The sequence below is a fragment of the Callorhinus ursinus genome, unplaced genomic scaffold, assembly GCF_003265705.2.
Source record: "Callorhinus ursinus isolate GAN/ISIS: 27379988/994484 unplaced genomic scaffold, GSC_fseal_2.0 scaffold103, whole genome shotgun sequence".
NCBI lineage: Eukaryota > Metazoa > Chordata > Mammalia > Carnivora > Otariidae > Callorhinus > Callorhinus ursinus.
The window spans coordinates 817,009-961,187 of NW_027397165.1; the positions used below are offsets into that span (position 1 = coordinate 817,009).

A 144,179-nucleotide genomic window follows, 5' to 3' on the forward strand; every position below is an offset into this window, starting at 1 on the left:
GCTTTGTAATACAGACTCTTCTACGTTCTCAAATTCTCTGAATATTCTTTTCTTTTCCTGCCTTAACTCAACCATAGCTATCCCCAGTCATCCAACTTGTATAGCAACTCTCTGCAGTGCGGCTGCTCATTCTCATACTCCCCACATATAGCAGGGTGGAGACATAAAGATGGTGTCATCATTACTTCACAGTGCCACCTCAAGCAGTACTTCCTCTTTATTATGAAAAAAAACATGCTTCTTTGAGGCTTCTGCCATTTGGCTCTACCACTCTTCATTACTGTCATCTACAAATGCATTAGACACATCACCTCACACATTTATAACCTTGGCACTTGGTTCATAGTCCTCTTCACCTCAACTCCTGCCATCATCCTGAATAAATTCAGATATTCATCCTATCAAAACACCTGGTCTCCTTTCCATGTTCTCGTCTCTGATGTTTTTTTCTTCCACTCATCTCAGTTCCTTTATGACTACAATTACATTGTGGATTTATCATAAAGTAAAATTTCTCCACCTCAGAAACTTATTTAAATATCTACTCTGACCAAAGCCTTCTGTCCTTATAGTTTGATACTCCACTGCTTTCACTCCACCTCTTTGTAGACTTCATCAGGATTGATAGAACTGACCCATCTACTTTTTTCCTTTCTTTTTCCCCCCTCTACTCTGTCATTTTCCCCTTATCCAAATTAGAATCCACGGCTCATATTTTCAATGACTGTTTTGCAAATCCTTCATTCCTTTTCCCTATTGACTTTTCTTTGCAATCATTAGACAAATCCCAACCATGGATAGTATGTCCCCTCCCAGCTTGCACTTGGCTGTGAAGTACAGCTATGCAGCTACAGAAAGTCATATAATGTGGCACATTGGTACCACTCTAGATAAATGGTGATAAATGAACCCTTTAAGCTGCCCAGGGGTCCTATCATATTTCTGTTGTGAATTTACTCTTCCATTATCAACAAAACTCTCATTCAAGCTCCTATGCCTTTACACTTAGCAAATGACCTTGTCTTCTCATTTAGACAGAAACTCTCACCTAGAAACAACCTCACCTTTCCACCACTAAATCTATAAAACTATCTCTATTTGCACCAAACTTCACATGTTCCCTCCTCTTTTCTAAACCTCAACCACCACCTGTACTTTCTTTGTCCTTCTGGCATTCTCAGTATCGTTAAGTATTGATATCCCCTTGTGTTGTTGTATTTCCAGCTTAACTGTATTGAAAACACTGTCCTCACTTTGTCATTATTCATGCACTTTCCAACCTCCTTTAGTCTGGTTTGGGTCCAACAACTCTTAAACATGCTCTTGCTAAGATCATTAATGACCAACAAATTACTGAACTCAATGACCACTTTTAAGTCCTCAACTCATTGACTTCTCAATATCATTTAACATAGAGTTGATTATCCCCTCCTATTTTGAATATTCAGCTTTAACTTTCTTGGTAACACATACCTACCAGTTTGCTATAAACTTTTACTATATGTACCCATTAAATACAAAAATTCTTCAGAGATATCTCCTAAAGCTCTTCTGTATTTTATGCTATCTCTCTAAAAAAATCTCACACACACCTATGGATCTAAGTACCACCTATGTGCTGATAAAAAGTGCTTATTATAATAAATTCAAGCAATGTAGAAAAGTACAAAGAAGAAAGCAAAAAAATCACCTTAAAATGCCACACTCCAAATCAGCCATCATTAACATTAGGTGAACATCATTTCAGACAACTCCCAATGCATGAGAAAATGTTGTCATTAAGTTCTTCTATAAGATGATGCATTAGTGGGCAATTTTCTTTTGTCCTTGGGTTGTGTTTTCCTTCAAACGAGGTTTTAAACCTGTCTTTGCATATTATGTTCCTGTTTACTTTTTTTTTTTTTTGCTTTACTATGTTTGTGTAATAGTCTGTTTCTTTTCATGTTGCTTATACTTAAATCGAAAGCCATGTTCAGTCTGCTATTTTCTCTGATATGGGGCAGATGAATTTTCCCACACTCTTATTTACCTTATCTGGAAATTTTTCTCCCCCTTCTCAGGACTACACTGTAAGATGTGTGTCCATCTCACTGTAGCTTAAGGGTTCACAGAATGGTGGTAATAGTGGTGGTGGTGAGTAGTCACTTGGAGGGTCTGGGCTCTAACGCTTTTCAGATTTATGACATGGGGTTAGCTTACTTCCTTGTTTTGTTGTGCCTTGTGGGCTTTTTGCTGGATTTTACTGTTTTTCTTTGGGGTTCATTTTAGTAGGCATAGGAGGAGGGAAATTCTATGATTTGACTTTATGCCACCATGTTTTTTCCTGGCAGCTGATGGCATAATTTATATTTCCAGTCTGGACTTAGCTTTGTTCTCTGGATTCATATAACCAGTGGAGTCATCGACATCCCCCCTTCTATGTTGTGGCAATCACTGTCCTTGGCCTACCCACAACAATTTCCTGCCTCACCTTTCCCATGCAGATATTTCACAGAGATCCCTTGATTTCAAGGAAGAAATGAGAACTGATCTAAATGGGTGATAGTGTTCAGATTCCTCTTAGTTGTTGATTGGCCTAAGGGTGGGCATGCAAGGGAGGTTAATGTGATACAAGAGGAATTATACCAGGGAGAAACTTCCCTTTCTGAACAAAATGACAAAGCCTCAAAGGAAGAAAACCTTTTCCTGCTTTTCTCTTCTTCCTGTCTTGGACTTGGATGCATTGAACAGCATTTGTGACCATGAGGAAAAAAGCCAAGAGAATTACAGTGATGTCGACAATGATATTTTGAATCACTGAACCAACTCCAGCAACCACCTTCACATAGAGACCTTTCATTTTGTGAAAGTTTAGGCCATTGGGCATTCTGTTGGCCTCTGCATTGGTATCAGCAGCCAAAAGAATTACTAACTGTGATGCACACACCTCAAAATGAACGTAAGTGAACTCATGATCCTCTTCACTAAACTCTTTTTTTGAAGATTTTTTATTTATTTATTTGATGGAGAGAGTGCAGGAGAGCACAAGCAGGGAGAATGGCAGAGGGAGAGGGAGAGGAAGAAGCAGGCTCCTGGCTGAGCAGGGAGCCCGATGTGGGGATCAATCCCAGGACCCTGGGATCATGACCTGAGCCGAAGGCAGACGCTTAACTGACTGAGCCACCCAGGCACCCCTCTCTTCACTAAATTCTTTCAGTCTCCTCCATTTTAGTAACTTTTTAGACCACCCACTCAGTTGTCTAAGTCAGAAACACATGAGTCTCCTTAGAATCTTCTACACCCACACACACCTCAACATCCTATCACCAAATGTTGTCAATTCTACCTCTTAAATATCTCTCCAATCTTTCCATATCTGCTGCTACCTCTCTAGTCTAATTTAGCAGCATCTATCTCCTGGACCACTGAAAATCATTCTTAACACATCTCCTCTGGCCCATCTCCAATACATTTTCCAAAACCAGCAATAGTAATGTTTTTAAAGAAACATATCTGATCAAGGCCATCCCTTTGCTTAATACTCTCTAGTGGTTTCCTACTTAACTTAGAGTTATGTCCAAACTCCTTACAGGGCCTACAAGACCTTATGTGACGTGAACCTTGCCTACCTCTCTAGCTTCATCTCAGCCTTGGTCCTCCTCAATCTCCAGATTGGCATTACTGGCTTTCTTTTACTTTCTTAACCACTTTAAAGTCTTTTTCATGTCAAGAACATATATACTATATATATATTATATGCAACATATTTATAATAATTTTACATGTGATATATATTATACAACTATAGGTATTTAGAATAACCTAGGAAAGTCAAAGATGCCCATGATCTATGATCCAGAAAATTCTTTTAGGTGTATATCATAGAGCAATACTTTTTCAAATTGCTAGCTACAGCATTTTAGTGAATGTGTTGTGAAATTGATGTAGTGGGTTGTGACTATCATTAAATTAACTAGAAGAAAACAGAGGGTGGTAAATCAGGATATCTAGTCTTAGGTATTTTAGACACATTCTTTAAATTCTTTTAATCTCTTCCCCCATCTGTGTAACTCCATACATGCTATTTCCTCAGCTGAGATCATCCCCCTTTTATAATCACCTCCTAGAAGTACTACATTTTTCTTCATCTCACAGGCCAGAACTTAGTCACATATATACAATTTGCTGTGATGGAAGCTGAGGAATATAGGTACTTGGTGCCATTTTCTAGAAGCACTTTCACATACTTCTTGCCATGGTCTCCTTGTCTTAATTTTGTAATCTTATTCTTTTAATGCCTGAACAACTGACCAAACCATTTGTGGCTAACCATTACTTAGTACAGATCCTAGCTGTTGCCATCTCACCTTCTAGGCAAAATGAACAATCGCATATAACAGTCAAAGTTTTGCCCCTTGAGATTCTTTTCTCAATTATCTTTCAGAACCACCCCCTAAATGGAGCTGTTATGCTGCTGTCATCCACTTCCTGCTGTTCAAATCATATGCTCAAGCTCTGGTCTATGGATCTTCAGCAAGTAAAGTAAGGAGAGAAGGAAAAATTGGAGATTTGTCAACACCAAAGCAGTGTGTTTACTGGACTCTTTCTGATTTTACAAGGTCACTGTGATTCCTGCTGCCTGCTCTCCTCATTTTCTTTAATTTCTTCCCATTCCCAATCCTGGCCCACTCTTTTCTCATTGATTCCATGAGATGCCCCCCAATCTTCAGCCCAACATGTACTTTCAAGAAATTCTTTTATGCTTAAGTTGACCAGAATTTTATGTTGGTTGTAGTCCAAAATCCTGGCTGACAATGGAAATGATATCAGGAAGTAGGATTCAGGCAATGACCCCTTGGGAAATTTAGGATTTTTTATCAAATTGAGATGGAACAGAAGACAGTAAAGCTCTTTTTTGTTTTAAAGATTTTACTTATTTATTTGAGAGAGAAAGAGATTGAGAGAAAAAGTGGAAGGAGGGGCAGAGGGAGAAGCAGACTCCCTGCAGAGTGGGGAGCCTGATGCAGGACTCGATCCCAGGACCCTGGGATCATGACCTGAGCCAAAGGCAGATGCTTAACCAACTGAGCCACCCAGGCACCCGGCAGTGAAACTCTTATTCATATTTCTAGATAGGAATATAGTGGTGAAATAGTTAAGTTATTGAGCACCTAGAATAAGGTGTCAAAGGAAAACAAATTTTGAATGATTACAGAGCTTCTGTCTAGAGAATGTGAAGAAGACATGAGGAACTCAATGACCATAGGTCATGGTGGCTTTATCTGACCTACTAAATAAATTAAGGCAAGGATGTGATGAACTCCCTAAATTATCATCACAAAGTATGGATTAAAATTCAAATACGTTACACCTAAAGGAGCTAGAAAAGGAAGAGCAAATAAAACCTAATCCAGCAGAAGAAGGGAATAATAAAGATTAGAGCAGAAATAAATGATATAGAAACAAAAAAACCCCAGTAGAACAGATTAATGAAACTAAGAGCTGGATCTTCGAAAGAATTAATAAAATTGATAAACCCCTAGTCAGACTTATGAAAAAGAAAAGAGAAAGGACACAAACAGATAAGTTCATGAATGAAAGAGGAGAGATTACAACCAACACCACAGAAATACAATTATAAAAGAATACCATGAAAAATCATATGCCAACAAACTGGGCAATCTGGAAGAAATGGATAAATTCCTAGAAACTTACAAACTACGAAAACTAAAACAGGAAGAAATAAAAAACTTGAACAGACCCATAATCAGTAAAGAAATTGAGTCAGTAATCAAAAATCTCCCAAAAAACAAAAGACCTGGGCCACATGGCTTCCCAGGGGAATTCTACCAGACATTTTTTTTAAATAATAAGGAATAATAAGCCCTAACATTTTTTTAAATTAACATATAATGTATTATTTGTTTCAGGGGTACAGGTCTGTGATTCATTAGTCTTACACAATTCACAGCGCTCATCATAGTACCTACCCTCCCCAATGTCCATGACCCAGCCACCCCATCCCTCCCACCCTCCTCCACTCCAGCAACCCTCAGTTTGTTTCCTGAGATTAAGAGTCTCTTACAGTTTGTCTTCCTTTCCAGTTTCATCTTGTTTCATTTTCCCTCCCTTCCCCTATGATCCTGTCTTGTTTCTCAAATTCCTCATGTCAGTGAGATATAATGATACTTGTCTTTCTCTGATTGACTTATTTTGCTTAGCATAATACCCTCTAGTTACATCCATGTCGTTGCAAATGGCAAGATTTCATTTTTTGATGGCTGTATAATATCCCATTGTATATATATACCACATCTTCTTTATCCATTTATCTGTTGATGGACATCTAGGCTCTTTCCATAGTTTGGCTTTTGTGGACATTGCTGCTGTAAACATTGGGGTGCATGTGCTCCTTCGGATCACTACATTTGTATCTTTGAGGTAAATATCCAGGAGTGCAATCCTGGGTTGTAAGGTAGCTCTATTTTCAACTTTTTGAGGAACCTCCATACTGTTTTCCAGAGGAAGTCCTGACATTTACTGATGGCTTAACAGTGTGCCAGGATCCCAGCCCTGCTCCTTTTAGTCTTTCATTTTTATCCTCATAATAGTCAAATCAGGAAGATGTTATTACCTCTCCCATTTTATCAGTTAAAAAAACAAGGATTGTGGAGGTGATTAATTTTTCATCCATACAGATCCTAAGAGGGGGCTAGCATTCACATACAGGCTCTGAACCTCCACCTGAACTGTGTCTATGGTGTTGCTGACAAAGAAAATAGCAATCTTTTCTTTTTTCTGTGCCCCAAGTCCATAAAATTATACACATGCTTCTATTTGACCAAACTTTAAAGCATTTTCTCAAACATGTGTGCCCAAGGTTGTCTTGTTCAGGAAAGGGATTGGGGGGCACCTTTTTTTGTTGTTGCAGGAGGTGATTTAATTTACATAGCAGCCACTTGGGGCCCAGCCAGAGCTGGGACAGTGGGGGGATCTATAACCACGGGGCACCCACTGCCCATTCCCTTGAAGACCAGTTCTGACAGACACTTAAATGAGGCTCCCTGGGTTGTGCAGAGGATGTTCCAGTCAAAAGGAGATTTGGAAATAAGGCTGTCCCTGAAGTTGGGGGAAGTCCATGGCCTGGAGATGGTTGCCTACATGGGGACTGGGGGACACTTTTTTTTATTATTATGCTCAATTAGCCAGCATATAGTACATCATTAGTTTTTGATGTAGTGTTCAATGATTCATTAGTTGTATATAACACCCAGTGCTCATCACCACATGTACCCTCTTTAATACCCATCACCCAGTTGCCCCATCCTCCCACCCCCCTCCCTTCTGTAACCCTCAGTTTAGTTCCTGGAGTTCAGAGTCTCTCATGGTTTGTCTCCTTCTCTGATTTCTTCCCATTCAGTTTTCCCTCCCTTCCCCTGTGATCCTCCACACTTTTTGCTGGGATCTTATGTCCTATTGAAATGTGCACTTTATTTTTTTTTAATTTTTCCAGCATTTACATTTTTTACTTTTTTTTTTCCACAGGCAAACTCTACCAAACATTTTTCTTTCTTTTTTTTAGTACACTATAAGTATTTAATGTAGTGTTCAATGATTCACTAGTTGCATATAACACCCAGTGCTCATCACAACATGTGCCTTCCTTAATACCCATCACCCAGTTACCCCATCCCCCTACCCCCTCCCTTCTGTAACCCTCATTTTGTTTCCCAGAGTCCAGAGTCTCTCTTATGGTTTGTCTCCCTCTCTGATTTCTTCCCATTCAGTTTTCCCTCCCTTCCCCTGAAGACATAACTTTTGTTCTTTTTTTTTAATTTAAAATCAATTAGCCAACATATAGTACATTAGTTTCAGATGTAGAGTTCAGTAATTCATCAGTGACATATAACACCCAGTGCTCATTACATCATGTGCCCTCCTTGATGTCCATCACCCAATTATCCCATCATCCCACCCATCTCCCCTCCAGCAACCCACAATTTGCTTGATCCCAAGACCCTGAGATCATGAACTGAGCCGAAGGTAGACAACCAACTGAGCCACCCAGGCACTCCCTCTACCAGACATTTATTTTTATTTTTTATTTTTTAATTTAATTTAATTTTATTATGTTATGTTAATCATCATACAATACATCATTAGTTTTTGATGTAGTGTTCCATGATTCATTGTTTCCATATAACACCCAATGCTCCATGCAATACGTGCCCTCCTTAATACCCATCACCGGGCTAACCCATCCCTCCACTCCCCTCCCCTCTAAAACCCTCAGTTTGTTTCTCAGAGTCCATAGTCTTTTATGGTTCATCTCCCCATCCAATCCCCCCCCCTTCATTTTTCCCTTCCTTCTCCTAATGTCCTCCATGCTATACCTTATGTTCCACAAATAAGTGAAACCATATGATAATTGACTTTCTCTGCTTGACTTATTTCATTTAGCATAATCTCCTCCAGTCCCATCCATGTTGATGTAAAAGTTGGGTATTCATCCTTTCTGATGGCTGAGTAATATTCCATTGTATATATGGAGCACATCTTCTTTATCCATTCATCTGTTGAAGGGCATCCTGGCTCTTCCCACAGTTTGGATATTGTGGACATTGCTGCTATGAATGTTGGGGTGCATATGGCCCTTCTTTTCACTACATCTATGTCTTTGGTCTACCAGATATTTAAAGAAGAGTTCATACCTATTCTTCTCAAACTGTTCCAAAAAAATAAAATGGAAGGAAAACATCCAAATTCATTCTATGAGGCCAGCATTACCTTGATTCCAAAGCCAGACAAAGACCCCACTAAAAAGGAGAATTACAAAGATACAGATGTAGTGAAAAGAAGGGGCACATGCACCTCAATGTTCATAGCAGCAATGTCCACAATAGCCAAACTGTGGAAGGAATCAAGATGTCCTTTAATAGATGAATGGATAAAGAAGATGTGGTCCATATATACAATGGAATATTATTCCGCCATCAGAAAGGATGAATACCTACCATTTGCATTGACATAGATGGAACTGGAGGGGATTGTGCTAAGTGAAATAAGTCAAACAGAGAAAGACACTTATATGGTTTCACTCATATGTGGAATATAAGGAATAGTGCAGAGGACCACGGGTGAAGGGAGGGAAAACTGGGAAGAAATCAGAGAAAGGGACAAACCATGAGAGACTCTGGACTCTGGGAACCAAAATGAGGGTTACAGAAGGGAGGAGAGTGGGCAGATGGGGTAACTGGGTGATGAGCACTGGGTATTATATACAGCTAATGAATCATTGAATCATTGAACACTACATCAAAAACTAATGATGTACTATATGTTGGCTAATTGAACAAAATAATAAACATAATAAAAAATTAAAAAATAAAAAATAAAAAGGAGAATTACAGGTCAATGTCCCTTATGCAAGAATTCTCAACAGAACACTAGCAAATCAAATTCAACAGTACATTAAAAGACTTACTCACCACGATCAAGTGGGATTTATTACTGGGCTGCAGGAGTGGTTCAATATCTGCAAATCAATCAATGTGATACACGACATTAATAAGAGAAAGGATAAGAACCATATGATCCTCTCCATAGATGCAGAAAAAACATTTGACAAAATACAGCATCTTTTCTTAATAAAAACTCTCAACAAAGTAGATATAGATGGAACATACTTCAACATCATAAAGGCCATATACAAAAGATGCACAGCTAATATCATTCTCAATAGGAAAAAATGAAGAGCATTTCCCCTATGGTCAGGAACAAGACAAGGCTGTCCACTGTCACCATTACTATTAACATAGCACTGGAAGTCTTAGCCTCAGCAATTAGACAACAAAAAGAAAGAAAAGTCATCCAAGTTGGCAAGGAAGAAGTCAAAGTTTCACCCTTCACAGTATAACATGATACTCTGCGTAGAAAACCCAACAGACTCCACCAAAAAATTGCTAGACCTAATACAAGAATTCAGCAAAGTTGCAGGATATAAAATCAGTCAACCTGTTGCATTTCTATACACCAATAACAAAGCAGCAAAGAGAGAAATCAAGGAATCAATACCATTTGCAATCGCCCTCCAAATCATAAGATACCTAGGAATAAACCTAATCAAAAAGGTAAAATATCTCTATGCTAAAAACTTAGAACACTTATGAAAGAAATTGAAGAAGCACAAAGACATTGAAAAATATTGCATACACATGGATTGGAAGAGTAAATATTGTTAAAATGTCTATACTACCCAAAGTAATCTACACATTCAATCCAATCTCTATCAAAATAACACCAGCATTTTTCACAAAGCTAGAACAAACAATTCTAAAATTTGTATGGAACAAGAAAAGACCCCAAATAGCCACAGTAATGTTGAAAAAGAAAAGCATTAAGGAGGGCACGTGTTGTGATGAGCACTCGGTGTTATACGCAACTAATGAATTGTTGAACACTACATCAAAAACTAATGATGTACTATATGTTGGCTAACTGAACATAAAAAAAAAAGCAGGAAAGAATATCCAATGGAAAAAAGTCTCTTCAACAAATGATTTTGGGAAAACTAGATGGTGATACTAAGAAGAATGTAACTGGACCACTTTCTTACACCATACACAAAAATAAACTCATAATGGATGAAAGACCTAAATGTGAGGCAGGAAACCATCAAAATCCTATAGGAGAACACTGGAAGTAACCTCTTTTACCGTGGCTGTAGCAACTTCTTACTAGACATGTCACAGGAGGCAAGAGAAACAAAAGCAAAAATGAACAATTGGGACCTCATCAAGATAAAAAGCTTCTGCACAGTGAAGGAAACAATCAACAAAACTAAAAGGCAGCCTATGGAATGGGAGAAGATATTTGCATTGACATATCTGATAAAGGGTTAGTATCCAAAATCTATAAAGAATTTATTAAACTCTACACCCAAAAAACAAACAATCCAGTTAAGAAATGGGCAGAAGAGGGTTACCCAGGTGGCTCAGTCATTAAGTGGCTGCCTTTGGCTCAGGTCGTGATCCCAGGGTCCTGGGATTAAGCCCCAAATTGGGCTCCCCGCTCAGCGAGAAGCTTGCTTCTCCCTCTCCCACTCCCCCTGCTTGTGTTCCCTCTCTCTGTCAAATAAATAAATAAAATCTTTAAAAAAAAGAAATGGGCAGAGGACGTGAATAGACACTTTTCCGAAGAAGACATCCAGATGGCCAACAGATACGTGAAAAGATGCTCAACATCACTCATCATCAGGGAAATACAAATCAAAACCACAATGACATACCACCTCACATCTGTCAGAATGGTTAAAATTAACAACACAAGAAACAACAAATGTTGGTGAGGAAGTGGAGAAAGGGGAACCCTCTTGCACTGTTGGTGGGAATGCAGACTGGTGCAGCCCCTGTGGAAAACAGTATGGAGGTTCCTCAAAAAGTTAAAAGTAGAACTACTGTATGATACATCAATTGCACTACTAGATATTCACCCAAAGGACACAAAAATACAGATTTGAAGGGGTACATGCACCCTGATGTTTATAGCAGCATTATCAACAATATCCAAAATATGGAAAGAGCCCAAATGTCCATCAACTGATGAATGGATAAAGAAGATGTGGTGTATGTGTGTGCGTGTGTGTGTGTATGGTATATAATGGAATATTATTCAGCCATCAAGAAGAATGAAATCTTGCCATTTGCGATGATACGGATGGAACTAGATTGTATTATGTTGTGAAATAAATCAGAGAAAGAAAAAGACCATATGATTTCACTCATATGTGGAATTTAAGAAACAAAAGAAATGAACATAGGGGAAGGGAAGGAAAAATAAAATAAGATAAAAACAGAGAGAGAGGGATGCCTGGGTGACTCAGTCAGTGTCGACTTGATTTTGGCTCAGGTCATGATCTCAGGTGAGATTGAGCCCCGCCTCAGGCTCTGCACTGGGCGGGGGGCCTACTTAAGATTCTCTCTTTCCCTCTCCCCCTCCCCCCCCCAACTCTCTCTCTGTCTCTCTAAATAAAAACAAAACAAAACAAAAAACAGAGAGGGAGGCAAACCACAGGAGAGTCTTAACTATAGAGAACAAACTGAAGGTTGCTCGAGAGGAGGTGTATGGGGGTTGGGCTAAATGGGTGATGGGCATCAAGGAGGGCACTTGTTGTGATAAACACCGAGTATTATATGTAAGTGATGAATCACTAAATTCCACCCTGAAACCAATACTACACTATATGCTAACTAATTTGAATTTAACAACTTTGGGAAAAAGACTATCTTTCCTCCATTGAACTGCTTTTGCACCTTTGTGAAAAAATGAGTTGGCTGTATTCGTGTGTAGATAGGTTAGCTCTTTCTGGGTTCTTGTTTTATTGATCTCTGTCTTTATCACTGTGGCTATAAAACTTGTTGAAGTCAAATAGAGCAATTCTTCCTACTTTTTTCCTTCCCCAGAATTGTGTTATCTATTGTCTTAGCTTTCCATTATCTATTACAGATTATCTATTACTGGCTTGGCTCAAAACAACATAATTTTATTCTCTTAAAGTTCTGGAGGCCACCTTAGAGATGTTGGTAGGTTTGCCCTCTTTCCAAGAGCTATAGGGGAGAATGCTTCCTTTCCTCTTTTAACTTCTGGTGGCTCCAGGTGTTCCTTGGCTTGTGACTGCATAACTCCAATCTTTGCCTCTATCTTCACATGCCTTATCCTTTGTGTTTGTGTCATCTCTTCTAAGGACAGTTGTCATTGCATTTAGTGCTCACTCAGATAATCCAGGATGATCTCATCTCAAGATCCTTAGCTTAATCATATTTTCAGGGATCCTTTTATTGAATAAAATCACATTCACAGATTTGGGGGTTAGGATGTGGATGTATGTTTTAGGGGACCAACATTCAACCCATTTCAATTATTCTAGTTCCTTTGCTTTTCCATATAAATGTTAGGATAATATTATCTGTCTACAGAAAAATCTTGCTGGGAGCTTTGGTAGGAATTCCATTCAACTAATATATCATTCTGAGAGAAAAAATATCCTTACTATGGTGAGTCTTTTAATCAATGAGCATGGAATGTCTCTGTTTATTTAGATCTTTGATATCTGTCATTAGCATTTTGTAGTTTTCAGCATACAAGTCTTATACATATTTTGTTAGATTTACATATAAGCACTTTGTTTATTTAGCAATTGTTCATTTTAAATTTATATAATTTAATTTTATGCTACTATATAAAATACAATTGATATTTTTGTATGTTTATCTTGTATATAAATATAGCCTAGCTGATGTCACTTTTCAGTTCCAGGAACTGTGTTCAACTGGGTCATTTTTATTCTATCTTCAATTTCTCTGGTTATTTTCTCATTTGTCTTCATTCTGCTGTTGAAACCAGCCACTGTTTTTAATTTTAGTTATTTTGTATTTTAGTTCTAAAATTTCCATTTGGTTCTCCATTATATCTTCTATTGCTTTGTTGAGACTTTTAATTTTTTAAATTTATTTCAAGTGGGTTTGAAATTGCTTGTTGAAGCATTTTTATTATGCCTCCTTTACAACACTTGTCAGATTTTATCATCTGTGTCATCTTGGTGTTAGCTCTGTTGTCTTTTCTCATTCAATTTAAGATTTTCCTGGTTCTTAGTACAACAGGTGATTTTTTTTTATCTAAGCCTGGAAATTTTAGGGACGCCTGGGTGGCTCAGTCAGTTAAGCATCTGCCTTCGGCTCAGGTCATGATCCCAGGGTCCTGGGATCGAGTCCTGCATCAGGCTCCTTGCTTAGCAGGGAGCCTGCTTCTCCCTCTGCCTGCTGCTCCCCCTGCTTGTGCTCTCTCTCTCTCTCTCTCTGACAAATAAATAAATAAAATCTTTTAAAAAATAGAACAGATCCTCCCCCAAAAAAGTAGAACAGGGGCACCTGGCTGGCTCAGTTGACAGAGCATGTAACTCTTGTCCCACACTGGGAGTAGAGCCTACTTAAAAAAAAAAGCCTGGACATTTTGGGTATTACTTCATGAGACTGTGGACCTTAGTTAAATCTTCTGTTTGAGCTGGCCTCTTTGAGAAGGCTCTGGCAGGGGAAGGTGTGGTGTCACCTCTTTATTGCCAGGTAGGGGTGGAAGTCCTAGTTCTGCACTTGGCTTTCTCTGATACTACCTTGATGGTGGGTGGAGGGAGGTTGGAGACTCTCATCACAACCCAGAAAGTGTCTAGACTCTTTGCTTGGTCTTTGTTCACGAGGGTGGGGGGTGGAGCCATAGCATTTCTGTGATTTGCTGCAGTAGAATAGTCATTGTCTAAAAGTTTTCTATATTGCTTTATTGGTCCTTTGGCCAGAGAAAGCAGGATTTTCATGTCTGCCTCTGTCAGGTGTTTGTGGGTTGCTGGCTTCTCCAGTATCCAGTTTAGGATGTATGAGGCAAAAAGTAAACCAAGGAACTTACTATAGTGTTGTTCCTCAGGTCCCAATGCCCTAAGTGGACCTGATTTCTCTCTACCATTCAAAGTCCTATGCCTGTTTTCAATATAATATCCAGGGTGTTTAGTTGTACTTAGTGTATGGAATAGGGAAAAGTATATCTTCATCTTCTTTGAAGTAGAAGTCTCCAACATCTTATTTATTTATTTATTTATTTATTTATTATTTATTTATTTTTAGAGAGAGAGAGAGCAAGTGAGCGGGGGTGGGGGGACAGAGGGAGAGGGAGAGAGAGAATCTTAAGTAGGCTCCACATCCAGCAGGGAGCCTGATGGGGGGTTTGATATCACGACCCTGAGATCATGACCTGAGCCAAAATCAAGAGTTGGCCATTTAACCAGCTGAGCTAACCAGTTGTCCCACCAACATATTTTTTAAAAGATTTCTCTTGATTCTGTGTTGAGATTAGACTACAGGGGATAAAAATGGAGGAAACAGTGAGATAGGTTAGGAGGCTATTGTAGTTTTCCAGGTAAGAAATGATGATGGTTTTGGCTAAAGTGACAGCAGTGGAGATGGAGAGAAGTGGTTAGATTCTGGAAACATTTTGAAGGAAAGCCAACAGGATTTCCCTACAGCTTGGATATAGGTTGAGAGAGAGAGATGAACCAGGGATTACCCAAGTTTTTGACTTGAGCAACTGGAAGGATGAAGTTGCCATCTACTAATATGAGGGAGGCCAGGGGAGAAGCAGGTTCAGGGAGGGGAGAACAGGAGTTACATTTTGGATATATTTCCAAGTGAAAATGTTTAGTAGACAATTATACATTACTTTCTCCCCTTTCCCCCTATTTATAACTTCTGCAACTCCAATTACTCCTTTATGAGACCTTCTCATTGTTTTCCACATATTCTAACCTCTTACCTTTTTCCTCTAACTCTATGTGCCATTTGCTGAGTAATTTCCTAAGATCTGTCTCCCATTTAAATGATCTCTTCAACAGGGTCTAATCTGTTTAATTCATTCATTATTTAATTTCAATTATTGCATTTTTCATTTCTAGAAATGTTTTGGTTCTTTTTTTCCAATTTGTCTATTGTTTTTATTTATTTAAGATTTTCTTTATTTATCTGACAGAGAGAGAGACAGCTAGAGAGGGAACCCAAGCAAGGGACAGTGGGAGAGGGAGAAACAGGCTCCCCGCTGAGCAGGGAGCCTGATGTGGGGCTCAATCCCAGGACTCTGTGATCATGGCCTGAGCTGAAGGCAGATGCTTAATGACTGAGCCACCCAGGTGCCCCTGCCTGTTGTTTTTAAATAGTGTTTTGTTCTTCTATGTTTTTTATTTCTTCTTTTATATCCATAGTCAATTTTAACATACTTTATTGGGTTCTTCTATTATCTGAAGTTCATGGAGGTTTAATCCTCCTATCCGTTATGTTTGTTCTTGCTTATTGTGAATTAATTTATGTTCACCTGGGTTGTATTTATGAAATTCTTGTTCAACCTGGTTTACAGACATGTTCATACTGAGAGGTTTGGTGTTTGCTTTTGCCAGATGCCCCAGAGAAACCAATTTTTCTGTTCATTTCACAAGTTGTGGATTCTGGGACCACATGAGCAGTATAGGCTTGAATCACAAACCCATGTGAAGCTCCATTACATGATTAAGAATTCATATAGGAGAAAAATTTGCCCCCCTTCCAAAGCCCAGGCCAAGACAGACAAGCTACCTCACTGTGTCCATATGCCAGTGGGAAGTCTACTTTAGAAAATATACCTTTCCCTGAGGGTATAGATCTTTAAGGACTTCCTCATCTCAAGTGGGTTCATGAGCTTTTCTCCTATGTCTTTTGTGTTAAGACTCAATCCCCTAATCTGTACTTCTGAAACAAATAATGCAATATATGTTAAGAAAGGAAAAAAGAGAGAAAAAAAAAGAAGATAGCAGGAGGGGAAGAATGAAGGGGAGTAAGTCGGAGGAGGAGATGAACCATGAGAGACGATGGACTCTGAAAAACAAACTGAGGGTTCTAGAGGGGAGGGGGGTGGGGGGATGGGTTAGCCTGGTGATGGGTATTAAAGAGGGCACATTCTGCATAGAGCACTGGGTGTTATGCACAAACAATGAATCATGGAACACTACATCAAAAACTAATGATGTAATGTATGGTGATTAACATAACAATAAAAAATTTTTTAAAAAAGACTCAATCCCCTAGGTGCTACTCATTATATTTCCTGAACTGGGTAATGATTACACAGATGCATTCACTTTTTTGTAACAATTCCTCAATCAGCACATTTGGAGTTTGTGCCCTTCTCTGTATGCATATTATACTTCAATTAAAAATTATATAAAAAATCTACAAGTATTTAAACACCTGCAACATGTTAATTCTCTCCAAATTGATCTATAGATTTAATGCAATTCCTTTCAAAATATCAGCAAAGTATCTCTAGGCACAGAAAAGCTTATTCTAAAATGTATATGAAAAGGCACAGGCCCTGGGATAGATAAACAATCTTGAAAAAGAAGAATAGAGTGGGAGGAATCACTCAACTTGATATTAAGGTTTACTGTATAGCTACAGTAATTGAAACAGTGTGGTATTGGTGGAAGGATAGAACATATGATTAATGGTCATAGGCCAGAAAAGAACCTTGACCTAAACATCTTACAGTATACAAAATTTATCTTAAAATGGATCATAGATATAAATGTAAAACATAAAACTATAAAACTTTTAGGACGTTGGAGAAAATTTTCATGACCTAAGGTTAGTCAAAGAAATTTTAAGCATGGGGCGCCTGGGTGGCTCAGTTGGTTAAGCGACTGCCTTCGGCTCAGGTCATGATCCTGGAGTCCCAGGATCGAGTCCCGCATCGGGCTTCCTGCTCAGCGGGGAGTCTGCTTCTCCCTCTGACCCTCTTCCCTCTCGTGCTTTCTATCTCTCATTCTCTCTCTCTCTCAAATAAATAAATAAAATCTTTAAAAAAAAAAAAGAAATTTTAAGCATGATAATTTATAAAATAAATAGATAAATTAGAATTTGTCAAAATTAAAAAGGTTTGCTCTACAAAAGATAATGATAAGAGAATAAAAGGACAAGCTACAGACTGGGAGAAAATATTTGCAAAGCACATATGAAAGAATTTATATCCTAAATACATAAAAAGTTCTCAAAGTTCAATTGTAAGAAAACAAACAGGCTAATTAAAAATATCAAAAAACTTGAACAGGCACTTTCTAACAAAGAGGATATACAGATGGCAAATAAGCACAAATGGAAGCATTGTGTTGTGTGCAGCCATCTTGTAACCATGAAGAAGTATCCAAAGACAAAGCTAATACAACGCGAGGGCAGAACTGAGATACTCAGAACCAAAGCTCTGATTAAATTTTGCCTAAAATCCACATACTTCTAGACTTTGCAATTGCATGAGTTAATGTTCCATGCTTGACTTGGGTTTTCTGTTTTTTTTGTAACTTAAAACATCTTTGTGTCTACCAATCTTATTATCAAAGTAAACAATCTTCAAGATTTAACTCCTCGCACCTCCAGGAAATTTTTCATGGCTGCTAAATGCTCTTTTTCCCTTTTTCCTGTGAGGTCCTCCAGTCTCAAGAGTCTGAATCTTTCACCTTATCTCTCCCTGTTCCCCAATCCCCTTTCCTCTACACACACATGCACATACACTGCAAAACCTTGTGACACTTATATTTTACCTCATTTTCCATTCTTTCCTGTTATAGCACTGACCTTGGTGCAATGCAACATTCAACATTTGTCACACTGAACTGTGACCATCAGTGTTTGTCTCCCCCTGCAAGACTGTAAACTCCTGAGGGCCTGGCAGTCCCTTGACTCCACTCTTCTCTGCTTCACTGTTTCATGAACTGACCTATAAAGATGAGGCTCTGTGGGGGTATTGGAGAGGCTGAAAGGCATCCATTCAAGTTTGTTTACTAATGCTTGTGTATCCCCTCTGGTTACCTGCCTTCATGACTTCACTGGAGAGGAAGCCACTCAGGCTCTCTCCACCTGGATCATCTATTTTCACACATTTCAAATCCTACACTTTCAAACTCAGGGCCTATTCTGGAAGGGGAAGGGTTGTGATTTCCTGGGAAGGGATACGTGGGAACTCCCTGGGTCAAGGATAATGTTCTGTATCTTGATAGGGGTGTGCGTTACATAGGTATATACATTTATCAAAACATATGAAACTATACTCTTAAGATATGTGCATTTCATTATATGGAAATTTTAGCTAAAAAAAGAATCACAAATGTATATTAAACTGTTTAATGGCATGCATGCAGAAGTGTTCAGGGGACATATACAAATGTCTAATTTGAAGTACATAAAAAATAAGATGGGTTGATGGATAGATAGAGGGATGAATAGGTATGTGTGACAAAGCAAGTGTAGTAACATGCTAATTGTAAAATCTAGATGGTGGATATATATGGGTGTTCATGGAACAATTACTTTAATCTTTTTCAGATTTTATTTTATTTATTTATTTGAGAGAGGGAGAGTACAGAGGGAGAGTGAGAGGGAGAAGCAGACTCCCTGCTGAGTGGAGAGCCTGATGTAGGCTCAATCCCAGGACCCTGAGATCATGACCTAGCCGAAGGCAGACGCTTAACTGACTGAGCCACCCAGGCGCCCTTACTTTAACTTTCTGAATGCTCGAAAATGTTCATAGTAAAATGTCAGGGGAAAAAAAGGAGTGTGGTTTAACATCTCTGGTATCTTCACAGCCACTGCCCTGGTTTAGACCTCATTGCATCTTAACTGGAATCTTGCAACCCCTTTTCACACTGGCCTCCACACTAACCCGCTTCTGTCTCTCCCACCCCAAGTATCACCAGAGAAAACATCCATGATCAGATCACTGCCAACCTCTTTAGCTTCATTCCCCAACACTTGCCATCTTACTCTAGCCTTTACACCAGCCAACTCAAGGGCTGGTAGTTCCACCCACACAGCAGGCTTCAACTTTCCACTTTTGCTTATGCTATTCCTTTTGCTTGGAATGCTCTATTCCAATACATTCTTCTGCCTTCCCTTGCCTAGTGAATGCCCTTCAATATTCAACTCAGACTTTCTAAAAGTCCTTTCTGCTCCTCAGACAGGGTTCAGTCTCCTTTTTTCATGCTTCCATAGCACCCCATATTTATTTGTAACATAGTATTTATCCCAGTATGCTGTACTTGGGTTCCAAGTCTGGGTACTAAACTTTATGCTCCTTGAGGATCAAGTCCTCCAATGGCATGCACAGGGCCTGACACAAGAGGCTTTGATAAACCACTGTAAAACTGAACCAGTGATATTGAACTAGCATGGATGATACTCTGGCAAATTTCACCAACTTTGTGTCATGAACTTAGTTAATCTCCCCTACAGGAGCATAAGGCTCACCACACCTATTGACTCAAGTCATTTCTCTGTGTCTTTCAAGCACTTTCATCATGGAGCCAAGTCAATTTCCTACCACAGTTTGGAATATTCTCTCCAATTCCTTTGAAGGCTTGATATTTCTGTATCTTTATAAGATTATAGGATTTATTGGGAAAATTTTAAGTGGGGAAAACTCACTGATCACCCAAGTGTCAGATACTAAATTAAGTTCTTTAAAGAAACTAGCTACTTTAATTCCTCCCAACAACCCTGTGAGGTAAAGATTATATCTTCATTTTACAGATGATGAAACTGACTCAAGGAAATAGAAGGTAGCCAGCTCAAGATCACATAGGTGGTAGAGCTGGAATTCAATTTTGGGTCTTTTCAACTTCCAGGCACATCCTCTTTCTACCACAGCCCATTGTCTTCAGGTTGTGCCAGGTTCTGAAAAGCCTTGAAACCCAGAAGGTATAATAAGCAGCAGGAAGCCAGGAATGTTCTTGTGCAGGAGGGGATGATGAAAAGAGGACTTTCAGGGGATAACATTGAAAAGTTGTATATTGATAGAATGGAATGTGAAGGAGGCTTGCTAGGCTCCTGACAAGAAAAATATAAAATGGGTATTGTATATCTCTTACCACATTCATTGGTGAGTGCTGGCATTATGTTGTGGTCCTATGGGGAAGGAGAGGGCCTCAAAAGGTGAGCTATTTTGAGAGCTAAAAAGCCAAAAGGGATAAAGGAGTGCAACTTCTGTCTTGTGGGTTGCATGAGTGGACAACTCCATGGGTCTGCCTCCTGGAAATAGCCTAGGATTTCTGCCCTTTATGAGATGTAGAAGTCTAGGAACAGGTCAGAATTGACTTGACAGTTGGGTGAAGGCTACCTTAGGGAAGTGGCATTTGATAGGGCATTAGAAGATGAGATAGTGCCCTCTCCACCCCTTCTTCACTAACTCCCTCACTGGTCTCCCAGACTTCATCTTGCTTCCTTCTAATCCACTCCTGACTTTGACTGACAAAGGGATATTTTTAAAAAGCAAGTTGGATCATGTCATTTTCTGCTTAAAACCCTTTAATGGTTGTCATTCATGGGATACAGTTTTTTGACTAACATCAAAATTACATCTCTTCCAATTACATATCTGATATTAAAAATAAATATCATGCCTAAAAACCAATCAGCTCTGATCATGTCTTCTCCAACTACACATTCCCCCTTGGAGATTCTGTATGATGATCCCCCAGGTGAAAGTCACAGCTGCAGTTATACTAAATTGCTTGTCCTCTATACACACATGGGTGCCCCCCTCCCACTTGTTTTTATTCATGCTACTGCCTTGGCTTGGACTACTCTTCCCACTGTTCTCCACCAGACTGGCTGATTACTTTAAATGCTTCAGCTCAGGAATCACCCCTGACAGGAAGACCTGCTTCCTGAATTCCCTGCTTTTCCTCAGGACAAATTCCCTGACTACCACCTGTGCTCATCTCTATCACCACACTGTACCATATGGTGCTCTTCTGCTCCACTCAGTTTAGTGGAGGGCAAGTGCCATTTCAGTCAACTTGGCATGAACAGGGTCCTGTTGGAAAGGGAAGGGCCTGTGTACTTGAGGCAGGGAACCCCATATGAACAAGCAGATTTGGGGATCTGTACTCAGGACAGGTCAGGTCTAGGAAGATTCGGTTTGGGAATCAACAGTATCCATAAAGTTTGGGGGTGACCATGCTTCTAGAAGCCTTCATAGTTGAAATAATTCCATCTGGGCAGTGTAGAAACTGAGATCCAGACGATGAGCAATATCCCCCAAATTACTTGGTCATTGAAAAGGCAGGCTCTTAGTGACAAGTCCTGTGTACTTTTCCACTCTATATTGGAAAGAGGAAAGACTGGAGTTGGGTGCTCGTTTTCCTAATTTTTAGACAGGAGCCTCTGATCTGCTGGCACCTCCCGCCGGGATGAGAAGCAAGGTGACCAAGACTCTAACTTATCCTTTAACCTGAGGCTGGTGACCGTGCTTTGGGCCCCTTCCTGGGGAGGGTGGGTTGGGAGTTGATGACAAAGAGAACCCAGCCCATCGTTCCTGCAAAGGCTCTGAAATCCCTCCTCTTTCCTGTAGCATTTCTACCAGAAGACACAGTTCCCCATGCCCCAGACAAGAACTCTTTCTCTTTAGATCCTAATACCAAGATTCAGATTGAAAGAGCTGGAGGAGGCCATTCAGCCAGCAGGTCCCAGATCCACAGTAGTAGAATCTCTAGGATGAAGAAATTCTCACTGGGTCCAAACTCCTTTTACAGTGACTCTCAGACAGTAAGCAGTCCATCCTGAGTCACACAGAGTCAGGGTGGTAGTGGATTTGGAACTGAGGCTGACATTATCCCAGCGGGCTCTCCTCAGGACATAATTCTCAATGCTACATTTTGCACACAACAGGTGCTCAATAAACATCTGTTGGGTCATTGATCTGCAAAAGATTTTCTAAGATAAGTGAGGGGAAAGAACGAGTTTTGGACTCAGGTAGATCCTGCTGTGGAAGACCACTGGCTAACTTCAGTCTCCTTTACTGTAAAATAGGACTAACAACTATCTCAAAGGTTGTCAGTGAGAATTAAATGGGATATCCTAGTAAAACCTTTAGTCCATGCCTGGCATAGAAAAGGCACTTTATAAATAGTAGTGGTTATCAGTAAGTGGTAGAACAGCGATAAGAACACAGACTGGAACCAGGCTGGCCCCACAACTTAAGATGTTTGATGCTGCAAGGTTTCTCTGCCTCTGTTTTCTTATCAGCAGGATGAGGATGTCAGTGAGGATGAAATGAATCACTATACATAGAACACTAAGAGCATGTCTAGCGCAAGGAAATGAGCGTGCCGTGTTAGCTCTAATAATTAATTCTATCCCTTGAATGGGACTTAAGCACAGTAATCAAGTTCAGCCTGGAGGAGCATGTCAGAAAAAGAGAGAGGGAAGAAAAACAAAACCCCCAAACTCCACACTCAAAGAGGATACAGGTATAGCTACTAAAAATAGCCCATGGGAGATATGGAAAGGCTTCCCAACAAACTTGTCAGGCCACTTTGAATTTTTGCCCCCTTTCTTTTCTGCTCACTGTACTTCTACTATTTGTTTTTGGTGTGTCAACTGTGTCTCTCATGAAGGCTGGGATTCTGTCCCTTCCCCACCTCAGGTGTAAGGTTGTGCTGAGTTCATGAAAGGGAGGGAGAGAGAGAATGTAAAGAGAAGGCGGCACTCCTGGACCCATCTCACCACCCCACCACCCACCACCACCAAAAAAAGAATTCCAAGCAAAGCAATTGCCAAGATAAATCACTTTTATCTCTATAGGAAAGGGAGGATCTAAAAAAAATATAAATTACATTAGTAACACAACATAAGAAAAAAACAGGGGAAAAAAAACAACAGAGAAGCCTGTATGATGCTATTCTAACCTGTTTATAAAAAGGCCCTGCATCAGAAATTCACAATCCTACCCACTTCTAAAAATATATTTAGACATGTACAGAAGCGGTGGGCTTGTTTTTAAATTGTTTGCTTTTTTTGTAAAAATATATTAAAGGTGAATAGAAATCCTCTCTCCCTGCCCCCTATCCAACCCCCAGCTCTGTGCTGGGGATTGGAGACCAGAGGTAACTCACCATGTTCTACACCTTAGTTACTACCACTCCCAACCCCTCCCCAACTCACTTCACTTAGAACCTGAAACATAAAAAAAAAAAAAAAAAAAAGCACACTAGCCTCTTTGGAAAAGCATAACTCTGAGGGTAAACTTGCTTTTCATTTAAAACACAAAACAACAAACAGGAGACTCTGAGAGCCCAACTAAACTAAACGGAAACCCAGTCAAATGGAGGTTGGGTTTCAGCTCCACAGAAACTTCTAACAAAGAAACAGGGGAAAGAGGCCTGGAACCAGGGGGATTTGCTAGCAATTAGCTGCCTTTGAAAGATCAAGGGGGTGGGTGTTAATGGGCAGAAGGGCTGGGGTCCTGGTCTTGGTTACAGCAGTCAGGGCCTAGTCAGGCAGTTGCCTACACAGGGACACAGGCTGCCCCCCTTCCCTCCCCTCACTACCCTCTGCTGCCTTGAAATTCCCAAGAAAGCAAAGCTGGGTGGAAACCGAGGAGAGGGGAGTGGGGACCTCACGTGCTAGGGGGGAGGTAGCCAGGCTTTTTGCCTTTGGTGTGACTAGATGGAGGACTGCATGGCCCCTGGGGTCCCCAAAATAAAAAAAAAAAGCGGATGGGTTTAAGGGACCCCTGATTCCAAATAAGGAGAGTAGATGTGGGCTGTAGAGAAAACAAAGACAAACTGGAGACACAAAGACGACAAGGGAAGCCTCACATCCTCCTGTGGCCTGCATGGTAGCTGTTAAGTTCCCCAGAAGCACTGGGCAAACTGGGGTGAGGTTGAAGTGGGGAGTAGAGGGCAAGGATGCACTCCACTTGGGCAGTACCAAAATGGAGGGAGTGGGGCATTCTCCATCCAGCCTAGGGTGCCAGGGAGGCAAGACAGGCAAAGGTGGAGGGAGCTGGGGGGGGGAGGAGGAGGGAGAGGGGTTGGGCACTATCTGGACAATAGAGACATCCACAAGGGGAAGACAGGGAGTGGAGGATCAGGTGATCTGCTCCTTTACAGATGGGCATCTGCTCTCCCAGGCTCAGGCTCCCAAGTAACCCATCTGCACTCTGCTTGAGCGTTGACCAGATGTCTTGGAGCACAAAGGCCCAGAAGTGAAGATGTGAGTTCTGAGGTCTTCTTCAGACCAAGACCTTAGGTGGGGAAAGAAGCAGGGAGGCTCCTGATGGAACCCAGGGGTGAGCTGTCCTGTCATCCTCTCCAGAAGGTCCAGGCTGTGCTCTGTGGTACAGGTGAAGAGAGCAGGCTGTACACACAGCCAGGGTTATCTGCTTCAGTGGTAGGAACTTTCAGACTTTTGGAAGATGGTTTTTCACCTGCTGGGGCCCAGCTATAGCCATGTGAATAATGTTCTGCAGGACCTCAAAATCCAGGCAAATCCCTGAAGCTCACCCTGGGACAGGAGACCTCATCTGTAGCCACCCGAAAGTAGCTTCCTCCAGTGGGCTACAAAGTCATGGTTAAAGGCTTGGGTGTCGGTCCTCTCCCCACCTTGAGAAGTGACAGAAATCTCTCTTCTTCCCAAAGATGAGTGAAGTCAGCCCATAACCTTTCTAGTCCACCTCTGAAAATGGCCCATGGTGGGGCAGTAAGGAGACTCTGGAATCTCCTCTTTATTTTCATGAAACATTTGGCAAGAGGGGGCAGAGGCTAGACCCTTCTCCCAGGAACGAGTCTGGAATGGGACATGTCCACTGGGTTGGGGGAAGGAAGGGGAAGGAAATATGGGCAGAGGTGGACAGGCTTCTGGAGACAGGGCTGGAGCTGCAGGAAGTGTTGAGCACTGGGCCTCCCATTTCATGACCAGGGAAACAGCAAGGGGCCCAGGCTCACTTTATGCCTCTCCTCATCCTGCCTTCCAGCTTTAAGTGGGGATGAGAGTAAAGGGCAGACAAGGTTGGTACAAAGGAAATGGGTTGGAGCAGCAGCAAAGAGGGTTCTAGTCAGCCAGAAACCTCTCCCATTCACCTGCTACTCAGAGGTATGGAGAAGGAAGGCAGGATGCTCTAGTGGAAGTAGGGAAGGGAGTTAGGGGAGTTGGTGAAGGGGCCCGTTGGGGAGTCCGTGCCTTTGGTCAGTTCCAAGAAAGCAGGACAGTGCGCCTCAGCACCTTGTCCGGGGCAGAAAGGATCCAGGAGTGCCCCGAGAGTTGACAATGGAGAAGGCAATGGGGGTGAAGGGGTGAGGGGCAGGACACTAGGGGGTTCACAGAAGTAGTTTGCCATTTCTGTGGATTTTCAGGATACGGCCAAGTCTCTGTTTTGCTGTGGCCAGACCCTTTTTAGGACGCTTTCCTGTGGGGAAAAGAGACGTAAGTAAAGGCTATGGCACGGGCTTCAGCAGCAACTCCAGCACCAACTATCTTCAGTCTACTCCCCTCCTCTGTTCCTCTGCCCACAGAGTCTCCCCATCCTTATGCTGGCTCCAGGCACATCTTGGGCAAGAAGCCTTCCTTACCCACTTCCATCCAACACCACATGCCTTGGCTCTTCCTCCTATGACCTGCAGCAGCTATCAACTCCCTGCTTAGTCTGTCTGGTTCCTTTTCCTCAGATTTTTTTGGTCTCAATCATTTCCTTCCTAAATTCTGTGAGGGTTGTGGTTATGCCTCCCTGTCCTCTTACCCTGACCACTGGGATTATATAAGCACCTGGTTAGTGATTAGAGCTCAGTGTCCCTGAAGGTGCCATCCCTAGGGTTTTGTTTCATTAGAAACCCCCATCTTAAAAGAAAAGAAAAGAAAGGAAAGGAAAGGAAAAGAAAATTAAAGGAAAGGAAAGGAAAGGAAAGGAAAGGAAAGAAAAGAAAAAGAAGGAAGGAAAGAAGGAAAGAGAGAAAGAAAGGAAAGAAGAAAAGAAAGAAACCCCCATCCTCATCACCCAATGCCACACTGATCTCACCACCTTTGAGTGGCATATCTAGGGACTGGGCTTTGAGGGCCAAAGTGAGGAAAAGGAGGGCCTGAGCACCCCTCCCATCACCTCTTCCTCTCTCTCCCCACATCAAATCACCTCTCATGTCCCATGGAACCTCCTTCATATTGGATCAATTTATCCCCTCCCTCTCCATTCCCTCTTCTATAGCCTCAGCCTCTCTTCACAGCAGCCTGAACCTATGTATATGCCTCCTCCCTAGGCTTCCCACCTGGAGCCCACCCTCTCTACTCTGGTCACCAGAAGGCTCCTTCTAAACCCACACCTGAAATGCCTCTGTTTAACACCAGTTAATGTCTCTTCATGGCCTAAGAGATCAAATCCAAGCACCTTAGGTTGGCCAACAGTGTCCCTCCCTCCCAGGTATTCTCATCTACCAGAGTGCTTAGGGTTTGGAGCTGGTGACCCTAAGATCCTTCTCAGTTCTGCAACCATATGGCTGTCGTACCTTGTCCTGCTTGGTTGCTCTGAGAGCCAACTGAAGGGCGCCGCTGGGTCAAGAAGACGCCAGGGGCCATGGGTGTGGTGCTGCGGTTTGCCTGGGCCATACCAAAGGCATTGGGACGAGCAGTATATTCGTGGTCAGCGAGACTCCCTGAGAGGGCCTCTTGTTTAGGTTCAGGAGGAGGAGGGGGTGAGGAGGAGGTGAGAAGCTGCGGTGTAGTGGCCAGAGCTGGGGCTGGTGCTGCCACACTGAGATTAGACTCTTGAGGGCGAGGCTGTTCTACCTCCTTCAACAAAGGCTTCTTCTTGATATATTTCTTCTTTTGGGCCTTCTGCAGCTCCTGAAATACAAGCCAAGTGGGAGGTGAAAATTCAGAAGTGGAGAAAAGAAGATAATTGCCCAGAAAGGAAACTAGACACTGGTCAATGTGGTCCTGCAGCCTCCACCCCAAGTCTAGCCTGGATGTATGTACACACAAGACACAGGCCTTCTAACATCTGAGATCAACTCTTTGGTACCATCCATCCTTAAGTTACCACTGCCATGAAACAGTACAGTGGTAATGGAAGGGTAAATGAATTCAGAGAGTTGGGTTTTGGTCCTAGCATTGCCATTTATGAGGTGGACCATGGACACTTCTAATAAGAATAGCTAAATTTATGACAGCAGTGAAGGCCCTTTATACAGTTGACCCTTGAAAAACGTAGGGGTTAGGGGTACTGACCCCCCATGTGGGCAAAAATCCACATTTAACTTTTGACATCCCCAAACTTAGCTACTAATAGCCTATTGTTGATTGGAAGCCTTACTAAGAACATAAATGGCTGATTAACACATATTTTGTTATATGTATCCTTACAATAAGGTAAAGCAGAGAAAAAAAAATACTAAGAAAATCATAAGGAAAATACACTTATAGTACTACTGTAATAAAAAAAAAATCTACGTATAAGTGGACCTGTGCAGTTCAAACCCGTGTTGTACAAGGGCCAACTGTATACTTACTTCATTTATTCCTCAGAGTAGCCATGAGAAGGAAAATCTCTCAGTTTATAGATGAGAAAACTGAGGCGCAGGGATTAAATAAGTTGAGCCCAAAGCCTCACAGGCGAAGAGTTGTTGGGTCCAGGATTCAGCCAGGTCTATCTGAATACCCACCCTGCACATTTCTTAAAACGGGGCCTCTGTTAGTGAAAGAGCAGTAGTTTTGGAATGAAAAAAAACTTGGGTTCAAATCTAGGTTTGTGCTAAGTGGGATGACCTCCGTCAAGTTACTAACCTTTGTGAATCTCAATTGCCTTATCTGTAAAATGGGCAAAATAAATCTGTTTTTTAGGGTTGTCAGAAAGATTAAATAATGATGTAACGACATATACCACATAGTAGGTACTCAACAAGTGGTAAACTATTATTCCATGTTCATCTCTTACAATGGTTTCTCTTCCTCTTGCTGGTCTTTTCTTTTAATAGAGGACTTGGTAATCCTCCAGGTCACTGGGTCTTAAAAACCTCAATTTTGGATGGGAGGGATAAATAAGGAGTTGTGTCAATTCTCCCAGTATCTTGGATTTCATCCATCCATTGCTCTATGGATCTACTATCCACTGTGTAGTGGGTACCTGTACAGTAGGCATCTGAAGCCCTGAGAACCTGGAAAGGTGCTGCTGAGAGCACGTGAATGACTTCACCTCCTGAAATGCTACACAGCCACACCAACTCAGTGATTACATTTCTTTGCCTTGGCAACACGGGCCTATTTCCGCCTTTGGAAGATCTGACAGGCTGTGGCTATCATAGGAATTTCTGGGGGATAAGAATAAGAATATTAGTAATACATGCCAGGTACTGTTTATAATTTAACTCATTTAATACTCAGAAGAAGTGAGAAGAAAGAATGAAAATCCCATTTTTAAGGAGAAAAAACTGTGGCACAGAGAGATTAAGTCATTTTTCCAAGGTTATAGGACCAATATGTGGCCAAGCTAGGATTCAGACCTAAGCCATCCGGCTTCAGAATCTCTTTTCTCAACCATACTGCTATTCCACCCGTACCAGAAACTACATTTCTGTCCCCATTTCTCTCACCTGAATCCAGAAATTATCTATCCACACCTAGATCACATAGCCTAAATTTTTCTATCTTTGTTGCCAATCTCCTTGTATAATTCATCCAGATTCCCTCACTGAACACTAGACCGTCTTAGGACAGGACCACTTACACCTTGCAAATTTCCTTGCTCAAAAACCTGTTAGCAGATCTGACTTTCATGGTCTTCCATAGTCTGGTCATTCATACTTACCCAATCCATAATGATAACACTGAAAAACTAACATGTCTATAGTACTTGCTCTGTGGCAAGTGCCATTCTCAGAGCTTTCCCACACATTACCTCATCTGGTCCTCAAAGTTTAGGAGGAAACTGAGGCACAGAGAAATCAAGTAATGTGCTAAAGTGGTAGAGTGAGGATTTGAACTCAGGCAGGCTGGCTCCACAATTCCTTTTTTCATCTGAATTTATCTTACCCCATTCCCCAACATGAAGCATCTCCAATGCAGAAAGATCTGCTCATTCATTCATGCATCCATTCACTCACTTGCCCAACACGGACTAAACACTTGTTTAGTATAGTGCGGATATCAAGTTAAATTAGATATATCCCCACCCTTGAGGCACTCACAGTTTAATAAGGGACACAGAAAAGCATACTTATAAGTACCATGAGAGAATATGACAGAAGCACAGAGGCCACTGAAATAAATTGGTGGTAGGTGGTATGAAAGAGTGTTAGGTAAGGGCATCTGAAAGGGACGATCCCCAATGGGCAGAGGAAACAACCTGTGCAAAGGCACAGAGGCATGAGACAATGTGATGTACACTAAGCGAATTACAAGCACCATGGTGCAATAGTATGGCTGGTGCAAAGCGGGGCTGGTAGGAGGTTAGGGAGGAGAGGTGACTAGAGACCAAATTAAGAGGATCTTGGGTGCTTTGCCAAGGATTTCCCTTCTCCTGGAATGCCTCCCTGTTCCTTCTAAAAGCTTAGCCTGCAAAACCCCTCCCAAATTTCAAATCGTCTTCTTTAAGGTCATCCCTGACCAAACCGAACAGAAGTGAGCTCCTTAGAAGGCACTAGAAGTAGTTTTCACACCTTTAATTAATTTATCTGTTTATTTAAAACAGTAAAATCCCACTCCCTTTTTTTCCAAATTACATCTTAGATGGCACCAGGATATACATAACAGAAGTTCTGGTCAAAGAAGGTTTGCTTGGCCTGCTTGGTCTCTGCTGGCTCCCAACAACAGCTACTGAGACATTTCTAAGCAACTCTAGAGCTCCATATAACAGCATATTAAAAACATCATTCTATTAAATTCTACTTAAATAGGATATAATTATTAAATTATGTAAACATTTAACTGCTTTATTGAAATAGCCAAGTTACAGGAAGTTTGAAGTTAGAGGGTATGAGTTTGAATCTTGTCTCCTCCATTTACTGGCTGTATTATCCTGGACTAGTCACTTAAAGAGAGCCTCATTTTCTTCACCTGCAAAATGATGAAAATATCACCTACTGAAGCAGGCTACTAGACAGATTATATGAAACATTGAACATGGAAGCACCTAACGTAAAGTAGATGCTCAACAAATGCTCTAAGCATAAGTAGCCAAGGGGATGTTGATAAGGAGAGAATCAGAAAATTCAACTCCAACTGCTCCCAGGGCTGCTGAGCACAGTATACACATTAAAGAACTTTGCAAACTGTAACCTGCTAGGAGGTCAAGTTGGTTCTAGTGAAGTGACCCTGTAGGATAAAAACTAGTGGGTGAAGTTTTCTTGGGAAGTAGGGAGTAAATATTAAGGCAATAATATTTGGTATACCTCTGGTTCTTTCTTTTGTTGTGAATTCCTCCTAGTCATTTTGCCCAGAGAAGAATGGGTGAACAAGAGGACAAAATCAAAAATATCAACCATGACGCAAGCGAAATACTCATATGTGGAATATAAGGAATAGCATACAGTATCAGGGGAAGGGAGGGAAAACTGAATGGGAAGTCATCAGAAAGGGAGAAAAACCATGAGAGACTCTTAACTACAGGAAATAAACTGAGGGCTGCTGGAGGGGAGGTGGGGGGGATGGGGTAATTGGGTGATGGGCATTAAAGGAGGGAATGTGATGTGATGAACACTGGGTGTCATACGCAACTGATAAATTACTGAACACACTACATCTGAAACTAATGATGTACTATATGTTGGCTAACTGAATTTAAATTAAAAAAAATAATAATATTTGGTACAGAGGACAAGGAAAGCTTCTCCCCCAAAAACAAATTCTGATACTGGCTGGGTGGCTGTGAACTCAAATATACTCAGCTGGTAACCTCCTCGGGGCTTCATCTGAAGGCAAATGCTCTCATTCAAGGACAGAGAAAGTTGGCCTGCTTAGTCTCCACTGGCTCCCAACAACAGCCGCTGAGACATTTCTAGTTTTTGTCCTAAAGGCAAACTGGGATCAGTAGCAGGGCCACTGCCTGGGTGTCAGCACCTACCTGCTGGGCTAGCTTCGCAGCTGCTGCAGCCAAGCCTGTCTCAATGGAAGCTACCCGGGTCCCCTCACGCACAGGACGGTCCTGCTTTGGTAGAGTTGGGGTCACACGGGCTGCAGAGGAAACAGGATGAAAACATTTATCTCAATGTCAAGCATATTCCCTACCTCTGAGCCCCCCAAAGGTGGTCTCATCGGTCTCCCAGATTCTAGCTTCTTACAAAGTCCGATTTTGTTTCCCATCAGGTAAGAAGCTAATTTACAAATGCTCAAAGTACACAAAGCACACAATGATTGTAGGATAAAAATTAACTTTGCTGAACTGGCATTTAAGGTTGTCCATGTTCTGCGCCTGGCGTACCTACCTCCTCAGCCTTATTTCCACACCCATATTCTCAGCTTTTCTAGACAGAATGGATTCCTTATTATACCTCCAGAATATGTACAGCTCACCTTCTCTCCCCCTGCCTTCATCCTCACCACCCACACTACCTAGAGTATCCTCTTTCCTTTGTCCACCTATTCAAAACCTGACCGTCCTTGAAAGGTAAGCTGAAATCAACCTTCTATACAAAACCTCGGGTGCCTGGGTGGCTTAGTCGGTTAAGTGTCTGCCTTCGGCTCAGGTCATGATCCCAGCGTCCTGGGATCGAGTCCCACATCGGGCTCCTTGTTCGGCGGAGTGCCTGCTTCTCCCTCTCCCTCTGCCTGCCACTCTGCCTCCTTGTGCTATCTCTCTGTCAACTAAATAACTAAAAATCTTAAAAACAAAAACAAAAACAAAAAAACCTCTCAGTCCTCTCTTGCTCACATTGACCTCTCCCTCTCCTAAATTTATGATGTGCACCAGTCACTTAATATATAGCACCATACCATCCTGTCTCATTCCCTAACTTTGATGTGCTGTTGTGCATGTTATTTTGCCAACCCAACAGGCTGTGAGCTCCTGAAGACGACTGTCTTCTTGTATAACCCTTTTATAGTGCCTTAACAACCTTGAATCAAAAAAGTTATTTAAAAAAATAGCTATTTATCACACATTTTACACAGCGAATGTATTTTATCAAACAGCCCCAGATGATGAAGAAAAGCTCCCGTTTACAGAAGAACACCAGCTAATAAATGTAGAAGGAATGACAAAATTGGAAAATCACATGTTTGCAAGCCCTAATAAAACAATTGATTCTAGGGACCTGGATACTGACACAGTACCAAACTATTACCTCACATATTACTTGCTAGCCTCAACAAGGAAAAAACTAACTTTACAATGGTGAGATCATATCACCTCCTTAACTAAGTATTAACCTGATTGTTACTAATATTAAGACAGCTGACTTCATGTGCCTCCTGATGCAATGCAATACAAAATTCACAGCATCACCTTGGAAGTAGTTTTGCCAAAGATCTAAAATCGAGTAAGTGGTTCATGTTACTTCCAGTTTTTAGGAAACAGAGATAAGAGAACAAGTTAAATGACACCATGAGAAAACAATCAGACATTCTACTAGATGACTGGCCTGGTTTCATTAAAAAAAAAATGTCACAAGAAAGCAAACACAAATCTAGAAGGTGGGATGGGTCATAGGACAAATATACTAGTTTTTACACAAATAAATAGCAAAAAAAAAGGGAGGGAATGCTCTAGATTGAGACTCAAAAGGCACAACAGCCAAATGCTATGTAAAACTCTGCTCGATCCTGATTTAAACAAACCCACTGTAAAAATACCTTTTTTTGGTTAGACAATTGAGGATATTTTATTATGGACTTAGTATTAGATAATGTACAGGAATTATCAAATTATTACTAATTTTGTTATGTATGATAACAGGATTGTGGTTATTTGAGAAAATGTATTTTTTAGAGATGTATATTAAAGTACATTGGAAATGGGGAATGACACAATATCTAGGATTTGCTTTAAAGCACAATTTTGAAAAAAAAAAGAAAATAATAGATGAATCAAACATGGCAAAATCTTGATAACTGTTGATTCTTAGTGGTGGGTGTATGGGAATTTATTGTACTATTCTATTTTTAATTAATGAAAAAAGTGAATGTCACAGAAAAAAAAGAGGTGGTAGTGCTACCAATCTAGATTTGAAGATTCCTTGGTCAGTTAGCTATTATTATTATTATTGTTATTATTGTTATTATTATTATTATAAAACCTTTCTGTATAAGTAGTATGCAGATTCTAGAATAAGCAATTCAGGAGGCTGAAGTCCTTTCTTTAAAGGTGATACTTTGTTTAAAAATGATCTGAAGCAAGAAGAACAAAGGGAAAAAGGGGCAGAAGGTTTATTGGAACAAATTATAGCTGAGAATTTCCCTAATCTGGGGAAGGAAACAGGCATTCAAGTCCAAGAGACACAGAGAACGCCCCTCAAAATCAACAAAAACAGGCCAACACCAAGACATGACAGTGAAACTTGCAAAATACGAAGATAAAGAGAGAATTCTGGGGGCGCCTGGGTGGCTCAGTTGGTTAAGCGACTGCCTTCACCTCAGGTCATGATCCCAGGGTCCTGGGTTCGAGCCCCACATTGGACTCCCTGCTCGGCGGGAAACCTGCTTCTCCCTCTCCCACTCCTCCTGCTTGTATTCCCTCTCTCGCTGTCTCTGTCAATTAAATAAATAAATAAAATCTTAAAAAAAAAAAGATAAAGAGAATTCTGAAAGAAGCTAGGGACAAAAGGTCTTTAACTTACAAGGGTTAGGTTAACACATAAGGTTAGCAGCTGATCTGGTCACAGAAACATGGCAGACCAGAAAGGAGTGGCATGATACATTCAACCTGCTAAATGGGAAAAATATGCAGCCAAGAATACTTGGTCCAGCAAGGCTGTCATTCAGAATAGAAGGAGACATAAAGAGTTTCCAGGACAAGCAAAAACTAAAGGAGTTCATGAACACTAAACCAGTCCTGCAAGAAATATTAAAGGGGACACTGAGCAGGAAAGAGAGACCAAAAGCAACAAAGACTAAAAAGGCACAGAGACAATCTACAGGAACAGCAACTTTACAGGTAATACAATGGCACTAAATTCATATCTATCAATAATTACTCTGAATGTAAATAGACTAAATGCTCCAATTAAAAGACACAGGGTATCAGAATGGATAAAAAAAAAAAACAAGACCCATCAATATGCTGCTTACAAGAGACTCATTTTAGAACCAAAGACACCTCCAGATTGAACGTGAGGGGGTGGAGAACCAGCCATCATGCTAATGGACATCAAAAGAAAGCTGGAGTAGCCATACTTACATCAGACACACTAGATTTTTTTGGAGGAGGGAGACGGGCAGAGGGAGAGCGAGAATCCCAAGCAGGCTCCACAGCCAGTGCAGAGCCCAGTGTGGGGCTTGATCTCATGACCCTGAGACCACGACCCAAGCCAAAAATCAAGAGTCAGATGCCCAACCAACTGAGCCACCAACTGAGCCACGAGGCACTCCCAGACAACCTAGATTTTATTTTATTTTATTTTATTTTTAAGATTTTATTTATTCATTCATGAGAGACGGAGAGAGAGAGAGAGAGAAGCAGAGAGAGAAGCAGGCTCCCAAGGAGCAGGGAGCCTGATGCGGGACTCGATCCCAGGACCCTGGGATCACGACCCGAGCTGAAGGCAGACGCTTAACCATCTGAGCCACCCAGGCGCCCCCCAGACAACCTAGATTTTAAACCAAAGACTATAATAAGAGATGAAGAAGGGCACTATATCACAATAAAGGTGTCTATCCAACAAGATCTAACAACTGTAAATATCTATGCCCCTAACTTGGGACAGCCAAATATATGAGTGAATTAATAACAAAATTAAAGAAACTCACTGATAATAATATAATGTTAGGGGACTTTAACACCCCACTCACAGCAATGGACAGATCATCTAAGCAGAAGATCAACAAGGAAACAATGGCTTTGAGAGACCGGCTGGACCAGATGGACTTAACAGATACATTCAGAGCATTTCATCTTAAAGCAGCAGAATACACATTCTTCTTGAGTGCACATGGAACATTCTCCAGAACAGATCACACGCTGGCTCACAAATTACCCCTCAACCGGTACAAAAAGACTGAGATAATACCATGCATATTTCAGACCACAATACTATGAAACCTGAAAACAACCACAAGAAAAAATTTGGAAAGAACACAAACACATGGAAGTTAAAGAACATCATACTGAAGTATGAATGGGTTAACCAGGAAATTAAAGAAGAAATTAAAAAATACATGGGAGCAAATGGAAATGAAATCATGACAGTCCAAAACCTTTGGGATGCAGCAAAGGCAGTATTAAGAGGGAAGTACATGGCTATACAGTCCTACCTCAAGAAGCAAGAAAACTCTCAAATACACAACCTAAACTTACACCTAAAGGAACTGGAAAAAGAACAGCAAATAAAGCCTAAAGCCAGGAGAAGGGAAATAATTAAAATCAGAGCAGAAATAAGTGATATAGAAATAAAAAAAAAACAGTAGAACAGATCAACAAAACTAGGATCTGGTTCTTTGAAAAAATTAACAAAACTGATAAACCCCTAGCCAGACTTATCCAAAAGAGAAAGGGCCCAAATACATAAAATCACAAATGAAAGAGGACGGATCATAACTAACACCAAATAAATATAAACAATTATAAGAGAATATTATATGCCAACAAATAGGGCAATCTGGAAGAAATGGATACATTCCTAGAAACACATAAACTACCAAAAGAGAAACAGAAAGAAATACAGAAGCTGAACAGACCCATAATCAGCAAAGAAATTGAATCCGTAATCAAAAATCTCCCAAAAAACAAGAGTCCAGGGCCGGATGGCTTTCCAGGGGAATTCTAACAACCATTTAAAGAAGACTTAATACCTATTCTTCTGAAACTGTTCCAAAAAATAGAAATGAAAGGAAAATTTCCAAATTCATTCTACAAAGCCAGCATTACCTTGATTCGAAGACCAAAGACCCCACTAAAGAAGAGAATTACAGACTAATATCCCTGATGAACATGGATGCAAACATTCTCAACAAAATACTAGCTAATGGAATCCAACAGTCCATTAAAAGGAGTATTCACCATGATCAAGTGGGATTTATTCCTGGCTGCATAGGGGTGGTTCAATATCCACAAATCAATCAATGTGATATACTGCATTAATAAAATAAAGGATAAAAACCATATGATCCTCTCCATAGATGTAGAAAAAGCATTTGACAAAACACAGCATCCTTTCTTGATAAAAACCCTCAACAAAGTAGGGATAGAAGGAACACACCTCAACATTGTAAAGTCCATATACGAAAGGCCCACAGTCATCCTCAATGGGGAAAAACTGAGAGCTTTTCCCCTAAGGTCAGGAACATGACAGGGATGTCCACTCTTACCACTGTTGTTCAACATAGTACTAGAAGCCCTAGCCCCAGCCATCAGACAACAAAAAGAAATAAAACACATCCAAATTAGCAAGGAAAAAGTAAAACTTTCACTCTTCACAGACGACATGATACTCTTTGTAGAAAACCTGAAAAGACTCCACCAAAAAATTATGAACTGATACAAGAATTCAGCAAGGTCACAGGATATAAAATCAACATACAGAAATCTGTTGCATTTCTATACACCAATAATGAAACAGGAGAAAGAGAAATCAAGGAATTGATCCCATTTACAATTGCACCAAAAATCATAATGTACCTAGGACTAAACCTAACCAAAGAGGTAAAAGATCTGTATGCTGAAAACTATAGAACACTTATGAAAGAAACTGAAGAAGATACAAAGAAATGGAAAAACATTCCATATTCTTGGATTGGAAGAACAAATATTGTTAAAATGTCTATACTACCCAAAGCAATCTACACCTTCAATGCAATTCCTATCAAAATAACACACCAGCATTTTTCAGAGCTGGAACAAACAATTCCAAAAATTGTATGGAACCAGAAAAGACCCCGAAAAGCCAAAGGAATATTGAAAAGCAAAGCGGGAAGCATCACAATTCCAGACTTCAAGCTGTATTACAAAGCTGTAATCATCAAGACAGCATGGTACTGGCACAAAAAGACACATTGATCAATGGAACAGAATAAAAAACCCAGAAATGGACCCACAACTGTATGGCCAAGTAATTTTCGACAAAGCAGGAAAAAATACCCCGTGGAAAAAAGAATGTGAAGAATGAAACTGGACCCCTTTCTTACACCATACACAAAAATAAATTCAAAATGGATGAAAGACCTAAATGTGAGACAGGAAACCATCTAAATCTTAGAGGAGAACACAGGCAAACAACCTCCTTGACCTCAGCTGCAACAACTTCTTAGTAGACACGTCTCCAGAGGCAAGGGAAACAAAAGCAAAAATGATTTATTGGGACTTCATCAAGATAAAAAGCTTCTGGACAATGAAGGAAACAACTGACAAAACTAAAAAGCAACTGACAAAATGCGAGAAGATCTTTGCAAATGACATATCAGATAAAAGGTTAGTATCCAAAATCTATAAAGACCTTACCACCTCAACACCCAAAAAACAAATAATCCAGTTAAGAAGTGGTTAGAAGACATGTATAGACCCTTTTCCAAAGAAGACATCCAGATGGCTAACAAACACATGAAAAGATGGTCAACATCACTCATCATCAGGGAACTACAAATCAAAACCAACTGTGCCCCCCAAAATGTCTTTTTTAAAAATTTTTTTTAATTTAAATTCAATTTAGTCCTTGAATAGAACCTGGTTTGAATAAGCAAATTATAAGATATTTTTGGTACAATTGGGGGGAAATTTGAATAAGGATTTGGTACTAAATGATATGAGAAAATAAATGTTACTTTACTTAGGTGTCATAAAATGGTACTATGGTTATAGAAGAAAATGTCATTTTCATAGAAATGCATACTGAACTATTTAGTATGTTACGATGGATGACAACAGCAAAAATGGCAAAGTTAAGGACCTCCAAACACTCACTCCTGAATTAAAACAATGAAAAAACTGGTAAAAAATGTCAGAATAAACTTTTTCAGAACCCTGAAAATTAACTAAAGGCTTAACAGCAACCCTCCAGTGGAGAATTCTAGTCGGGAAGTGAAGGCTGTGGAACAGGGGTGAGAGGGAAAGATTTTACTATATACCCACGTGTAAGTTTTGTCCTTTTGGAGTTTAATAGGGATACATACATACAGAGACACCAACACATATAAATATGTTCACCCCAAATGTGAACTAGGCAATAGGCTAAATGCCTCACATTAAAGAAGTTAGGTAAAAAAGGCATATCCATGGGATAGAATATTTTGTGGCCATTAAAATATTTATAAACAATGGCATAAGGACATACTTATGAAGTAATATTTAAAAGGCCAGGTTTATGAATTGGTTTTCAACTTTTACAGTCAACCCCTAGTTAATATAGAGTATTAATCACAAGGCAATGTAAATGCTAACAACCTTGACAATGTAAAGGAAAATGTGCGATTCACAGAAGGTCGGAAGAAGAAAGAATAGTGTGCTAATGTCTATCTTAGAAAGTGGGTAATCAAGAGAGACTGACAGAAGCTGAGAGGAAGAGAAACAGAGGCTAAGTTTATACATCAAAAAATGGTGGTATAAACCCTATTAGCTTGAGTTTTGGAGGTAATGACCAGAAAAAAAGAAAACTAGAAGGCTGTCTCTCAGGCATGGGACTGGAGGTGAGGAAAGCAGAGGTGAAGACCACTGTATTTCATCCTAAACTCCTCTGTGCTATATGATTTGCTACCATATACACATTAATTTAAAAGTAAAAAAAAAAAATTAAAGCAAGATACAGGATTGTATACACAGTGTAATTTCAGCCATAAAAAGAAATACATAGGAAAAACAGATTTGAAGGTAACACGTCAAAACATTAATACAGGGGCTGCCTCTGGGTAGCAGAATCATGGGTGGTTTCTTCCTTACACGTTCTTCTATTTTCTGTATTTTCCAACTTTCCTACTTTGCCAATCAGCCAGAAACTATAGGAAAAAATACAATTGGAAAATAGTAACATTTGCTGACTGACTCACTAAGAGAGCACTTCTAGGATTACCCTACCACCCCACTCCCCCAACCCCAAGCAAATAGCAGAAAGGCCAGATAGGATGGGTGGAACCAGCAGGGGTTTTCCTAGGGAACCACGGGTACTGAGGTGCAAGCACCGTCTGTGGCAGACTGTTGCAGTAATGGCTTTCAATTTGCCCACATCTCCCTGCATGCAGATGAGGATTCTGCAGCTCCCTATCTCAAGAGATGTAATCTACATCTCCACCCCTGGAATTGAAGCTTGACCATGTAACTTGCTTTGGCCAGCGGGACAATGGAAAACATGACACAGGCAGAGGCTTGAAAAGTGCTTGCAAATGGGCTTTCCCTCTCTTGCTAATGGACATGCTTCTGCTTTCTTGTGAAAAAGCGCTTGTGCTGGCTTCCTGGTGGACCAGGAGAGTCCACATGGAGAGAGGCACTAGCCACCCCAAATTAGGTCTAGACTCCTGAAGATCTTTTTAGACCACCTGGCCCGGGGCCAATCCAGTCGAGACTAGAACAATAGCTTAGCCAACCTACAGAATCATGAGAAATGATTGGCTGTCATTGTTCTAAGCCACTAAGTTTGGGGTCGTTTGATAAGCAGCAAAAGCTAACCGACACACCCTCCAACTTGAAACCACCCAACCAGTGAGATGAATAAAATTTTTATACCCTCTAAATTCCATGTTCAACTCAATGATCATTCTTTCTTCCTTCCTCAGAGCTGGACTCTCAGCCAGTAAAGGTGACAATCTAAGGAGTCTTGGGCCTTGTAGAGTTCAACAGTCAGCAGAATTTCCTTCATTTGATAACATATTACTAAAGGTCTGGGATGATGGTAGCAGAATGTTCTCAGAAGCCTCAGACTGCTGGCTGGAATCCGCTCAAGGTCTTCTTTTCATCTCAAGCCATATAACATCAGAAGCAACATGCTCCATTACCTCTGACTTTGCTGAGCTGAGTGCACGAAGTGTGTCTTATCATGATCATTTTTACTCCAGCACCTAACATGGTACCCTAGCACACAGGTGGTACTCAACAAATGTTTGCTGAGTAAACAAATGAGTGACTGAATCATGTCTTCTTATGTTAAATATCCCAACTACCCCCAGCCTATTTTCCCCAAACCATACCTACAGAGTTTAAGGACAGAACACTGAATCACCTTTAGGACTCCATGGAGCATCATCTGAATTCTTCTTTTTCTTGGGTCGAGATTTCAAAGCAGGGTCATCATCATCAGACTCCAGGGAAGGGTAAACTGCAGTGAGAGGGAAAAGCAGGGTAGACTGAGATTTCATCCAGAAGGGTGAAGACAGAATGACACATCTCAGCTCCTCCCACTCCCCTACCAGTAGACCCTTTACTTAATCCAGACTCAAGTGCAGGAATCCCTGAATGTACCACATACTCTTCATGTCTTTCAACTTTTGTACCTTTGCTACAAATATCCTTCTCCAAGCATCACCTAATTCTGATTCACTCACTCAACATCCATTTAATGAGTAACCTCATGAGTTACTTTACTGAGCCTGCAAAATTCAGCTCTAGATTCACTTCCTAAGAAGTCTTTCTTGTTCTCCTAATCTGATTCAGATGCCTCAACTCTGTAGAGTATCCTGGGTGTACCTCTACTGGAGTTATTTGTTATATAGTATTTGAGAGTTGAAAAGTAAATATGTCACCCCCAATTTACTGTGACGGCAGGGATAAGTATTATTTGATTTCAAAATAAGGGAGCCTAACACAATGCAGAGTAGGTACTCAATAAATGTTGGCTGAAATGGAAAAAGAAATGCTATACAATATTATTCACACAAAGGGAACAAAAAGACTACTTGGGCTGAACTGGCAACAAGATTACTGAAACTGAAATGATCTGAACGGCAAAACACACATACACAAGTATCTCATTCTATACACATACACACAAGCATCCAGTTTTATCACACTCTCCTCACAATCCACAGGCAACACCTGTAGAATTTAATGGGACAATGATGTAGATAGAGCCTACTGATGAAGTCAAACTCTGTTGCTACTGCTTCTAAACCTAAAAGAGAAGCAAAGTGAGAGTGAAACTTCTTCCTAGTGAACCTACTCCTCCTAATGACCAGCCTCAAATTTCTCTAGAATTCTGCTTCATCAGAGGAATCCAGTCTCATACTTCCTTCTAGTAGGACCTCTTTATAGGAAAATGAGTTCATTTTTCAGGCCTTCTTTTCTTGGGCAAAGAGGTAAAACCCCTGCCTTTATTAAAGAATTTTTTTTTTTAAAAAAAGGGGGGGGTCAACCGATTGTCCTTCAAAAGAAATGACTGCTGGTAACAGTTGTTTGAGAAAGGTCCCATCCCTAATAGCTCCAGTGGCTGTCAATGTTATTTTGTTGGGTCTGAAAGGGTTTTCCGTCTCAAGGAAAGAAGTATGGTATGGTAGAAAAACAATGAGTCTAGGGATCAGATATTACTTTGAAATCCTGGACTGACTCACTATCTTTGTAACTTAGGAAAACTTCTCTAGGTCTCACTATCTTCACCTGTAAAATTGAAATAATACCACCTGCCTGGAAAAGTTGTGAGGATTGAGAGATAATAAGTATAAAGTAACATGCAAAAAGAAATTCCATTCTAAGGTTCATGTCTTATTCAAGAGAGGTTAAGATGTAAATAATAAGTTAAGTCTAGACATTTAAAGAAAATACAAGTTAAAATATGCATATTAAAAATATAAAGCTAGAAGGAGTGATGCCCCCCAAATGGAGTTAGGAGCTCCAAGTATTTGTCCCTCCACTGTAGCAACTGTTGAGCTAGCAAAAACTATAAGAATAAACATTTTGGGTACTCTGGAATACAATCAAAAACTTAAAACAAGGGGAAGGCTTAACAACAACAACAACAAAATCTGCTTAGTTTGGTATTTAAGTAAATTTCTGTCAAGAAATCTCAGTTGACCACTGAGGCTACAGAACGGATACTTCAGTGACCACACACAAAAGGACACAGTCTACAAAAATCCTTTGAAAAGTCACTAAATAAACATAACTTGTAGCTCACAATAAGCAACAACAGCAAACTCTGGGGAGGGAGGAAAATAGGACTTCCAGAGTTACCACATTATATAATATTCAAAATGTCTCAGCTTCAGAAAAACGTATGAGGCATGCAAAGAAACAAGAAAGTATGTCCTACTTACAGAAAAAAAGAAATTGATAAAAACTCTCCATGAGGAAGCTGACATTGGACTTACTATACAAAGGACTTTAAATCAACTGCCCTATATGATCAAAGAGAACCCTGTTTCAACAAAAAATAGAATATCAATAAGGACATAGAAAATATAAAAAGGAACCAAATAGAAATTCTGGAGCTGAAAAGTACAATGTGGTGGTGAAAAATTCACTACAGGGATTCAATAGTTAAGTTTTTGAGCAGACAGAAGAAATAATCAGTGAATGTGAAGAAAGCACAATTAAAATTATCCAGTCTGATGAGCACAAAGAAAGAAGAAAAACTGAACAGAGGCAAAGGGACCTGTGGGATGCTATCAGGCTTACCAATGTATTCATATGGGCATCCCAGAAGGAGAGGACAGAGAAAAAAGAGGCAGAAAGACTATATGAAGGTATAACAGACAAAAACTTCCCAAACTTTACGAAATACATGAAGATAAACATCTAAGAAACTCAATGAATTCCAAGTAGGATAAACTCAGAGATCCACAATGAGCTACATTATATTCAAACAGTCAATAGATAAAAACAAGGAGAGAATTTTGAAAGTACCCAGACACAAGCAATTTGTCATCTCAAGAGGATCCACAATAAGATTAACAATCAATTTCTAATAAAAAACAATGGAGACCAGCGGGAAGTTAGGTGATCTATTTAAAACACTGAAATAAAAAACTGTCAACCAAGAATAATATATTGGGTAAAACTATCCTTCAAAAATGAAGGCAAATTAAGACATTCTCAAGTAGACAAAATCTAAGAGAGCTTGTCATTAGTAAACCCGCCCTTTAAGAAATACTGAATAGCGTCTGTCAGGCTGAAATGAAAGGATGTTAGAGAGTAACTCAAAGTTACATGAAGAAGCAAAAACCACCAGTAGAAGTAAGTACAGAGGTATATATAAAAGCCCATATTGTTGTATTTGTGGTTTCTGACTCCTCTTTTTGTTTGCTATATGATTTAGAATTCCAATGCATACAATAATAACTATAAATCTATGTCAATAGAAACACAATATATAAAGGTTTAAGTTGTGACAAAAATAACAGATGCAGTAAGACAACTGTATACGAACAAAGTCTTTGTATGCTATGGAAGTGAAATGGTACTGATTCAAACTAAACTTATAAAGTTATATAGTTATTAATTATAATCTCCAGGGCTTACCCTATGGAAAAAAAACCTAAAAAACATTTAAAAAATGAGGAGTGAATCAAATCGGTAGACTACAAAAAATCAATTAAACACAAAGCAAGCAGTTACAAGGAAATGAGGAACAAAATGATACATGGAAAACAAATAGCAAATAGAAATAAGTCATTCCCTATTGGTAATCACTTTAAATGTAAATGGATTAACTAAACTAAATCCAAAGCTAACAGAAGGAAATAATAAATATTTGAGCACAGGTAATTAAATAGAGAATAAAAAACAATAGAGAGAATCAGTGACACCAAAGTTGGTTCTTTGAAAAAAAGATCAACAACATAGGCAAATATTTAACTAGAGCGACCAAAAAAAAGGAGAAGACACAAACACCTAAAATGAGAAGTGAAAGTGGGGACATTACTGCAGACCTTCCAGAAATAAAAAGAACTGTAGGAGAATATTATGAACAATATTATGAGCAATTGTATGCCAACAAATTAGATAAACTATATGAAATGGACAAATGGACAAATCACTTAAACTAACTTAAAAAGAAATGGAAAATTTCAACTAACGTACAAGTACAGAGATTCAATCAGTAATCAAAAAGCTTCCAACAAAGAAAAGTGCAGGACTAAATGGCTTCACTGGTGATTTCTACCAAGCACTTAAAAAAAAAATTAACATGAATCCTTATCAAATTCTTCCAAGAAATAGAAGAGGAGGGAACACATTCTAAACTCATACTATGAAGCCAGAAAAAGAAAACTACAAACAATATGCTTTATGATTATTGATGCAAAAATCCTCAATCAAATGCTAGAAAATTCAGTAGCCTATTAAAAGGATTATACACCCTGACCAAGAGGAATTTATCCCAGGAATGCAAGAGTGGTTCAAAGTAAGAAAATTAATCAACAAAATCAATCTATCAATGCATGATGGATAAAGAAAGTGTGGTATATATGTAATGGAATACTAGTCAGCCACAAAAAGAAGGAAATCCTACCATTTGAAACAACCTGGACAGACCTTGAGGGTATTATGCAAAGTGAAATAAGTCAGAGACAGGCAAATACTGTATGATCTGGCTTATATGTGGAATCCAAAAGAAAAAAATCCAAATTCATAGAAAAAGAGATCAGGTTTGTAGTTACCAGAGGCAGAGATTGGACAGTGGGGGAATTAAATAAAGGTGGTCAAAAGGTACAAACTTCCAGTTATAAGGATCAGTGTACAACATGACAACTACAGTTAATATAACTGTCTGGTTTATTTGAAAGTTGCTAAGAGAATAGATCCTTAAAAGTTCTCATCACAGGGAAAAAAACTTTTTTTTTCTTTTTTTGTAACTATATGAGACCATGGATGTTAACTAAACATATTGTGGTAACTATTTCACAATATATGTGCCTGCTACCCAGGCACCCACAGTCAACTGATTTTTGACAAGGGTGCCAAGATCATCCTATGGGAACAGGACAGTCTCTTTAAAAACCGGTGTTATACAGGGGTGCATGTGTGGCTCAGTCGGTTACACATCTGCCTTCGGCTCAGGTCAAGATCTCAGGGTTCTGGGATCGAGTCCTGCATAGGGCTCCCTGCTCAGCAGGGAGTCTGCTTCTCCCTCTGCCCCTCCCCCCTGCTTGTGCTCTCTCTATCTCAAATAAATAAAATCTTTAAAAAAATCTAAAAAAAAACTGGTGTTATACAAAGAAAAATAGTAAAATTTTAACTCAATTGATAAATGAAAATCAAATACTAAAATTTATCCAAACAATCCAAATGAGGGGGAGAAGTGAGAAAGAGAGAAACAAAAAGCAGAGGAAACAAATATAAATGACATAATAAAATGGTAAGCCTTTATTTGAATGTATCATTAGTTACATTAAACGTAAATGGTCTAAAAATAGATTATCAATACGGTTTTTTTTTAAAAAAACCACAAGATTCAACTAAATGCTGGCTACAAAAAACTCACATTAAATGAATCATACAGATAGGTTAAAAATAAAAGAATAACAGTCACTTAAATTTCTCCTGAAAAATATCTAGTGTTGTGTGCATTTTTAATTTGTCAAAATGTCATTGTTTCTTAGTTTCTTATTCAATGCTACGTCTGAGATCTGTATGTTTCTGTGTGTAAATCTAGCTCATTATTTCTGACTGTGCTAACATTTATCACCCTTGACTTCTCCTTTCCCCAAGGGATGGGCATCAAGGCCCCCTACAGGAATATTGGCAGACTGGTCTCCTGATGGATTTGTGGGAGACATTGTCTGGGCTACATGTTCCACAGTGAGATTTCAGGATTAATGTTCCTGTCACCAGACTGCACCAATTTGGTCCCGCCACATCCCTGCAAGCACTGAAGTAAGAATTCTAAATTATACTAAGTAATTATGTGGTTGTATCCATTTGCATTTTCCTGCTGATAAGTGAAGTGTATAGATGTTTCCTGACCTACAATGAATGGGTCAGTTCAATCTTAGAAGCTTATTTTCCTTTCTTTTTTTTTTTCAAACAGTGAATACCAGTTTCCTCTTGGATTGGTTGAGAGAAATGAGGCCTCATATTATTCTAAATTATTTCAGTGAATAGCAGAGAGAACAGATTTAAGCTTTTTTTCCCTCAATTCTGTGTGACCGTGAACTGAATATCACTTGGGAAACAAAGATAAATGATACAGACAGAGTTCTGGGTCATGGTAAATATAAATGAATGAATGAATAAATCAACAAATAAATGAGGATAGAAAAAGATATACCATACCAACATTAATTAAAGAAAGCTGGATTGACTATATCGTCAGACAAAGTAACTTTACACCAAGGAAAATTACCTGATAGGAAATAACATAATAACATAATGACAAGAAGACATAACCATCAATCAACTTGATCTAATTGAAACACTCAACCCAACACTCGTAGAATACACATTCTTCTCAAATTCACAATGCAAAATTATCAACATAGACTAAACCCTGAGTAATAAAACAAATGGTAGTAAATATTAAATAAAACCAAAAGCAGGTCCTTTGAAAAGATCCATTAAATTGATAAAATGCCAGCAAGAAGGACCAAGAAAAAAAAGACAAGACACAAATTACTAATATCAAGAATAAAAAGAGAGAGATGCTAAAGACCTCATAGACATTAAAAGGATAATAGGAGGATACTACAAACAACTCTGCACCCATAAATTCTACAACTTAGCTGAAATGGATCAATTCTCCGAATGACACAAACTATCAAAACTCACCCAAGGAGAAACAGATAACCTGAATAACCCAAACCTACTAAGGAAAATAAAAACCATAGTTAAAACCTGAAAAAGAAATCTCTAGGCCCAGGTAGTTTCACTCACATATTCTACTAAACCTTCGAAAATGAAAAGAATTGCTAATTCTACCCAACTGCTTCTACAAAATAGAAGAGAAGGGAGTATTTCCCAGCTCATTCTTTGAGGCCAGTACTGCCCTGATACCAAAATTAAAGTCAGAGAGTAAAAGAATATTATGGACCAATATCCATCATAAACATAGACACAAAAATCCTCAGTGAAATTCTAGCACATCAAATCCAGTTATATATAAAGAGAATAATATACCATGATCAAGTAAGGTCTATACTATAATTTTAAGTCTGGTTCAATATTTGAAAATCAATCAATGTAACCTACCATATTAACAGACAAAAGAAAAACCATGTGATCATATCCATTGATGGAACAAAAACACTGGGCAAAATTCAACACCCACTCATAAACAAACTCTCAGCAAAATAGGAATAGAAGTGAACTTCCTCGGGGTGCCTGGGTGGCTAAGTCATTAGGTGTCTGCCTTTGGCTTGGGTCATGATCCCAGAGTCCTGGGATCGAGCCCCGAAATAAAACAAACAAACACTAAAGGCATGGGGAAAATATAAACAATAAAGTAACCCTTTAAAAAAAAAAGTGAACTTCCTTATCCTGATAACCTACAGCTAACATTGTAATAGTGAAAAAACTGAATGCTTTCCTCCTTAGATTGGAAACAGGTAAGGGTGTTCACTCTCACCACGTTGTGCTGGAAGTCCTAGCCAGAACAAAAAGGCAAGAAGAAATAAAAGACTTACAGATTAGAATGAAATGAATAAAACTGTCCATATTTGCACATGGCATGATTATCTATACAAAAAAATCCCAAGAATATATTTTAAAAACTCCTAGAATAAGTGAATATACCAAGGTTGCAGGATACAAGGTCAAAACACAAAATTAATCACATTTATGTATCCTATCATTAAACAATTAGAAACCAAAAGTTAAAAAAGGTACCATTTATATCTCCAAAAAATACAGAACTTTGGGATAAATCTAACAGAACATGTGCAGGATCTGTATTAAAATCTAAAAACACTGATTAAAGATATTTTAAAAAAGACTAAATACAGAGGGAATACCATATACATAGAAGACTCGATATCTAAGATGCCAATTGTCTTGCAGTCATTGTAGAAACAGCCTGATGATTTCTCAAAGAGTTAAACATAGAATTACCATACAACCCAGCAATTCGACTCCTAGGTGTATGCCCAGGACAAATGAAAACATATGTCCACACAGAAACAGATGCAAATGTCTGAAGCAGCATTATTCATAATGGCCAAAAGATGGAAATAACCCAAATGCCCAACAGCAGATGAACAGATAAATTGTGGCATATCCATACAATGAAACAACTATTCATCCATGAAAAGGATCAACATACTTATATATGCTACAACTTAGATGAACCTTGAAAACATTATGCTAAAGAAAAGAAGGCAGACACAAAAGGTCACATATTACATGATTACTTTTATATGAAATATCTATAGTGGGCAAATCCATACAGAGAGCAGATTAGTGGTTACCAGAGGACAAGAGGAGGGGGCGGCATGGGTAACAATCACTTAATGGATATGGGGAGTTTTTCCTGGGGCGAAAAAAATGTCTTGGAAAATGCACTAAATGCCACTGAATTGTACACTTTAAAATAGTTAAACTACACGTTTTGTGAATTTTACCTCAATAAAAAAATAAAGATGCCAACTCTCCCCAGATTGATGTATACATTTAAACACAATTCCAATCAAAATCCCAGTAGAAATTTTTGTGGATTCAGACAAACCAATTCTAAAATTTACATGGAAAGGCAAAATTGAAGAATTCATACTACTTGATCTTAAGAATTGCTGTAAAGCTATAGTAATCAAGACAGTGAGGTATTGGCAAAGAGACAGATCTATACATCAATAAAAGAAAATAATCCAGAAACAGAACCACACAAATATGGCCATTTGATTTTTTACAAAAATGCAAATGTAAGTCAATGGGGGGAAAAAAAAGTCTTTTCAACAAATGGTCTTGGAACAACTGGACATCCATACACCAAAAAAAGGGTGAACCTCAACCTAAACATACTTTATGTAAAACTTTAGTCAAAATAGATCATGGTTAGAAATGTAAAACCTAAAACCGTAAAATTTTTAGATGAGAGGCAAAAACTATTATGACCTGAGTTTACATAAAGAATTGTTAAATGAGACACAAAAAGCATAATCATTAAAAGGTAAAACTGATACATTGGACTTTCTAGAAAATGAAAGTGCTGTTTTAAGAAAGGAGGTGTTAAGAATGAGAGAAGCTCAGACTAGGAGAAAATATGTATCTGACAAGAGACTTGAACTCAGACTATATAAAGAACTTTCAAAGCTCAACATTTAAGAAAAAAAAACCCCAATTAAAAACAAAGTTGGAAGATGGAGGAATAGGAGGATCCTGAGCTCACTTTGTTCCAGAGACACACCAAGATAACAGCCACATCAGTGCAACTGACCCTGAAAATGACACAAAGACTGGCAGAACAGACATTACACAGTTAATTATAGACAGGAGGCCACATCAAAAAGGGTAGGAGGGATGGAAACAAGACTAACCATAAACAGAAGGGACATTACAAGCACAAAGAAGTGAGAGGATGAGACCCCACTCCAGGCACCCCAGGCACAGAGGACCCACACTGGGAAGACAAATTTTCCATAACCTTTGGTTTTGAAAACAAGTGGGGCTTCGCTTTGAGAGTTTTTACAATCAGCAGGGTTTACCTCTGGGTGCTTTAAAAATCAACAGGCTTAGATCCTAGAGAGGGCTTAGATCCTGGAGAGCTGGGGGGCAACAGGGAACTGGGTCCTAGCCCCTTAGGGGCCCGTGTAACAACCCAGCCAAGATAAAACATAGAAGCAGCAGTCTGAAAAGCACCTGGGGTATACTGAAGATTTATTTACTAATCTCAGAACTTGTGCTGGAGGGGCAGGGATTTTTAGGAGACCTCTCCAAGAACAAAACTGTTGGTGGGCACCATTTCTCTTCCCCCATCCCCAGCCTAGATGGGCCACTTAGTGGGAACCAGTGCAAACACTGTCCACCTATCTTGCTAGCATCATGTGCCCTAACCCCCCAAGCTCTCCTGCCAATCAGCCCATCCAACATGCCCAACTCAAGGAGGCAGGGCTCCCTCCAAAGCTACTCCTCCTGTCCCAACACACCCTGCAAGCAACCCCAGCAGGGAAGAGTGCCACTCCAAAGTGACTACTGCCCTGGGGAGAAGGAAAGATAATCACACACACCAGAATGCCCTCAGTTCCAGCACCCAAACCTTATAACTGGCAGCACAGAGATAGTGCTCTGCTCATCAGTCCTGGACTGGGGGCAGGCATCTGGTCAGTCAGCCCCACCAACCAATGAAAGCCTTCCAGAGTACTACATAGGGAGATTGCCCTGCAGGTCAATGTGACTACAGCCCCAGCAGATGGGCTGAGGGCAGGCAAGTGTCTAACTACTGATACCACCCAACTACAAGCTCATGGCAACCCCAGACAGACCCTTTAACAGCACAGGGACCAAACCCTGCCCTGTGTGCCCAAAGTAGGCAGAGAGGGCCACTGCAACCAACTGGACTGAAGGCAAACACAGATCAGCTACAACAGTAGGGCACATGCACCCATATAGGAGACACCCCTAAATTGCCTGGTTCTGGTGAACAGGGGGCATTGTGCTACAGGGCACTACAACACCTCTTCTTCATAAGGCCACTACTTTCCCAAGATCAGGAGATGTAGCCTAATTTCCTAATACACAGAAACAAAGACAGTCAGATAAAATGAGGAGACAGAGAAATACGTATCAGATGAAAGAACAGGACAAAACCACAGCAAAAGAGCTAAATGAAATGAAGATAAGTAATATGCTTGATAGAAAATTCAAAGTAATGGTCATAAAAATACTCACTGGACTTGAGAAAAGAGTGGAGGATCTCAGTGAGACCTTCAACAAACATGACAGAAAATATAAAAAAGAACCAGTGAGACATGAAGAACTCAATAACTGAAATAAAAATATACTAGAAGGAATCAATTGTAGATTAGAGGAGGCAGGAGAATGGATCAGCAATCTGGAAGACAAGATAATGGAAAGCAACCAAGGTGAACAGCAAAAAGAAAAAAATGAGATTAAGGAACTCTGTGACATCAATCAAGTGTGATAACATTCACATTACAGGGATTGCAGAAGAAGAAAAGAGAGAGAAGGGGGCAGAGAATTTATTTGAAGAAATAATAGCTGAAAACTTCCCTAATCTGGGGTAGGAAACAGATATCCTGATCCCATAGGCACAGAGAGCACCCAACAAAATTAACCCAAGGGGAAAAAAAAATTAACCCAAGGAGGTCCATTCCAAGACACATAATTAAAATGGCAAAAAGTGGTGATAAAGAGAATTTTAAAAGCAGCAGGAGAAAATAAAACAGTTACATAAAAGAGAAACCCCATATGGTTATCAAGCTGATTTTTTTCAGCAGAAACTTGTCAGGCCAGAAGAGAGTGGCATGATACATGCAAAATGCTGAAAGGAAAAAACTTGCAACCAAGAATACTCTACACACCAAGGATACCATTCACAATAGAAAGACAGATAAAGAATTTCCCAGCCAGGGGTGTCCGGGTGGTTTAGTCGGTTAAGCGTCTGACTCTTGATTTCAGCTCAGGTCATGATCTCAGGGTTGTGAGACTGAGCCCTGCATCAGGCTCCATACTGTGCATGGAGCCTGCTTAAGATTCTCCTCTTCCTCTCCCTCTGTCCCTCCCTTTACTCCCTCTCTTTTAAAAAAGTTTCCCAGCCAAACAAAGGTTAAAGGAGTTCATCACCAATAAACCAGCCCTGCAAGAAATGTTAAAGGGAATTCTTCGAGTGGAAAGAGAAGGCCATAATCATGAGTAAGCAAATGATGGGGAAAATTTTCACAGGTAAAATGCAAACACATAATAAAAGTAGTACATGAATCACTTATCAAACCAGTATGGAGGTTAAAGCACAAAAACAGTAAAATCAATTATATCTAAAAAAATCAGTCAAGGGATTCACAAAATAAAAGGATGTAAAGTATGACATTGTATACATAAAACACGGAGAGTGGTAAAAATGTAATGCTTTAAAATGGGTTCAAACTTAAGTGACCATCAACTTAATATAGACTGCTATATGCATAAGATGTTATTATGAACCTAATGGTAACCACAAATCAAAAATCTGTAATACATACACAAAAAATAAAGGGAAAGGAATCCAAGCATATCATGAAAGAATGCAATTAAACTACAAGGGAAGAGAGCAAAGAAATATAAAAACAATGGAAAAATAACAAAATGGCAGTAAGTACATACCTAGCAATAATTACTTTAAATGTAAACAGACTAAATGCTCCAATCAAATGACACAGGGTGGTGGAATGGATAAAAGAGTAAGACCTATCTATATGCTGTCTACAGGAGACTCACATCAGACATACGCAGATTGAAAGTGAAAGGATGGAAAAACATTTACCACGCAAAAGGAAGCAAAAAGAAAGCTGGGTAACAATACTTATATCAAACAAAATAGACTTTAAAACTAAGACTGCAACAAGAGACAAAGGAGGACACCACCTAATGATAAAGGGAACAATACAACAAGAGGATAGAACAACTGTAAATATTTAGGCACCCAACATGAGAGCACCTAAATACATAAAGTAACCATTAACAGACAAAGGAAGAGACAGTAATATAATAGTCAGGGACTTTAACACCCCACTTACATCAGTGAAAGGATCATCCACACAAAAAAATCAACAAAGAAACAACAGCTTTGAATGACACATTGGACCAGATGGCCCTAACAGATATATTCAGACTATTCCACCTAAAAACAACAGAATACACATCCTTTTTATGTGCGCGTGGAACCTTCTCCAGGACAGATCACATGTTAGGCCATGAAACAAGTCTCAATAAATTCAAAAAGCGTGAAACTATACCATGTATCTTTTCTGACTACAACAGTATAAAACTAGAAATCAACCACAAGAAAAAGAGCACAAATAATTGGAGGCTAAATAACATGCTACTAAACAATGATTGGGTCAACCAAGAAATCAAAGAGGAATTTAAAAAATACATGGAAACAAATGAGGATGAAAACATAATGGTCCAAAATCACTGGGATGCAGCAAAAGCTGTTCTAAGAGGGAAGATTACAGCAATACAGGCCTACTTAAAGAAACAAGAAAAATCTCAATAAACACCCTAACCTGACACCTAAAGGAGCTAGAAAAAGAAGAACAAACAAAGCCAAGCTAAATAGAAGGAAGGACATAATAAAGAGTAGAACAGAAATAAAGAAAACAGAGACTAAAGAAACAATAGAACAGATCAATGAAAAAAGAGCTGGTTCTCGGAAAATATAAACAAAATGGATAAACCTTTAGCCAGATTCATCAAGGAAAAAAGAGAGAACTCAAAATCAGAATGAAGGAGGAGAAATAACAATCCTCACCAGAGGAATACAAAGAATTATATGAGAATACTATGAAAAATTATACGCCAACAAACTGGACAGCCCAGGAAAAAATGGATAAATTCCTAGAAACATATAACCTTCCATAACTGAAACAGGAAAAAATAGAAAATCTGAACTGATTACCAGCAATGAAATTGAATCAATAATCCAAAAACTCCCAACAAACAAGTCTAGGACCAGATGGCTTCACAAGTGAATTCTACCAAACATTTAAAGAAGTGTTGGGGCACCTGGGTGGCTCAGTCATTAAGCGTCTGCCTTCGGCTCAGGTCATGATCCCAGGGTTCTGGGATAGAGCCGCACATTGGGCTCTCTGCTTGGCAGGAAGCCTGCTTCTCCCTTTCTCACCCCCCTGCTTATGTTCCCTCTCTCGCTGTGTCTCTCTCTGTCAAATAAATAAATAAAATCTTAACAAAAAAGAAGTGTTAATACCCACCTATTCTTCTTGAATTATTTCAAAAAAAAATTGAAGAGGAAGGAAAGCTTCCAAATTCATTCTGCAAGGCCACTATAACCCTGATACCAAAACCAGATAAAGACACCAAAAAAAGAAAACTCCAGGCTAGTATCTCTGATGAACACAGATGCAAAAATCGTCAACAAAATAGTAGCAAACTGAATCCAACAATATATTAAAAAAAATCATTCACCACGCTCCAGTGGAATTTATTCCCAAGATGCAAGAGTGGTTCAATATTCACAAATCAATCAACATGATACATCACATCAGTAAGATAAAACCACATGATCATTTTAATAGATGTAGAAAAAGCATTTGACAAAGTACAACATCCATTCATGATATAAATTCTCAACAAAGTAGGTTTAGAAGGAACATATACCTCAACACAATAAAGGCCATCTATGAAAAACCAACAGTGAACATCATACTCAATGAGGAAAAACTGCGAGCTTTCCCCCTAAGATCAGGAACAAGACAAGGATGTCCACTTTCACCACTTTTATTCAACACAGAACTGTAAGTCCTAGCCATAGCAGTCACACAAGAAAAAGAAATAAAGGGTATCTAGATTGGTAAGGAAAAAGTAAAAGTTTCATTATTTGCAGATGACATAATACTATAAATAGAAAACCCTAAAGACACCACCAAAAATCTAGGAGAACTGATAAATGAATTCAGTAAAGTTGCAGGAAACAAAATTAAACACACAGAAACCTGCTGCATTTCTATATATTAAAAATTAAGTAGCAGAAAGAGAAATTAAGAAAACAAATCCAGTTACAACTGTACCAAAAATTATAAATACCTAGGCATGAACTTGAAAGACCTGTATTTTAAAAAACTATAAAACAATGATGAAAGAAATTGAAGATGACACAAAAAATGGAAAGATATTCCATGCTCATGGATTGGGAGAACAAATAATGTTAAAGTATCCATACTACCCAAAGCAATCTACAGATTTAATGCAATCCCTTTCAAAATACCAACATTTTCTCACAGAACTAGAACAAATAATCCTAAAATATGCATGGAACCAAAAGACCCTGAATAGCCAAAGCAATCTTAAGAAAGAAGAAAAAAGCTGCAAAGCTGGAAGTATCACAATCCCAAATTTGAAAATATATTACAAAGCTGCAGTAATCAAAACAGTATGGTGCAGGCACAAAAACAGACACATCGATCAATCAAAAAGAATAGAGAACCCGGGAATAAGCCCACACTCATACAGTCAATTAATCCACAACAAAGGAGGCAAGAACATACAACGGGGAAAAGACAGTCTCTTTAATAAATGGTGATGGGAAAACAGGACAGCTACATGCAAAAGAATGAAACTGGACCGTCTTCACTGGACCATACAAAAAATATACTCAAAATAGATTAAGGACCTAAATGTGAGACCTGAAACCATAAAACTCCAGAAGTAAACGTAGGCAGTAATCTCCTTGACATTGGAAGTAGAAACATTTTTCTAGATAAGTCTCTTCAGGCAATGGGAACTAAAGCAAAATTAAACTATTTGGACTACACCAAAATACAAAGCTTTTGCAGACATCAACAAAACAAAAAGGCAACCCACAGAATGGGAGAAGATATCTACAAATGATATAGTCAATAAGGGGTTAATATCCAAAATATATTAAAAAATTATATAATTCAACACCAAAAAACCCCAAATAATCTGATTTAAAAATGGACAGAGGACCTGAAAGGACATTTTCCCAAAGACATACAAATGGCCAACAGACACATGAAAGATGCTCAACATCACTAATCATCATGGAAATGCAAAACAAAACTATAGTGAGATATCGCCTTACATCTGTCAGAATGGCTGAAATCAAAGACAAGAAATAACTGTTGGCGAGGTTGCAGAGAAAAGGGAACTGTGGTGTACTGTACGTGGGAATGTAAGATGGTGTGGCCACTGTGGAAAACAGTATCGAAGTTCCTCAAAATTAAAAAGAACTACCACATGATCCAGTAATTCCACTACTGGGTATTTGCCCAAAGAAAATGAAACACCAATTTGAAAAGATATATGCACTCCTATGTTTACTGCAGCATTATTTATAATAGCCATGATATGGAAGCAACTCAAAAGATAAGTCCATCCACAGATGAAGAAGATACAAGATATATATATATATATTTATATATTTATCTATATATCTATATACACACACACAATGGACTATTAGCCACAGAAAAGAATGAGATCCTGCCATTTACAACAATGTAAAGGGACCTATAGAGTATAATGCTAAGTGAAATAAGTCAGTAAGAGAAAGACAAATACCATATGATTTTACTCATTTAAGAAATAAAACAAAGAAACAAGCAAACAAAAAACCAGAATATTAAACAAAGAGAACAAACTGCTGGTTGCCAAGGGAGGTGGTTAGGGGGAATGGGTGAAATAAAGGGGATTAAGAGTACACCTATCTTTTTTATAAGATTTTATTTATTTGACAGAGAGAGAGAGAGAGAGAGAGAGAGAGAGAGAGAAGGAGAGAGCGCAGAAGCAGGGGAAGCAGCAGAGGGAAAGGGAGAAGCAGGCTTCCAGCTGAGCAGGGAGCCTGACATGGGACTCGATCCCAGGACCCTGGGATCATGACCTGAGCCGAAGGCAGACACTTAACCAACTGAGCCACCCAGGGGCCAAAAGTACACTTACCTTGATGAGCACTGAGTAATGTACAGAACTGTTGAAGCATTATATTGTGTACCCGAAACTAATATAATACTCTATGTTAATTATACCTCAATAATAAAATAGGCAAAAGTCATTCAAAGTCTCTGTTTAAAGACATCTCAAAAAAGAGGATGTATGCATGAATGGCCAATAGATACATCATTAGCCATTAGACAAGCCACTAAATGAGCTATTCATTATATGCATATTAGGATGGCTAAAATAAATACAATGACAACACCAAGTGCTGACAAGCTTGTGGAATAACTGAAACGCTCACACATTACTGGAAGGAACGTAAAATGGCACAACCACTCTGGGAAACACCTTGGCCATTTCTTATACACTGCCCATACAGTCCAGGAATCCCATTCTAAGGCATTTACTTAAAGCCTGCACGTGCATGTTCATAGCAGCTCAATTCATAATCACCCAAAGTTGGAAACAACCCAAATGTCCTTCAGTGAGTGAATGGATAAAGAAATTGTGGTATACAATGGACTACAGCAATAAAAAGGAACAATCTATTGAAACACAACAACATGGATGAATCTTAAGGGCGTTATGCTGAGTAATAGAGGCTAATCTGAAAATATTACATACAGTGCAACTCCATTTATGTGACATCCTGGCAAAGGCAAAAACCACAGGGATGGAGAGGAGCTCAGTGGTTGCCAGGTGTTAGGGGTAGAGGGAGGGACAACATAAGGGAGTTTGAGGAGGTTCTATATGCTCATTTTGGTGGTGGTTACAAGAATCTAAACATGTGTATACCAACAAAGCCAATTTTACTTCATGTTAATTTAAAAAAATAAAAAAAAACCTTTATCAAAAGGGAAAACACACTGAAAATAAAGGAAAACAGCTTTCAACCTGAGATGTTGTACAAAGAACATTAAGAGAAAGGAGTAAAATAAAACCAGAACTTAAGAGTAAACAAACAAGACGATTAGTAATCAAATGAACTAAACAAAATTGTTAAAATACCACGATCAAGTACAGCCAATCCCAAGAAGGAAATGTCAGCTCAAAAGCAGTAATTCTATTTCTTACTGTAAACCACCACTAACAAATTAACAGAGAAAAACGATGTATTTATAATCAAAAGATGCCAAAAACCATTTGCTAAAACCTAATTCCATTTCTGATTTAAAAAAAAACCAAGGGGCGCCTGGGTGGCTCAGTCGGTTAAGCCACTGCCTTCGGCTCAGGTCATGATCCTGGAGTCCCGGGATCAAGTCCCACATCGGGCTCCCTGCTCGGCAGGGAGTCTGCTTCTCCCTCTGACCCTCCCCTCTCTCATGTTCTCTCTCTCTATCTCATTCTCTCTCTCAAATAAATAAATAAATCTTTAAAAAAAAAAAAAAAAACCAAAAACCTCTAAAACTAGAGATAGATACTCTCCTGAATTTCATGAACATAGCCTACCAGAGACCTACAGAGCCCTATGTATTAAGTGGGAAAACACTGGCAGCATTACCTCTAAGGTCAGAAATAAGCCAAGGATGCCCCCTTATCACTGTGACTACTCAACACTGTAATAAAACTAGAAAAATCTAGATGTATGAATACGTGAAAGAAAAGGGATATTATGAGCTAAATTGTGTCTCCCCAAGCCCCTCCAAAATTCAAATGTTGAGTTCCTAACTCCCAGTACTTCAGAATGTGACTGTACTTGGAGATAAGGCTTTCAGAGAGATAATTAAGTTAAAATGAGGCCAATAGGGTGGGCCCTAATACAACTTGACTGTGTCCTTTAAGAAGAGATTAGGATATACACAAGGACATCAGGGGCCCGTGTTCACAAAGGGAAGATCAGATGAGGAAGCAGCAAGAGGGTGGTCATCTGCAAGCCAAGGAGAGGCCTCAGGGGAACCCAACACTGCCAGCACTTTGATCTAGGACTTCCAGCCTCCAAAACTGTGAGAAAATAAATTTCTGTTGTTTAAGCCATCCAGTCTGTGGTATTTTATTATGGCAGCCCTAGCAGACTAAAATAGGGGACAAAGATCACCTTCCTCAAGAGCCCAAGACAATTAACTGAAAAATTAATAAAACTAGTAAGAGTATAGTAAGGCGGTCTGATACAGATCAAAATGGAAAGATCAATCATTCTCCTGCATACTTGCAACAGCCAAATGGAAAATGTAATAGATAAAAAGATGCCACTTTCAATAGGAATCAAACTAAAAAACACCTAGTAAATAAGCTGAAGAAGACATATATAAGAAAACCCAAATAGAGAGACCGACCATGGCTGAAGACAGAAGGACAAGGTGGCCTGTTTTGTGACTGGTCATGCCCAAAAGGTAAATAGCAGAATGACATCAAAGCCATCCAGAAGTCGCACTGAATTTTCTCACAATTACCGAGAAAGCCTTAGCAATATATGAATACCTATAGACAAAAGCTAAAAATCCCACAATAGTGCTTCCCATTAGAGGAAGAGCAAATGGTGCCTTTGTTTTCTACAAAATTAAGCTCTGATGAGAGAAGAGGATGGCTAAGGAAGCACATCATGGCACTGTGGAGACACTTGCCCTGTGTTTAAAAAGACAAAAAGATTGCTGAAGCTTAGGCCCTGGATCAGATTTTAATTTGATGATACGGATATCTATCTTAAGCAAATGCCCTCAAAAACCTATATCTGCAAAGAGGAAGCCTCAGCCCAGGGGTTACGGCTACCAAGAACCCACTGACTCTGATGCTAGGGGCAAATAACAGCAAATCCTAAAACACCCAAATAATGGCAGTCCTAATAATAATCCTGTTTTGGCTTCAAAGCCACAGAAATTTTGAGGCATGTGCCCCTAATCCTCTTTTTCTTGTAAGCCCTATTATTTTTAGTGTACAAGTTTTCAGGACATGAAGTTTTTCAAGAATACATACATCCTATTATAGCAGAAAGGCCTCTGATGAAAGATGATGGTTTCCATAAATCTACCAATGCCATGCAATACTAATAAAAAAAAAAATCCCAAAAGGATTTTCCATAGAATTTGACAAGCTGATTCTAAAATCCATCTGGAGTAGAAAAAACACAATAGTGGCCTAGAAAGTCTGGAAAAATAAGAACAAGTAGGTTGGCATCTCCTTATTAAACTGCCTTTCTCATGTCGCTGGGCAAAGCAGGAAGCAGAGGGGAGTAGTTAGACCAGGGGCAGATGTTTTAGCTATAGGTTGATGTGACTGTCTGCTGAAGGTAGGGTGAGTGGCCAGGAGAACATGGCATGCCCCTAAGACCAATCACAGTTCCATTCAGAGATGATGGGCTTGCTGGACATCTGTGCCCTCCCTAGGTCTAATGCAAGTTCTGCAGAGGGGATTTGCCCTACCAGATACAAGGCCTATAGTAACTAACCTATGTGGTATCCCAACAGAAATGGACAAATTTTAGAGAACAGAAAAATATTAATAATATCTAACACACAGCATTTACCACGTGCTAGGCAATGTCCTAAGTGCTTTATGTATATTAATTTATTTAATCCTCACAACAACCTGTGAGGTAGGTACTATTCTAACAGAGAAGCACAGAGAGCTTGCCCAATGTCACACAGCTATTAAGTGACAGAGCTGGGAACAGAGTAGAAAAACAAATCCACATACAGATGGGAATTTAGTTTATGACAAAAGAAGAATTTCAAACCAGGGGGATAATGATGAACTACTGAATAAATGGTGCTGGGGCAAATGACTAACCATATAGAAAAAAATTAAGTTAGATTCTTACCTCCCACAATTCATAAAACTTAATTCCAGAGAAAGAGATAAAATTTTAACATCTATACAGGTTTTTGGTAAAAATATATGAATCTTCTTTCACAAAACAAAATATTAAAAAAATTGATAAAGGTAACTACGCAAAAACTGAAATCTACATGCTAAAAGTTACCATAACTAAAATTAAAATACAAGCAGCAGACTAAAAGAAAACATTTTGCAACATTTCCAGAATATATTAAAAAAACACTAAGAAATCTAGACTACATAGAGAACTACAAATCAATTAAAAAAAACCCAGCATCCTAATAGAAAAAATGGGTGAAAGATTGAATGAATTAATTCACAGAAAAGAAATAAAGAAAGGGCGCCTCGTGGTACAGTCTATTGAGCGGCCGACTCTTGATTTTGGCTTGGGTTGTGATCTTAAGGTTGTAGGATCGAGCCCCGCGTCATACTCCAGGCTCACTGCAGAGTCTGCTTTGAGACTCCCTCTCCCTCTGCCCCTCCCCTGCCCTGTGCTCCTTCGCTCTCTAAAGTAAATAAATCTTTAAAAAAAATAAAGAAGAGCCAATAAACATATGAAACCAACTGAAACACCATTTTTTTGCTATCAGATTTCCAAAAATCAAGAAGACTGGTAATATCCACTGCTGGTTAAGGCTCATCTCATACACTGGCTCTTTCAGAGGAGAATTTGGCACTGTTAACATTTATTTTGTACATACTGTTCAACCTAGCAGGTCTAGCACCCTACAGAAATGTTAGCGGGCACACGGGCACAAAGAGTTATTTACAAGAATTTTCACTGCAGCATTGTTAGTCAAACTATAAAATTAGAAACAACCTAAATGTTAATCAGTAGGGAATGGTTAACAATATGATGGCACATCTATGCTACAGACTACTACACAACAGGTAGATTTCAATGTACTGATGAAGTAGATAGATCTCTATGTACTGATGTTGAAAGATGTCCAAGCAAGTTGTAGAACCACGAATACTACACAAAACTGTATTTGTGTCTACATGTGGTTGTAAGTATAAGAAAATGAAAGGTATGTATCAACTGCTAACATAGTAACATAGTTTACCTTTGGGTAACCTTCCTCAGAGAAAGAAGAGTATTAGTCAAAGGTAACTTTTGCTTTCTCTGTCTTGTTCAAATTTTAGTCAATTAGAATTAAAGGTGCTATACGCAACTAATGAATCACTGAACATTATATCAAAAACTAATGATGTACTATAAGCTGGCTAATTGAATTTAAATAAATAATATTAAAACCCACATTAAAGTCAGCTGCACTACACAAAACCGTGCATTATATAATGTAGCACTTAATAAATCTTAGCTTAAAAAAGGTCATCTCTTAAATGTAAAAAGCCCGCCGAAAGGTCATTATATACCTTTGCAAGGGATGTTCCAAACAACAGAGAAGGAAGTGGAAGTGATGGAAATAAAACAGGCAAGAGAGTTTGAAAAAAAGAATTTCCAGCAAAGGTTAGACAATTTTAAAAGTGGATGTGATGAGCACTGGGTGTTACACTTAACTAATGAATCACTGTATATCAAAAACTAATTATGTACTATACAGTGGCTAACTGAACATAATAAAAAAAAATGGATGATAGCTGCAGCACCTGGGTAGCTCAGTTAAGCGCCCGACTTTTGATTTCAGCTCAGGTCATGATCTCAGGGTTGTGAGATCAAGCCCCGTGTTGGGCTCCACACTCAGTGCAGAGTCTGCTTGAGATTCTCTCTCTCCCTCTCCCCTTCACCCCCACATTCTAATAAATAAATAAATCTTTAAAAAAATGAATGACAGCTAATTAATTTCTGAGGGTCTTCCATGAACAAGACAATCTGCCAGGTGCTCTGTACAAGCATCATCTCTAATTCTTGCATCAACCTGTAGATATTTCCATTTTACAGATGAAGAAAACATGACTCAGAGAAAGCAAGCATCAAGCTTAAGGCAAGGTCTTTGCTCATTGTTGTCACAGGCTGTCCTGGATTGGGACTGGGTCTGAGACTGGGGCTAGGGGGAGCACTTCTGGCCTGGACCCAAGTGCTCGGCTGCCCTTACTATACTCTGCATCCTTGAAGCATGCTCCCAAGCTGTCCTGTTCATCCAGACTGGCATTCTCTTCCTCCTCCTCGCTCTCGGTTCTCCAGTATGCTGGCCGCTTGATGGGCCGCTTCCCTGGGGTGCGCTGGGAAGCAGGACTGCTAGACACTGTGCCCAGCCCACTGCTGGAGCTCCCACTGCTTCGGTCCTGGCCCCCAGTCCACCAGGCCTGCAGGCTGGAGGTAGCTGGTGAGGACGATGAAGACTGCAGGTTGGCCATGCACAGCATGCCCTGGATGGCCTCCTGAGTGCTGGGAGAGGCAGGGGCCTCGCTGCAAGGGACAGAGGAGAAATGCTTGAGGGAGTTTCTCTAGTTGTTGGAGGAAACCAGTCATCAGAGTAGTCAGGGAGGAGGGACAATAGCTACGGGAGTTAGGGCAGGAGGAAGGAGAAGAGGACCATTCTAGATGAGAAACCAGAAATTAAACCAACAGATCAAGACAGTATACCAAAGACTGTTTTCATGTAAAGGCCAGTCCTTCTTGCCCCAAGTCTTTCCACAGAGAGCAAGGAAGGTGGCAAAAAGAGGGGTGCACCTCCCTCCCTGTTCACCCATGCTGAATTCTTTCATTTTTTAAAAAAACAGGGCCCAGAAAAGGCCCAGTTTTCCTTCCATGCCTCTTCTAGCCCCTCTTCCAACTCCCAAAGAACCCAAAATTAATCCCCCTTGAAGTTTATACATCTACTCTCCGTCAGATCTCAAGTTCCTCAGGACGGATTTCATGTCTACTTTAATCTTTCAGCCCAAATGCCCTTGCTAATTCTTTGTCCCTTTAAATGTCTCAATAAATATCTGCTGATTGGCTGATCTAGCCTTTTGGGTGGGGGTGAGAGGGTGTGCTGTCTGATCACCTGAAAAGGGAAGATGAAAGCCAGTACTCACGTGAGGGTAGCATAGTCAGGTCCCCCCACCTGCCTGCTGGCCTTAAGCAAATCAAGAATTCCACCAGCGCCACTCCCATTCCCAAGCTTGCCTTCAACCCCTTCTACCATGTCCTCATCTGTTGTATAGTCCTCCTGTTGGGGAAAGAGGATATAATCTCAGCTGCTGAGGGATGGTCTGGTCAGGCCCCAGTACAGTGTTGACATTTTCACTTGGGATGCTAATATCTTCTGAGCACCAAATATAGACCAAGTACTAAGCAGAATATTCACTCTTTCATTTTAATCTCCATAGCGTCTTTGTGAGGTAGGTATTATTATTTTGTGTGTGTGTGTGTGAGGTGGGTATTTTAACTTGTTTTACATGTAAGGAAACTAAGGCTCAGGAAAGTAATAAGTTGTGTAAGGTCTTAACCAGATATTCCAAATCAGATACTCTTTCTGCTACATCACAATGCCTTTTATTCTACCCTGCATTAAAGGATTTTTAAAATATTTCAACTCAATTATGGTCTTCCTGTTATATGCTCAGCTGCACTGCACTTAGCACACCATCTTTCACTTAATAAATATTTTAGGAATTGAATGCATAGGGTATCTTTCCCGACCCCCCGCCCTAACTAGAATGACAATCTGTCTTCTATCTCTATAACCAGAATGTCAGAAGACCAGACAACAGGGCAGGCTCCTACCTCAATGTCAAATTCAACTTCTCCTGGTTCACGAACTCGGTTGGGGTCAGAGCAAGGCTTCGCACGGGGCAACTTTCGGGGAAATTCTAGAAAATAATGAAATTCACGTATTGTGAAGCTAAGATTAGCATCTGAGCCAAACATCCAGGGGAAAAAAGAAAGAATATAATTTTCCTAAAAGTAATGACCACAGACAACTAATTTAGGGAGGTTAGGAATTGGTTTATAAATAACTCTCTAGAGCAAAGAATACATGGAAGCCTAAAGAGCTGGTAAGTCAGAATGTCAACAAGCTCAGGCCTAAGGCCTTTGGTCTATCAAGAGGACCCAAAACATGTGAAATGGGCAAGAAAGGAACAAGAAAGAACAGGTACACACTTGGTCTTATTATCAGGGTCGCCTTCTCCTTTCCCAATCTCTCGTCAATCTGTAGTTCATCATCTGAATCCAAGTCAAATTCATCCTCCATCACCTGTTCTGCCACCAGCCTAGCCTTGTCTGCCTTCTTTGTGAGCTTGGCTCGCCGAGACTTGGATAAGCTCTTTACCCTCTTGGTACTAAAAAGAAAGAGAAGGAGAACATAAAGACAGTCACATTCAGTATTGTTAAAATGGCAATTCCCCCCAAACTGGTCTATAGATTCAATGCAATCCCTATCAAAATCCAGCTAATTTCTTTTATAGAAATTAATAAGCTGATACTAAAATGTACATAGGCATACAAAGGGCTTAATATGGCCAAAAGAATTTTGAAAAAGAACAAAGTTGGAGGACTTATCTGCTCAATTTCAAAATTTACTAAAAAGCAATAGTAGTCAAGGTAGCGTGACATTAGCAAAAAGATCAATGAAACATAGCTGTGAGTCCAGAACCAACCCTTTAATTTATAGTCAGCTGATTTCTGCCAAAGATGCTAAGGCAATTCAGTGGGGAAAGGATGGTCTTTTCAACAAATGGTGCTGAGATAAATGGATAACTGGATATCACATGCAAAGAAATGAATGTGGATTCTTACCTCACATCATACACAAAAATTAACTCAAAATGGATCCTAGATCTAAATGTAAAAGCTAAAACTATAAAACTTCTAGAAAAAGAATATAGGAAACTATCTTTATGACCTGGGATTAGGTAAAATTCAAAACATTTGTGCTTCAAAAGATACCACTAAAAAAATGAAAAGACAAGCCAAAGACTGGGAGGAAATATTTGCAAATCATTTACTTGGGAAATGATTTGTATCCAGAACATTTAAGTAACTGTTAGAACTCAATAATAAGATAAACAAGCCAATTTAAAAATGAGCAAAAGATCTGAATAGACATTTCTCTAAAGATGATATACAAATGGCCAATAATCACACAAAAAGATGCTCAATATCATTAGTTATAGGGAAATGCAAATCCAAACCACAATGAGATACCACTTAATATCCATTAGAATGGCTATAATAAAAAAGACAGACAATAACAATTGTTAGCCAGTATACTGCTGGTGGGAATGTAAAGTGGTACAGACACTTCAGAATAAATTTTCTGTTTCTCAAAGAGTTAAGCATAAAGTTACCATGTGACCCAAAGTTTTACTCCTAAATGAGAAACGGAAACATACATCCATACAAAAACTTGTATGCAAATGCTCATAGCACCATTATCCACAACAGCCAGAGAGTGGAATCAATCCAAATAACTGTCAACTAGTTAATGAATAAACAAAATGTGGTATATCCATACAATGGTGTACTATTCAGAAATAAAAAGGAACCAATTAATGATATACACTACATCATGGATGAACCTCAAAAACATTATGCTAAGTGAAAGAAACCAGACATAGAAGACCACATTATATTATTCCATTTATATGATATGTCTAGAAAAGGCAAATCTATAGACAGAAAGTAGATTAGTGGTTGCTTGGGCCTGGGGAAGAGAATCAAAGGTATAAGTGAGTATGAGGGATCTTCTTGGGGTGATAGAAATGTTCTAAAATCGGATTGTGGTGATAGTTGCGTTGTTCTTTAAATTTACTAAAAGTCATTTAATTGTATACTTAAAGCAGGTTAATTGTATGGTATGTAAAGTATACCTCAAAAAAGCTGTTAAAAATATATAAAGGAAATGGGAAAAACAAAAAATGGCTTAAGTAATCCCATTACATATGGTAAATAGTATTAATCAGTACAAACTGCTGAAATAAAACTTACAGTTAGAAAAGAAACAAGCTTTGGTAAATCAGTATACTTGATATGTACATTCAGCAGTCATTTGGTGAACTGGCTTTCAGTAAATAGGCTGACATTAAATTGACCTGTCTTCTACCTCGCAGGGTTTTAGGAGGATTAAATGAGCTAATGCAGAGACCAACACATGGCAAGTGCCCAACAGTAGCTAACCTTATAATTAAGTTCTCTGGGCCTCAGTTTCCACATTAATAAAATGGAAATAACAACACTTACTGTTCAGGGTTGTTGTGAGGACTAAATAAAATAATGTACTAAACAGCTAAAATAAAGTCTGATGCAGAGCAGGAGCTCAATAAATGGTAGCTATTTCTACCTTGATCTTTTTTTTTAAGATTTTATTTATTTATTTGACAGAGAGAGACATAGTGAGAGCAGGAACACAAGCAAGGGGAGTGGGAGAGGGAGAAGCAGTTTTCCCGCCGAGCAAGGGAGCCCAATGTGGGACTTGATCCCAGGACCCTGGGATCATGACCTGAGCCGAAGGCAGACGCTTAATGACTGAGCCACTCAGGTGCCCCTATACCCTGATCTTTTATTAACTTTTAAATATGAAAACTGTCAAACATTAACAAAAATATAAAAGTATAACTAACTCTCATGTATCTTTCACCCAGCTACGTTTCAGCAATTATCAACACACAGCCAATCTTGTTTCATCTACACCTTAGTCCTTGCAAAACCCTGGATGATTTTGGAGAAAAGCCCAGATGTAATATCATATTGTCTGTAAATACTTCTGTATCTTGTCTCTCTAGGTTCACTTAACTGCAGTCTCTGGCAGCTGCAGGAGGTAATAGAAGCAGCATAAAGACTAGTGGGAAAGGGGCGCCTGGGTGGCTCAGTTGGTTAAGCAACTGCCTTCAGCTCAGGTCATGATCCTGGAGTCCCGGGATCGAGTCCCGCATCGGGCTTCCTGCTCGGCAGGGAGTCTGCTTCTCCCTCTGACCCTCTCCCCTCTCATGCTCTCTATCTCATTCTCTCTCTCAAATAAATAAATAAAATCTTAAAAAAAAAAAAAGACTAGTGGGAAAGGGGAAAACGTCTCGTGTCCTCAACAGCTGTTACAAGCTGGACCCTTAGGACTCTCAATTTTTTCCTCCCCAGGAGACCTACAACAGACTAAGGCAATGCTCAACAGTCTCTCTATTATTGTTTAGTTACTAGGTCTCAAACCCCAAGAATAGCCTTGCTGCTTTCAGAATCTTCCCTACTCTCACACTCCCTTGTCCCTTATTTCCCGGCCAGGTGGACCTACTATACTTGCCCTTGGGATCCGAAGACCTTTTCCCACAAAAAGGCTATGAAGGTATCCTTGGCTCTTGACTGCTCCTGTCTGGTGTTCTGAGTGTCCAGATGATCCCTCTTACTGTCTTCCTCTGCCTCCCTACGTGTTTCAGGGCTTCTGATGATCTACTTAGCTTCTGGCTATACCCATACCATCAACACCACCACTACCACCATCATCTTTCATATTCAACATTTTAATTGTAAGAGCTACCATTGATTAAGCATTTACTATGTGCCAGGCCCCGTGATAAGAATTCAACATACATTATCTCATTTAGTCCTCCAACAATCCTAGGGTAAAAGTTTTATCTATAGAAGAGATATAACGAGGACACTGAGGTGCAGGGTTAATTAACTTGCCAAGGTCACACAGTGAATTCTTGTCAGAGCTGGGACTCAAACTCAGGATTGTCTGATTCCCAAGCCCATGCTTTTTGTTGTGAACGCTTTTATTTGAGAAAATATTCTGTTAGAAATTATTTTAAGAAAAGTAATACATGCTCATTGTACAAAATTCAAATGCTACTGAAGTGAAAATTTCCTCTCCTGGCTCCCTATCCTACTTTCCAGAGACAACTACTCTTACAAGTTTAGTGTGACAAGTGTAAAATATATAACAAATATATTTGCATAAATATGTATGATTATCTCTAGAAAGAAAATCATTGACACTGGTTGTCTGTGGGGAGGGGAGCTGGGGAACAGGGAGGAGCGGGGGAAAAATTTTTCACTCTATATTGCTGCATACTTTTTCAATTTTAAGCTGCATATATTAAATTTTAAACCTCTTCAAAAAAGTTAAATTAAAAATAAAGAAGTCTTCTATGCCATTTTTCTACACAAGCACACACACACACACACACACACACACACACACACACACCTTTCTTTTAAAAATTAAAATAGGACTATTACTATGTATTATTTTGTAACCTGATTTTTTTCACTTAAGAATATATCCTGGACACCTTTCCATGCCAACAGATATTAAACTCATTCTAACAGCTACATGGTATTCTATTCTACAGAGGTACCATGATTCATTTAACCAACCCTTATTGATGAACACCTTTCTAATTACTATTTACAAACAACGATGCTGTAAACACTGAAACACTGAACATTTCTCTTAACACACCTATGTAAATATTTCTGCAAAATTCCTAAAAATCTAATAGCAAAAGGCATATAAAAAGATAATGCTCTTAATCAGCATGCTATATTCTCTCTTATTTCTGCCAGTGGTTCTGACCCACTGACTTTCTGAAATTTCTAAAACTCATACAAGATTTTTCTTGTTAGATTGCCAGTTAGATTCCAGGCCTCTCCCACAACACTACCATGGTTCTCTGAACTAAGCAATGATACCCGATAATATCTGGGTATTTCCCCAAATACAGTCCCTCCCCCACCCATGTCCCAGCCCCAGGTCCCAACTCCATGTCCTGTCTCAGTGACATGTTGCCACTGACAGTCCCAGTATCTCTGTGTTCCTTCTTCCCACCTCACCTGCCATTAGACATCAACAGGGCCAGCGGGCCCTCATTCCCATCAAGGTCCAAGTCTGGCGAGTCATCCTCTGAGTCATTCACGCAGGTACCAGTGATGTTGAACTGCAGAAGGAGGAGGCTCAGTTGTCACCTGTCTGGGACTCCCATGTGAATCACGATGACCAGTTCCTTCCGGTTTCACTGGCTGAGTTCACTGTTAAAACCACCTGAACCAAGGCCTCCTGCTACACTGTCCCCCACCCCCACCCCCAATGATCACAAGAACAGGAGGTTGAGAACGTATGGCTACCTCAGGGGAAACCTATCAATCTTGCAAAACGTGTTCCCTAAAAAGAAGGGAGAGCATCTTCACGTGCCCATGGAGAGCACCACAATCTTGAAGCAAGGTGGAGCCCTGGAGAAGGGCTTTTCTTAAGGACCTGTTCAAGACTCCAACCTGACACTCATATGCCATGTTCTTAAATGTCATTCCCATCCAGCATTTCAAGATTCAGCTCAAGTGTCATGTTTTCTGAGAAGAGCTCCTGACCATCACTCCTACCCGGATAAACTCATCCCCCCTCTGTGTCTGAGGGTCCCCCACACACCCTTGATTATGGCATCCTCAATACCTCATTGCACTCATTTGTTTTTATGCCTGTCTTTCTCACTAGCCTGTCAGCCCCTTGAGGGTTACGGTCACAGCACCTATCACAGTGCCCAGCACAGACAAGGTCTCAATAAATGCCTGTTAAATGAGTGGGACTGGTAGCCAAACACCAGGGGCCTTAAGGGAGGTGGGAAGACAGGACAATCCTTTCGATCCCCTGCTCTTCCAAGGGACCCAAAAGGGCTGGGCTGAACCCATGGGCCAGCACCCACCTTTGCTTTCTGGGAAGAGCCTGTCTTCAGTGCCTGATGATTGTATGGGTCCATGAGATTATAGCTCAATTGGCCAGCAGGCCCCAAGGCTGAGCTCTCCTTGCCCTTTCGCTCTGCCTTCTTGAAGAGTTCCTTGGGCTTCAGGCCTTTCTTCTTTGAACCACTTTTGGAGGGCAGTGACAGCCTGGACATGGATACTGAAGTGGAATGGACTGGCCTGGTTAAGGGAATGGAGCCAGCTGGGAAGATCCTCTGCAGCCCAAAGATATTGCTCGTCTTCCCAACGTTCTGTTGGAAGATATCCTACAAGAGTATCAGTACACGACGGGGTTAGCGCTTACTCCAGGGTTCTCTCTATGCTAAGAGCAGAGGTCTGTTCATGGCACTGGCAGTACTGCCGTGGAAGCGGCTTCCAGATGCTCCACATCCAGATGCACACCCTAGTTTTTTCACAACGAGCTGATCATCAAGAATTTACTGGGTGGCATTCCTTCACCCGGCCATTGACAAGTAAAGAGAAGACGAGCAAAGAAAAAGCCCAGCACTACTGTCAAAATTGGAGACAAGACTCCAAATGCAGCTGGCATGAGACAGAAAATACTTGAGTACTAAACGGTGTGGGGCCAACCCTAAGGACTGCGGGATGTGAGACAGGTTCTGGTCCGAAGTCTGCTGTGACCTCAGGTAAGTGATCGGACTACTCCGAGGCCCTGTTTGCTCGGCTACAACATTAAAGGAGCAGACTGGAAAGGTGGTTTTCAGAGATGCCTTGTGGCTCCTCTGAACTTCCTGGGAGGAGCCCTGAAGACTGGAGGTAGGTGGAAGGCAAACAAGAGGAACATGTGGAAGATGAAGCCTCTCGCCTTCACCTTATTCACAGCGGCTATGCTTTGATTGGTTGCACATTGACCTTCCAGGTAAGATCTCATTTGACGAAAAAAAAAAAGTTCCATCATTTTAAAACATTTGAAAGCCAGTGGACCAGACATGATCCATCTCTAAGTCCTTTTCTAACTAGCCCAGAGCTTTGTATATACAAAATTGGTTTAAGTGGAAAGAGCCAGAGAAAAGGTAGGCCTTGTAACTAAACTCTGAAGGATTCTGACAGATGGGAATGGAGGAAAAGGAGGTAGGAGGTGGACAATGTAAGCTATGGTGTAGGCAGTGAAACATGCTGCAGGCGGTGAGGCTAGAAGCCCAACCTCCCAGTAGCTCACTCTGACCACCCTTCAGCATAGACTTAGTGCCTATAGCCTGAGTGCTACACAGAAACTGACAGCTCCTGAGCTAAAGGAGAGTTTAAACTTCCTTAAGTCCAATTCTCCTCTGGTGCCTCTGCTACTTCACCAGCCCACACCGAGTTCTCTCTTTGCTGCAAAGTCTATTAATAACAATGGCTCACATTTATTGAGTACTTACTCTGCCAGGCACTGTGCGAGGGGCTCTACATACATTAGCTCTTGAGCCTAACAAAACTCTGAAAAGGTGGTGTAATTCCCCCTTTACAGATAAGGATACTAAGGCTCTGAAAGGCTTGCAAGTGATGGAGCAGGAACCGGAATCCAAGTTTCTCTGAGTCTCTTACCATCTACACCTTACTGCCTCGTGGTATAAGCCACCTGTTGAAAGATGGCTTTGTAATCATGTTTAACCTGGGAGAACTGTCATTTTGTAGAATGCAGAGACTGAGTCAAAATAGTAATACCAACGACTACTACTATGACCTCCACCCACAACTACCATGACCCACCATCAGAATTTATTGAACACCTACTATGTGCCAAGGACTATACTTAGTGCTCGGCCTGTATGACCTTATTTAACCCTTTTAACAACCCCTGAGTAGGTATAATTATCCCCACTTTAGAAACAAGGAAACTGGGGCTCAGACAGTGGACTTTGCCCAGGGTCCTCTACAAGATTCTGAGTTCTTTGTGGGCAGACAATGAATTATTTATGTATTATAAGCACCTAGCCTAATGTGAGGCACACTCGAGGTGCACAATAATTATTTAAATGAATAAACAGAGTCTTTGGTGGGGTTTTCCCAACCCTTCCCCTGAGCTCTCAAGCCAACTGAAGAAGCCTGACCTGCCACTTGAGCCTTGAGCCCTTCCCAAACGCCTCCCCTGCTCCCCTGCTTCTTACTTCCACCAGGCGGATCTCCCTAGCCAGATCTTTAATGAGCTGTACGGTCCGCACTGTCTCTGGAATCTCATCCTCGTGGTCTGGCAGAGCCTGTCAAACAAAAGGCATGAGGAATAGACCCACACATAAATGGACAACTGATTTTTGACAAAGGTACCAAGGTAATTCAATGGAGAAAGGGTAGTCTCTTTAACAACTGGTACTGGACCAACTGGATATCCATATGCAAAAAAAGAACCTCAATCCATATCTTGTACCACCCCCCAACACACACAAACTCAAAATGGATCAAAGGCTGAAATGTAAAATCTAAAACTATAACCCCTTTAGAAGAAAACAGAAGAGAAAATCTTTGTGACCTTGGGTTAGACCAAGATTTCTGAGGACATGAAAAGCATGAGCCTTAAAAGAAAAACAACTGATAAATTGGGCTTAATAAAAAACTAAAGCTTCTCTTTGAAAAACACTGTTAAGACAAACCACAGACTATGAGGAAATATTTGCAAAACCTCACACACCAGGGATGTGAGGAACTCAGTGGTGGGCTTGGGCCATACCCCTCAAAAAGTCAAGGACCTGGAGGAGATCCCTAGGGACAACCCGGTCTCTCCACTTGTGAGGACAGAGCTCAGGGCTGAGCAGCTACAGGTCCATAGCTAGCTCAACAGCAACCCAGGCTGAGACCTCTCTTGGGTGTCTCTCTTTTAATATGTTTGCAATCTTTTTGAGTCCTCAAGATTTACATCTTTATGTAGACTGATTTCTCAAGCTTTTCCCTTGTGATTTTTTCTGCCAGTTTTCACTTCACTTCTGTATCCAGATGACTGATAAAACTTCCTCAGCATTACCTTATTTCCCATGGTTTGATTCTTTTTAATTCTTTTAAGCCATCTGGAATCTATTTTGGTGGCTGGACAGGGGTGCGGTCTGAGAACCCATGTGATCCAGCTGGATAAATTTAATAGCTCCCTCCTCCTGGCCCAGGGGCACTGGAAAGGTGAGGGAGCAAATACCTCCCATGGAAGTCATCTTCATTTCCCAAGACTATGTCCATGAGAATGGGCTCCTCGGATCTGTGTTTTACTCTTTTCCAGCTCCCTTTGGCCATGCTATTTGGGGCCATCCTGGCTCAGGGCATGAGTAATTAGGACTCATCCCCCTTCTCTTTTGTTGTTCCTGGGACAGAGTCCCTCTAAAGTTCACTTCATGGTGGGGGTGGGGCATAGAAATGAAACCCAAGGTAGCCACACTTGAGGGATATGGAGAAACAGAAGACTAGGCTAAGGCCCAGGTGTAGCTATGTCCAAGGAGAAGAGAAGGCCCAAAACATGAAGTCCAAGGATATCTGAGGGGAAGGTTGGCAACGAGAATGGAGAGATTGTACAAGTTAAGCCTACAATGGCTGGAAGGTCCCCTTAAGCCATTGTACACAGGGGGAAAAGTCTATAAAGAATATCAAAAGCATAAGAGAACATGTTGATATTTCTTCTTCTGTTTTGTTGCATTTCTTAAGATTTTTTTAAAGTCAACATTTTGAGTAGGTAATCCATTTACATAGCTCAAAAATCGAACAATAAGATACATATTGAAAAGCCTCAATATATATTTGTCCCTGCCATCAGTCCCATTAACCCACACCCACAGGTAACCACCTTTATTACTGTCTTCTACATCCTTCCAGATTGTGTCTTCAGGCAAATACAAGCACATACAAATATAATTCTTGTTCCCCCCGCCGACACACCTTTTAACACATAAGGTGGCACATTATGCACATGGTCGTACACCTTCACTTGACAAGTTCTGGAGATCTTTCCAAGTCAGTACAGAGAAAACTTCCTTAATCTCTTTTACAACTGTTTCGTATTCAATTGGACAGATGGATATAGGTGTTATTTCTAAAAAGCCATTTTGGCAGTATGCATCAAGGGCCTTATGTTTTTTCATATACTTTAAGCCAATAATTGCTCTTCTAGGAATCTATCCTGAAGAAACGATCAAGAGATGAGGGACAAAGCTTGGAGCAGTCACTGCATGATTTTCTATAACTACCCCCCAAATAAATAAAGCAACAATAAACAAGTGGTTAGGTAAGGATGGTACAACCCTGCAAAAGAATATCATTTAACTATTAAATGTTTGTGGAGAACTTTGAGGTCACAGGAAAATGAACATAAGCCAACAAACTCAGATACAAAACTGTATGTACAGAGTGATAGCAATCATGTTTCTTAAATGCATATAATAAAGACCAGAAGAAAATATACCCAAATGTTAATGTTAATTCCCTCTGAGTGTTAAAATTGCAGGTGATGTTTTTCCCTCCTTATACTCTTCTGCATTTTTTCTAATTCTCTAGAGTAAGCATGTATTACTTTTTATAATCAGAGAGAAAGGTTTAAAAATGTAATCCAAGGAGTCCTAGGCCAGTCCTCCATTCTAACCCCAGGAGCCCACCAGTCTCCCCAGTCTCTTCCACCTCCCCAAAGTATGTACCCAAAGCAAGCCCCTATTGAGGGCAGAACTCTAGAGGACATAGAGAAAAATGTGTATTTACTTCTTTCCTTGTCCAGGCTCTAAAGGCCAAGTTCAGAGCTTTGCCACCATGGACCAGGTATGATGCTGGGTGCCTCCTGTTCTCTCGCAAACCTAAAAGGGGAAAGTGGAAGGCAGAAGGTCAATGAAGCCATGCAGTGAAGTGAAGGAATTGTTACTTTTTTTCAGGCAACCAGAGAAAATACTCAAAGTTCTAAGCATAACTCCAGATCTCAGTTCTTATAAGAGCGTTCATTTAAGGAGTACCTCAGGAGGTACTCCTGAGGAGGACCTTGACTGCCACCTACACAGATCTGAAGGGCCATTAATAAATGCCCTTATTCTGAGTTATTCCAGGAGGAGGTTATGAAAATTAGCCATATTTTGGCTCAATACAGAATTTTCTACTGAACCGAGCTGTTCTGAACAGGCAATAACTGGTTAGTCATCTAGCCTCTGATAGAACACTTAAGTGATAGCCAGTCTAGGTAGCAGAATAAGGGCTTGAAGTAGCGGGTAGGAGACTGTACTCACTGGACTCTGAGGTTCTTTTTTCAGATTTTATTTATTTATTTATTTGAGAGAGAGACAGTACGTGCACGCACGCAAGGAGGGGAAGGAGCAGAGGAGGGAGGGCGGGCAGGGAAAGAATGTCAAGCAGACTCCACAATGAGCACAGAGCCCAATGCAGGGCTCGATCTCATGACCCTGACATCACGACCAGAGTTGAAACCAAGAGTCAGATGCTTAACCTGACCCAGCCACCCAGGCACCCCTGCCTCTGAGGTTCTTTGTAACTAAAATACAGATTCCTCATGTCCAAGTTACCTTGAAGAATCTCAGGTCTGAGCAAGGGGGCTGCTCTATTTCAAAACAGACCAGAAAAGAGGACACAAAGCAGGCTGGCTTCTACCTGGGCTGATACCTGGGAACCAACATAATGATGCCAGGCTGGTCAGGACTGGGCCTTGTCCCCACCCCATAGGAAGCACATTCAGGAAACTCTGAGATTGTCCAGATTGAGTTTTACTTTAATTAGCAGCAAATAGGGATAATTTCACTGTAATTCAATTTTTTCAGCCACCTTTGCTAAATAAAGTTAAAATCCATGCTCTACCTTACATTATACTTAGTAAAAGAGCCAATCTCAAAGGTTCACACACTGTATGATTCCATTTTTTTTAATTTATTTATTTTTTTTAAAGATTTTATTTATTTATTTGACAGATAGAGAGACAGCGAGAGAGGGAACACAAGCAGACAGAGTGGGAGAGGGAGAAGCAGGCTCCCCGCTGAGCAGGGAGCCCAATGTGGGGCTCGATCCCAGGAACCTGGGATCATGACCTGAGTTGAAGGCAGACGCTTAACCGACTGAGTCACCCAGGTGCCCCAATGTATGATTCCATTTTATAGCATTCTTAAAATGACAAAATTACGGAGATGGAAAACATATCAGCAGTTTCCAGAAGTTATGGATAGTGCAAGGGGAAAGAATGGGTGAGACTATAAAGGGGTAGCACTAGGGAGGTCTCTGCGGCGATGGAACAGTACTGTATCTTCATTGATGTGATGGTTATCTGCACATACACACATGCGCGCACACACACGCTCAGGGAAGCAGGGTAAAAGGGGCAGCTGGCAAAGGGATCCATACCTCGAAAGATGTCCAGGATGTGCTTTCCCACATACCAACAGATGGTCTCAAAGTTAGGAAACTTGAAGAGGTCTGCTGTGCTCAGCCGCTTCTCAATCTCATAGGCTCTAGAAGAGGTAGGCACAACAACAATGATGATAACAAGGATTCTGTTTACTGAGCACCTACTATGCATGGGGTATGTTCTAGAATGCTTTGTATCCATTATCTCTAATCCTCACAACTACCCTGTAAAATCCAACTTTGTAGGTTAGGAAACTTGAGCTCAAAGGTTATATGACTTGCCCAAAGTCACATAAACGACTAAGTGAGGAAGGGGTATTCATCCTCACACTGATCATTATCAGGAACCAGTATCTATTCCTTTCTGATCATCTTGCCTCCTCCTATGCTGCACTCCTCACTACAGGGGAGAACCCAAGGACTCTAGCAGATGGGAATGGCCAGCTTGGGATCACAACAGCATCAGCACTCACTTGAGCTGCATTTCGATGTTAAGGCTGTGTAAGAAGTTCCCTCCAAAGGCAAGGCAGTCCACTGGGGTCAGCACAGCATGGATCCATCCTGTAGGTAACATGGCAAAATAACAGCTGGCAGAGGGCCTTACTTCCTCTGGACATCACTGCCTCAACTCAGCTCAAACACAACTTCTTAGAGCAGCCAACCTGGCAGTGACTCTAGAAAGTTCTAGTTCCTCCACTCTCCCAATACCCATTCTGCCACCATCATAACCCTGAACTGCACCAACTTAAGGGGTTATTAAACTCCTTCTACTTCCCTCCTCTCGACTTTGAGTCTCTCTGCTGCCTCGTCCATCTTCTCTCTCATCTCTTAGAAGGGCATTACCTCCTCGCCAAGTCTCCCCTTTCTAACACTACTTTTACAAAAAAAAAGAGCTTTTGGGGGCTCCTGGTTGGCTCAGTCATTAAGCGTCTGCCTTTGGCTCAGGTCATAATCCCAGGGTCCTGGGATCGAGCCCTGCATAGGGCTCCCTGCTCCATGGGAAGTCTGCTTTTCCCTCTCCCACTCCCCCTACTTGTGTTCCCTCTCTCACTGTCTCCCTGTCAGGTAAATAAATAAAATCTTGAAAAAAAAAACAAACCACAAAGAGCTTTTGTGTTGAATAAACCTGAGTTCAAAGTCTGCCATTTTCCAGCTAAACAACTACTTCATAGGTTGGTTGTGAAGTATGCACCTAGTTGGAACTCAATTATTTTCCTTCCCCTTGACTCTACATTGCCTTTTGAGACCTTCTAATTTTTCCTCTTAAACCTCTCTCATACTCATCTCCCTTTCCCCATCCATCCATCCTACCAATGTTCAGATCCCTCACTACCTGTCACCTAGGCTACTTGCAACAGCCTACAAACTGGCTCCTCTACACCAGCAGTTCTCAAGGTATGGTCCAGGGAATTCTGGGGCTCCCTGAGACTCCTTGAGAGCACAGGCAAGGTCAAAACTATGCTCATGATGATACTAAGAAGTTATTTGTCTTTTTCACCCTCGTTCACAGGTGTACAGTGGAGTTTTCCAGAGGGTAAATGACATGATATCACAACATGCAGAAGCAGATTTGAGGGTCCAGTTATTTTCTTTTTTAAGATTTTATTTATTTATTAGAGAGAGAGAGAGAGAAAGCACAAGCAGAGGGATAAGCAGGCTCCTTGCTGAGCAAGGAGCCCGATGCGGGACTCGATCCCAGGACCCCGGGATCATGACCTGAGCCAAAGGCAGACACTTAAGCGACTAAGCCACCCAGGCGCCCTGAAGGTCCAGTCATTTTCTATTAATCCAGACATTAAAAAGGTTTGCAAAAATGTAAATGTCACTCTTCTCACTATATTTTTTATTTGAAGTTATTTTTCATAAAAATTATTACTGATGCTAACATGTAATGAGTTTATTACTTCCCAATGAATAAATTTTTCTCAGTTTTAATTTATAATGTGGTAAATATTGATGAATACAAACTACATAAATAAAAGCCTTGAGGTCCTCAGGGATATTAAAAAGTATAAAGGGGTCCTGAGTCCAAAGTGTTTGCAAACCACTGCTCTATACCAATCTCAATCTCTGAATTCTATCCTCCACATCTCAACCCTAAGTTATATACCTAAAATACACATCTGCCCATGTCATCCCTGCTCAAAATTCTTCAATGAAATGTACATCCACAGGAGAATGGATAAATTGCCATTTACTCATACACAGAATACTGGAAAGTAAGTAAAATGAGTGAACATGTATCAACATGAATCTCATAATCAGTGTTCAGAGAAAAAAGCAAGTTGGGAAGAATTACCTAATATGATTCCATTTATATAACATTCAAAAACATGTAAAACAATCCTAGGTATTGGCTTAATGAGCCATTACCTGTATAATAAAGGAAGAGAAATGCATGAGGATAATAATTGCCAACTTCAGAACAATGGCTAGCTCAGAGAGGGAAAAATGGGAATGGAATTGAGAAGAGGTATACGGGAGGCTTCAAATATATGTGTAATATTTTATATTTTTAGTTGGGTTACAAACACATAAATGTCTATTATATTATTCTTTGTATCTTTTGCTACATAAACAAATAAACCTTCAATGGTCCCCCAGTCACCTCTGGGATAAGTTCAGTCTGCCTACCTTCTCAGCTTCACTTTCTCCTTGATCTTTAGGCTCCAGTATCCATGAACTACTTCACACAGCCTTGCTTTGCTTATGCCTTTCTCTATGTCTGAGAGGACTTTTCTGCCTTTCTTTCCTTGGTCAGTCCATACTTACTGGTCAGGTGTCACTCTTCTGAGAAGATTTTCACAAACTTCCAGCTAGACTAAGTGCTCTTCTCCATGCTCCCAAAACTTGCACTAAATGCCTCTATTGTGGCTATTAGAACATGATACTGAAATGGCCTATCAATCTTTTGTCTCTAGCACCTAGCCCCATGTGGGGGTATTCAGTAGATATGCAATACCTGTGGAACTAAGTAGATTATACCCAGTTCATGGGACTTCATACCAATAAGCGAATCAATCCAACTAAAATCTCTGGTAGGCAAATTCAATTCATCAAACAGTTATTAAACGCCCAGGGTAGAAAAGGTATTACGTGACACCCTATTAGGCAAAGGATTCAAAGATGAATAAATGAATTAATAAATGCCTGGGCACAGAAAACTATAAAAGAGAAAAGCGGATGGGTATGGGGGGAGGTAACATGGCTCACCATATATTAAACATGCTATATAAAACCAATGTAATCAAATCAACATGATATTGATATATGAATAGACAGATATGTGCAACAGAAAAGAAAATCCAGAATTATACAATATCATATTGGACAAAGATGTTAGAACTATATGATAATTTTATTTTTTAAAAGATTTTATTTATTTATTTGAGAGTGAGCAAGCACACAAGTGGGGGAGGAGCAGAGGGAGAAGGACAAGCAGACTCCCCACTGAGCAGGGAGCCCGATGTGGGGCTCGATCCCAGGACCCTGAGATCATGACCTGAGCCGAAGGCAGTCACTTAACTGACTGAGCCAACCAGGCACCCCTACATGACAGTTTTAAAGGAGCTATCATAAGAATGCTTCAATGAACAATTATAAACATGTTTGAAACAAAAAAAAAGAGAAGATATAAATAAACAAATGGAAATTTTAGAACTGGAAAATACTATATCTGAAATAAATAATGAAATGGACTCAACAGAAGAATAAAGACAATGGAGAAAAGAATCAAAAAAACTTGAAGACAGAACAAGAAAAAGTACTCAATATGAACAAAAGAGAGGAAATACACTGAAAAACATAAACTCAGGGACCTGTGGGACTACAACAAAATATATATAGCATTCATATAATCAGAGATCCAAAAGAAAAGAAGTTAGAGTGTGGGACTGAAAAAGCATTCAGAGAAATAACAGCTAAAAATTTCTTCACTAATACGACAAAAAATATAAACCTACACATTCAGGAAGCTCAATGAACACATATAATATAAACCCAAAGAAATACATGCCAAGACACATTATAGTCTAACTATTAGGAACTAAAGAAAAAAAAATTACAAATAGCAAGAAATGACACATATAAGGGAAAAGACAATTTGAATGACAGCCAAAATCTCATCAGAAACTATGGAGGTCAGAACGAAGCAGCACAACATTCTTCCAAGTGCTTAAAGGAAAGAACTATCAACCCAGAATTCTATATCCAGCAAAAATATCCTTTAGAAATAAAAGGGAAATCAAGAAATTTACAGATGAAGGAGAACTAAGAAAGTCTATTGCCAGCAGATCTACCCTAAAACTCTAAACAGGGACACCTGAGTGGCTCAGTCGATTAAGCATCTGACTTCTTGATTTCAGCTCAGATCATGATCTCAGGGTTGTGAGATCAAGCCCCGTCTCAGGCTCTGTGCTGGAGGCCTGCTTAAGATTCTCTCTCTCCCCCCTCCCTATTTATTTATTTATTTTATTATTATTTTTTTAAAGATTTTATTTATTCACTTGAGACACAGAAATACAGAGAGGGAGAGAGACAGCATGAGCAGGGAGAGAGGCAGAGGGAGAGGGAGAAGCAGGCTCCCCGCTGAGCCAGGAGCCCGATGTGGGGCTCAATCCCAGGACCCTGGGATCATGACCCGAGCCGAAGGCAGATGCTTAACCATCTGAGCCACCCAGGTGCCCCCCCTCCCTATTTAGATTAGGAAAATCTAAATAAATGGAAAGACATACTGCGTTCACGGAAGACTCAACATGGTAAAGATGTCAACTTCCCCAAATTGAGACAACTGGGGGAACTTTTTCAAAACACAAACTGAGATCCCACCCCAGACCTACAAATTCATAATTCTAGGGGTGAAGCCTCGGAATGTATTGTTTAGGGGGAGAAGCCCCACCCCACCCCAAGTCACTCTGATTTATAGCCTGCAATGCCAGCCTCCCAGTCACTATCCCTACAGTCATGGGGCTGAGAGACCTATTTCCTATCCATTCACCAAGGTGACATCAGCCCAGTGCAAGGGAGTCCATCAACCTCTCCTGGACCTTCCCACTTGCAACCTCATGAAGTGACCATGCTGCCCATTGGCCATCATGTGAATTTTCCTGTGGTCCAGTTCTGAGTTATCAGCTGATATGAGAGGGATATCCCACATAATCAAATCAATACATCATGGGAAGGCACTGGCTCTGGTGCCACAACCTCCCATCCACTTCCCGCCCTCCTGAAACCCTCCCAGAGGGACCCAGGAAGACCTGTAGGAATGAAAAGTGTCTGTCCTTGCTTCACGGAACACTTATAGCACTTGTCCACCTGGTCCCCAAAGAACATCTCGTTCTGGTTAGAGGAGCTGCTCCAGCACTCAAAGAGAGTCAGGTTGGCATTTGTTGGGCGGATCAGGTAGAAGATCTTCTCACCCTGAAACAAAAAGAGGTTGAAGTGCCAAAAATATCAAGAGTTTCCAGAAAAATCCTCCAGAGGATCTCCAAAAGGATATTCTCTCTCTCATGCTCCAAGACCATGTAATATGCCAGAATTCTTTCCCAACTCCATCCAAGAATCATTTTCATGTAGATTTGAAAACTTTAAAAGGTCCTTTTGCACTTTGTGCTTTTAAGCTTCTGTAAGATTGACAAAAAAATTTGGAAAGGGCATTTCAAACAAAATTGTTCAACTTAGGACAAATGTACACCAAAAGCTCCTATTTTAGATGCAATGCCAAATGAGAAATGGCCTCTATAGATGAGTAGATCAATACTACTAGCCCTAAGAGAATTTAAGGCCACATTACTGATGAAAAGAAAATTGAATTTGCCTTTAAATGCCATTTACAAAGAGTGTTCCTTCTCACACCTGCAATCAAAGCTAATAAAAGTTTAAAAGTTCAGTAATTGCCCAAGGACTTCTAGAAGATTATATGTTAGGCAATTATCTGTTGGAAAAACATTTTATTTCCTAATTATGTTTTGCCTGGCCAATCACCAGATAGATTATTTGGCAGAAAAGAAACAAAAGCCCCCTAGTACAAAAACACCCCCAACCTACAGCTTGATTAGTTTAACCAATATTTCATGATAATAAATTTCAATGTAGAAAGCAACATTAGAAATTACCTATTGTAAAATTGGAGAAATCTGAATCAGATCAGATTAGATAATAGTATTATATCAATATTAATTTCCTGATTTTGATAACTATACTGTGGTTATAAGAGAATGCTCTTATTTTCAAGAAATACACACTGAATTATTACAAGATAAAGAGATACCATGTCTGCAACTACTCTCAAATGTTTCAGAAAAAAATATATAGAGGGAACTTCTGTATTATGTTTGCTTTAGAGAAAGAATATAATAAAATGGTAACATTGGGCAATCTAAGTGAAGGGCACACAGGAATTCTTCCTACCATTTTGCAATTTTTCTACAAAACAGGAAGTATTTTAAAATAAAAAAGTTAGGGGCATCTGGGTGGCACAGTCAATTAAGCGTCTGACTCTTGGTTTTGGCTCAGGTGGTGATCTCATGGTCATGAGATCGAGCCCCACATCGGGCTCCGTGCTCAGCGCAGAAGTCTGCTTGAGATTCTCTCTCCCTCTCCCTCTGCCCTTCCCACTTGTGCTCTCTCTCTCAAATAAGTAAAATAAAATAAAAAAGTTAAGTCTAACATTTGCACAATAGTGATTTACATTCTCCAATTTCATGTTAAACCAATGGAAACAACTAGTTTAAGATTCGTGATCACTTGGACAAGAGCCATACCCAAGTTTTCTGCTCTTTCCTTGGCATTTCTGATAAGAAAATTAAATAGTGTGATGGTGGAAAAGAATCAAAATTACTTAAGAAATTTGTTTTCCAGACCTCAAAAGTCCTTCATAGTCATTGACAATCAATATGCTAATTACAAAATTTTAACAACCACTAAAAGGGAAACTACCCATAGGAAGGTTGACATTAAAAAAAAAAAACTTGTCATATATGCTGTATCTTTTTTTTTAAATAAGACTTTACTTATTTATTTGAGAGACAGAGAGAACAGGGGGAGAGTAGGAGGGAGAAGCAGACTCCCACCGAGCAGAAGCCCGATGTGGAACTCGATCCCAGGATGCCAGGACCATAACCCGAGCCGAAGGCAGCCGCTCAACAGACTGAGCCACCCAGGTACCCCTATGCTCTATTTTGATGGTAGTGGCAGTTATATGACTACATATAACTATCAAAACTCATCAAACTATACATTTGGAATAGACTAATTCTATGGTGTATAAATTATACCTCAATAAAGATAGTAAGGGGGAGGGGAAGTTTCTCATGTTACCAAGAATTTCTATAGTAAATATGGACATTTCCATACATAGTCATAGGAGTATAGATTGGTTCAATTAAGATAAACAGTCAGAGAAAACCTTACGTTATTCAAAAAAAATGTTAAGCATCAAAACTGTAGAGACAGTTTATATGGCATATCCACTAAGTGCCCAACCACAAAAGAGTAGTTATATGGAAATGTCACCCAAACAGAATCTGGGAGGCGGGTAGACCTCAGCAGCCTATTTTTTGCTGCCACCTGAAACAAAGAGGGAGGCCCAACGCCAGGCTGCCTCTAGAAGTCACATTCATTCCTACCTTGAGCACATGATACCAGACCGAGGTGCCACCAAAGTCAATGTGAAAGTCTGTATAGCTATCCCGCACACTCATGAGGCAATACTTCTGCACATTGGGCCTCTCAAATATACACTCCTCTGGCCACAAGTTCTCCACCCATGAGAGCTTCCGAACAATCTTGGGAGTCTCCACAAGGTTAGAAAGCCTAACAAGGAAGGGGTGGAAAGCAGATGTCAGCTGACTGGGAATTAAAGGTTAAAGCCTGAATAAAATGTTCCCCATCCCAGTGAGAGTCAAATAAGAAAAAACACTTACTTCAGTAAGTCTGGTCAGCATCCTCATTCCACTCAGCTCTAGAAGTCCCAAGTCCCAACTCCACAGAATTCCCCAGTTAAAGGAGATCATTTCCTCCACTAAATGCTCATAACTCTCCCAACCCGGATCCACTCACTTGGTACTTGGTCAATAACAGTTACTGTACTGTCCCCATCCCATACTGTCTTTATGAGGAATCATTAGAGAAACCTCTCAAGGGCTCAGTTTCAGGTAAAGAAGTACTTCTCCCAAATATCTCGTTGTTTTTATCTTATGTAAAACCACACACCTTATAATATTGCACTCCCTTCCTTGTCCTGAACTTCAGGAAATTCAATGAAAACTCTACAGTCCTTCTCTACCAACTATCCAGACACTCATACATGCATTTTGTGTGCAGATCACCCACCAGATGCATCCTATTTCCCCACCTTTATTTTCCTTTTGTTCCAATTTTGTCTATTTTTCCCCCTCTGTATCTCTGTAAGCTACTTCAAATAGTCTTTCAAGATGAAGTGAGGTACAGTTTTTTTTTAAATCCTCAGGTTGTTAACTTTGTATGTTAAAACCAACAGCAAGGGTTTTAATATTGTACTATAGTTATGTAAGATGTTGCCATTGATGGAAACTGGCTGAAAAATACACAGGACTTCCCTGTGTATTTTTTACAACTTCCTGTAAATCTGTAATTATGTCAAAATTAAATGTTAAAAAAGTAATCAGACAGTAAGCTTTCTAAGTACAGATATGTTATAATTTTTTGGGATCTCCCACAGTTCTGAGCACAGAGAAGACTACATATATCTATTGAGTCCATGAGTCCACAGAGAGTAATTTAAAGGTTATCAGCTTTTTCTTTTAAATCTAAGAAACCTTATCCTTAGAGAAACTACCTGGGGTTAATTCAGTAAATCTATTTCCAGGGACCTATCCTGGGAGTTAAACAATGACCATACCACAGTCTAAATACCAAAAAAAAAAAAAGTCTAAGAAAGCTGCCCTAGCTCTTGAAGGAGACAAAAATTAATTAAAATAGCTATTGTATACTCTATCCAATGCCAGAAACTGTAGAAGAGAAACACAATTTGGTTGTTATAATGTGATCATCTACCCTAGAAAGTATAAACCAATTCATCATCTCAAAGGAAGAAACTACCAAGAGGAAGGGAAAGAAACACTTATACTCAGTATATCACAAGTTCCAGGGACTTTGTTAGCTTTCTACTTACCCCTGCCCTTCCTACCTGGTATCAGAGAATTCCAAACTAATGACATTGAGGACTTTCTCCCTCTTCCCACTGTAATAATATTTCACAAAATCACCGAGCTTCATCTTGCAGTCGGCCTGGCGGGTCACATCAATCACATCAATCTCTTTGTCAGAACCTGGAATAAAGAGATAGGTTCTGCACCAAGCAGTCTTGGACCAGGGAAGCTTCCCTCCCCTCCTCACCTGTCCCTAGAATGGACTGACACTCAAAACTTCTCACCTCAGACACCGTATTTGTGTGCACATGCTTAGGAGGTAGGGGTAGAAATCCCTCACACTCTCCTTAGATCTATGTGCTGGATCCAGGCCTTCTAGAGCAACAGAACAGCCTGACATACAGCCTCACTCACAGTACAATCCACGTACCTGGGCCCTGTTTCCTCACTTCTCTTGCTATCCCCAAACACTCCTGCCCGGAAGACAACTGGCACATGAGGGCAAAAGTCAAAGGCTTTCTCATCTCAATAGAAGAGAGACCACCATGATCCCTGGAATTCCCCAGGTAAAAGAAAAAATGGGGCTCAGCCTGGGGGGTTGTGGCCTACTAGGAGGAAAAGGAAAAGAAAAGCAGGATTTGGGTTCTAGTTTTGCCAAAGAATGACTCTGGGTAAATCACTTTACCTCAGATTCCCAAGATGGCTAGAAAAGAAATGCAAAGGTAGACTGGAGGGGAAGGGTCACAAGACTTGATGGGAGTAAACAATGTCACAGTTAAGAGGGTCCATGGTGCTTACCAACATAGTGTTCCACATCCCGCACAGTGAATGATGGTGAGGGCAGCGTCATCCCCAATCCATCCTTCTTCAACACTAGGATGGGCACACTGAAGCTATTCTCTTCCAGGAATTCCACAGTCAGCTGACTTCCAGTGGGCTTCAGAATCACTTCATCTGAGCTGTGGGCCACATGAGAGAAAGCCTGAGCCCCAGAGGCTCTGCCACTGAAGGCCTCCCTTGATGCTGTCATTCACCCAAGGGGTGGGGCCTTCCTTAGTGGACCTTAATGTGGGCTGGCAACTAATGGCATACACCTCATGTGCCAGGAAAGAAATGACCTGTCCGAGGCAAAAAGCCTGGTCACTGGCAGAGGTGGGGAGCTAAACCTAGGACATCTTGTCAATAGGGTACTCTTTGCTGGATGGCAAAAGAAGAAATCAGCCAACAGCCTGCCCAGAAAGAAAAGATGTATCTGCAAATTTAGCTAATTTCCTCTAACCCAGAGCAGCATCACCCATTTAAAACATTGGCAAATAAAGAAAAAAGACTGATTTTTGAATGACATATCCAACAAAGGGTTAGTATCCAAAATATATAAAGAACCTACACAACTCAACACAAAAAACCACAAGTAATCCAATTAAAAAATGGGCAGAAGACACGAACATATATTTCTTCAAAGAAGACATACAGATGCCCAACAGACACACGAAAAGATGTTCAACATCACTGATCATCAGGAAAATGCAAATCCAAACTACAGTGAGATATCACCTGTCAGAAGGGCTAAAATCAAAAACAAGAAACAAGTGTTGGCGAGGATGTAGACAAACAGGAATCCTCATGCACTGTTGGTGTGAATGCAAACTGGTGCAGCCACTATGGAAAACAGTATGGAGATGCCTCAAAAAAATAAAAATAGACGGCGCCTGGGTGGCTCAGTTGGTTAAGTGACTGCCTTCGGGTCAGGTCATGATCCTGGAGTCCCGGGATCGAGTCCCACATCGGGCTCCCTGCTTGGCAGGGAGTCTGCTTCTCCCTCTGACCCTCCACCCTCTCGTGCTCTCTCAAATAAATAAATAAAATCTTTAAAATAAAAATAAAAATAAATAAAAATAAAAATAAAAATAGAACTGCCATATGATCCGGTAATCACACTACTGGGTATTTACCCCCAAAATACGAAAACACTAATTCGAAAGGATACATGCACCCTTGTGTTTATTGCAGTATTATTTACAATAGCCAAATTATGGAAGCAGCCCAAGTGTCCATCAATAAATAAATGGATAAGGAAGATGTGATATCTATGTGTATATATATACACACACACAATGGATATTATTCAGCCATAAGAAGGAATGAAATCTTGCCATTTGCAACGACATGGATGGAGCTACAGAGTATACTGCTAAGCTAAATGAATCAGTCAGAGAAAGACAAATACCATATGATTTCACTCATATGTAGCATTTAAGAAACAAAACAAAAGAAAAATAAAGAGACAAACCAAAAAAGACTCTTAACTACAGAGAACGAATTGATGGTTACCAGAGGGGAGGTGGGTGGAGGGGATGGGTGAAATAGGTGACAAGAATTAAAGAGCACACTTATCATGATGAGCACTGAGTAATGTACAGAAGTGTTGAATCACTAGACTGTACACCTGAAACTAATATAACACTGTATGTTAACTGTACTAGAATTAAAATAAATTTAAGAAAGAAGAAAAAGACAAGACTGATTTTAAAAAAACAATTTTTACAACCACTTTCTCAACACATATACTTAGTTAACTAGAAAACAGTTTTTTTTTTTTAAATCATGCTGGAAATAGACTATTTGGCCAAGTTGTGTTGGAACAAACATCTGGAAAAATATTAAGCTCAATGTCTATCTCACTCTTTTACATAATTCTAGATGGATCTAAGATTAAATTGAAAAACATGAAATCATAGAGTAGTAGAAAAAATATGGGAGAGACAAGGCCCAGTAGTAATTAAAAATAGCAATAAATAAATTTAAGTACATAAAAATTAAAATTTCCTACAAAGAAACTTAGGGGTGCATATATCTTTTTGAATTAGTGTTTTCATCTTCTTTGGGTAAATACCCAGTAGTAAAATTACTAGTTCATATGATATTTTTATCTTTAATTTTTTGAGGACCCTCCATACTGTTTCCACAGTGGCTGCACCAGTTTTATTCCCACCAACAGTGCACAAGGGTTCCTTTTTCTCCACATCCTCTCCAACACTTGTTATTTCTTATCTTTTTTATTCTAGCCATTCTGACAGGTCTAAGGTGATAATCTCATTGTTTACTGTAGCATTATTTACAATAGCTAATATATAGAAGCAACCCAAATGTCCATTCATAGATGAATGTATAAAGATTGGGTGTATACACACACACACACACACACACACACACAACAGAATATTACTCAGCCATAAAAAAGAATGAGCTCTTGCCATTTGCAACAGGGATGGTCCTAGAGGATATAACTAAGTGAAGTAAGTCAGAGAAAGACAAATACTATAGGATTTCACTCATGTGGATCACGTTCATCACTCAGGAATGCATAAAATTGCTCAATTATACTGTATAGTTGAAACTAACATAACACTGTGTGTTAATTATACTTCAACAATAAATACATGCTTAAATAAAATTTTCTTCCAGAAAAGCTATTATAAATCAGTTAAAAAATAGGCAGTAACCCAACAGAAAAATTGTCAAATGACACAAGCAGGCAGCAAACAGAAAAAGAAATAAAGACGACTTATAAAGGCACAAAAATATAAGTGCCTTCTTCATAATTAAATGCAAGGGAAAACAACATATCATTTTTATCAGAAAGGCAAAAAAAAAGTTTGATAATAAACAGTGTTGGCCAGGATATAGGGAAAGAGCCACCCTCATTCAGTGTCTAGTGGTAGTATGAAATGGTATTGTCACTTTGGAAACAATTTAGCAACATTTATAAACATTTTTAAAGTACATTCTTTGTGCTCAATTCTCAATTTCACTTTTAGGTAGTAAATCTACACATATACTTATCCACATATGCAAAAACTTAAGTACAAAGACATTCACTGCAGCACTTTTTTCTAACAGCAAAATACTAGCATCAATTTAAATGTTCAATACGGTATTGGTTAAATAAATTATATATGCATACAATGGAATACTAAACATCCATGAAAAAGAATGAAAAACATCTGTATATGCTATTATGGATTAATCTCCAAGATATATAACTTAAGTTAAAAAAAAAAGGAAGATGCAGAATACAGAGTATTTATGCTTTTTTAGAAAGAGCAGGATACACATACACACACACACATTTATATAAACAAAATTATTTCTTAAAGAATGCACAAGACATTGGTTGACTGAAGAAGAGATCTGAGGGAGGAGAAAGGAGACTCACTGCCTCTGAATAAACAAATCAAAGAATATTAAGTTGAAGAAACACCTATTTTCTAAATAATATTTCAATTACAGGAAAGCTGAAAATGGTTGCATGAATTAAAAATTAAGCAAAAGAGAGTGCCTTTACTCATTACTTTTTCTAACTCATTTTTATTCAAGTAATTTATTTTTAATAAGCCCATTTTAATATTTTTAAAAGGGAAAAAAAGCCACCTGTCTGGCTCAGTCAGTAGAGCATGAGACTCTTGATCTCTGGGTCATGAGTTCGAGCCTCATGTTGGGCACAGAGTTTAATTTTGAAATAAAAATTTAAAAAATTTAAAAAAAAAGATTAAAAGGGGAAAATATTTTTTGATTTAAAAGAAATACTTGACCACTCAAACATTTTTTTTATTTTTAAAGTTTCCTTTTCTCTACAATGAGAGAATTAAACTTTCTGATTTTTAGACTCCTAATTGAAGCATTCCTTAGGTGCATGTAACTATCCTCTCCTGACAGGCGAAAACTGATTTCCAATCTACCAAAAGTTTTTACAAGCAAACGTTAACATACTCTGCATGTTAAATGAAACTCTAACAATGTTTCTTAGAAAATGACTAAAACAGGGGCGCCTGAGTGGCTCAGTCAGTTAAGTGTCTGCATTCGGCTCAGGTCATGATCCCAGGGTCCTGGGATCAAGCCCCACATTGGGCTGCCTGCTCAGCAGGGAGTCAGCTTCTCCCTCTCCCTCTGCCATTCCCCCTGCTTGTGCTCTCTCTGATCTCTCTCAAATAAATAAAATCTTAAAAAAAAAGAAAATGACTAAAACAGAAGATCCCTCCCCAAAGGGAACACACAGAACCCTGCAGATATTCCCAAATGGGGGAGGTACCTAATAGGACAGCCAGTGGGAAAGTTGGGAAGAGATGGATCCTAGGCTCCCAGAGCCCTGGCATTCACCAACCCTCACCTGTCAAAGGTCCTACTCCGGAGCTCTCGAATGAATGTAGAGCTTCCAGTCTTCACTGGCTTCCCCTTGTGTGTGTCATGCCCTTTTGAAGATACACGGCGTTTTTTCACTAAGCCAGAAAAAGACATGAGACTGTGAGTCCGAATGGCCATGAGCTATGGTTCCAAGAGCAAAGGCTTCAGCAGATTCTGCTTCTCTTCCAATCTAACAACCTCTTGGAGCACCTGGAGTCAACGAGGCCCTGACAAACTCAGGGCAAGTTCCTGGTGAGGCTGGTGCTTCCTCCAGGGAAGTTCCGAGGGAGATAAAGCTCTACACTTCTGCCCTCTCAGTGGGGCAGCTGCTATAGCCTGCAGGGCCTACACAGGCTTTTGATACTTCCCAAGCATTCAGGCAAAGGCAATCTCCCTTCCAAGCTTCCTTTGCTTTGTCTCACCTCTGGACCATCTCCTACTTGGAAACCCCAAGATCTACTTACTAATGGAGGGCCCATGTAAGACTTCACAGTTGGGGCAGTGGTAGAGGTCAATGTCAGCGGCCTTTTCCTCTTCGACACCAACGCAACTAGAAAAGAAAAAAATCAGTCAAGGTTTATAGAAATTTAGTTTTCATAAGGTCTAGAACTGTGCTGTCCAGTAGACATCGCTATTTACATTTAAATTAATTCAAGTTAAATAAAATTTAAATGCACTCCCTGCATCATACTAGCTATATTTCAAAAGCTCAGGAGCCACATGTTGTGGCTAAAAGTTACCATATTGGGCATATCATCAAACATATTCATCAATACAAAAAGCTATACTGAACCACACTGGTCTAAAACAATTATAACAGAGCTTAAAATGTAGACAGCAAAGCTTCATTAAGACTCAGAATGGTCAAGGGGAGGCTGGGTGGCTCAGTCGGTTAAGCATCTGACTCTTAATTTCGGCTCAAGTCATAATCTCAGGGTCCTGAGATTGAGCCCTGCATCGGGCTCCACGCTCAACAGGGAGTCTGCTTAAGATTCTCTTCCTCTCCCTCTCCCTATGCCCCTCCCCCTGCTCACACACACTCTCTAAAATAAATATTTATTTTTTTAAAAAAAGACACAGAATGGTCAAAGCTTCTAGAACAGTGCTGTCCAATAGAAATATAATGTGAGCCAAATATGTAAATTTAAATGTTCTAATAGCCACATTAAAAAGGTAAAAAGAAACAGGTGAATTTTAATATTTATTTTAACCAATATGTGCAAAATATTCTTACTTCAACATATAATCAAAAATTTAAACTTTATTGAGCTATTTTACTTGACTAAATGAAAAGGACTGAAAAGAGTATTTTATAATCGACAGTGGTTCTGAGCAAAGGATCACAGGTAATCATTTTTCTCTTCCTTATTTGCATTTTCTAATTCTCTACAATGAACATGTGTTACTTATTTCATACTGTAATGGCTAAAAAAGATTTCATTTTGAAAATTTGAGTTTGCATGTATGTGAGGTGGCAATCTTACAAAATCAAACCCTTCCTCACCAAAGAAGTCATCAGCAGCCCCCCTAATAACCTCTGGCTAAGATCAAACTCCTAAATTACTTGTTCAGCCACACACAGCAGGGAGCATAAAAATAGGGCAGAACTCTATAATTGTTTCATCTGAGATCATGTTCACAAACTGACTTCCTGGGATCAGGACCCCACCACCGTCCCAACCGCTAATCCTATGCCTGTAAAACCTGCTGTATATCAATATAAATTGGGAATATCACCATCAACTTGGTAGGTTTTTTTTTTAAGGGCTCAGAGAATGTATATAAAGTGCTTAGCACAGTGAGCACAGAGAAGCACACCTCACCCTTCACCTGCCTAAACTTTTTTTTTTTCAGATTTTATTTATTTACTTGAGAGCACGAGAGGAGAGAGAGAGAGAGAGAGCGCATGAGCAGGGGGCGAGAGGCAGAAGGAGAGGAAGAAGCAAGCTCCCCACTGAGCAGGGAGCCCGATGTAGGACTCAATCCCAGGACCCTGGGATCATGACCTGAGTCGAAGGCAGCTGCTTAACCAACTGAGCCACCCAGGCATCCCTAAACTTTCTGTAAATATATTCCCCAGACCTTGTAGCTAACTCACTTCCTCGGACTATATGCTTTCTGTCTTACACTCGTTAGCCTTGGACACTGCTCAGGAAGGAACCCCTCCAGTCGTTCCTCTCTCCTGAACTTTCATCCCATATAGCTATGTGTGTTTTCTACCCCCAAACATCCACTGGTCATCAACATTCCTAACTTTTCTCTTGTACCCCCAGCAACCCCATTCCTTGGTAAACTTCTCTAATTCACATCCCCTTCAACAAACTCCTTCTTCACTGTCCTGGCTTAACTGACGGCAGCTTCTCCCAGGAGAAAGCCATTTTCCCTGTATGAGTGCCACTCATTGTGGTCCACAGACTAATGTTGATCCATGAGCTGTTTCCCACAGCTCTGTGGTAAGTACAAAAAGTCAGAGTAAGCATCCAAAAACCTGTATGGCAATTTGGCTGAGTAATTTTATGTCTATTGTTGAATCTAACAATAAAAAAAAATTGGGGCTTGTACTTTGTATAGCTTTTATTGTTCAACCATTTTTCTAGCAATTCATTTTTGATTTTGCCAAATGATTGGTCCATTATGGATTGGAAAGTTAAAACAAACCAACCAACCTGGTTCTTAGCCATAGAAAGTCTAAGAAGCACTGTGCTAGAGCCCTGTCAGGCAGAAGCTGTGCTTTCTACCAGCCCCTTGTAACTCAGGGCTGTGCTGGGGGTAGACATTCCCCTCACTCTCCAGTGAGACTTTGAGATCATCTCTCCTCTACCCCTGTGTAAGATCTCTTACTCCCTTGAGCTTCATATCATCTAGCCATGCCTCTTCCCACTCCTCTTCACTGTCAGCTACGCAACTCCCCAACATAACCCTTTCACTTATTAAAGAACCGGCTCACAGATTTCTCTCCATTCCACGTCCTGCCAACATCCCACATGACATCAGTATTGATGCAGAGGCCCAACATCCTGGGCTCTTAGCTCTTTGACCTTCTCATCTTCAGAGGCTGCTCTGCCCACTCCCCTTTCAGCTATCAATTCTCATGGTCATCAACCGGACCTTGTCAACACTTGCAATTGCTCCACATCTGGAATATGAAACTTATACATCACACAATATGACCACAAATGTAATCATCCAGCTCTCATTCATTATACCTGTTCTTTGCCCTCAAAATCCCTTGATCCTACTTTTCACCTACTCTTAACTTTACCCCTCTTCCCCAATCCAGCTTATATTCTAGCATTCCTCACTTCAGCCATTCTCCTACAGATATCCTCCCTTGCCCCGCTGCCTTTCCATCACCCCCATGTGCAAATCCCAACCCTGGCTCAATCCAACCACGTAACACTGGACCATTGGACATGACTGGAGAAAAATCACCCATTGGATTGGTGCCACAAAGAATTTACACTGTCCAAAATATCTGAGTCACAGAATAGCCAACGCAATACCGAATGAAAACAACAAAGTTGGAAGACTGGCGCTACCTAACTTCAAGACTTACTGTAAAGCTACGGTAATGAGGGGCGCCTGGGTGGCTCAGCCGGTTAAGCAACTGCCTTCAGCTCGCAGGGTCCTGGGGTTGAGCCCACGTTGCGCTTCCTACTCAGCGGGGAGTCTATTTCTTGCTCTCCCTCTGCCCCTCCCTCTGCTCATGCATGCACTCTCTCTTTCTCTCTAATAAATAAAATCTTTAAAAAACAAAAAAGAGGGCACCTGGGTGGCTCAGTTGGTTGGGCGACTGCCTTCAGCTCAGGTCATGATCCTGGAGCCCCAGGATCGAGTCCCACATCAGGCTCCCTGCTCAGCAGTGAGTCTGCTTTGCCCTCTGACCCTCCCCCCTCTCATGTGCTCTCTCTTTCTCTCTCTCTCAAATAAATAAAATCTTTAAAACAAATAAAAATAAAAACCAAAAAAGATTTGAAAAAAAAAATAAAGCTACAGTAATCAAGTCAGTGTTGTACCGACGAAAGAGACAAACAGATCAATAGAGCAGAATAGAGACCCCAGAAGTAGAGCCACATAAAGTTAACTAACCTTTGACAAAAGAGCAAATGGGACAAAAAGATAGTCTTTTCAACAAATGGTACTACAACAACTGGACATCCACATGCAAATGAATGAATCTGGACACAGACCTTGTACACTTCACAAAAATGAACTGAAAATGGATCACAGATCTAAATGTAAAATGCAAAACTGTGGCACTCCTAGAGGATAACATAGGATAAAAATCTAGATGAGCTTGGGTATGGCAATAATGACGTTTTAGATGTAACACTGAAGGCATGATCCATGAAAGAAGGGATTGATAAAATAGACTTCATTAAAATTAAAAACCTGATCTTCGAAAGACACTGTCAAGAGAAGGAAAAGACAAGCCAAAGACTGGGACTAAATAGTTGCATAAGACATATCTGATAAAGGATGTTATCCAAAATATACAAAGAACTCTTAAAAATTAACAATAAAACAAACCCGATTAAAAAATGGGCAAAAAGATCTCTATAGAAACCTCACCAAAGAAGATATGCAGATGGAAAGTAAACATATGAAAAGGTGCTCCACATCACATGTCATTAGGAAAATGCAAATTAAAACGAGGTATCACTATACATCTATCAGAATAGCCAAAATTCAGAACACTGAAAACACCAAATGCTGATGAGGAGGCAGAGTAAAAGGAACTCTCATTCACTGCTGGTGGGAATGCAAAAATGTACAGCCATTTTGGAAGACAGTCTGGCAGTTTCTTACAAAACTGAACATACTCTTAACATACAATCCATCAATCACACTCCTTGGCATTTACTCAAAGGAATTGAAAACTATGTCCACACAAAAACCTACACATGGATGTTTATAGCAGCTTTATTCATAACTGCCAAAATCTGGAAGCAACTAAGAGGTAGGTGAATGGATAAATAAACTGTGGTACATCCAAACAATGAAATGTTTATTCAGCGCTAAAAAGAAATGAGCTATCAAGCCATGAAAAGGCATGGAGGAAACTCAAATGCATATTACTAAGTGAAAGAAGCCAATCTGAAAAGGCTACACATTATATGATTCTAACTACAGGATATTCTGGAAAAGGCAAAACCACAGGGACAGTGAAAATGTCAGCAATTGCCAGAGGTTAGGAGGGGAGAGAGCGATGAACAGACAGAGCACAGAGAATTTTTTTAGGGCATTGAAACTATTCTGTATGATACAAAAATGCTATAATGGTGGATGCATGTCACTATACATTTGTCCAAACCCATAGAATGTACACTCACCAAGAGCAGACACGGATGTAAACTATGGTCTTTGGGTGATAACCATGCATCAGTGTAGGTTTGTCGATGGTAAATGTACCACTCTGGTGAGGAATGTTGACAGTGGGAGAGGGTATGAATGTGGGGACAGGAGGAATATGGGAAATCTCTCTACCTTCCTCTCAAGTTGACTGGGAACTTTAAACTACTCTAAAATATAAAGTCTACTGAAAAAATATCTGGGTCATGCTTCCTCACAAACCTGTATTTCCCTGCTCCGGTCTCTCTCCCAGTATCCACAGTGGCTATTTCAAATCCTTGATTCCACTACCTCCCTCTCCTCTCTCAGAAAATGACCCTGCCTGCTTCTTAGACAAAATGAAGTAATTAGAGGGGAACTATCTCAGCTTCCCACACTGACGCCACCGCCTTCTGCACCTGTCCTTTCCTCCTGTTACAAAGAAAGGAATATCCTTCCTCCTTTCTAAAGTCAGCTTTTCCACCTGGGTCACACCTTTTTTATCTTCTCAATTAACCCTTCTTTCTTCAGTATCTTCAACCTCTCCCGCCCTCCCTTTCTTCCTTCTCCTTCACAATAGCATTTAAACAGGCTCACCTGGATCTTTACAGATAAAAAGGAGAAGACGCTCCCTCCCGTCTGCCCCTCTTTGCCACTTCACAGCCAAATATCTTCTTTGCTTAAACCTGTGCAGGTTCATAATGACTTATCTGGACAGTCGTCACTTACATATAGTACAAAACTCGAAAGGTACAAAACTGTATACAGTGAAAAGTCCACCTACTTCCTGCCACCTGGTATTGTCCAGAGACGTTTTACCAGCCAAAACCTTCTTTAAACAGAGCTCATCGATATTCTGACCTCCTTAGGGATACACGCAATAAGCACTTCTCTCCTTTATCTCACTCGATCTCTTAGCAGCATTATCACAGAGGATGCTGACCCTCTGCTCTCTCCACTTGACAAGCTCTCTACCCTTGACTTCCAGAACACCCTGTCTGTCTGATGTCCAATTCTTCAGTTAACAGTTGATGAGCATCTGCCAGGCCCTGGTCCAAGTGCCGGGGAGATAAAGACAGAACAAAGCATATAAAAATACCTGCCTTCATGGAGCTGACATTCTAGTGGGGGAAGCAAACAACAAACAAAATAAATCAATGTAATTAGTAAAATATACTGTATCATAGTGAGAAAAGCCAAGTGGAGAAATCCAGCAGGAAGGGGAATATATATGCATGTGTATATAACTACACACACACACACACACACACACACACACACACACACACACACACAGGAGTTGGGGATGACAACAGTGCTGAAATTTTAGGTAGGGAAGCCAAAAGGCACTGAAATTTTATGTAGGAACTCAATGACAAAATGACTTTTTTTTAAAAAAGATTTTATTTATTTATTTGACAGAGAGAGAGAGAGCACAAGCTTGGGGAGCGGCAGGCAGAGGGAGAGGGAGAAGCAGGCTCCCCACCGAGCAAGAAGCCCGATGCTGGGCTTGATCCCAGGGTCCTGAGCCGAAGGCAGACGCTTAACCCACTGAGCCACCCAGATGCCCCACAAAATGACTTTTGAATAAAGACCTGAAGGGAGTAAGGGAGCAAGCCTCATATCCATATGAGGGATATGAGGGAAGAGCATCACAATTACAGAGAATAGCAAGTACAAAAGCCCTGTGGCAGGAGTGTGCTTCTTACTGAAGCAATGGAGAGGAGGACAGTGTTCTGGAATGGAGAGAGTGGAGGGGGCAGTGATAGGTCAGAAAGGTAATGGGCTCATGCAGTAGGGACTTGTAGGCCATCATAAAGGACGTTGGCTTTTCCTGAGTGAAAAACTGGATGAAATCCATGGGACAATTATGAACAGGGACGTGATGTGATCTTAATTATGTCTCTGGCTGCTTCTTCTGTTTCCCACCACACTCTTTTTCTTCTGCTCACTCCTTAAAGGTTGATGTTTCTGAGGCCTTCTTGCCTAGGCATTCTTCTCCCCTCACTTTCCCTTGTTGATCTTACACACCTCTAACAGTAAGCCAGATCTCTCTGCTGAGTTTCAGACCCCTCCCTCAAAACGCCTTCCGGTACTTTACTGGATAGCCTCCTTACATATTTCAAATTTCACATGCCCAAATTCCAACTCTCCCTCTGCCTGCACCCTAAACCTGCTCCCTCTCTTGGCAACTGGCACCGTAACCTCAGACTGTCTGAGTTTATATCCTGGCTGTGCCTGACACTTATTAGCTGTGGGATCTTTTTTTTTTTTTAAAGATTTTATTTATTCATTTGACAGAGAGAGAGACAGCGAGAGAAGGAACACAAGCAGGGGAAGTGGGAGAGGGAGAAGCAGGCTTCCCACTTAGCAGGGAGCCTGATGTGGGGCTCGATCCCAGGACCCTGGGATCATGACCTGAGCCGAAGGCAGACGCTTAACGACTGAGCCACCCAAGCGCCCCTAGCTGTGGGATCTTGGGCATGTTACCTCTCCGTGCCTCAGTTTCCTCATCCCTAAGGTGGGGATAAAAACTGTATGTACATCATAAGGTTATCAAAAATAAATGAGTTAATCCATACAAGGTGTTTACAGGAGTGCCTGGTACACAGTTAAGTGTCTGTACGTGTTGCTATTACCATTCAAGTTATCATCATGTCCTATCGTTCTATCTCTTGATTAGCTATCAGCTGTGCCCTGCTGTCATCCTTCCAGCCCCTGCCCTAATCCAGGCCCCTGTTACCTCTAACTGGGATTACTGTCCTGTCTTCCTAACTGGGCTCCTGGCCTCTACTCTGTCTTCACCCAACTGGCCCTCCACACTACAGCCAGAGTGATCATTTTAAAAATACAAATTGATCCTGTCAACCCTTGCTCAAAACCCCTCACAGGCTTCCTATTTTTCTTAAGGTAAAGTTTAAACTTACCACGGTCTAAAAGGCCTTGCCTCTCTGGCCTCACCTCTGGCCTCTGACACGCAGTGTTAGCTACATAACTGGTGAGGCCTGGTGCAAATCAAAATCAGGGGCCCCTTGTTCATAAAATGGGGGGGGAAGCTTTTTCCTTTTTTCTGTAGTCTCTCTCTCAACTTGTCATAGGGCTTTTTGTTATTTATTGTCATGTTCCCTTGGCATGAGACTACTCAAGAGGCAAGTACAGGCCACGGCCTGTGACTCAGTGCATAGGATATATGCACCTAACCCTGACTCTCTTGCACTTGCACCTGGGCCTGGCGCAGTCAACAGAGAACCTGTTTAGGAAGTAGGGGGGCTGCAGGAGGGAGGACCACATGTGAGCGAAAGCTCTAAGTCCCTAGGACACACTCCACTGTCCCATTGGATTTCACATACAATACACAAATTCAAAGGTAAAGTTATTTTTTTTAAGATTTTATTTATTTATTTGAGAGAGAGAGAGAATGAGAGATAGAGAGCACGAGAGGGAAGAGGGTCAGAGGGAGAAGCAGACTCCCTGCTGAGCAGGGAGCCCGACGTGGGACTCAATCCCGGGACTCCAGGATCATGACCCGAGCCGAAGGCAGTCGCTTAACCAACTGAGCCACCCAGGCGCCCCAAAGGTAAAGTTATTAAGAATTTCAAGATGACAACCACAAAGCATTAAAACTCAAGCATGGGGTCCCCTCCCAAATGAGGCTGTGTGTGACTGGTCACACGCCCATGATGTCAGACCTGCTCTAAAAAGTCAGCTGGTCTCTCAGCGCCATGCTTTTTCTGGTTTTTGGGTCTCATCACACATGGCTCCCTGTGCCTAGAACATTCCTGCTCTTCCTCTTCCCTGCCACCATGGCACCCCCCCCACACTATCCCTATTTCAACACTCACCATGTGGACTTGCAACTGCTCATTTACTTGCTATCTGCCCCCACTACATTTGGCAGACAGCACTGATCTTGTTCACCAGAAGCCCTCACCTTATCCATCTCCCAGTCTTGTTGTATTTATTCTTCAACTCAATTCAACATTCATTGGCCTAGAGAATTCCTCACATCAGGAAGAGAGATGGATGAACATCAGACTTCTGGCTGCACTATCTCAATAATCATCACCTGGGGGGCACCTGGGGGGCTCAGTTGGTTTAGTGGCTGCCTCCGTTGGTTAAGCGGCTGCCTTAGGCTCAGGTCATGATCCCAGGGTCCTGGGATCGAGTCCCACATCGGGCTCCCCCTGCTCTGCGGAGAGCCTGCTTCTCCCTCTGCCTCTGCCTGCCACTCCCCCTGCTTGTGCTCTCTCTCTCTCAAATAAATAAATAAAATCTTTAAAAAAAATTATCACCTGGGACCCAGGGTCCTAAATGCTAATTTGCTTCCTTAGTGAAGAGGCCAATTATCACAGCATCAGGTCTCAAGATTAAGATGAGTTATCCCCAGTGTGTGCCAGAGAGCCTGGTACATGGTAGGCATTCAACAGGATTTGTTAAAGGAGTGAATGCACAAATTCAATAAATACTGATTGAGAACAGCCACTGCCCTCATGAAGTGGACAATCTAGAGGGGGAGACAGGCAAGTGGTGCCTGTTTCATAAGTGGCAAAAAGTAGAAGAGCAGGCTAAGGGGATGAGGGGAAAATGAGCGAATTTGAAGCCTGCATAGAAGGAACTGAGTAGAAAACTGAGCTATGAATATGAATGATACATGTATTATCACATTTAATCTCCATAATCAATCGGGGCATTCACACAGTATTCAGAGGCACTATAGCACAGAGGTTAAAAATACAGCGTTTGGAGCCAAACTGCCTGGGTTCGAATCACCTCTGCCACTTACTGGATGCATGAACTTAGATGGAGATAAGAAGGCAACCTGACTAGGGGCAGCAGGACCTGAAGTAGTGGGGGTCAACAGAGACCAAGAGACCTGGACTTCTATTCCACCTGTCAGTAACTAAGTAGCACTCCCTTCCCCTACCACTAAAGTGCAGTGTCTAAAGAGGCCTGCAAAACCAGAATAATACCCAGAATCTCATAACATAATACCCCAAATATCCAGGAGATCATGAAAATAAGCACTCGTTATATGAAAAACAGGGAAAATCACAACTTGAATGAGCAAAGGAAATCAATAATCTCAGAGCTGAGATGACACAGATGTTGGAATTATCTGATAAGGATTTTAAAGGCATATCATAAAAATGCTTCAACGAACAATTACAAACATGCCAGAAACAAATGGATAGAAAATGTCAACAAAAAAACAGAGAATTTCTGCAAAGTAGAAGACATAGAAAAGAACCAATGGCACTTTTAGAACTGAACGCTACAATAACTTTAATGGGAATTCATTGGATGGGCTCAACACCGAAATGGAGACAACAGAGGAAAAAACAGTAAACCTGAAGATAGAACAGAGATTACCCGACTTGAACAACAGAAAGAAAACAGACTGAACTATGAACAACTCTACACCAACAAATTAGACAACCTACAAGAAATGGATAAATTCTTAGAAACATACAATCTACCAAGACTGAATCAGGAAAAAATAGAAAATGTGAACAGACCAATTACTAGTATGGAGACTGAATCAGCAACAACAACAACGAAACACTTCCAGTTAATAGCAGCCCAGGACCAGATGGCTTCACCAGGGAATTTTACCCAAATATTTAAAGAAGAATTAATTTCAATTCTTCTCAAACTCTTCAAAAATAATCAAAGAAGAGGGAAGACTCTCAAACTCATTTTAGTAGGCCAGCATTATCCTGATACCAAAGCCAAATAAAGACACTAAAAGACACTACAAGAAAACTACACACTAATGTCCCTGATGAATATAGATGCAAAAATTCTCAATAGAATACTAACAAACTGAATTCAGCAGTAGATTAAAATAAGCATTTACCATGATCAAGTGGGATTTATCCTTTGGATGCAAGGATGTTTCAATATAAGCAAATCAAGAAAGGTGACACATCACATTAATAGAATGAAAAAAAAATCATGTAATCATCTCAGAAAGCACAGAAAAAGTATCTGACAAAATTCAACATCTGTTCATGATTAAAAAAAAAAAACTCAAAAAACAGGCTATAGAAGAAATGTGCCTCAACATAATAAAGCCCATATACAACAAGCCCACAGCTGACATCATACTCAGTGGTGAAAGGTTGAAAGCTTTTCCTGTGAGATCAGGAACAAGACAAGGGTGCCCATTCTCACCACTCCTATTCAACACAGTACTAGAAATCCCCACCAGAACAATCAGGCAAGAAAATTAAATAAAAGGCATCAAAATTAGAAAGGAAGACGTAAAATTGTCACTATTTGCAGATGACATGATTTTATATATAGAAAATTGTAAGATTCTCCACTAAGAAACTTAGATCTAATTAATGAATTCAGTAAAGTTATAGGTCACAAAATTAATATACAAAAATCAGTAATATTTCTCTACATTAATAAGTCATCTAAAAAAGAAATAAAGAAAATCAGCCCATTTACAACAGCATCAAAAACTGTAAAGTACTTAGGAATAAAAATAACCAAGAAGGTGAAAAATCTCTACATTGAGAACTATAAGACATCAATGAAAGAAACTGAAGATACAAATAAATGGAAAGATAACCTCTGTTCATGGATTGGAAGAATATCGTTAAAATGTCCATACAAGGAACACTTGTACACTGTTGGTTGGATTTTAAATTGGTACAGCCACTATGAAAAAAAGTATGGAGGTTCCTCAAAAAACTATAAATAAAACTACATGACTTAGTGATTCCACTTCTAGGTAAATATCCAAAGGAAACAAAATTGCTATGTTGAAGAAATATCTGTACCTCCATGTTCACTGCAGAATGGAAACAACCTAAGTATCCACCAAAAGATGAATGGACAAAGAAAATGTGACACATACACACACACACACACACAAAATGGAATACTATTTTATTAAGCCATAAAAAAAAGAAATCCTACTGTTTTCAACATGGATGGACCTTGAGAGCATTTTGCTAAATAAGTCAGTCAGAAAAAGATAAATAATATAGGATCTCACTTATACATGGAATCTAAACAAAAAACAAAACAAGAAAACACAAACTCATAGAAAAAGAGCTAAGACCTGTGGTTACCAGAGGTAGGGGGACTGGGGATGGGGGAATTAAGAGAAAGGTTGTCAAAAGGTACAAATTTCCAGTTATAAGGGATATAATGTATGATATGAGAACTCTGGTTAACACTGCTATATGGTATATCTGAAAGTTACTAAGAGAGTAAATCCTAAAAGTTCTCATCACAAGCAAAAAAAAGTTTTGTTTTCTTTTGTTTTTTTTGGTTATCTATATGAAGTGATGGATAGTAACCAAACTTACTGTGGTAATCATTTCATAATATATGTCAAGCAATTATACTCTACACCTTAAACTTATACAGTACTATATGTCAATTATATCTTAACAAAATTTAAAGAAAAAATAGATTAAAAAAACAGAGCTTCAGCAACCTATAAAACTAAAACCAAAGACAATCTGAAATATTTCTACAATGAAAAACAGCGTCATCAAACTCCTGAACACAAAAGACAAAGGTAAACATTTTTTTTTTTCAGAGAGAGTGAGTGAACACGTGCGAGCAGAGTGTGGGGAGAGGGCATGGGGCAGCAGGGGAAGAGGAGGAGAGAATCTTAAGCAGGCTCCATGCCCAGCATGGAGCTCAATCCCACAACCCTAAGATCATGACCTGAGTGAAAATCAAGAGTCCGACGCTTAACTGACTGAGCCACCCAGGCACCTCCAAAGGAAAAATTTTTAAAGCAGTGATAAAGAAATGACACATTACCTAAAGGAGAACACCAATTCAAGTGACTGAGGATCTCTCATCAGAAACTATAGAGGCCAAAAGGAAGTAGCACAATAGTTTTCAAGTGCTAAAGGAAAAGAACTAAAAACCCAGAATCTAATATCAAATGAAAAGACCTTCGGGGGTGCCTGGGTGGCTCAGTTGGTTAAGTGTCTGCGTTCGGCTCAGGTCATGATCCCAGGGTCCTGGGATCGAGCCCCACATCAGGCTCCCTGCTGAGCAGCGAGTCTGTTTTTCCCTCTCCCTCTGTGATCTCTCTCACTCTCACTCTCTCTCAAATAAATAAAATATTTTTTAAAAAAGACCTTCAGGAATCCAAGGGAAAGCAAGACATTCTCATATGAAGGAAAAATAAGAGTATTTGTTGCCAGCAGACCTATCCTGAAAGAATGGCTAAATGAGGCTCTCTAAAAAGAAAGATAATGATAAAGGAAGGAATCTTTGGGAAGATCAGGAAGACAGAACAAGGGAAGGAGTAAAAATATGTGTACAGTATACTTTCCTGACACTCTTGAGTTTTCTAAATCAAGTTTGACAGTTGAAACAAATATTTTAACACTATCTGATGTGCTTCTCAATGTATGTAGAGAAAATATTCAAGATAATTATATTATAAACAGGGAAGCATAAAGTAGTGTAAAGGGAAGTAAGGTTTCTACTCTTCACTCAAACTGGTAAGATGTCAATACCAGTTGATTGTGGTATGTTATGTATGTATTATGTTAGTACCTAGAGCAAGCACTGAAAAAGCTATACAAAGAGATATATTAAAAAACATAACAGATAAGTCAAAGTGGAATTCTAGAAAATTCCACAGGAGGGTAGGATAAAGAAATCAGAGAAAAGAACAGAGGAAACAAACAGAAAATAAAACAAAACAAAACGACAGACTTAAGCCCTAACATATCAATAACTGCATTAAGTAGAAATGGTCTAAATATACCAATTAAAAGAGACAGGCAGAGCAGGTAAAAATAATACTCAACTATATGCTACCTACAAGAAACTCACTTTATATACAATGATGTAAACTGAAAGTAAAGAGATGAAAAAGGATATACCATGCAACCTTTTATCCAAAGAAAGGAGTGGCTATCTTAATATCATATAAAGTAGACTTCCATGCAAAAAAATTACCAGAGACAGAGAATGACATCATAATAACAACAAAAGGTCAGTCCACCAAGACATAGCAATCTTAAATGCATATGCATCAAACAACAAAGCTGCAAAATATGAAGCAATAAATGATAGAACTGAAAGGAAATAGACAAATTGACACTTGTAGCTGGACACTTCAATACCTCCTTCTCAACATCTGACTGACCTAGATAGAAAATCAGCAAGGACAGAGAACAATTCAGCAACACCATCAACCAACAGGAGTAAATTGACATTTATAGAAAACTCAACCCAACAACAGCAGGATTCTTTTCATGTGACCATGGAACATTTACCAAGACAGAGCATATGCCAGGCCATAAAACAAACCTCAATAAATTTAAAGAAACTGAAATCATACAGAGTATATTCATTGACCACTATGGAACCAAACCAGAAATCAGTAACAGAATAACAGGAAAATCTACAAACACTCGGAAACTAAACAACACTCTGCTATGTAATTCAAAAGTCAAACATGAAGTCTCTAAGGAAATTAAAAATTACATTGAACTAGGAGCAGTTCAGTCAGTCAAGCATCTGACTCTTGGTTTCAGCTCAGGTCATGATCTCAGGGTCATGGGTTCGAACCCAACATCGGGCTCTGTGTGGAGTCTACTTGAGATTCTCTTCCTCTCCCTCTGCCCCCCACCCTCTCTCTCTCTCAAATAAATAAACAAATCTTAAAAAAAATTACATTGAACTACACAAAAAGGAAAACATCAAATTTTGTGGAACACAGCTATATCAGTACTAAGAGGGAAATTAATAACGCTAAATGCTTACATTAGAAAACAGGAAAAGTCTCATATCAATAACTGAAGCTCCCACCTCAAGAAATTAGGTAAAGAGGAACAAAATAAACCCAAAGCAAGCAGAAGGAGATAATAAAGGCAGAAATCAATGAGATTGAAAACAGAAAGACAATAGAGAATGCCAATGAAACAAAAAACTTGTTCTTTGAAAAGATCAACAAAACTGACAAATGTCTACCAAGTCTGAGAAAGAAAAAAAAAGATAACAAATTTTCACTATCAGGAATGAAATACCACCACACAGCCAGCCTGTGGGAATACTGTGAACAATTCTACACACTTATACATTTAACACCTTAGATGAAATGTATCAATTCCTTGGCAAACGCAAACTACCACAATGTACCCATACCCGATATTAAATATATAACGTTAATAGTCCTAAAACTATGAAATAAATATAATCCATAATTTTAAAATGATTACATTTTTAAAAGATTAAACGAATTAGGCAAAGTATTTAGCATAGTGGCTGGCACATCAGCTAGTACTTGATAAACAAAGGTCATGATTATTTTTTTTCATTATCATTTTATTTAAATCATCACAACCACTCGGGGAAACTGAGGCTTCAGAGAGATGAAATCCTTTGCTAAAAGAGTCGGAATTCGAACCCAGTTCTGAAAGCAGTGCCATTTCCTCTAGAGTTTAGAATCACCCCCAGGGGATATGCCAACCAATACTTCCTTTATAGAAAGGAAAAGTGCAAAGGGGTAAAGTTTTGCCAAAGCCCCAGACATCAATAAATGCTCACCAACTAACTCTCCACCAGTGTACAATAATGACTCTCAAAAGTTAGGGTGCATCAGAATCTTCCTTTTCATTAGATTGCTGGATCCCGGCCCAGGAATTCACATTTTTAACAAATTCCGTTAATGAACCACACTTTGAGAACAGTGTACAGTAATATGTTAGCCTGCCCATCCCCCAACATCAGAAGCTGTCACAATCCACAGAAAGGGAAGGAATTGAGATAGAATAATGCTCTAAATCAGTGGTTCTGAGGGTGGCCCCCACTCATCTACTAAATCAGAAACCCTGCAAGTGGGGCCTACCTACCTTGTCTTTTAATAGGTCTCCCACATGATTCTGATGCATGCTAAAGTTTGAGAACCACTGCTCTACAAATCAAAGTGATTTGCAAAAACCCAGCCCTACTATAAAGTAGGAGAAATAAAGCTAATACCAACTTTTTTCCACTTTTGAGAACCTGGGCTCTGGAGCCAGCCAATCCTAAGTTCAAATCCAGACTTAGAAAGTAATTCAATGAATTGTAGATTCTCACTAGCAAAATGGAATAGTCACCTTCCTTGTTATAACCTGTCCAGGAAGTAACTTGGCATTACTATTCCCTAACCGGACTTTAAGAAATCTAGCCTATGGAAGTCATCAGAAACGTGGACAGGTTTGTATCACCTACAGGCATTTGTGGGCTTAACTACTGTGAGCAACCATGAAAAGTCCACAATATTGAGTCACTTTTCAATTGTGCTTAAGTACAATCTTATATGGAGCACTGTGAGCCTGGTGTGTGTGCACGCATGTTTATGCACACAACACACTGAGTAAGCAAGAGCAACCCACCAAGGACCTGATTCTCAGCTAGCTTCCTTGTTTTCTGCTGGCCCATAGAGAGAAACATGAAAAGAGATAAAAACTTGTCTCTTTCATAGAAAAAAAAAAATTAAGGCAATTAACCTGTGTCAGGGTGTTCACAGAAACACAGGACTTACCACAGAAATGTGATTAAGGAGGAGACTGGCCCATAAACCCATTTCCGTATTTGTAAATTTGGAATTCTTAAAGGCCTCCGTGGCATTCGTTATAAGTGTCAAGTCTCTACTGGGCAACAATATTCACCATAATGGCTTTCTTTTTGTTTTAACCAGCACCCCATATCAAAATGAAAAACACTTCCAGAATTCCCCAAGTTTCCCTCATATCACAATATTTTATTATAAAAAAGTAGAAATGTTAAGTATCCAACCACAGAGGAAATGAACAGGTAATTGATGACACATACATATGGTGGGATATCAGAAACGAAGTTTAGAAGAATATTTGATGACCTGGTAAAATACATTATAATGTTAAGTAGGAATAAAAATCAGGCTACAAAATGGTATTTATAATACAATCCTGTGTTATTAAAATAGTTTCATATTTTAAGTCAAAAGACAGGCGTTAATGCAACGAAACATTTAACAGTGGATTATGCAGGATAGCAGATTCATAGATTATTTTTATTTCCTTCTTTTATTATTTTTTCTTTTCTACAATGAGCATATCTCATATATATAATCAGGAAAGAACTTAAAATATTATTTAAAAAAGGAAATATCTAACTTTCAGGGTTGGGTGTGGATTGAAATAATTTATGCAAAGTCTCTGTCATGGGGCCTGGCACCTGAGAAAGCACTTGTTCCAGTTTTCTGTTCCAAGATTGTGCAGTTAGGGTCTCTATATTGTGCACAGGATGGAATTCACTTTCCAGGTTTGAACCTACACACTTCTCACATAATCCAAAGCAAAGGCCACATGCAATAGCCTTTTTTAAGAAGACACATTCATTCATTCATTCACTCACTCACTCACACACTCGCTCATTCATTCATTCAAAAATGCACTCAGTATCTATGACATGTTTAGCACTGAACTAGGTTCTGGGGATACCAAAACTGAAAAGATGGTATCTCTGCCCTCAAGTAGCTCTGCCTAATGAGTGACACAGGTGTATTTATGACTATGATATGATGAAATAATTACTTTCAATAAAGATGTACACAAAGGGCAATGGGGACCAGGAGGAAGGAGGCCTTTTAGAGGAGGTATATGCTGTGAGTTGTAAAAGGGAGGACATTAGTGGGAATAGCATGCACAAAGAAAGAGGCATAAAGGAGTATAAAATTTTCCCAGAACTATAAGTAGTTCAGTCTTGCTGGGACATAAAGAAAGAACCGGGAGGAGGAGTGGCGGGAAATGAGACTGAACAAGTAGATCACAAAAGGTCTTGTCTGTCACACAAAGGAGACTGAATTTTATTCTGTAGGGGAACCACCAAAAGAATTTTAAACAGAGGAGTGACTTGATCAGCACTAGCAAAGATACCAGGAATCCTGAGAAATCATCTTAATCTCGTTGATTTCCAGAGGAAAGAAGACCCCACCCTCTAGTTCTGTCCTCTCTTAAATGAAATAACATGAAGCAGCAAACAGAACTCCACACCTGGCACACAGTAAATACTCAATAAAGATCAGCTGAACATGAATGTGAATGTGCTACAAGGGGCAATCCCTGCTGAGAGCACAATTTTAGCAGTACCAGCACCTTCAGTTTGGTCTTGGGTCAAACAATAGAAACTCATTTGGAAGGGACTAGCGACAACTGAAAATTGTAGAATCTTTAACACGCAGCAGGAGAAGGGCACCATATACCGTTCTGTTGTACTCCAGTGCAGAAATTCCTCTCATGGCTTTCTTTCCATAGCTGGGATTTAAGTCCCGATAATGGGATAACATCAGTTTTTTTCCCACACACACTAATCTACCTCTCTGGGATCCTGGGTGACAGGTGCTTATGTGCACACATGGTTAACTGGAGGAAATTCATTAGTGGTTTTACTCCTGCTGTTTTACCCAATCTCTCTTCTGCTTACCTCAATTAAGTTGAATGGTTCTGCAGATAAATACTGAAGAAATATACATACTATTGTATTTCTGCCTCCACTCACTGAGTGCATGCAAAATGCTTTAAGTAATCAGGACAGATGTATTAGATATATTTTATAGGCGAAGACAATGGGGCTCAGAGAGGCAAAGCAACTTACCCAAGGACACTCTGATATTAAGTTGCAAAGCCACAACTGAAAGCCACATTTGTCGGACTCAGTTATCTCAAGAACAGGGTACTGTATCCTACAAAGTCGGAGTCTAAGGCAAAACAAAATTGCCAGGATACAAAAATGATACATTCTGTGAGGCTGAAAAAATATTTTGTAAATTAAATAAACTCAAAAGGGAGCAAAGAAGAAACATATATGGGAAAAGAGAAAAAGGGGAGAGAGACACCAGAAGCCAACGTCAGCTAGCCCCTGGTCTTCAAAGAGGCATGAGAGAACCTGGGTCTGGGAGGTGGGTTGGAGGTAATTCTTCGCCCCCCGAGTCGTGCGGGGGCGGGGGATTGCAGGGGAGGGTGTTTCAGAGCGGGAACCTGAAACAGGGCCGAGAAAGGAGCGAGCAAGTGAGCACCTGTCCAGCCTGGCCTGCCCTCCTTACCTGCCATGAAACCAGTCCTGGCACATGTCACACTCGATCATGAAACGGGTCACATCATAAGGCAGCCGGCAGAGGCAGTACACTGGCACTGAGGCCATCTTCGCCCGGCCTTGGAGCGCTCGGCGGCGGGCCAGGTTCGTAGCGTCAAGAGAAGCAGGAGGCAGCAGCACGCGTCCTTTCTGGACGATGGCTGGGCACAAACAACACTTTTTACCTAGTGAAACAGGTCCCCCGGGGGTACCAACCCTCAGTTCACGAATGGGCAGTTAGCGCTGCCGGGATGCAACACAGCTGGTGTGGCTGTAGGGGGCAATCGGAGAAAAGTCCACCCGCCTCCAGAATTTCCTTAACAAATAAAGGACGGCGTTCGACCGTCGAGGGTTTTTTTGTGGTTTTGTTTGTTTGTTTGTTTGTTTGTTTCCCTCCCTACCTCCTTCGGGCCCCCAGAGTCAGTGATAACTTCTTTCCGGGTTTCAGGGAAATATCTGACGCCTTTTCAGGAAGCTTCTTTAATCCCTCACGGTACCCTCTCCTTGCTCACACCTTTCTTCATAGGGCTCTATTCTGACGTAAACCAGAACCTGATGAAATAGGCTGGGGTACCTCAGAAAAAGCCTCTTCTCTCATCCCCCAAATAGGGGCAACTAGAGAGAGATGAGGGATCCCTGGAAGTTGGCTCAGATTACTCGAGAATTACCTCGATGCCTTCAAGAACAAGGCAAACAAGACTAGGCGCCCAACTCAAATCACAGTTCTGGGGTCGTGCTGAAAGTTTAAATGGTCTTCTCCTTCACTCTCAAAATCATTCCATTCCCAAAGGAGTATCATCACCCCAACAAATGAAATAAATCTTAATTTCAGAACTGATCCGATCGTCCTCTACTTCAAAGACGACAGGCTCCCGTTGCACCCCCAAAACTAAAAAGCATCTCCTCCAAACCCCTGAAACTGACTAGAATTTCTTCACACTCCTGCAACTAAGCAAGGATTTTTTTGCCTCACCGATCAGAAACCGGCATTTCCTCACAGCCCCCTCAAAGTGACGAGGACTCCCTTGTCCCCAAAACTGACAGAGATCTCATCACAGATCCCAAGACTGCCAGGAATATTCTTGCAGCCCCCGAAACTTACGAGATCTCCTCACGCCTCCCAAATGACAGGAACCTCCTCACGCCCCAAACCTGACAAGAATGTCTTTCGTCCCAAGCCCTACAGAGACCTCCTCATCTGCAAAGCTGCAGGGATTGCTCACACTCGCGGAGTTCAGTTCCAGCGACGCGCCGGCAGCTGGGCTCGCTCCGGAGCGCCTGGGCGCCTAGCTCAGCGGACGATCGGCCAGCAGTTCCGGCCCCACCGGCAGCGCGCGCCGAATTCTGGGATCGTCACGGCAACACTGAGAACCTTGCTCGCCTTCCCCCAGAACCACCCGCTGGGTCGTGCGGCCCTGGGCGCCCGGCGGTGCTTCAGGGCAGCTTTAGCCACGGTTTTGCCCCGGGCCCGGCGTTAGGGCCTACTGGAGCCCGCGGTTCGGGCCTACTCCGGTGGCCGCCCGGTGAACAAGCAAACGGCGTCGTCCCTGGGCCAGCAGGAGATCGCCGTGAGCAAACCAACCACGAATGAGATGCGCCGGCGGCTAGGTCGGAGGGGAAACTGCCCGAAAAGTCGCCGGGAGAAGCCCGGTGGCGGTAGTAGAGGATTCGAAGTAGTCAATAAAGTTTATTCAAAACAAGGAGGAAGTTGAAGCGGAGAGGGGAGGAGAAATACGGGGTAAACAGCTACCATATTGAGAGTGGCGGCGCCGCCGCGGGGAGGCTATCCGACCGCCATCTTATGAGGGCTGGGCACACGAGGTAACCGCGGCAGAGGCGGGGAAGGGAGGCTACCGGCTCCCGCGTGACGCCAGCAGAGGCGGGGCACCACCTTGAGAAAAGGGGACGGGATTCGGCTACCTCTGGACCCGCTCCTTTCCTCTAGGTAGCCAATCGACGCTGAGGACCTTAAGCCACCATCTTAGGCGAGGCAGTCGCTTGGCTCCATTTTGAGTGGGGCCAGAACCCTCCCAGCCTTGCTCCTCCTCCGGGTAAACAAGGAGTTAAGCACCCCCACCCCCACCCCCACCCCGGCACCAACACACACACACACATACTCACTCACTCACTCACTCACTCTTTCCCTCCTCCTACACCCCCTCCTCTCCCTCCTCAGCCTACTTGTCCTATGAGAGGAGGTGAACTCAGTGACTGCAAACTGCAAAACTAACGGGTGGCGGCGGGGGCGGGCTTCGGCCAGGGAAGGGGTGGAGTACTCACAGCAGCTCCTGTTCTTTGAGCACATTCAGCGGGCTAGGCTCTTCTGCACGGTCTCCGAAACGTTATTCTTCACCCTGTAAGGAAAGCTCTGTTATTATCCCCAAGTGAGGACGCGGACTTAGGGAAGACAAGTGGCTTGAATTTCAGAGCCGGGAAGTTGAACTTTGCACCCTCCACTAGCCCCAAGTTCTGTCTTTGGTCCCTCAGTCGGTCCCTCAATCCTAGTTCCTCCATAAAGCTGCTGTCGACTTCTCCCAACACCTCTGAACTCTCTTTTCTTTGACTCCACTGTTTCAGTTCAGTTTGCTTCAGATACAGTGCAAGGATTTTCATGCCCAAGTCCCAAGATTTTCTGACTACAGCCTGAGGGTGGGGTGGGAGAAGAGGTTACGTGAATGGAACTCCACACACATGCTTCAAGATGGCGCTGGTGTTTCCTGACATTATAGAATATTCTCTAGGAATCGTCAAGCTATTTCATTTTCTTAAAGGGTCCCACCACTTTAAACAAAATAACGTGTGTGCACACCAATTTCCTAAGTGGTGGTGGCTTAGGCCCTGGGATACAATGTTGAAGAGGGACTGCAGTGGGGAAATTGCCAGCCAGGGCAGGAGACAAGCTTGCAAGGCAACCATTGGATTACAAGGTCCAGTAAGCACACAGGTACCTCTTGCAAAGTGCAAAAATAAAGTCAGGAAAGTGCATCAGAAGCTGCTTACTCCTGTCAAGGAAGGTTTCAGGGAGCCTGAAGGTTCTCTAAATTAACAAGAGCATTGTAGATAAAAGGATCAACATGTGCAAATGCATGGAGGGACATGGGAAAACATTTACAAAGAGGTGTTAAATATTAGATTTTATCCTGTAAGCAATAACAAACCACTGAAAGTGTTTGAGCGAGAGCAACTGAGTCACATTTTTGTCTTAGCCAGGGGAAAATCAAGGTTCAGTGGGATCTGAAGCTTGTACAGTTTGTGCGGTAGGACTTTAAGAAAAGAATATAGACTTGTGAATACAAAATTAGGCTCAAAGGTAGACAGAGTATTTCTAGAAGCTATTCCTACACCTGGGTAATAACTATAAACAGAAGAGATTCAGTGTCTCACTAAACCCAAACTAAATGTAACCCCTAAATCAACTTCCACTTAGCTGAATCTCAAAAATATCAGGCAGCTCCAACACCACCTAATACAAGAGAAAGTGTGACTGACTAGGAGGAAACCAGTGGAAGGGGAAAGCAGTTTTAACCAATTGTGCTTTAACCATAGTTTGCAAACTTTATAAAAACATATGACCATGTGCCCATATGACAAGTGATAGGTCCTGCAGCTAAAGCTTTCTTAGCTTCACAAGGAGGCAGGAGGGGCTCACTTTGGCCATAATAAAATTGGAAAGACACAAAGAAGATTAACATGGCCCCTGCACAAGGATGACATGCAATGTTATGAAGTTTTCCATAATTAAAAGGAAAAATGAAGGGAGATAGGAGGGAGGAGGCTGTTGCATTAGTAATGAAAAAAAGATGAGGCCTGAATCAGGATAGCTGCCACACAGGTAGAAAAGGATTAGATAAGTGGTATATTTTGGAGGTTTAATAGACAGGGCTTGGGTACTAATTGAAAATAGTAGGTGGAGTGAAAGGAGTCTGAGTTCATTTCTGGGTTGGGTGTCAGGAGTGGATAATGGTGCCATTGACTGAACTAGAGTGCACAGAAGGAAAAGCAGGTTTGGTGGGGAAGAAGAAACTAAGTTCAGTTTGGAGCACGTTGAGTTTAAGTGTGGGGGGGACATTAATTCACTGACCCAGAAATTCTTGAGCATCTACTATGCACCAGTGCTAGGTGCTGAGGATGTAGTGGTAACCCAGACAAGATCCTGGCCTCCATGGACCTGACATTCTACTTGGGGATCAGTCAATAACCAAACAAATACAGTCTCATTCATATATTTATTGAGCACCTGTTATATACCAGTCACTGTTCTAAGCACTGGGGACTCAAGGCAAACACAAAAAGACCAGGTCCCTGCCCTGATGTGATTCCCATTCCAGCTAGGGAAACAGACAATGAAGTGAGTCAAACGTGAGAATCTCAGATTGCAGTGAGTGCTATGAGGAAAATAAAGCAAGTCATGAGATAAAGATTCAGGTCGAAGTTAGTTTGTTTTAGATAAGGTACTCAAGGAAGGCCTTTTGGAGAAGGTGACATGTGATCTGAGATCTGAACAATACTAAGTGACCAGGGACAGGGCAGAAGGAATAAAAAGCGCAAAAGTCTTAATGTGGTTGGCGGGGGGAGGGCAGTTCAGGGCACCCTTTCAATAACACTTCCTGAGCATTTATGATGGACTGGCCCAGATACAGGGGGTGACTGGGGTGGGGTCTCCAGCCATGAATAAGAGACCCTGTATTTACCCTTAAGGAGTAGACGGTCTAAGGAGGGAGTCTAGGTTCATTGAACAATACAAGGCTGAAAAAAGTCAAACCCTAAGTGCTGCCTATACAGGTATCAGCAACATGTGTGGGAACAAAGAGCCACAATTGATTCAAACATGTTCGGTTGGTATGTCAGGAAAGCCTTCACAGGAGCTGGCATCTGACCCAGGTATAGTAGTACTCATCCCTGAAACTTCCTCCCCATTGTTCTCGGGAGGTGGGGTGGGGGTGCTAAAGGATAATGGGAAAGGCAAAGCTGACAGGGAGGCTGCCCTAGAGTCTTTCCTCCCCTACCCCACCTCCACTTAACAGTTATAAAAATTTCCTTTTAGGGGCACCGGGGTGGCTCAGTCCTTAGGCGTCTGCCTTCAGCTCGGGTCATGATCCCAGAGTCCTGGGATCAAGCCCCGCAAGCCCTGCATCGAGCCCTGCATTGAGCCCTGCATCAGGGCTCCCTGCTCAGCAGGAAGCCTGCTTCTCCCTCTCCCACTCCCCCTGCTTGTGTTCCCTCTCTCGCTGTCTCTCTCTCTCTGTCAAATAAATAAAATCTTTTAAAAAAATAAAAATTTCCTTTTAACTGTAGAAGCAATACTAAATGCCTTCCCATTGTAAACATTCAAACAGGCTGAAGATACCCCTGCCCACCACTCAATCCCTGTTTACTTCCTTAGGGGGAACCTCAGTGGCCTCTTTTCCAATTCATCTCTCTGCATATGTTATGTACATTTAACTGTTGAGATGCAAAATGAGATGGGCTAAAGTGGACTATAAAGTACAGGAGAAAGAAGGGAAAATGGAAAAAATAACATGAGGAAGAACAGGCTTGCTCCAAAACAGACTGAGAAGTACAAGGACAGTGAAAACTAAAGAAAAATAATGACAAAAGAAAAATAAAGATAATAACATTATCTGAGGACTTACTATGTGCTAAGCACAGTTCTAGGCTCCTTACATGCATGTGTTAACTCCCTCAATCCTTAAAGCAACCCTATGAGTTAGGGACGGGTACTATCCCCATTTTAAGGATAAGGAATACAGGCATATCTTGAAAATATGGTGGGTTCAGTTCCTGAACACTGCAATAATAAAGTGAATATCGCAATAAAGTGAGTCAAATGAAATTTTTGGTTTTTCAGTGCATGTAAAAGTTATGTTTACACTATACTAGTCCATTCAGTGTGCAATAACAGTATGTCTAAAAAACCAACATAGATACCTCAATTTAAAAAATACTTTATTGTTGGGGTACCTGGCTGGCTCAATCAGTAGAGCGTGTGACTCTTGATCTTGGGGCCATGAGTTCAAGCTCCATGTTGAGCATAGAACTTACTTAAAAAAATACTTTATTGCTAAAAAATGCTAACAATCATCTGACCTTTCAGCGAGTTGTAATCTTTTTGGCAGTGCAGGGTTTTGCCTCAATGTTGATGGTTGTTGGCTGATCAGGGTGGTAGATGCTGAAGGCTGGGGTGGCTGTGGCAATCTCTTAAAATAAGACCACAATGAATTTGGCCACGTCGACTGACTCTTCCTTTCAGAAATGATTTCTCTGTAGCATGTGACGCCATTTGATAGCATTTTACCCACAGTAAAATTTCTTTCAAAAGTGAAGTCAATCCTTCAAGCCTTGCCACTGCTTATCAACTAAGTTTATGCCATATTCTAAAGCCTTTGTTATTCCAACAGTCTTCACAGCATCTTCACCGGGAGTAGATTCCGTCTCAAGAAACCACTTTCTATGCTCATCCATAAGAGGCAACTCACCCATTAATTTTATCATGAGATCATGGCAGTTCAGTCACATCTTCAGGTTCCACTTCTAATTCTAGTTCTCTTGTGGTTTCCACCACATCTGCAAGTACTTCCTCCACTGAAGTCTTGAACACCTCAAAGTCAGAAATCATCCATGACTTTTTAAAAAAAATAGTTTGCATTTTATTTAAAACCAACCAAGCACTGATAAAAATATCTATCACAGCAACCAAAACAAATGATGTAATATATGGTGATTAACATAACAATAAAAAATTAAAAAAATATATCTATCACGGCAGCTGTGATTGCACATCAAACCTTAACAGTAAGAACTTGGCATGGAATTCATCCTTCACATCATGTGCTGGGCCCAGCAGAAGACACCCACCTCCACCAGAACCTCAGGGGAAGAATGAGACCCCTGGTAGAGAGGGCTCAGGTGGCAGGCACTCTGCCTTTCTCCAAGCTGTGAAGGGAAGGGGCCCTGCAGCTCTGGTTGTCTGCTCTGCCACTTGGGTGGATCCTGATCAGCAACTCCTTAGTGGCAGTGAGTGGAGGGAGAGGGGTGAAGAACCATCTGGAGCTGTGCAGACAGGATTAGTCCCCCTTTCTCCTTCAGTATCTCTGAAATCCCCTCAGGGGATCTGACGGCCATTGCAGGTTCTGAGATATAGGCACAAGCCTATGAAGCAGTCACCTTTTCTTTGGTTGAAGGGGGATCAAGATTCTGATAGGGAAAACTCTCTGCTTGGAATCAACTTCTTCTAAACTCTTGTTAATATTGATATGTTGACTTCTTCCCATGAATCATGAATGTTCTTAATGGCATCTAGAATGGTGAGTCCTTTCTGGAAGGTTTTCAATTTACATTGCCTAGATTCATCAAAGAAATCACTATGGCAGCTATACTGTTAGGAAAGGTACTTCTTAAATAATGACTTGAAAGTTGAAATTACTCCTTGATTCATGGGCTAGAGAATGGATGTTGTGTAGCAAGCATGAAAACAACATTAACTTCATTGTACATCTCTATCAGAAATGTTGGGTGACTGGGTACATTGTCCTTTGGAAAGGAATCCTTTTTTCTGAGCAGTAGGTTTCCATAGTGTGCTTAAAATATTCAGTAAACCACATAAACAGATGTGTTGTCATCCAGGCTTTGTTCCATTTATAGAGCACAGGCAGAGTAGATTAGCATCATTCTTTTTTTTTTTTTAAGTAAACTATGCCCAATGTGGGGCTCAAACTCATAACCCTGAGATCAAGAGTTGCATGTTCTACCAAATGAGCCAGCCAGGCACCCCATTAAGGGCCCTAGGATTTTCAGAATGGTAGATGAGCCTTGGCTTCAGCTAAAAGTCACCAGCTGCATTTGCACCTAATAAGAGTCAGCCTGAAGCCAGAGATTGGCTTCTCTTCTCTAGCTATGAAAGTCCTAGATGGCATCGTCTTCCAATCGAAAGCCATTTTGTCTCCAAATTTAGTGTAGCCACCTTCATGAATTACCTTAGCTAGATCTTCTGGAGAACTTGCTGCAGCTTCTACATCAGCACTTGCTGCTTCACCTTACACCTTTGTGTTATGGAGACTACTTCTTTCCTTAAACCTCATGAACCAACCTCAGCTAGCTTCAAACTTTTCTGCTGCAACGTCCTCAGCTCTCTCACCCTTCACACAACTGAAGAGTTAGGGCCTTGCTCTGGATTAGGCTTTGTCATAAGGGAATGTTGTAGCTGGTTTGATCTTCTATCCAGACCACTAAACTTCCTCCATATCAGCAATAAGGCTGTTTCACCTTCTTTTCTTTTTAATAAAGATTTTATTTATTTATTTGACAGAGAGAGAGAGAGAGCACAAGCAGGGGGAGTGGCAGGCAGAGGGAGAAGCAGATTCCCCCCTGAGAAGAGGGCCTGACATGGGGCTCGATCCCAGGACCCTGGGATCATGACCCGAGCTGAAGGCAGATGCTTAACTGACTGAGATGTCCAGGCACCCCAAGGCTGTTTCTTATCATTTATGTGTCCACTAGAGTAGCAATTTTAATTTCCTTCAAAAACTTTTCTTTTGCATTCACAATTTGACTGTTTGGTGCAAGAGGCCTAGCTTTCAGCCTGTCTCGGCTTTCAACATGTCTTCCCCACTAAGCTTAATCATTTTTAGCTTTTGATTTGAAAACCTGTAACTCTTCCCTTCACTTGAATACTTAGAGGACATTGTAGGGTTATTAACTAACCTAATTTCAATATTGCTGGGAATGGGGAGGCCTGAAGAGAATGAGAGAGATGGGGAACAGCTGGAGGGTGGAGCAAACAGAACACACACAATATTTATCAATTAAATTTCCTGCCTTATATGGGCAGAGTTCATGGTGCCCCAGAACAATGACAATAGTAACATCAAAGATTGCTAATAAGAGAGCACCATAACAAATATAGTAATAATAATGAAAAAGTTTGGAGTATTGTAAGAATTACCAAAATGTGACACAGAGACACAAAGTGAGCAAATGATGCTGGAAAAAAAGGTGCAAATAGATTTGCTGGATGCAGGGTTGCCACAAACCTTCAATTTAAAAAAAAAAAACAAGAACAAAAACAACACCCTACTATATGCAAAACACAATAAAGCAAAGTGCAATAAAATGAGGTATGCCCCTACAGAGACTTTATCACTTGCTCGAGGTCATATAGCTAATCCGTATCCAAGATGGAGTTCCTGGTGATACAGGTCCAGAGTCTATGCCCTTCACCACTCCATTATTCCACTAGCTGGATTTAAAAACAACTGGTGTTTCTAAGATCAATGTAGTGGGGGGAAAGTAATCAACCATTCTTCTCATAATTTGAATCACAGAAAGCAAAATAGGGTTTACACTCACTTGGGATAAAAACTAGCAGGATGGTCCCTCAGGTGCCAAACCAGGTAGGTTAAGGACACCAACCCACTCCCCCAGGGCTTGCTTTAAGAATGTGCCACTTGTGGGATTGCTGTCTTGACATTCTTAATAATTTTGTCTTTGACCTTGTGTCTTGTAATTGTAGTCCAACATGACTATGGAGTATACACGCGAACGGTAGAGATACACTGGATGGCAATGTGCACAGCACGGGGCACAGTAGGTTATGTGCATGCTGAGCAGTTGGTCAGGCTGCCTGGCGTGCACGGGCACATCTGGGGCAGTCCGGGGCACCATGCAGCCCAGAGGGGAGACAGCGGGCCAGTGACAATGGTGGTAGCAGTAGCAGAAGCAGCAGTGGTGGTGGGGCGACTATAGCCCCGAGAGAGAGGATGGCTTCTGCCTAGAGGCGGTGATGGGGCCCGGGATGAGAGGCAATCTTGCACTTCTGTCAGCTGAGTGTGTCCTGGCAGCGTCTGCACAAATATTAACTCTGGCTTGAGCACTGGGACTGCTGGTGCTCGGGCAGTAAACTTTGTCAGGAAATTGTTACAAAATAAAAGTGTATCCAAGGACATTGCAGTACAGTACATCGGGAGTTACAATTCTTTGAAGAGTTTAGAATCTCTGGTTCTGAAAACTGCTGCAACACTGCAACAAATAGCCACAGGCATAAAAATGGAAATGAAATTTAAAGATCATCACATTAGACACATTTGATGAAAGCTTCCGATGAGCTGATTATTAATGAGGAAGACAGTTTAAAAGTGTTTTCCTTGTAACTGAAGATACAGTGCTAGAATACATAAACAGGCATTTTGAGTTTTAAATTGTGAAGCCATTTTCCATGTCTTGTATGACCCTGTCTTAGTCTGTTTAGGCTGCTATAGCAAACTTTTATTTCTGGAGGCTAGGAAGTCCAAGAACAAGGGCTTGGCAGATTCAGTGTCGGGTGAGAGCCCACGTTCTGATTCGTATCTATGGCCATCTTCTTGCTGTGTGGAAGGGGTGAAGGAGCTCTTTGTGGCCTCTTTTATAAGGGCACTAATCCCATTCATGAGGGCTCTGCCCTCAAGGTCTAATCATTTACTAAAGGCACGGCTTCCTAATACTGTCACATTGGGGGTTAGGATTTTAACACATAAAGCTGGGGAGGGGGACACAACTATTCAATCTATAGCAACCTCCACAAGTTACAGGAAATGTCAGAGGAAACATCAAATGCCATTGTATAAATTTATATCTAAAATTCAATTCAGACTTTCACAAAAGTGATTTGTATGAAGAGTTAATTTTTTAAAAAACATTTTATTTATTTGACAGAGAGAGAGAGAGCACAAGCATGGGGAGTGGCAGGCAGAGGGAGAGGAAGAAGCAGACTCCCCGCTGAGCAGGGGGAGCCTGATGTGGGGCTTGATCCCAGGACCCTGGGATCATGACCTGAGCTGAAGGCATTCGCTTAACTGATGGAGCCACCCAGGCGCCCAAGAGTTAATTTTTTTTAGAAAAATTCTTCCACAAGAATCATCAGCTCTAGATGCAATAAAATTTTTCTTTTGAAACAATTTATCAGAAATCCATCATAATGTTGCCACAGCCTACAAAAAACAGTCCCAGTAACAGTTGCACCAACAGAGAATCCCTTTCAAAATGAAAAGTTACCAGATATTATTTGCAACATTTTGACTGATGGTGCTTTCCATTATATTGATTGGAAATAAAGTTGCTAAATCTAAGAAACAAAATGAATGAATAAACAAAAAAAGGATCAAACCTATAACTACAGAGAACAAACTGATGGTTGCTAGAGGGGACGGGTTTGGGGGGATAGGCAAAATGGGTGTAGAGGAATGAAAGATACAGGCTTCTAATTATAGAATGAATAAGTCATGGTAGTAAAAGTATGGCATGAGGAATATTGTCAATGATAATGTAATAGTGCTGTACGGTGACAGATGGGAGCTACACTTGTGGTGAGCACAGCATAATGTATGGAGGAGTTGAATCACTATGTTGTACACCTGGAACTAATGTAACATTTTGTGTAAACTATACTCAAAAAAATTTTTTAAAAGAAAATGAGGTTCCTAAAAATATAAATTTTGATGACTAATTGAATTTGCCGAAAAGGGAGGCAGAAAAACATTTTTTAAATTCTTTCTTTTAAAGTTTCTCTTTAAATTGCGGCTAGTTAACATACAGTGTAATATTAATTTCAGGTGTACAATATAGTGATTCAACACTTACATACATCACGGGGTGCTCATCACAAGTGCACTCCTTAGTCCCCAAAACCTATTTAACCCATCCCCCCAACCACCTCCCTCCTGGTAACCATCAGTTTATTTTCTGTAATTAAGAGTCTGTTTCCTGGTTTACTCTCTGTCTCTTTTTTTCTCTTGCTCATTTCTTTTGTTTCTTAAATTACCCAGAAGAGTGAAATCGTATGTTATTTGTCTTTCTGTAACTGACTTATTTGGCTTAGCATAATACTCTCTAGCTCCACCCACGTGGTTGCAAATGGCAGGATTTTGTTCATTTTTATGGCTGAGTAATAGTCCACTGTGTATGGATATATACACACACACATATTTTTATATAATGTGGGATATATATATACATGTATATAGATATATATGTATATGTATATAGATATGTATAGATATGTATATGTATAGATATATATTCCACATCTTCTTTATCCATTCATCAGTTGATAGACACTTTGGCTGTTTCCATAATTTGGCTATTGTTGATAATGCTTTTATAAACATCAGGGTGAATTTACCCCTTTGAATCTGTATTTTTGTATTCTTTGGGTAAATACCTACTAGTGCAATTGCTGGATCATAGGGTAGTTCTATTTTTAACTTTTTGAGGAAACTCCATACTGTTTTCCAGAGTGGTGGCACCAGTCTGTATTCCCACCATTGGTGCAAGAGGGTTCCCCTTTCTCTGCATCCTTGTCAACACTTGTTTCTTGTGTTATTGACTTTAGTCATTCTAACAGGTGTGAGGTGATATCCCATTGTATTTTTGATTTGTATTTCCCTGATGATGAGTGATGTTGATCATCTTTTCATGTGCCTGTTGGCCATCTGTATATCTTCTTTGGAAAAATATCTATTCATGTCTCCTGCCTATTTCTTAATTAGGTTATTCATTTTTGGGGTGTTGAATTTTATAAGTTCTTACATATTTTGGATACTAACCCTTCATTGGATATGTCACTGGCAAATATGTTCTCCCATTTTTTAGGTTGCTTTTCAGTTTTCTTGATTGTTTCCTTCACTGTGATGTATAGTCTCAACAATTTATTTTGCTTCTATTTCCCTTTCCTCAGGAGACATATCTAGAAAGAAGTTGCTATAGCTGATGTGAAAAAAGTTACTACCTGTGTTCACTTCTAGGATTTTTATGGTTTCAGGTCTCATATATAGGTGATTAATCCTTGTTGAATTTATTTCTGTGTATGGTGTAAGAAAGTGGTCCACTTTTCCCAACACCATTTGTTGAAGAGACTTTTTCTTTTTCTTTTTTTAAAAATTTTATTATGTTATGTTGGTCACCATACAATACATCATTAGTTTTTGATGTGGTGATCCACGATCCATTGTTTTCGTATAACACCCAGGGCTCCATGCAGTCTGTGCCCTCCTTAATACCCATCACTGGGCCAAGCAATTCCCCCTCCCCTCTCCCCTCTAAAACCCTGTTTGTTTCTCAGAGTCCATAGTCTTTCATGGTTCATCTCTCCCTTTGATTTCCCTCCCTTCATTTTTCCCTTCCTTCTCCTAAGGTCCTCCATGCTATTCCTTATGTTCCACAAATAAGTGAAACCATAGGATAATTAACTTTCTCTGCTTGACTTATTTCGCTTAGCATAATCTCCTCCAGTCCCACCCATGTTGATGTGAAAGTTGGGTATTCATCCTTTCTGATGGCTGAGTAATATCCCATTGTATATATGGACTACATCTTCTTTATCCATTCATCTGTTGAAGGTCATCTCGGCTCTTTCCACAGTTTGGCTATTGCAGACATTGCTGCTATGAACATTGGGGTGCATATGGCCCTTCTTTTCACTACATCTGTGTCTTTGGGGTAAATACCCAGTAGTGCAATTGCTGGGTCATAGGGTCGCTCTATTTTTAAATTTTTGAGGAAGCTCCACACTGTTTTCCAAAGTGGCTATACCAACTTGCATTCCCACCAACAGTCTAAGAGGGTTCCCCTTTCTCCACAACCTCTCCAACATCTGTTGTTTCTTTCCCTGTCCATTTTTGCCATTCTAACTGGTGTAAAGTGGTATCTCAATGTGGTTTTGATTTGAACTTCCCTGATGGCTAATGATGATGAACATTTTTTCATGTGTCTGTTAGCCATTTGTATGTCTTCTTCAGAGAGTGTCTTTTCATATCTTCTGCCCACTTTTTGACTTGATTATTTGTTTTTTGGGTGTTGAGTTTGAGAAGTTCTTTGTAGATCTTGGATACCAGCCCTTTATCTGTGGTGTCATTTGCAAATATCTTCCCCCATTCTGTGGGTTGCCTCTTTGTTTTGTTGACTGTTTCCTTTGCTGTGCAGAAGGTTTTTATCTTGATGAAGTCCCAGAAGTTCATTTTTGCTTTTGTTTCACTAGCTTTTGGAGATGTATCTTGAAAGAAGTTGCTGTGGCCGATGTCAAAGAGGTTACTGCCTCTGTTCTCCTCTAGGATTTTGATGGATTCCTGTCTCACATTGAGGTCTTTCATCCATTTTGAGTTTATCTCTAATGAGAATGGTTGAGTTTCATTCTTCTGCATGTGGCTGGAACATTCCTCAAGTTCATAAGATCCATCTATGAAAAACCCACAGTGAATATCATCCTCAATGGGGAAAAGCTGAAAGCCTTTCCCTTAAGATCAGGAACATGTCAAGGATGCCCACTCTTGCCACTATTTTTTAACATAGTACTAGAAGTCCTAGCAACAGCAATCGGACAACAGAAAGAAATAAAAGGTATTCAGATTGGCAAAGAAGAAGTCAAACTCTCTCTTTTTGCAGACGACATGATACTTTATGTGGAAAACCCAAAAGACTCCACCCCCAAATGACTAGAACTCATACAGCAATTCAGTAATGTGGCAGGATACAAAATCAATGCACAGAAATCAGTTGTTTTCTTATACACTAACAACACAACTGTAGAAAGAGAAATTAGAGAAATTATTCCGTTTACAATAGCACTAAAAACCGTAAGATACCTCGGAATAAACCTAACAAAGAGGTAAAGGATCTATACTCTAGGAACTACAGAAACCTCATGAAAGAAATTGAAGAAGACACAAAAAGATGGAAAAATATTCCATGCTCATGGATTGGAGGAATAAACATTGTTAAAATATCTATGCTACCCAGAGCAATCTATACCTTCAACGCCATCCCGATCAAAATTCCAATGGCACTTTTCAAAGTGCTGGAACAAACAATCCTAAAATTTGTATGGAATCAGAAAAGACCCCGAATCGCCAAGGAAATGTTGAAAAAGAAAAACAAAGCTGGGGGCATCAAGTTGCCCGATTTCAAGCTATATTACAAAGCTGTGATCATCAAGACAGCATGGTACTGGCACAAAAACAGACATATAGACCAATGGAACAGAATAGAGAACCCAGATATGGACCCTCAACTCTTTGGTCAAATAATCTTCGACAAAGCAGGAAAAAACATGCAATGGAAGAAAGACAGTCTCTTCAATAAATGGTGCTGAGACTGTCGTTTTCTAATTGGATATTCTTTTCTGCTTTGTTGAAGATTAATTGACCATAGAGTTGTGGGTTCATTGCTAGGTTTTCTATTCTGTTCTATTGATCTATGTGTCTATTTCTGTGCCAGTACCATAATTTTTTTATTACTACAGCTTTTAATATAACTTGAAGTCCAGAATTATGATGCCTCCAGCTTTGCTTTGCTTTTTCAAGATTGCTTTGGCTATTCGGGATCTTTTGTGGCGCCATACAAATTTTAGGATTGTTTACTCTTGTTATGTGAAAAATGCCATTGGTATTTTGATTGCATCATATGTGTAGATTGCTTTGGGTAGTATAGACAGTTTAACAATATCTGTTCTTCTAATCTATGATCATGGAATGTCTTTGCATTTCTTTCTGTCATCCTCAATTTCTTTTGTAAGTGTTTTATACTGTTCAGAGTACAGGTCTTTCAACTCTTTGGTTAGGTTTATTCCTTATTATTATTATCTAGTTATTTTTGGTGCAGTTGTAAATGGGATTGTTTTCTTAATTTCTCCTTCTGCTTCTCTATTATTGGTGTGTAGAAATCCAACAGGTTTATGTACATTGATTTTGTATCCTGCGACTTTACTGAATTTGTTTCTCAGTTCTAGCAGTTTTTTGGTGGAGTCTTTCAGGTTTTCTATATATGGTATGTCATCTGTGAATAGTGAACGTTTGACTTCTTCCTTGCTAATTTGGATGCCTTTTATTTCTTTTTGTTGCCTGATTGCTGTGGCTAGGACTTCCAGTACTATGTTGAATAAAAGTGGTGAGAGTGGACATTCTTGTCTTGTTGCTGACCTTAGGGGAAAAGCTCTCAGTTTTAACCCATTAAGGATGATGCTCACACTGGTGTTATATATAAGTGATGAATCACTGAATTCTATACCTGAAACCAATTTTACCATATCTAACTAGAACTTATATAAAAACTTGTAATAAATTTTTTTTTAAAAGGATGATGTTCACTGTGGGGTTTTCATAGATGGCCTTTAGTATGATGAGGTATGTTCCCTCTAAACCTACATTGTTGAGGGTTTTTATCATGAATGGATGATGTATTTTGTCAAATGTTTTTTCTACATCTATTGAAATGATCATATGATTCTTATCCTTTCTCATACTAATGTGATGTATCAGTTGGATTGATTTGCAAATATGGAACCACCCTTGCATCCCAGGAATAAATCCCACTTGGTCATGGCAAATGATTTTTTAAAATGCATTGTTGGATTCAGTTTGCTAGTTTTTTTGTTGTGGATTTTTGCATCTATGTTCATCAGAGATATTGGCCTATAGTTCTCTTTTCTACTGGTATCTTTATCTGGTTTTGATATCAGGATAATGCTGGCCTCAAAGAACAAATTTGGAAGTTTTTTTCTCTTTTTTGGAATAGTTTGAGAATAGGTATTAGCTCTTCTTTAAACGTTTGGTAGAATTTGCCTGTGAAGCCATATGGTCCTGGACGTTGGTTTGTTGGGAGTTTTTTGTTATTACTGATTCAATTTCTTGGCTGGTTATCAGTCTGTTCAAGTTTTCTATTTTTTCCCGTTTTCAGTTTTGATAATTTATATGGTTTTGGAATTTATCCATTTCTTCTAGGTTGTCCAATATTTCGGTGTATAGTTTTTCATCATATTCTCTTATGTTTATATATCTGTGGTGTTGGTTGTTATTTCTTCTCTCTCATTTGTGATTTTATTTATTTGAATCCCTTCTCTTTTTTTCTTGATAAGTCTGGCTAGAGGTTTATCAATTTTATTGATTTTTTTTTCCCAAAGAACCAGCTCCTGGTTTCATTGACCGGTTCTACTGTTTTTTATTTTGTATATCACTTATTTCTGCACTAACCTTTATTATTTCCTTCCTTCTGCTGGTTTGAGGGTTTGTTGCACTTTTCTAGCTCCTTTAGGTGTAAGGTCAATTTGTTTATTTGAGATTTTTCTTGCTTCTTGAGGTAGGCCTGTATTGCTCTAAACTTCTGTTTAAGAACCACTTTTGCTGCATCCCAAAAGTTTTGGACTGTGGGTTTTCCTTTTCATTTGTTTCCATATTTCAAAAATTTCTGCCTTGACTCCCTGGTTGACCCATTCATTCTTTAGTAGCATGTTCTTTAACCTTCATGTATTTGTGGTCTTTTGAGAAATTTTTCTTGTGGTTGTCTTCTAGTTTCATAGCATTATGGTCAGAAAAGATGCATGATATGACTTTGACCTTATTGAATTTGTTGAGGCTTATTTTGTGGGCTAATATGTGACCTGTTAAATGTCCATGTGCACTTGAAAAGAATGTGTATTCTGCTGTTTTAGGATGGAATGTTCTGAATACATCTGTTAAATCCATCTGTTCTAGTGTGTCATTCAAAGGCATTGTTTCCTTGTTGATTTTCTGCTTAGATGATCTGTTCATTGATGAAAGTGGGAATGTTAATTCCCCTAGTATTATTATTGATTAGTTCTTTTATGTTTGCTATTAACTGTATTACGTATTTGGGAGCTCCTATGTTGGCTGCATAAATATTTATAATTGTTACATCTTCTTGTTGGATTGACCCATTTATTTTTATGTGTGTATTTCTTTGTCTCTTATTACAGTCTTTGTTTTATTTATTTATTTATTTATTTATTTATTTATTTATTTATTTATTTATTTATTTTAGAGAGAGAGCGGTAGAGAGCACCAGTAGAAGAGGCAAAGGGAGAGGGAGAGGGAAAGTAAACCTCAAGTGGACTCCATACTGAGCACAGAGCCTGACGTGGGGCTTGACCCCAGGACCCTGGGATCATGATCCCAGCTGAAACCAAGAGTCAGAGGCAAAACCGACTGAACCACCCAGGTGCCCCTACAATCTTTGTATTACAAAGTCTCTTTTGTCCAATATAAGTATTGCTACCCCAGATTTCTTTTGACATCCATTTACATGATAGATATTTCTCCATCCCTTCACTTTCAGTTTGTAGTTGTCTTTAAGTCTAAAATGAGTCTCTTTTAGGCAGCATATAGAGTGGTCTTGTTTTTTTATTCATTCTGTCCCTCTATGTCTTTTCTTGTTTGCACTGACTTTTTAAAAATTATTTTCAGAGGTAGAATTTAGTGATTCATGAGTTGCATATAACACCCAGTGCTCATTACATCAAGTGCCCTCCTTAATGCCCATTACGAATTATCCCTTTTCCCCACCCACCTCCCTCCCAGCAACCCTTAGTTTGTTTCCTAGAGTTTAGTGTCTCAGGGTGCCTGGATGGCTCAGTCAGTTAAGCATCTGCCTTTGGCTCAGGTCATGATCCCAGGGTCCTGGGATCGAGCCCCGCATCAGGCTCCCTGCTCAGTGGGGAGCCTATTTCTCTCTCTCCCTCTACTGCTCCCCCTGCTTGTGCTCTCTCTCTGTCAAATAAATAAATGAAATATTAAAAAAAACAGAGTTCAGAGTCTCTTATGGTTTGCCTCCCTCTCTGTTTTTCTCTATTTTATTTTTTCCTTCCCTTCCCCTATGTTCATCTGTTTTGTTTCTTAAATTCCACGTGAGTGAAATCATATGATATTTGTCTTTCTCTGACTGATTTATTTTGCTTAGCATAATACCCTCTATTTCCATTCATGTCATTGCAAATGGCAAGATTTCAATCTATTTGATGGCTGAATAATGTTCTATTGTATGCATATACCACCTCTTTATCCATTCATCTGTCGATGGACATCTGGGCTCTTTCCATATTTTGGCTACTGTGGACATTGCTGCTATAAACACTGAGGTGTGTGTGCCCTTTCAAATCACTATGTTTTTATCCATTGGATGAATACCTGGTAGTGCAATTGCCAGGTGGTAGGGTAGCTCTATTATTAACTTTTTAAAAATTTAAAAATTTATTTTTATTATTTTTATCTTTTTGAGGAACCTCTATACTGTTTTCCAGAGTGGTTGTACCTATGTCTTTGATTAGAGCATTTAGTCCATTTACATTCAAAGTAATTATTGATAGATATGTATTTATTTTCATTTTATTATTTGTTTTGTAATTGTTTCTAAATATTTTCTCTGATTCTTTCTTGTCTTTCTCTCTTTCACGGCTTCCTAATTTTCTTTATATATTTGGATTTCTTTCTCTTTATTCTTTGCATATTTATTAGTGTTTTTGACACATGGTTGCCATTAAATTTGTATAAACTCTCTTCTGTATATAGCAGTCTATATTAAGTTGATGATCATTTAGGTTTGAACTCATTGTTACTCCTCTTCTCCCCACGTTTTAGGTATAGGTTTTTATATTGTGCATCCTTCTATTTTGTGAGGCCTTGGATTGATTTTTTATGGAAATATTAATTTTTACTGCTTTTTATTCCTACCTTTATGCTGTCATTTATGGTCTCTCCTTTCCACTCAAAGAATCCCCTAATATTTCTTACAGGGCTGATTTAATGGTCACGAACATCTTTAGCTTTTATTTGTCTGGGAAACTCTTTTATCTCTCCTTCTATTCTGAATGATAGCCTTGCTGGATAGAGTATTCTTGGCTACAGATTTTACCCATTCAGCACTTTGAACTTACCATGCCACTCTCTTCTGGCTTGCAAGTTTCTGCTGAAAACTCCCCTGTTAGTCTTATGGAGTTTCCACTTGTATGTAACTGTCTTCTTTTGGCTTCCTTTTATAATACTTTCTTTATCACTATATTTTGCAAATGTAACTACAATATGTTTTGGGGTAGGGGCGCCTGGGTGGCTCAGTTGGTTAAGCGACTGCCTTCGGCTCAGGTCATGATCCTGGAGTCCCAGAATCGAGTCCCACATCGGGCTCCCTGCTCAGCAGGGAGTCTGCTTCTCCCTCTGACCCTCTTCCCTCTCGTGCTCTCTATCTCTCATTCTCTCTCTCTCAAATAAATAAAATCTTTAAAAAAAAAAACAATATGTTTTGGGGTAGATCTGGTTTTGTTGACTTTTTTAAATCATTTCCTTTTTTTATGTTATGTTAATCACCATACATTACATCATTAATTTTTGATGTAGTGTTCTATGATTCATTGTTTGTGTATAACACCCAGTGCTCCATGCAGTACGTGCCCTCTTTAATACCCATCATGAGGCTAACCCATCCCCCAACACCCCTCCCCTCTAGAACCCTCAGTTTGTTTCTCAGAGTCCATAGTCTCTCATGCTTTGTCTCCCTCTCTGATTCCCCGCTTTCATTTTTCCCTTCCTCCTATCTTCTACTTTTTTTTTAAACATAAAATGTATTATTGTTTCAGAGGTACAGGTCTGTGATTCAACAGTCTTACACAATTCACAGAGCTCACCATAGCACATATCCTCCCCAATGTCTATCACCCAGCCACCCCATCCCTCCTACCCCCCACCACTCCAGCAACCCTCAGTTTGTTTCCTGAGATTAAGAATTCCTCATATCAGTGAGGTCATATGATACATGTCTTTCTCTGACTTATTTCGCTCAGCATAATACCCTCCAGTTCCATCCATGTCATTGCAAATGGCAAGATTTTATTCCTTTTGATGGCTGCATAAAATTCCATTGTATATATATACCACATCTTCTTTATCCATTCATCTGTCGATGGATATCTTGGCTCTTTCCACAGTTTGGCTATTGTGGACATTGCTGCTATAAACATTGGGGTGCATGTACCACTTCAGATCACTACATTTGTATCTTTGGGGTAAATATCCAGTAGTACAATTGTTGGGTCATAGGGTAGCTCTATTTTCAACACTTTGAGGAACCTCCATACTGTTTTCCAGAGTGGCTGCACCGGCTTGCATTCCCACCAACAGTGTAAGAGGGTTCCCCTTTCTCCACATCCCCGCCAACATCTGTCCTTTCCTGACTTGTTAATTTTAGCCATTCTGACTGGTGTGAGGTGGTATCTCATTGAGGTTTTGATTTGGATTTCCCTGATGCCGAGTGATGTTGAGCACTTTTTCATGTGTCTTTGGCAGTTTGGATGTCTTCTTTGGAAAAATGTCTGTTCATGTCTTCTGCCCATCTCTTGATTGGATCATTTGTTCTTTGGGTGTTGAGTTTGATAAATTCTTTATAGATTTTGGATACTAGCCCTTTATCTCATATGTCATTTGCAAATATCTTCTCCCATTCTGTCGGTTGTCTTTTGGTTTTGTTGACTGTTTCTTTTGCTGTGCAAAAGCTTTTTATCTTGATGAGGTCCCAATAGTTCATTTTGGCCCTTGCTTCTCTTGCCTTTGGCGATGTTTCTAGGAAGAAGTTGCTGTGGCTGAGGTCGAAGAGGTTGCTGCCTGTGTTCTCCTTTAGGATTTTGATGGACTCTGTTCTCACATTTCGGTCTTTCAACCATTTTGAGTCTATTTTTGTGTGTGGTGTAAGGAAATGGTCCAGTTTCATTCTTCTGCATGTAGCCGTCCAATTTTCCCAATGCCATTTTTTGAAGAGACTGTCATTTTTCCATTGGACATTCTCTCCTGCTTTGTCGAAGATTATAGTTGATCATAGAGTTGAGGGTCCATATCTGGGTTTTCTATTCTGTTCCACTGATCTTTGTGTCTCTTTTTGTGCCAGTACCATACTGTCTTGATGATGACAGCTTTGTAATAGAGCTGGAAGTCCGGAATTGTGATGCCACCAGCTTTGCTTTTTTTCTTTCTTTTTTTTTTACAACATTCCTCTGGCTATTGGGGGTCTCTTCTGGTTCCATACAAATTTTAGGATTATTTGTTCCATTTCTTTAAAAAAGTGGGTGGTATTTTGATAGGGATTGCATTAAATGTGTAGATTGCTCTAGGTAGCATTGACATCTTCACAATATTTGTTCTTCCAATCCATGAGCATGGAATGTTTTTCCATTTCTTTGTGTCTTCCTCAATTTCTTTCATGAGTATTTTCTAGTTTTCTGAGTATAGATTCTTTGCCTCTTTGGTTAGATTTATTCCTAGGTATCTTATGGTTTTGGGTGCAATTGTAAATGGGATCGACTCCTTAATTTCTCTTTCTTTTGTCTTGTTGGTGTATAGGAATGCCACTGATTTCTGTGCATTGATTTTATATCCTGCCACTTTACTGAATTCCTGTATGAGTTCTAGCAGTTTTGGGGTGGAGTCTTTTGGGTTTTCCACATAAAGTATCATATCATCTGCAAAGAGTGAGAGTTTGATTTTTTTGCTGATTCGGATGCCTTTTATTTCTTTTTGTTGTCTGATTGCTGTGCCTAGGACTTCTAATACTATGTTGAATAGCAGTGGTGATAGTGGACATCCCTGCCGTGTTCCTGACCATGTTAGGGGCATAGATATTTATAATTATTAGATCTTCTTGTTGGATAGACCCTTTAGTTATAATATAGTGTCCTTCCTCATCTCTTATTATAGTCCTTGGTTTAAAATCTAATTTGTCTGATATAAGGATTGCCACCCCAGCTTTCTTTTGGTGTCCATTAGCATGGTAAATGGTTTTCTACCCCCTCACTTTCAATCTGGGGGTGTCTTTGGGTCTAAAATGAGTCTCTTGCAGATAGCATATTGATGGGTCTTGGTTTTTTTATCCAATCTGATACCCTGTGTCTTTTGATTAGGGCACTTAGCCCATTTACATTCAGGGTAACTATTGAAAGATATGAATTTCATGCCATTGTATTGCCTGTAAGGTGACTGTTACTGTATTTTGTCTCTGTTCCTTTCTGGTCTATGTTACTTTTAGGCTCTCTCTTTGCTTAGAGGACCCCTTTCAATATTTCTTGTAGGGCTGCTTTAGTGTTTGCAAATTCCTTTAGTTTTTGTCTGTCCTGGAAATTTTTTCTCTCTCCTGTTTTCAACGACAGCCTAGCTGGATATAGTATTCTTGGCTGCATATTTTACTCATTTAGTGCTCTGAATATATCATGCCAGTCGTTTCTGGCCTGCCAGGTCTCTGTGGATAGGTCTGTTGCCAATCTAATGTTTCTACCATTGTAGGTTACAGATCTCTTCTCCCAAGTTGCTTTCAGGATTTTCTCTTTGTCTCTGAGGTTTGTAAGTTTTACTATTAGATGTTGGGGTATTGACCTATTTTTATTTATTTTGAGGGGGGTTCTCTGTGCCTCCTGGATTTTGATGCCTGTTTCTTTCCCCAAGTTAGGGAAGTTCTCTGTTATAATTTGCTCCAATATACCTTCTGCCCCTCTCTCTCTTTCTTCTTCTTCTGGGATCCCAATTATTCTAACAGTTTTTCGTCTTATGGTATCACTTATCTCTCGAATTCTGCCCTCGTGATCCAGTAGTTGTTTATCTCTCTTTTTCTCAGCTTCATTACTTTCCATCATTTGGTATTCTATGTCACTAATTCTCTCTTCTCCCTCATTTATCCTAGCAGTTAGAGCCTCCATTTTTTATTGCACCTCATTAATAGCCTTTTTGATTTCGACTTGGTTAGATTTTAGTTCTTTTATTTCTCCAGAAAGGGTTTCTTTAATATCTTCCATGCTTTTTCCAAGCCAACTAGTATCTTTAAAATCGTCATTCTGAACTCTAGTTCCGACATCTTACTAACGTCCGTATTGATTAGGTCCCTGGCAGTCGGTATTGCCTCTTGTTCTTTTTTTTTGAGGTGATTTTTTCCATCTTGTCATTTTGTCCAGAGAATAGATGAATGAGAACAAAATGCTAACAGGGTAAAAACGACCCCAGAAAAATATACACTAAACAAATCAGAAGAGACCCGAAACCAGGGGAAAACAAAGGGAAAGAAAGGAAAAAGAAAAAAAAAGAAAAAGATAAAAACAAACAAACAAAAAAATAGAATATGATCAAATATGATCAGGCTGGTGCATAGATCAGTGCCACACACTAGATTTTGGGCGTATTTTTGTCTGTTAGAAGAAAGTGCCTCCCAAAATTTTAAAGAAAGAAAAACTTATATATGTACAAAAATAAGGGTAAATACGATGAAGGGATGGCATATGACTGTAAGGATGAAAATTATAAAAGATTTTATAAAAGGAATTGATAAGAAGTTGGTTGAAAAAAGGAGGAAGAGGATTTTTTTTTAAAAAAGGGAGAGGATGTGATCAGGCAGACTAGAACAAAGCCTTACACTAGAGATTTAGGGTATATTTTGGTCCGTTAGAAGAAACTGTATCCCAAAATTTTAAAGAGGGAACAGCTTATATATATATAACAAAAATAAAGTTAACTACTATGAAGGGATAGAATATGACTCTAAAAATGAAAAACAAAAAAGATTTTTTAAAAAAGGGATTGATAAGGTGTTGGTTGAAAAAGGGAAAAAGAAAAATTCAAAAAAAAAAAGAAAGAAAAAGAAAGTTTAAAAAAAATTAACTTTGAAAGACTAAAGAATCAGGGAGAAAAAAGCCATGAGTTCTATGTGCTGTATTCCTCTAGCGCTGGAGTTCTGCCGTTCTCATTGGTTGGTAAACTTGGTCTTGGCTGGCTGTTCTTGATGATCTTCTGGGGGAGGGGCCTGTTGCCGTGGTTCCCACATGTCTTTTCTGGAGGCGGGATTGCCCCGCCCTTGCCGGGTCCAGGCTAAGTAATCTGCTTGGGTTTGCTCTCCGGAGCTTTTGTTCCCTGCAAGCTTTCCTTACAGTTTTGGAGGATGAGAGTGAAAATGGCGGCCTCCCAATCTCCGCCCCGGAGGAGCCGAGAACTTGGGGCCCCACTCCTCAGTGCACCCCCAGAGAAAAGCAGTCAATCACTCCCGTTTCCTTGGTCTCCGGCCGCACTCTGTTTTCACCCGGCCTGTGACCGAGCATTTCTATCTCTGGCACCCAACCCCGTGTGGAGTCTCCAAACCCAGCAGATCGCTGCAGTGCGCTCCCGTGCTGCTCCTCCCAGGGGAGGAAGGGGGGTCTCCCCGGCTCTGCCGCTTGTTGGGTCCCTGCTGGAGGAGCAGTGGCCCGACTGTGCCGCGGATCACGGTTTATGGCAACCCCAAGCTGACAGCCCACTCCTCGGCTTTGTCTCTGCAGCCAGCTTCCCTGCTCTGATCCCTGGGAGCTCTGCCGCACTCAGGCACCCCCAGTCTTTCTGTGACCCCAAGGGTCCTGAGACCACACTGTCCCACCAGGATTTCACACCCCGCTTAGCCACTGGAGCGACGTCCCTCAGCAGAGCCGACTTCTAAAATTTCCGATTTTGTGCTCCGCTGCTCTATCACTTGCCAGAAGCGGCCGATGGAGGCCCCTTCCCCTGCCGTCTATCCTCCTGAATATCACCTTGGATTCACTTCTCCGCACGTCCAACCTTCCAGAAAGTGGTCACTTTTCTGTTTAGAGTTGTTGCTATTCTTTTCTTCGAACTCCTGTTGAGTTCGTAGGTGTTCAGAATGGTTTGATCCCTATCCAGCTGAATTCCTGGGACCAGACGAAATTTAGGTCTCCTACTCCTCTGCCATCTTGATCTGCCCCCTCTGCTTTTGTTGATTTTGATTGGAGTTCTCTGTGCCTCCTGGACCTGGATGTCTGTTTCCTTCCCCAGATTAAGGAGGCTTTCAGCTATTATTTCCTTAAATAAATTTTCTGCCCCTCTTTGTCTCTCTTCTTCAGGGACTCCTATAATACAAATGTTATTACATTTGATGGAGTCACTGAGTTCCCTAAGTCTATTCAGTCTATTCTCGTGTTGCATAATTCTTTTTTTTTCTTTTGTTCAACTTGATGACTTTCCATTATTCTGTCTTCTAGGTCGCCAATTCATTCCTCTGCTTCTTCCATCCTGCTGTTCATTCCACCCAGCTTGCTTCTCATTGGTATATTGAGTCCTTTATTTCTGCTATATTATTCCTTATCTCTGTGTTAAGGGTCTCATTCATGTCTTCCACTCTTTTGTCATGTGCAGTGAGTGTCCTCATGATCATTACTTTAAATTCTCTATCAGTCATGTTACTTGTGTCTGTTTCACTTAGATCTCTGGCTGTGGCCTTGTCCTGTTCTTTCATTTGGGATAAATTTCTCTGTCTTCTCATTTTGTTCAAGTCTCTGTGCCTGTTTCTGTTTGATAGAAAAGTCATCTATGTCTCTTGTACATAAGGGTAATGGCCTTATCAATAGGAGGTCTTGTAGTGCCCTGTCCTTTGCTGTACCTTGTTTCCCAGGGCCTGGCGCTTCCAGGAGTGTCTCCAGTTTGTGCTGCATGTTCTCTGCTGTTGTGTCCTGGCCACTTTTTCCTTCAGGCAGAGGTTCTGTTTGCCTGTTGTGGGCAGTGTTTGGTCCCTGGCCTGAATGTTGTGCCTTTTAACTAGGTGTGCTCTGTTCTATTTGTGAAATGAGGCTTGTCACCACCCCTGCAGGAACCGAGGCTACAGTAGCCTCCCATGTTGGAAGACATGGTGTGAGCAGGGGTTGGACCTGTCTTCGCATGGAAGGGCCCCACTGTGTTGGGACTGAGGCAAGACTGCCTGAGAAGGGCAGTTCCACTGGAGCTTGGGGTGGCAGGGCTTAGTGTAAGCAAGTTATGTAGTGATTGTTGGCACTGCACTGGTTCCCAGAGGAGGCTCTGTGTTTATACTGAGTGATGGAAGAGGGAAATGGTGCTGGCCATTTCCTTTGTTCCTGGAGGGGTCTCTCCCTAAATGATGTCTGTATGGGACATGTGTGCCCCAGGTGCTCTTCAGATCACCCTTTCTATGCTGTATGTCTGCAGATTGTTTGCCTGCCTTCTGTCCAAGAGCAGGGCAATGTCATCTAGGCTCTATCCCAGCCAAGCCCTTTAAAACTCCAGTCTTTAAGTCCCATTGGTTGCCAAAAGTCACAAAATTTGGCCCCTCTCACGTTCCAAGCCAGTTGCTATGGGGATTTGTTTTCCCTGCGTGCCTGTCTGTCTCTCGCCCTTCTCTGTGAACACAGCTCCCTCCCCACTCCAGCAGCCACAATCTGTTTCTTCCCAAACTGGGTCTGAACACTTCCTACCTTCTTTGATGTGGCCCCTTCTTTCCCTTTAGTTGTGAAGTTTGTTCTGTCAGTCTTCAGCTCAGTTTCTGGGGTATTTAGGATGACTTGATAGTTATTAGGAGGAGGTGAACCTAGGGTCCTCCTACTATGCTGCCATCTTCCAACCCCACCCCTATTATATTTTATAAGTGAAATATTTTAAAGGAAAAATCTTTATATTTTAGTACCCTTAACTACACTTTCCACCTCTCTCCTGGTTTTTAAACAAGGAGCCCTCCATTTTCATTTTGCATTGAGCCCCACAAATTATGTAGCAGCCTCCAACTACTGTTGGATGGTAATTATGAGGTAGGTGATTTTAGAGGACTGTAGCCACTCAAACAGTCTCACTGCCCTAACCAAACTCCTCTCCGCCGGGAGTTGTGTTGGCAGTGGGTAGAGACAGAATAACAACACAGATATATGGAGGTTAGTATGGATATTTATCAATTTTCACATGAATAGGATCATACTCTCCATATTATTTGGCTAATTGCTTTCTTCACTTGGCAATATGTCTTGGAGATCTTTCTACCAAAACCAAAATCAACCTTGTTTTCTTTTTGGAATTCTTGTTCATAGAAATCCATAACTCAGGGGCGCCTGGGTGGCTCAGTTGGTTAAGCAACTGCCTTCGGCTCAGGTCATGATCCTGGAGTCCCGGGATCGAGTCCCGCATCGGGCTCCCTGCTCAGCAGGGAGTCTGCTTCTCCCTCTGACCCTCTTCCCTCTCGTGCTCTCTATCTCTCATTCACTCTCTCTCTCAAATAAATAAATAAAATCTTAAAAAAAAAAGAAATCCATAACTCAGACAAGTCCTGATTTATTTCCTTACTCCTCTGATGAATATATTTTTAAAATATTTTATTTAAATTCAATTTAGTTATCTTATAGTGTATTATTAGTTTCAGGGGTAGAATTTAGTGGTTCATCAGTTGCATATAACACCCAGTGCTCATTACATCAAGTGCCCTCCTTAATTCCCATCACCCAATTACCCCTCCCTCCCCCACGTTCCCTCCAGCAACCCTTAGTTTGTTTCCTATAGTTAAGAGTCTCTTATGGTTTGCCTCCCTCACTGTTTTTATCTTATTTTATTTTTCCTTCCTTTCCCCTTGTTTTATTTCTTAAATTCCACATATGAGTGAAATCATATGGTCTTTCTCTGACTGACATATTCTTTTTAAAGATTTTATTTATTTATTTGACAGAGAGAGAGAGAGAGACAGCGAGAGAGGGAACACAAGCAGGGGGAGTGGGAGAGGGAGAAGCAGGCTTCCCACAGAGCAGGGAGCCCAATGCGGGACTCGATCCCAGGACCCTGAGATCATGACCTGAGCCGAAGGCAGATGCTTAACCGACTGAGCCACCCAGGCGCCCCTCTGACTGACATATTTTGCTTAGCATAATATACTATAGTTCCATCCACATCATTGCAAATGGTAAGATTTCATTCTTTTTCATGGCTGAATAATATTCCATGGATGTATATACCACTTCTTCTTTATCCATTCATCAGTCCATGGACATTTGGACTCTTTCCATGAAAGTTTGGCTATTGTGGACATTGCTGCTATAAACATTGAGGTACATGTGCCCTTTCGAATCACTGTATGTATCCATTGGATAAATACCTAGTAGCACAATTGCCAGGTCATAGGGTAGCTCTATTTTTAACTTTTTGAGGAAAATCCATACTGTTTTCCAGAGTGGCTGCACCAGTTTGCATTCCCACCAACAGTGTAAGAGGCTTCTCCTTTCTCTGCATCCTTGTCAACATCTGTTGTTTCCTGAGTTATTATTTTTAGCCATTCTGACCGGTGTGAGGTGGTATCTCATTATGGTTTTGATTTGTATTTCCCTGATGCCGAGTGAATGGTGGGCATCTTTTCATGTGTCTGTTAGCCATTTCTGTGTCTTCTTTAGAAAAGTGTCTGTTCATGTCTTCTGCCCATTACTTGACTGGACTTTTTCCTCTTTGGGGTGTTGAGTTTTGTAAGTTCTTTATAGATTCGGATAGTAGCCCTTTATCTGATATATCATTTGTGTATATCTTTCTCCCACCCCATACATTCCTTTTAGTTTTGTTGATTGTTTCCTTTCCTGTGCAAAAGCTTTTTATCTTGATGAAGTCCCAATAGTTCATTTTTGCCTTTGTTTCCCTTGCCTTTGGGGATGTATCTAGCAAGAAGTTGCTGAGGCTGAGTTCGAAGAGGTTGCTGCCTGTGTTCTCCTCCAGGATTTTGATGGATTCCTGTCTCCCATTTAGGTCTTTCATCCATTTTGAGTTTATTTTTGTGTATGGTGTAAGACAGTGGTCCAGTTTCATTCTTCTGCATATGGCTGTCCAATTTTCCCAACACCATTTGTTGAAGAGACTGTCTTTTTCCATTGGATATTCTTTCCTGCTTTGTTGAAGATTAGTTGACCATAGAGTTGAGGGTCCATTTCTGGGCTCTCTATTCTGTTCTATTGATCTATGTGTCTGTTTTTGTGCCAGTACCATACTGTCTTGATGATTATAGCTTTGTAATAGAGCTTGAAGTCCGGAATTGGGATGCCTCCAGCTTTGGTTTTCTTTTTCAACATTACTTTGGCTATTTGGGGTCTTTTCTGGTTTCGTACACATTTTAGAATTGTTTGTTCCACCTCTGTGAATAATGCTGGTGGTATTTTGATAGGGATTGCATTGAATGTGTAGGTTGCTTTGGGTAGCATAGACATATTAACAATATTTGTTCTTCCAATCCATGAACATGGAGTGTTTTTCCATTTCTTTGTGTCTTCCTCAATCTCTCATAAGTTTTCTATAGTTTTCAGAGTACAGACCTCTTTGGTTAGCTTTAGTCCTATGTATCTTATGGTTTTTGGTGTACTTGTAAACAGATCGATTCCTTGATTTCTCTTTCTGTTGCTTCATTGTTAGTGTATAGAAATGCAACAGACTTCTGTGTGTTGATTTTATATCCTGCAACTTTGCAGAATTCTTCTATCACTTCTAGCAATTTTTTGGTGGAGTCTTTCTACATAGAGTATCATGTCATCTACAAAGAGTGAAAATTTGATGCTTCTTTGCCAGTTTGGATGTCTTTTATTTCTATTTGTTATCCGATTGCTGAGGCTAGGACTTCCAGTACTATGTTGAACAACAGTGGTGAGAGTGGACATCCCTGTCATGTTCCTGACCTCAGAAGGGAAAAGCTCTCAGTTTTTCCCCATTGAGGATGATATTTGCTATGGGTCTTTTGTGTATGGCCCCTATGATGTTGAAGTATGTTCCCTCTATCCCTACATTGTGGAGGGTTTTTTATCAAGAAGGTATGCTATATTTTGTCAAATGCGTTTTCTGCATCTATTGAGAGGGTCATATGGTTCTTGTCCTTTCTTTTATTATATTGTGGTGTATCGTGTTGCTTTATTTGCAGATGTTGAACCACCCCTGCAGCTCAGGAATAAATTCCACTTGGTCGTGGTGAATAATCCTTTTAACGTACTGTTGGATCCTATTAGCTAGTATCTTGTTGAAAATTTTTGTATCTATGTTCATCAGGGATATTGGTCTGTGATTCTCTTTTTTAGTGCGGTCTTTGTCTGGTTTGGGGATCAAGGTAATGCTGGCATCATAGAATGAGTTTGGAAGTTTTCCTTTCATTTCTGTTTTTTGGAACAGTTTCAGAAGAATAGGTACTAATTCTTCTTTAAGTGTTGGGTAGAATTCTCCTGGGAAGCCATCCAGCCCTGGACTCTTGTTTGTGGGGAGATTTTTGATTACTGATTCAATTTCTTTGCTGGTTATGGGTCTGTTCAGGTTCTATTTCTTCCTGTTTCTGTTTTGATAATTTGTATGTTTCTAGGAATTTATCCATTTCTTCCAGATTGCCTAATATGTTGGCATGTAATTGCTCATAATATTCTCTTAAGATTGTTTGTATTTCTGCAGTGTTGGTTGTGATCTCTCCTCTATCATTCATGATTTTATTTATTTGGGTTCTTTCTCTCTCTCTCTTTTTTTTTTTTTTTTTGACAGAATAGATCACATACTGAGCCACAGATCAGGACTCAACTGGTACAAAAAGGTTGAGATCATACCATGCATATTTTCAGACCACATGCTATGAAACTTGAAATCAACCACAAGAAAAATTTGGAAGGACCACAAATATGTGGAGATTAAAGAGCATCCTACCGAAGAATGAATGGGTCAACCAGGAAATTACAGAAGAATTAAAAAAAATACATGGAAGGAAATTAAAATGAAAACATGACAGTTCAAAACCTTTGGGATGCAGCCAAAGCAGTCCTAAGAGGGAAGTATATAGCAGTACAGGCCTTCCTTAAGAAATAAGAAACATCTCAAATACAGAACCTAACCTTACAGCAAATGAAGCCTAAATCCAGCAGAAGAGAAATAATAAAGATTAGAGCAGAAATCAATGATACAGAAATTTAAAAAAAATGGTAGAACAGATCAATGAAACTAGGAGCTGCTTCTTTGAAAGAATTAACAAGATTGATATACCCCTAGCCTCTGATGGATATTTAAAGTGGTTTCATTTTTCTCTAATACAAAGTGGGAGCAAACATACCAGGAAGGGCTTCCTGAGCTCAGTCAAGTTTCTCTAGGTGGACACTTCAAAAGTGGGTTGCTGAGACATGGTGTATGGACATTTGAAATTTTAATAAATACTGCCAAATTGCCTTTCAAAAGCATTATGCCAATTTTCACTCTCATCATCAGTATATCTTCATGTTTCCTCAGACTCTGACCTTTAAATTGTTTACTAATCTGATGGATGAAAAAAATGGTAACATGTTTATTTGCTTTAAATTTTCATTCTCTCATCATTGGTGAAGTTGAATATCATTTCCTATGTTTATTGGCCCATCCTTTATGAACTGTTTGTAAACTCTGTCTAGTTTTTCTTTCAGGGTTGTCTTTTCCATATTGAGTTGTAGGAGTCATTTCTAGTTCTGGATATTAACCCTTTTTCTATTATGCATGTTGCTGATATTCTTCCATAATATGTAACGTTTATGGTTTATGTTATCATACAGAAGTTTTAAATGTTTGTATGGTGATTTACTATATTTATATCAACCTTTTTCTTCTATTGCTTTTTCTGTTTTGTTAGAAGGCCTTTCTTATCTAAGGTAACAACCATTTTCTCTTTTTCTCATTCTGTTATAGTGCTTTCCATTTAGGTCTTTAATCTACTGTAAACTCATTTCCTTCTCAAATCTTTTCCTATCTAGATACTCTCTTCCCCCAGATCTTCCTGTGGATAATACCTTCAGCACTTGGTTCAAATATTGGTTCTTCCAAAAGGCCTTCCCTGTCTACCCCAACTAAATTGACCACTCATTCTCCATCAAGATGTGCCCTAGTTTGTGGTGCCTGGGTAGCTCAGTTGGTGGAGCATCTACCTTTGGCTCTGGTCATAATTTCAGGGTCCTGGGATCAAGCCCTGCATCAGGCTCCCTGTTCAGTGGGGAGCCTGCTTCTCCCGCTCCTTCTCCCTCTGCCCCTCCCCCTGCTTGTGCTCTCTCACTCGCTCTCTGTCAAATAAATAAATAAAATCTTAAAAGAAAAGATGTGCCCCCAAAACAGACATATAGACCAAGGGAACAGAATAGAGAACCCAGATATGGACCCTCAACTCTATGGTCAAATAATCTTTGACAAAGCAGGAAAAAACATGCAATGGAAAAAAGTCTCTTCAATAAATGGTGCTGGGAAAATTGGACAGCCACATGCAGAAGAATGAAACTCGACCATTCTCTAACACCATTCACAAAGATAAACTCAAAGTAGATGAAAGACCTCAATGTGAGACAGGAATCCATCAAAATCCTAGAGGAGAGGGCACCTGGGTGGCTCAGTTGTTAAGTGTCTGCCTTCAGCCCAGGTCATGATCCCAGGGTCCTGGGATCGAGTCCCGCATCAGGCTCCCTGCTCCGCGGGGAGCCTGCTTCTCCCTCTCCGACTCCCCCTGCTTGTGTTCCTGCTCTCGCTATCTCTCTCTCTGTCAAATAAATAAATAAAATCTTAAAAAAAAAATCCTAGAGGAGAACAGAGGCAGTAACCTCTTTGACATCGGCCACAGCAACTTCTTTCAAGATACATCTCCAAAAGCTAGTGAAACAAAAGCAAAAATGAACTTCTGGGACTTCATCAAGATAAAAACCTTCTGCACAGCAAAGGAAACAGTCAACAAAACAAAGAGGCAACCCACAGAATGGGGGAAGATATTTGCAAATGACACCACAGATAAAGGGCTGGTATCCAAGATCTACAAAGAACTTCTCAAACTCAACACCCAAAAAACAAATAATCAAGTCAAAAAGTGGGCAGAAGATATGAAAAGACACTCTCTGAAGAAGACATACAAATGGCTAACAGACACATGAAAAAATGTTCATCATCATTAGCCATCAGGGAAATTCAAATCAAAACCACATTGAGATACCACCTTACACCAGTTAGAATGGCAAAAATGGACAGGGAAAGAAACAACAGATGTTGGAGAGGTTGTGGAGAAAGGGGAACCCTCTTAGACTGTTGGTGGGAATGCAAGTTGGTATAGCCACTTTGGAAAACAGTGTGGAGCTTCCTCAAAAATTTAAAAATAGAGCGACCCTATGACCCAGCAATTGCACTACTGGGTATTTACCCCAAAGATTTGTAACATCAGCAGGCCAATTAGGGTGCACCTTGGGAGTCCTGCTCACTTGAACGGCTGGATCAGAAGTTTTTGTGAACTTAAAGGAAGAGACTCAGTGTCCATTGCCACTGGCAGCC

At 40.3% G+C, this 144,179-nt stretch overlaps 1 protein-coding gene and 1 pseudogene across 5 annotated transcripts; one reads left to right on the top strand and one right to left on the bottom strand.

Moving 5' to 3' along the window:
* Positions 1-23,143: 23,143 nt before the first annotated feature.
* On the bottom strand, positions 23,144-112,698 carry PHF8 (PHD finger protein 8). Of its 5 annotated transcripts, none has more exons than XM_073889214.1 (22): positions 112,618-112,698; positions 110,309-110,498; positions 91,380-91,465; positions 90,902-91,010; positions 86,533-86,693; positions 85,773-85,914; positions 84,232-84,418; positions 81,862-82,024; positions 77,080-77,167; positions 76,604-76,710; positions 74,972-75,063; positions 72,415-72,504; positions 70,267-70,569; positions 69,404-69,507; positions 64,742-64,920; positions 64,364-64,449; positions 63,673-63,806; positions 62,748-63,061; positions 40,646-40,741; positions 31,417-31,526; positions 26,867-27,203; positions 23,144-25,779 (listed from the first exon to the last, which is right to left on the bottom strand). In XM_073889214.1, exons 1-22 carry the CDS (start codon positions 112,640-112,642, stop codon positions 25,691-25,693), a joined length of 3,192 nt encoding a protein of 1,063 aa, XP_073745315.1. In that variant the 5' UTR covers positions 112,643-112,698; the 3' UTR covers positions 23,144-25,690. The 5 variants fall into 5 exon arrangements, with proteins under 5 accessions (XP_073745315.1, XP_025707818.1, XP_025707815.1 ...); XM_025852033.2 differs by lacking the exon at positions 112,618-112,698 and adding an exon at positions 111,561-112,141; XM_025852030.2 differs by lacking the exon at positions 112,618-112,698 and adding an exon at positions 111,528-112,141.
* A 1,281-nt stretch (positions 112,699-113,979) lies between these two features.
* Positions 113,980-114,079, top strand: LOC112808799 (U6 spliceosomal RNA; annotated as a pseudogene).
* Positions 114,080-144,179: the final 30,100 nt, after the last annotated feature.

Coding starts and splice junctions, on each gene's coding strand:
- PHF8 (XM_073889214.1), bottom strand. CDS start 112,642: ATGTGCTCAAAGAACAGGAGCTGCT. Junction 63,807..64,363: donor AAGTTGAATTTGACATTGAG/GTAGGAGCCTGC, acceptor TTTCCCCAACAG/GAGGACTATACAACAGATGA. Junction 31,527..40,645: donor TGCTCCATGGAGTCCTAAAG/GTGATTCAGTGT, acceptor TTTCCTCTGCAG/CCCGTGTGACCCCAACTCTA.